Source organism: Elephas maximus, chromosome 3, assembly GCF_024166365.1.
Source record: "Elephas maximus indicus isolate mEleMax1 chromosome 3, mEleMax1 primary haplotype, whole genome shotgun sequence".
Taxonomy (NCBI): domain Eukaryota; kingdom Metazoa; phylum Chordata; class Mammalia; order Proboscidea; family Elephantidae; genus Elephas; species Elephas maximus.
In genome coordinates this window covers 6,060,831-6,202,140 of record NC_064821.1, presented here as the reverse complement: position 1 = coordinate 6,202,140, position 141,310 = coordinate 6,060,831, and the positions used below count along the sequence as shown (strand labels likewise).

The 141,310-nt window shown below is 50.2% G+C and overlaps 4 protein-coding genes across 17 annotated transcripts in view; 3 read left to right on the top strand and 1 right to left on the bottom strand.

Annotated features, from left to right (window-relative positions):
* Positions 1-52,280: 52,280 nt before the first annotated feature.
* Positions 52,281-61,176, top strand: TLE5 (TLE family member 5, transcriptional modulator). The gene is made up of 7 exons (XM_049876370.1): positions 52,281-52,425; positions 53,472-53,569; positions 56,153-56,216; positions 57,461-57,505; positions 58,073-58,135; positions 60,772-60,846; positions 60,935-61,176. The coding sequence occupies exons 1-7, from the start codon at positions 52,399-52,401 to the stop codon at positions 61,154-61,156; spliced, it is 594 nt and encodes a 197-aa protein (XP_049732327.1). The 5' UTR covers positions 52,281-52,398; the 3' UTR covers positions 61,157-61,176.
* Positions 61,177-71,884: 10,708 nt separating this feature from the next.
* TLE2 (TLE family member 2, transcriptional corepressor) lies at positions 71,885-103,324 on the top strand. 6 transcript variants are annotated; one of them, XR_007516407.1, is made up of 21 exons: positions 76,606-76,678; positions 77,511-77,604; positions 77,684-77,781; positions 78,157-78,220; positions 78,658-78,702; positions 81,681-81,743; positions 84,085-84,159; positions 84,430-84,613; positions 84,962-84,981; positions 87,480-87,587; positions 89,148-89,192; positions 90,147-90,296; positions 93,492-93,630; positions 94,455-94,615; positions 95,447-95,523; positions 96,077-96,326; positions 96,683-96,887; positions 97,079-97,226; positions 99,171-99,321; positions 102,180-102,256; positions 103,031-103,117. XR_007516407.1 is itself a non-coding variant. In XM_049876347.1 (21 exons), the coding sequence occupies exons 2-21, from the start codon at positions 77,581-77,583 to the stop codon at positions 103,136-103,138; spliced, it is 2,232 nt and encodes a 743-aa protein (XP_049732304.1). In that variant the 5' UTR covers positions 76,607-76,678; positions 77,511-77,580; the 3' UTR covers positions 103,139-103,324. The 6 variants fall into 6 exon arrangements, 5 of the variants coding, with proteins under 5 accessions (XP_049732305.1, XP_049732304.1, XP_049732303.1 ...); XM_049876347.1 differs by having other exon boundaries at positions 76,607-76,678; positions 84,965-84,981; positions 96,683-96,930; positions 103,031-103,324; XM_049876346.1 differs by having other exon boundaries at positions 76,608-76,678; positions 84,433-84,613; positions 96,683-96,930; positions 103,031-103,324.
* A 3,376-nt stretch (positions 103,325-106,700) lies between these two features.
* Positions 106,701-121,991, bottom strand: TLE6 (TLE family member 6, subcortical maternal complex member). 7 transcript variants are annotated; one of them, XM_049876353.1, is made up of 19 exons: positions 121,910-121,991; positions 121,191-121,281; positions 119,513-119,592; positions 119,058-119,103; positions 117,267-117,308; positions 114,002-114,064; positions 113,626-113,929; positions 113,500-113,522; positions 113,029-113,095; positions 112,853-112,930; positions 112,680-112,751; positions 112,495-112,583; positions 112,228-112,265; positions 111,358-111,610; positions 111,025-111,275; positions 109,545-109,689; positions 108,156-108,306; positions 107,115-107,191; positions 106,701-106,960 (listed from the first exon to the last, which is right to left on the bottom strand). In XM_049876353.1, exons 2-19 carry the CDS (start codon positions 121,239-121,241, stop codon positions 106,859-106,861), a joined length of 1,932 nt encoding a protein of 643 aa, XP_049732310.1. In that variant the 5' UTR covers positions 121,242-121,281; positions 121,910-121,991; the 3' UTR covers positions 106,701-106,858. The 7 variants fall into 7 exon arrangements, with proteins under 7 accessions (XP_049732310.1, XP_049732311.1, XP_049732307.1 ...); XM_049876354.1 differs by having other exon boundaries at positions 112,689-112,751; XM_049876350.1 differs by having other exon boundaries at positions 112,495-112,751.
* Positions 121,992-130,826: 8,835 nt separating this feature from the next.
* Positions 130,827-141,310, top strand: part of LOC126071910 (zinc finger protein 239-like) — a 22,721-nt gene continuing 12,237 nt past the window's right edge. For 2 of the 3 annotated variants that reach the window (XM_049876364.1, XM_049876362.1), the window contains exon 1: positions 130,827-130,954. The gene's annotated coding sequence lies outside the window, so the exon portion shown is untranslated. The remainder of the gene's footprint in view (positions 130,955-141,310) is intronic. The other variant, XM_049876363.1, reaches the window with a different exon arrangement.

Below are 141,310 nucleotides of genomic sequence, written 5' to 3'. Positions count from 1 at the left end.
GGGAAATCACATCAGATGACAAAATGGTAGACAACCATACAATACTGGGAATCATAACCTAGACAAGTTGGGAGATATTTTGGGGGGACACAATTCAATCCATGACGTTCCACCATATGAACCCCCAAAATTCATGTCCTTGTAACATGTAAAACATATTTGCCCCATCATATCATAGCAAAGTCTTAAATCAACTCAAAGTCCAAAATCCAAAAATTCCTCTTCATCTGTGAAATCTAGAACACAAGTTATCTACTTCCAAAGTACAATGGAAGAACAGGCCCAAGCTAGACAATTCCATTACAAATGGGAGAAATTGGAGAGAAAGAAGGCATAACAGGCACCAAGCAAGTGAGCAGAACATATTACATCAGCCCTCAAGGCTTGCAAATAATCGTCTGTTTTCTGAGACCATTTACACAATAGCCATTCCCTCCAGACTCTAGGTGTTGGCCACACTCTCTGGATTCTGGGTGGAGGCCCCTCGGCCCTGGGCTGAGGCTCTGCCTCCCAGGCCCACTAGGACAGCAACTCTGCTCCCTTGGCTTTAGGCACACCATTCTCTTAGTCCATCCGAGTGGCAACGCCACCTTTAGAAACACCAGAGGCCATGGCTGCATCCTTTGAAACCCTAGAGGTCAAGGCCATACATTTTGAAACTGAGGCAACTCGGCTTCCTGTGTTTCTTGTCTCTTCAGCTTCTGCTTCCTGGTTCCTTGGCCTTTTTTCCTTTTGCTTTAGCTACTCAACTTTCAAGAGCAAGTTTCAGAGTCTCTTCTGACATCCAATTAGGTCTTTGCTTTCTCTCCTGTCTTTTTAATAACCTATTGGTTTCCTCATGTATGATGTCCTTGATGTCATTCCACAACTTGTCTGGTCTTCAGTCATTAGTGTTCAATCCATCAAATGTATCCTTGAAATGGTCTCCAAATTCAAGTGGGATATACTCAAGGTAATACTTTGGCCAGCATGGTCTTGTTCTAATTTTCTTCAGTTTCAACTTGAACTTGCATATGAGAAATTGATGGTCTGATCGGTAGTCAGCCCCTGGCCTTGCTCTGACTGATGAATTTGAGCTTTTCCATCATCTCTTTCCACAGATATAGCTGCTTTGATTCCTATGTATCCCTTCTGGCAAGGTCCATGTGTATAGTAGCCGTTTATGTGGTGAAAAAATGTATTTGCAATGAAGAAGTCATTGGTCTTGCAGACCTCAGTCATGTGATCTCTGGCAACATTTCTACCACCAAGTCCATATTTTCCAGCTACTGATTCTTCTTCTTTGTCTCCAACATTCACATTCTGGTTACAAGTAATTATCAGTGCATCCCGATTGCATGTTCGATCAATTTCAGACTGCAGAAATTGGTAAAAATCTTCAATTTCTTCATTTGGCCTCAGTGGTTGGTGCATAAATTTGAATAATGGATGTATTAACTGGTCTTCCTTGTAGGTGTATGGATATTATCTTGTCACCGACAGCATTGCACTTCAGGATAGATCTCGAAATGTTCTTTTTAACAATGAATGCCCGCCATTCCTCTTCAAGTTGTCGTTCCCAGAAGAGTAGACCATATGATTGTCCTTTTCAAAATGACCAATACCAGTTAATTTCAGCTCACTAATGCCTAGGATATCAATCATTATGCGTTCCATTTCATTTTTGACAATTTCCAATTTTCCTAGATTCATACTCGGTACATTCCAGGTTCCAATCACTAATGGATGTTTGCAGCTGTTTCTTCTCATTTTGAGTCGTGCCACATCAGCAAATGAAGGTCCCAAAAGCTTGACTCCATCCACGTCATTAAGGTTGACTCTACTTTGAGGAGGCAGCTCTTCCCTGGTCGTCTTTTGAGTGCCTTCCAACCTGGGGGTCTCATATATCAGACAATATTCCACTGTTTCGATAAGGTTTTTACTGGCTAGTTCTTTTCAGAAGTAGACTTCTGGGTCCTTCTTCCTAGTCTGTCTTAGTCTGGCAACTCAGCTAAAACCTGTCTGCCATGGGTGACCCTGCTGGTATTTGAATACCGGTGGCACAGCTTCCAGCATCACAGCAACACACAAGCCCCCACAGTACGACAAACTGATAGACACTTGCTGTATCGGCTGCCAACCTTGGGATTTGCTGTCCTCTGAGGCCTGTGAGCCAGCAGCCTGCCATCTGACCTGCTGATCTTGGGTTTGCCAACCCCTGCAGTTATGTGAGTCAGGAGATGCCTCCAGCCTAATGCCAGACTCACAGACATGGAACTCACCAGCCTTTACAACCATGTGAGCCATTTGCTGCGGTGGTTTGACTGAAAATGAGAAGAAACAGCGGCAAGTATCCATTAATCGTCAGAATGTGAACTGTACAATGCATGAATCTAAGAGCATTGGAAGTCATCAAAAGTGAAATTGAACACCTAAAGATGGATATCCTAGGTATTAGTGAGCTTGAATGGACTGTTCTGGCCATTTTGAATCGGGGAATCATATGGCCTACTATGCTGGAAATGACAAATTGAAGAGGAATGGCATTGCATTCTTCATCAAAAAGAACATTTCAAGATTTATGCTGAAGTACAATGCTGTCATTGAGAGAATAATATCCATATGCCTACAAGGAAGACCAGTTAATATGACTATTATTCAAATTATGCACCAAAAATTAATGCCAGAGATAGGAAATTGAAGATTTTCACCAAGTTCTGAAGTCTGAAATTGATCAAACATGCAATCCTGATAAATTGATAATTACTGTTGATTGGAATGTGAAAGTTGGAAACAAAGAAGAAGAATAGGTATTTGGGAAATGTGGCCTTGGTGATAGAAATGATGCTGGAGATCACATGATAGAATTTTGCAACACCAAGGACTACTTCATTTCAAATACCTTTTTTCAACAACATAAATGGTAACTGTATACTTGGACCTTGCCAGATGGAATACACAGGAATTGAATCAACTACTTCTATGCAAAGAAATGATGGAGAAGCTATCAATATCATCAGTCAGAACAGGGCCAGGGGCCGACTGTGGAACAGCCCATCAAATGCTCATATGCAAGTTCAAGTTGAAGCTGAAGAAATTTAAAACAAGTACATGAGAGCCAAAGTACAAATGAGTACATCCCACCTGAATTTAGAGACCATCTCAGGAATAGAGCTGACACCTTGAACACTAATGACCAAAGACCAGATGAGTTGTGGAATGACATCAAGGACATCAGATATAAAGAAAGTAAAAGGTTATTAAAAAGACAGGAAAGAATGAAAAGACCAAAATGGATATCAGGAGAGATTATGAAACTTGCTCTTGAACATAGAGTAGCTAAAGTGAATGGAGGAAATTACTAAGTAAAGGAGCTGAACAGAAGATTTTAAGGGGTGGCTTGAGAAGACAAAGTAAAATATTACAATGAAATGTGTGAAGACCTGGAGTTAGAAAACCAAAATGAAAGAACATGCTCAGTATTTCTCAAGTTGAAAGAACCGAAAAAAAAATTTTTTTTGAGCCTCAAGTTTCAATACTGAAGGAGTCTATGGGCAAAACATTGAATGACACGGTTAGAATCAAAAGGAGATGAAGGGAATACACACAGTCACTGTACCAGAAAGATTTGGTCAACGTTCAACCATTTCAGGAGGTAGCATATGGTCAAGAACTGACAGTACTGAAGGAAGAAGTCCAAGATGCACTGAAAGGAATGGCAAAAAAGAAGGTTCCAGGAATTGATGGAATACCAAATGAGATAATTCAACAAACATATGCAGGGCTGAAGGTGCTCACTTGTCTATGTCAAGAAATTTGCAAGACAGCTTCCTGGCCAGCAGACCGAAAGAGATTCATATTTTGTGCCCATTCCAATAAAAAAGTGATCCAATAGAATGTAAATTATTGAAAAATATCATTAAGATCACACTCGAGTAAGACTTTGCTGAAGGCCATTAAAAAGTGGTTGCTGTAGTACATCAACAGGGAACTTCCAGAAGTTCACGCTGGATTCAGAAGAGGACATGGAACAAGGAATATCATTGCTGATATCAAATGGATCTTGACTGAAAGCAGGGAATACCAGAAAAATGTTTACCTCTGTTTTATTGACTATGCAAAGACATTCGACTTTGTGGATCATAACAAATTATGGATAACACTGCAGAGAATGTGAACACCAGAACACTTAATTGTGCTCATGAGGAACCTGTACATAGACCAAGAGGCAGTCGTTCAAACAGAACAAGGGGATACTGTGTGGTTTAAATTCAGGAAAGGTGTGCATCAAGGTTGTATCCTTTCATCAAACTGATTCTGTCTGCTGAGAAAATAATCTGAGAAGCTAGACTGTACAAAGAATGTGGTATTGTTATTGGTGGAAGATGAATTAACAACCTGCAATATGCAGATGACACAACCTTGCTTGCTGAATGTGAAGAGGACTTGAAGCACGTACTGATGAAGATGAAAGATTACATCCTTCAGTATAGGTTGCACCTCAACATAAAGAAAACAAAAATCCTCACAACTGGACCAATAAGAAAAAAGAGATCAAAGGAGAAAACACTGAAGTTGTCAAGGATTTCATGTTTCTTGTATTCACAATCAATGTTCATGGAAGCAGCAGTCGAGAAATCAGATGATGTATTGTGTTGGGAAAAACTTCTGCAAAAGGCCTCTTTAAAGTGTTGAAAAGCAAGGATGTCACTTTGAGGACTAAGGTAAGCCATGATGTTTTCAATTGCCTTAAGCACGCCAATGCTGGACAATGAATAAGGAAGACCAAAGAAGAATTGATGTCTTTGAATTATGGTGTTGGCGAAGAATATTGAATATACCATGGACTGCCAGAAGAACAACCAAAACCATCCTGGAAGAATTACAGCCAGAATGCTCCTTAGAAGCAAGGGTGGTGAGTCTTCATCTCATGTACTTTGGACAGGTTACCAGGAGGGACCAGTCCCTGGAGAAGGACATCATCCTTGGTAAAATGGAGGGTCAGTGAAAAAGGAAAAGACCCTCAGTGAGATGGATTGACACAGTGGCTGCGACAATGGGCTCAGCATAGCAATGATTGTGAAGGTGGTGCAGGACTGGACAGGGTTTTGTTCTGTTGTATATGGTGTCCTTATGAGTCGGAAGCAACTCAACTGCACCTAACAACAACAACAATATATATACTTTGCTTTTGCTTCTCTAGAGAACCCATCCTAAGACAGCCACCTAAGTAGCTTTAGGATTTTTACATGGAAAAGCTTCCACCCAGTGTGAGAATAAGCACAGCATTACCAAAACATACTTGTATCCATTTGATGGTGGGAGCAGAATAAAGTCTAATTACTATTCAAGCACAGGCCCAGAGGTTAAGGGGTATATTCCTGAAGGCACTTGAAAGTGCTTCCCAGCTTTAGAATGGGGGCGACACCAGCAAACGGTGATGATATGTTCAGAAGCTTCAAAAAAAAATTTATCTCACCAATATTTCTTCAAGGTTTCAATTACTTTATCTCGTTCTGTATGGGAATTCACATGCAAAGCCATGGCCATGAGTACATGTAGAGATCTGGGAAGGACAGGTTTGTCATTAGGTCCCACCCATAACCTAGTGGTAGTGTTAAAAGAGCAACCTGATTGCTTCTAATCTTCAACTTTTGCAATGGGAGCTGTTGTGGATTGAATTTTGTCCCCCCAAAATGAATGTCAACTTGGCTATGCTATGATTCCCAGTATCATGTGGTCATCCTCCATTTTTCGATCCATATGTAATTATCCTATGTGTTATAAATCCTAACCTCTATGATGTTAATGAGGCAGGATTAGAAGCAGTTATGTTAATGAGGCAGGACACAATCTACAAGATTAGGTTGTATCTTGAGACAATCTCTTTTGAGATATAAAAGAGAGAAGTGAGCAGAGAGGAGAGAGACCTTGGACCATCAAGAAAGAAAAGCCAGGATTTGGACATGTCCTTTGGACCCAAGATCCCTGTGCTGAGAAGCTCCTAGACCGGGGGATGTTTGATGACAAGGACCTTCCCCCCAGAGCTGACAGAGAGAGAAAGCCTTCCCTGAAGCTGGTGCCCTGAATTTGGAGTTCTAGCCTTCTAAACTGTGAGAGAATAAATTTCTTTTTGTTAAACCCATCAACTTGTGGTATTTCTGTTATAGCAGCACTAGGTAACTAAGACAGGAGTAATTCATTGTCTTTTAAGAAGACATTCTGCAGTTAGTTCTAAAGTGGTCATATCTTCCTTGATTATGTCATGGATGTCCTTGTCTCCCTCCTTTTCATCATGATCTGAGTTATAATGATCATGCCTAAGAATTCCTTTGTTTATTATAGGGGTAAGGAGGATTTGGGAGACAGCTGCTTTATCTGCTAAACTGTTTCTCTTAATCTCCTCTGTTTGAGGTATTCCCTTAGGCCGGTGGGCTTGTATTTTGATGACAGCAATCTTGGAGGGTAGTAGAAAGGCTTCTAAGAGGTCTGCTAGTAGCAGGGGTCATTTTTAATTTGGGTCCCAGAGGATGTTAGAAACCCTGTCTGTTTCCATAAAAACCCATAGCCATCAAGTCAATTCCAACTCATAGCAACCCTATAGAATGGAGTAGAACATTCCCATAGGGTTTCCAAGGAGGAGCTGGTGGATTCGAACTGCTGACCTTTTGGTTATCAGGCAACCTCTTACCCACTGCCCCACCAGGGGTCCCCCCTGTTTCCATTGCATACCAAAACCATAAACAACCCTGAAACCATACCTCAAATCAGTGTAGACAGTTACTGGCCATCCAGAAGCCAGTTTGCAAGCCCTTGTGAGTGCAATCAGTTCAGCCTGTTGAGCTGAGGTGATTTCAGAAAGAGCACTGCTTTCAAGAATATCAGTAGAGGTGGTAACAGCACAGCCTGCCTGGTAATGAGAGCTGTTGGGGTCAAGTCTTAAATACAACTCATCAACAAATAATCGAGGAGCCCTGGTATCACAGTGGTTAAGTGCTTGGTTGCTTGCTAATTGAAAGCCAGGCAGTTCAAATCTACCAGCCACTCCACAGGAGCAAGATATGGCAGTCTGCTTAAATAAAGACTATAGCCTTGAAAAACATATGGGGCAGTTCTACTCTATCTTTTAGGGTCACTATGAGTCAGAATCAACTCCATGCCAATGGGTTTATTGAAGCCCTGGTGGCACAGTGGATCAGGGCTAAAACGAGGAGTCTTCTTCAAATCCTTTCTAGGAGATAGAATTCGTTCAGTTGAGTCTAAGCAATCATGTGGGTGTGATTGTTGTTGTCTGGATTGGGTAAAAGGGTGGCTGGGTTTAAGCAGGCTACCATATGTAGCCTAATGTTAGAGGCAGCCAGGAGGAGGACCTCATAAGAAGTCAGCCTGTTAGCTAACAAATGCTGTATTAAAGTGGAGCTTAAAATGGCGGACACTTCATTAAGAGCATAAAAACCCAGGAAGGTCCTAAAACTACATCTGCGAATGTGTCCCCTACTATGGCGATGGCAGCCACTGTTCTGAGGCAAAGAAGGTAACCCCTGGTGACTGAATCTAGTTGGAGGCTGTACTAGCCAACTAGTCTTTGTTGTCTTTCATGTTTTTGAGTGAGGACTCCCAAGAAATGCCCAGACGCCTCATGAATGAAAAGTGAAAAATCAAAATGGTGATTAGGAAATCCTAAAGCTGAAGTATTAGTTAACAACTCCTTTAATGTTTGTATGGCCTTTTTGCCATCCTCTGAAAACTAAAGGGATCAGCTCTGAAGCCTTTAGGTATTGATACAATGGTTGGGCCTGCAAAGTAAAATTTTGTATTCAAGTTCTGCAATATTCACAAAGTCCCAAAGACCCAAAAATCCCCTTATCTGTTTTGTTTGGGTGCTCGGGACAGGAAAATCTATATAGTTTTTATTCTTTTTGGGACAATAATGATCCCCTTTGTTGAGATTATATGTCCTAAATATTGACCGACAGCTGGGCCACTTGCAAATCCTCTTTAAAGGTTTTGTGTCCACCATCAGCCAAATGCTCTAACAAAAGAATGCTCTCTTTGAGACAACCTTGTCGAGATTTAGAGCAGACCAATACATCATCAACATATTATAATAAAGTGGATCCACAGGCAAATTGTAAAAGTTGTAGGTCTGCATGTAAAATCCAAGAAAAATAAGTGGGGGATTTGGTGAAGCACTGCCAGTCCCCCAAGTAAAAGCAAACAGATATTGGCTACCAGGATGTACAAGAATACTGAAAAATGCACTGCAAAGATCAACCACTATGAAGTGAGAGACTTCAGAGGGTATATTAGAAATAAATAAATGTAGATTAGGAACCAGAGGAAATCTAGGAACCACAAAGCGGTTAACAGCATGTAGATCCTGTACAAACCTCCAGTCGTGACTATTTGGCTTCTTAACAGGGAAAACAGGAGTGTTATAGGGGTTAGTTCAGGGAATAATCAAAACGTCAGCAAGAAAATCCTGAATTATTGGAGTCAGTCCTTCTTTTGCCTCTTTTTTTTAAAGGGTACTGCAGGATTTTAGGTAAAGATTTGCAGGTATTGACTTGAATTACAATAGGGTCTTCTGACAGCACCCAGTCAACATCTGTGGAAGTTGTGGCCCACAGGATTTCTGATTCTGAAGAGAGTTAGTCTAAAGGAGTAAGGGGAGCAGAGGAGCTTCCTTCCTGCAGGGGCAAAGTAAGTGCTTGTAAGTAACAATCTCCTCCTGTGAGGTTCCCTCAATTTCATGGTGACCTTCAGGGAGCTCTAATAATATTTCCCCCTTTCCATTAAATTGTATATAACAATTCCATTTAGCTAATAAGTCTCTTCCTATCAAATTAACTGAGGTATCATGACTAAGTAGAAAAGGATATAGGACCAAAGATATGAAAATGGGATTATAGTGGGCTAGTTTGTTCTTGATTAGCGACCCCCACAATTTTAGAGATTTTGGTACTCAAGGTCAGAGGCATCTGTAAACATGTGGGGTTGACAGCAGAGAGGGTGACACTAGTGTCAATTAAAATTTTACTAGGTTCCCCATTAACTTGAAAAATTGTTTCTCCATGAGGATTTAAAGCCACCACAGGAAAAACTCCTGTTTTGTTCCCAGAGCCCTTTCATTCTGATTTATATTGAGGTTTGTCTAATGGTGTTGTTGTTAGGTGCCATCAGCTCAATTCCTACTCATAGTGACACTATGTATGACAGAATGAAACACTGCCCAGTCCTGGGCAGTCCTCACTTCATTTTTATACTTGAGTGCATTGTTGCAGCCACTGTGTCAATCCATCTCCTTGAGGGTCTTCCTCTTTTTCGCTGACCCTCTATTTTACCAAGCATGATCTCCTTCTGCAGGGACTGATCCCTCCTGACAACATGTCCAAAGTATGTGAGACAAAGTCCCACCATTCTTGCTTTTAAGGAGGGTTCTGGTCATACTTCTTGCAAGACAGATTTGTTCATTCTTTTGGCAGTCCATGGTATATATTCAATATTCTTCACCAACACAATTCAAAGGCCTCAATTCTTCTATGGTTTTCCTTATTCTTTGCCCAGCTTTCTCATGCATATGAGGTGATTGAAAACACCACGGCATGGGTCAGGTTTACCTTACTCTTCAAGGTGACATCTTTGCTTTTCAATACCTTAAAGAGGTCATTTGCAGGAGATTTGCAAAATGCCATGCATCTTTTCATTTCTTGACTGCTGCTTCCATGAGTGTTCACTGTGGAACCAAGTAAAATGAAATCTTTGACAACATCAGTCTTTTCTCCATTTATCATGATGTTGCCTATTGGTCCATTTGTGAAGTTTTTTTTTTTTTTTATGTTGAGGTGTAATCCATACTGAAGACTGTGGTATTTGATCTTCATCAGTAAGTGCTTCAAGCCCTCTTCACTTTCAGCAAGCAAGGTTGTGTCATCTGCATAACACAGGTTGTTAATAAGTCTTCCTCCAATCCTGATGCCCCGTTCTTCTTCATATTGTCCAGTTTCTCCAATTATTTGCTCAGCATGCAGACTGAACCAAAACCGAAAACCAAACCCAGTGCTGTCAAGTCGATTCCAACACATAGCGACCCTATAGGACAGGATAGAACTGCCCCATAGAGTTTCCAAGGAGCACCTGGCAGATTCGAACTGCTGACCCTTTGGTTAGCAGCCATAACACTTAACCACTATGCCACTAAGGTTTCCACAGACTGAATAGGTGTGGTGAAAGGATACAACCTTGATGCACACCTTTCCTGACTTTAAACCACACACTATCCCCTTGTTTTGTTTGAATTGCTGCCTCTGGATTCACGTATAGTTTCCTCTTGAGCACAATTAAGTGTTCTGAAATTTCCATTCTTCTCGATGTCGTCCATAATTTAAGACTCACACAGTCGAATGCCTTTGCATAGTCGATAAAACACAGGTAAGCATCTTTCTGGTATTCTCTGCTTTCAGCCAGCATCCATCTGATGTCAGCAATGATATCCCTGATTCACGTCTTCTTCTGAATCCCACTTGAATTTCTCACAGTTCCCTGTCAACACACTGCTGCAGCTGTTTTTGAATGATCTTCAGCACAATTTGACTTGCATGTCATATTAATGATATTGTTCGATAATTTCTGCATTCGGTTGGATCACCTTTCCTGGAATAGGCATACACATGGATCTCTTCCAGTCAGTTGGCCAGGAAGCTGTCTTCCAAATTTCTTGCATAGATAAGTGAGTGCTTCCAGTGCTGCATCTGTTTGTTGAAATATCTCAGTTGGCAATCCATCAGCTCCTGGAGCCTTGTTTTTCACCAATGCCTTCAGTGAAGTTTGGACTTCTTCTGTCAGTACCATCAGTTCCTGATCATATGCTACCTCTTGAAATGGTTGACCATCGACTGATTTTTTTGATATAGTGACTATGTTCCTTCCATCTTCTTTTGATGCTTCCTGGGTTGTTAATATTTTCCCCATAGACTCCTTCATTATTGCAACTCGAGCCTTGAATTTTTTTCTTCAGCTCTTTCAGCTTGAGAAATGTCAAGCATGTTCTTCCCTTTTGGTTTTGTAACTCCAGGTCTTTGCAAATTTCATTATAATGGTTTACTTTGTCTTCTTGAGCTGCCCTTTGAAATCTTCAGTTCTTTTACTTCATCATTTCTTCCTTTTGCTTTAGTTACTTGACGTTCAAGAGCAAGTTTCATAGTCTCTTCTGATATCCATTTTGGTCTTTTCTTTCTTTCCTGTCTTCTTAATGACCTCTTGCTTTCTTCATGTATGATGTCCTTGATGTCATTCCACAACTAGTCTTCAGTTATTAGTGCTCAGCGCCTCAAATCTTCTTGAGATGGTTTCTAAAGTAAGGTGAGATATACTCAAGGTCGTATTTTGGCTATTGTGGAGTTGTTCTAATTTTCTTCAGTTTTAACTTGAACTTGCATATATGCAATTGCAAGTCTGTTCCTCATTCGGTCCCTGGCCTTGTTCTGACTGATGATATTGAGCCTGTTCATCATCTCTTTCTACAGATGTAGTCGATTTGATTTCTATGTATTCCACCCGGCTAGGCCCACATGTATAGTCACCGTTTATGTTGGTGAAAAAAGGTATTTGCAATGAAGAAGTTGTTGGTCTTGCAAAATTCTATCATACGATCTCTGCAATTATTTCTATAACCAAGGCCATATTTCCTAGATACCAATCCTTCTTTGTTTCCAACTTTCTCATTCCAATCATCAGTAATTATCAATGCATCCTGAATGCACATTCGATCAATTTCAGACTGCAGAAGCTGGTAAAAATCTTCAATTTCTTCGTCTTCAGCCTTAGTGGTTGGTGAGTAAATTTGAATAATATTCGTATTAACTGGTCTTCCTTGTAGGTGTATGGATATTGTCCTATCGCTGGCAGTGTTGTACTTCAGGACAGATCTTGAAATGTTCTTTTTGACGATGAATGCAATGCCATTCCTCTTGAAGTTGTCATTCCTGGCATAGTAGACTATATGATTGTCTGATTCAAAATGGCCAATACCAGTCCATTTCAGCTCACTAATGCCTAGGATATTGATGCTTATGAGTTCCATTTCATTTCTGACGATTTCCAATTTTCCTAGATTTATATTTCATACATTCACGTTCCAATTATTAATGGATGTTTGCAGCTGTTTCTCATTTCATGTCGTGCTACATCAGCAAATGAAGGTCCTGAAAGCTTGACTCCATCCACACTGTTAAGGTTGACCCTACTTTAAGAAGGCAGCTCTTCGCCAGTCATCTTTTGAGTGCCTTCCAACCTGAGGGGCTCATCTTCTGGCACCGTGTCAGACAATGTTCTGCTCCTGTTTGTAAGATTTTCACTGGCTAATTTATTTCTTTTTCTTCCATTTTAACTTTAACTTGCAAATGAGTAAAACCATTTCAGGAGGTAACATACTATGAGGAACCGATGGTACTGAACAAAGTCCAAGCTGCACTGAAGGCATTGTCAAAAAAATATGGCTTCAGGAATTGAAGGAATATCAACTGAGATGTTTCAACAAACAGATACAGACCTGGAAGTGCTCACTTGTCTATGCCAAGAAATTTGGAAGACAGCTACCTGGCCGACTGACTGGAAGACATCCTTATTTGTGCCTATTCCAAACAAAGGTGATCCAACCAAATGGGAAATTATCAAACAATATCATTAATATCATGCGCAAGGAAAATTTTGTTGAAGATCTTTCAAAAGTGGCTGCAGCAGTATATCAACAGGGAACTGTCAGAAGTTCAAGCCAGATTTAGAAGAGGATGTGGAACCAGGGATATCATTGCAGATGTCCAATTGATCGTGGCTGAAAGCAGAGAATACCAGAAGGATGTTTACCTGTGTTTTATCGACTATGCTAAGGCATTTGAATGTGTGAATCATAACAAATTATGGATAAAATTGTGGAGAATTGGAATTCCAGAACACTTAATTGTACTCAGGAGAAATCTGTACATGGATTAAGAAGCAGTTGTTCAAACAAAACAAGGGGATACTGAATGGTTTAAAGTCAGGAAAGACATGTGTCAAGGTTGTATCCTTTCAGCATACCTACTCAACCTGTATGCTGAGCAAATAATCCGAGAAGCTGGACTTTATGAAGAAGAATGGGGCATCAGGATTGGAGGAAAATTCATTAACAACCTGTGATACGCAGTTGGAACAATTTTGCTTTCTGAAAGTGAAGAGGACTTGAAGCACTTCCTGACGAAGACCATAGTCTTCAGTACGGATTATACCTCAACATAAAGAAAACAAAAATCCTCACAACTGGACCTATAAGCAACATCATGATAAATGGAGAAAAGGTTGAAGTTGTCAAGGATTTCGTTTTACTTGGACCCACGATGAACACCCGTGAAAGCAGCAGTCAAGGAATCAAAAGATGCGTTGCGTTGGGCAAATCTGCTGCAAAAGACCTCTTTAAAGTGTTGAAAAGCAAAGTTGTCGCCCTGAGGACTAATGTGCGTCTGAAGCAAGCCATGCTGTTTTCAATTGTCTTATATGCTTGCAAAAACTGGACAATGAATAAGGAAGACCAAAGAAGAATTGTCGCCTTTGAATTGTGCTGTTGGCAAAGAACATTAAATACACCATGGACTGCCAAAAGAATGAACAAATCTGTCTTGGAAGAAGTACAACCAGAATGCTCCTTGGAAGCTAGGATGGAGAGGCTGCGTCTCACATACTTTGGACTTGTCAGGAGGGATACGTTCCTGGAGAAGTAGAGGGTCGGGGAAAAAGAGGAAGACTCTCAACAAGATGGATTGACACAGTCGCTGCAACAATGCGCTCAAGCATAACGATTGTGAGGATGGTGCAGGACCGGGCAGTGTTTCCTTCTGTTGTGCATGGGGTCACTAGGAGCTGAAACCAACTCGACAGCACCTAACAATAGCAACATCAACAATTTCTTTCAAAAATAGACCACTAGGTCCTTCTTCCTGGTCTGTCTTAGTCTGGATGCTCAGCTAAAACCTGTCTGTCATTGGTGACCCTGCAGGTATTTGAGTACCAGGGTCATAGCTTCCAGCATCACAGCAACATGCAAGCCCCCACAGTATGACAAACTCACAGATGCATGGGGTGTCTAATGATAGGTTGCCCATTTTATTCTTTAATTTTTTACAGTCCTTAACATGCCCAGAGTTTTTACAATACTATAATCACTAGTACCAGCATTAGTGCCTCCAAAAGACTTAAATCCCTTTTGATTACAAAAAAAAAAAAAAAACCTATTGCTGTCAAGTTGATTTCAACTCACAGTCACCCTATAGGACAGAGTAGAACCACACCATAAGGTTTTCAAGGAGCAGCTGGTGGATTTGAACTGCTGAATTTTGTGATTAACAGCCATAGGTCTTAACCACTACACCACCAATGTTCTTTCTTTTGATTAAACCAAAAAAAAAACCAAACCCAGTGCCGTCGAGTCGATTCCGACTCATAGCGACCCTACAGGACAGAGTAGAGCTCCCCATAGAGTTTCCAAGGAGCACCTGGCAGATGCAAACTGCCGCCCGCTTGGTTAGCAGCCGTAGCACTTAACCACTATACCACCATTAGGAGACTGTAATTGCTGTAATTGTAAAGCCATCAATTACTAGTTTTGGTAGTTTTTTAGTTTCTAAGGTTTGAGGAAGTTCATGAGCTAAACCAGTCAGTTCAGCCTTTGGGATGGCCTTCCGATTCAGCCGATGCCTTTTTACTAAGGCTGAAGGTTCAGAGATAAGGCTGGACACAAAGCCTCCATTAAAAGTTCCCGATGCCTCTGGGGCAAAAGGGCCAAGCCCAGGATGTTCAATAAATCTCTGAAGGAGCTGATTTTGGTAATCATAAACACTTTCATCTTTATCCTACATGCAAGTGTGGATTTTTGACCAGTTTTTATTATGGGGGAAAGTCTTTACCGAAGGCATCAAATAAATCCTTTCCGTTTTTCCAGGCTTCTTGGAACAAATCGTCAGCTGTCTTACTTGTTTCTAAGGTTAGACCAAGTTGAGGATCTTTCCAACCAACATACTCCAACCATAACTGAGCATCCCCAGGGCTTGTTAACCCGAGAACCCATTGATATAAATCAGGCAACCCAGGTTGGAAAGCTTCAATAAAAAATTTTAATTATTTAGAAAAATTATAGGAGTCCTTTCCTACATCTAGAAAATCTTTAACAGTGCTCTGTAATTCATTACGGGTCCAAGGAACGAAGGACATGCTTGGATTTTGGGGAGTTTCCCTAGTACCAACTGCAGGACCTGGAGGTTGGATTTTTCAGGGTCAGGTTTTTCTTCCTTAGGAAAGAAAGGAAGTTCTGAGAGGGTGTAAGTAGAAGAATAAGAAGGTAGTGACTAATACAAAGAGGATACAGCTGGTTGAGGAGCAGAGGGAATGGGGATAGGCACCTGGCATTCTAACTCCTTTGGTCTTTTAGTCAATTTAGAAATAGTGTCTTGCGTGAAAGCCCGTCTGCTTTCTTGTTGTCTTAGTCATCTAGTGCGGCTATAGCAGAAATACCACAAGCGGATGGCTTTAACAAACAGAAATTTATTCTCTCACAGTTGGGAAGGCTAGAAGTCCAAATTCAGGGTGCCAGCTCTAGTGGAGGGCTTTCCCCTCTGTCAGCTCTGGGGGGAGGTCCTTGTCATCAATCTTCCCCAGTTGAGGAGTTTCTCGGCACGGGGACCCTGGTCCAAAGGATGAGCTATTCTCCTGGCTCTTTTTTCTTTTTAATTTTTATTGTGTTTTAAGTGAAAGTTTACAAATAAAGTCAGTCTCTCATACAAAAATTTATATACGCCTTGCTATATACTCCTTTTTTTTTTAATATATATACTCCTAGTTGCTCTCCCTCTAATGAGACAGCAAGCTCTTTCCCTCCACTCTCTATTTTCATGTCCATTCGGCCAGCTTCTGCCCCCTCTGCCCTCTCTTCTCCCCTCCAGACAGGAGCTGCCCACAGAGTCTCACGTGTCTAATGGGTCCAAGAAGCTCACTCTTCACCAGTGTCATTTTCTATCCCATAGCCCAGTCCAATCCCTGTCTGAAGAGTTGGCTTTGGGAATGGCTCCTGTCCTGAGCCAACAGGAGGTCCAGGGACCATGACCACTGAGATCCTTCTAGTCTCAGTCAGACCATTAAGTCTGGTCCTTTTAGGAGAATTTGGGGTCTGCATCCCACTTCTCTCCTGCTCCCTCAGGGGTTCTCTGTTGTGTTCCCTGTCAGGGCAGTCATCGGTTGCAGCCAGGCGCCATCTAGTTCTGGTCTCAGGCTGATGTAGTTTCTGGTTTATGTGGCCCTTTCTGTCTCCTGGGCTCATAATTACCTTGTGTCCTTGGTGTTCTTCATTCTCCTTTGCTCCAGGTGGGTTGAGACCAATTAATGCATCTTAGATGGCCGCTTGCTAGCATTTAAGACCCCAGACACCACTCTCCAAAGTGGAATGCAAAATGTTTTCTTAATAGATTTTATCATGCCAGTTGACTTAGATTATCATTGTTCTTTATCGATCCATAGTATTCTGTTGTGTGAATATACCATAATTTATTTATTCATTCATCTGTTGATGGGCACCTTGGTTGCTTCCATCTTTGTGCTATCCTAAACAGTGGTGCAATGAACATGGGTGTGCATATATCCGTTCATGTAAAGGCTCTTAGTTCTCTAGGATATATTCCAAGGAGTGGGATTACTGGATTGCATGGTAGTTCTATTTATAGTTTTTTAAGGAAGTGCCAAATCGATTTCCAAAGTGGTTGTACCATTTTACATTCCCACCAGCAGTGTATAAGTGTTCCAGTCTCTCCACAACATCTCCAACATTTATTGTTTTGTGTTTTTTGGATTAACACCAGCCTTGTTGGAGTGAGATGGAATCTCATTGTAGTTTTGATTTGCATTCCTCAACAGTTCGAATCTGCCAGGCGCATCTTGAAAACTCTATGGGGGAGTTGTACTCTGTCCTATAGGGTTGCTATGAGTCGGAATCGACTCAACGGCACTGGGTTTTAATGGCTAATGATCGTGTGGCTCTTTTTTCTTGATGATATGAGGTCCCTTCTGGCTCTCGGTTTAGTTCTGTCTTTTATTTCTCAAAAGAGATTAATTTAAGACACAACCTAATCTTGTAGATTGAGTCGTGCCTTGTTAACATAACTGTTGCTAATCCCACCTCGTTAACATCATAGAGGTAGGGTTTACAACACATAGGAAAATCACATCAAATGACAAAATGGTGGACAATCGCACAATAATGGGAATCACGGAGTAGCCAAGTTGACACACAGTTTAGGGGGAGGACACAATTCAATCCATAACATTCCACACTTTGGCTCCCCAAAATTTATGTCTTTGCCACATGTAAAATACATTCACCTCATCATATCATAGCAAAAGTCTTAAATCAACTCCAAGTCCAAAATCCAAACATTTCTCTTCATCTGTGAAATCTAGAACACAAAGTTATCTGCTTCCAAAGTACATTAGTGGAACAGGCACAGGCTGGACATTTCCATTACAAGTGGGAGAAATTGGAGGGAAAGAAAAGATAACAAGTACCAAGCAAGTCAGCAGAACACAGTACAATAGCCTTCAAAGCTGAAAATAATCCTCTGTTCTCTGAGACCATTTAGACAACGGCCCTGACCTCCAGACTCTGGGTATTGGCCACACTCTCTGGGTTCAGAGCGGAGGCCCGTTGGCCCTGGGCTTCAGCTCCACCTTCAAGGACCACTGGAATGGCAGTTCTGCTCTCTCAGCTTTGGGAAGCCTCATTCTCCTAGTCCATCTGAGTGGCAACTCCACCCTGTGAGATCCCAGAGGGCGTGGCCCTACCGTTTGAGACTGAGGCAGCTCTGCTTCCTGTGTTCCTTGACTCCTCAGCTTCTGCTTCCTTGTTCCTTGGCCTCTTAGCCCCTGGGCCTCACCGCCCATGTCTGCCCTCCTGGGGAAAATGTTCCAAAGCTATTTAGCTCCATCAATAAGTCCCTAGAGGCACCCCGCTCTGCCAGGAAGCCTTCTGTGCAAAGGGACTCAGTTCTTTTTCTCCATGGGTTGGGTCCTGTTTCATGCTGGTCTCCTGGTTCTGCTGCTGAAGTTTCTCTGCTGCTGCTTCTAGCCGTCTGCACCACCTCCAGTGTAACAGCTTTCCTCACTTCCTTCTGAGTCCTCACCAGAATTGTCTTTGACAACCATAATTCCACAAACAATCTCTTCAAGGCAACTAGGCTTTTACTATTAGGCACTTTAAAACTACTCTAGCCTCTGTCCATTCACAGTTTCAAAACTGCTTCTACATTCTAGGTATCTGTCAGGGCAGCACCCCACTCCCAGTACCAAATTATGTCTTAGTCATCTAGTGCTGTTATAGCAGAAATACCACAAGTGGATGGCTTTAACAAACAGAAATTTATTCTCTCACAGTTGAGGAGGCTAGAAGTCCAAATTCAGGGTTCCAGCTCTAGATGAAGGCTTTCTCTTTCTGTCAGCTCTGGGAGAAGGTCATTGTCATCAATCTTACCTGGTTGAGGAGCTTCTCAGCACAGAGACCCCAGGTCCAAAGGACACACTATTCTCCTGGCTCTTTTTTCTTGGTGGTATGAGATCTCCCCTGTTTCTCTGCTCACCTCTTTCTTTTATATCTCAAAAGAGATTGACTTACGACACAAACTAATCTTGTAGATTGAGTCCTGCCTCATTAACATAACTGCCTCTAATTCCACCTCGTTAACATCATAGGGGTAGGATTTACAACACACAGGAAAATCACATCAGATGACAAAATGGGGGACAATCACACAGTACTGGGAATCAGGGACCAGCCAAGTTGACATACATTTTTTAGGGGGGACACAATTCAATCCATAACACTTAGTGATCAAAGACTACAGCTTTCAGTACAGGTTGCACCTCAACATAAAGAAAACAAAAATCCTCACAACTGGACCAATGAGCAACATCATGATAAACAGAGAAAAGATTGAAGTTGTCAAGAATTTCATTTTACTTGGATCCACAATCAACAGCCGTGGAAGCAGCAGTCAAGAAGTCAAAAGATGCATTGCATTGAGTAAATCTGCTGCAAAGGACCTCTTTAAAGTGTTGAAGAGCAAAGATGTCACCTTGAAGACTCAGGTGCACCTGACCCAAGCCATGGTATTTTCAGTCACATCATATGCATGTGAAAGCTGGACAGTGAATAAGGAAGACTGAAGAAATATTGATGCCTTTGAATTGTGGTGTTGGTGAAGAATATTGAATATACCATGGACTGCCAAAAGAACAAATAAATCTGTCTTAGAAGAAGTACAACCAGAATGCTCCTTAGAAGCAAGGATGGAGAGACTGCATCTCACATACTTCAGAGATGTTATCAGGAGCGATCAGTCCCTGGAGAAGGACATCATGCTTGGCAAAGCACAGGGTCACCAGAAAAGAGGAAGACCCTCAACGAGGTGGATTGACACAGTGGCTGCAACAATGAGCTCAAGCATAACAGCAATTGTAAGGATGGGGCAGGACCTGGCAGTGTTTCATTGTGTTGTGCATGGGGCTGCTATGAGTTGGAACCGACTCGACGGCACTTAACAACAACAGGTACCAATCAAAATAAGCGCTTCATTGTATTTGCCTAATTCAAGAGCCTTTCTTTTCTAATTGACCGTGCAGAAAAACTAGTTTGTCTAGGTCAAAAGAACCCCACGTGGGCCATTGATGTTTTAAACTATCTGTAGTAAAGTCACGCCAGTGCTCCAGAAACAAGCAGGTACAGGAGTCAAAACATTTGTTCATGTGAGTGGCTGGTGTGCCCAAAGGCAGTCCTGCTGAGTTCTTAGAACTAGCATTCCCCATCTTACTAAAACAGTAAATTGTATGTGTTAGAAAACCTGAACATGCACTAAAGAAAGAGAGATGAGTTCAAACTTAACAAGCTGAGACTTTGATCCTTCCAAAGTCTGTACTTTTTAGACTTGGGAGTCTCATGAACAGCCACACTAAACTTAATTTAGCAACGAACCCTTGGAAAAGTTTAAAGCAAGTTGGAAATGAAAGCAGAAGAGAAAGCCAACAATAAATCTCAAAGAACCCAGTGCAATGAAGCAGAGCTTGATTCAGGAGGCATTTTGCCTGAAATGATTCCCAGGAGTCCATGGAGATGAATGAGGTTCGAAGGACTTGTGCTTGGTGCTGAAGCTCTGGGTCCTCTGTCCTGGGGGCCACTGGAGGAAATACACCTTTGAATGCCACTCATTTGACACCAGAAAATTTCAGTGAGTAAGAATGCATACTCTGTTAAAATAAAAGCAAAAAGATTTATTGAAGGTTCAAAACAGTCTGAAACAGGGACACATCTGATCTCACAAAGTGAAATCAAATGATGGAGTAACAGAGGTATATTTATGAGGTAAACTAAAAAACACTGAAGATATAGCATCCTAATTGGAAGTTGCAAGATCAGGGAAGCCAGGGACAGCTCAACTCCAAGCAGAGGCTTTACAGTGAGTGATTGGTTGGAAACACGAATGTGGCTTATTTGGATTGGTTAGTTTAAATACGTGACTAAGGGGAGGTTGACAGGGTGATCATAACGTAATTGTCTTAAAACATTTCCCAAGGGCTGCTGAGGGAATTTCTAATAAGTGTTTTGTGTCACGACTGTCTCAGGAAAACATTTTTTCCATAATTTTAGTTTAACCACAGAGAAAAGCGTTTCCTTTGTTATGTACTTAAGTCTGTCTAAAGGTTTGGCAGTTGCAGGGTGTCTTAGTCATCTAGTGCCGCTATAACAGAAATACCAGGAGTGGATGGCTTTAACAAAGAGAAGTTATTCTCTCACAGTCAAGTAGGCTACAAGTCCAAATTCAGGGCATCAGTTCCAGGGGAAGGATTTCTCTTTCTGTTGGCTCTGGAGGAAGGTCCTTGTGATGCATCAGTCTTCCCTTGGTCTGGGAGCATCTCAGCTCAGGGACCTCAGGTCCAAAGGACACGCTCTGCTCCCGGCACTGCTTTCTTGGTGGTATGAGGTCCCCAACTCTCTGCTTGCTTCCCTTTCCTTTTATCTCTTGAGAGATAAAAGGTGGTGCAGGCCACACCCCAGGGAAACTCCCTTTACATTGGATCAGGGATGTGACCTGGTAAGGGTGTTACAATCCCACCCTAATCCTCTTTAACATAAAATTACAATCACAAAATGGAGGACAACCACAGAATACTGGGAATCATGGCCTAACCAAGTTGATACACACATTTTTGGGGGAACGTAATTCAATCCATGATGCAAGGAAAATCATTTGTTATGTACGTAGTCTGTCTAAGGGTTTGATGATTGCAAGGGAAATAACTAAAAGCTGAGAAGCAGTCAGGGCTCAGATCTGGGCCAATCGTTCTGATATGAGCTAAGAGCCTCAGTCCTGGAACTCTCACACAAGAGACATCAACTAAAGAACTTACTGGAACCTACTTGGAAGGGATCATACCTAGTTCTCCTTACTAATCCACGTGCTGCTGAAGTACAGGGCGTTAAGACCTGGATTCATTTGTCACAACTTAAGAAGGCCAAGACACCCCCATAGACTTGTCAATCCTCTGTTGTTGTTGTTGTTGTTAGGTGCCATCGAGTTGGTCCTCACACATAGTGACCCTAGGTACCACAGAAGGAAACACTACCCAGTCTTGCACCATGCTCACAATCGTTGTTATGCTTGAGCCCGTTGCTGCAGCCACTGTGTCAGTCCATCTCATTGAGGGTCTTCCTCTTTTTCCCTGACCCTGTACTTTACCAAGCAAGATGTCCTTCTCCAGGAACTGATGCCTCCTGACAACATGTCCAAAGTATGTAAGTTGCAGTCTTGTCATCCTTCCTTCTAAAGAGCATTCTGGTCATACTTCTCCCAAGACAGATTTGTTCATTCTTTTGAAAGTCCGTGGTATATTCACTATTTTTTGCCAACACCACAATTTGAAGGTGTCAATTCTTCTTTGGTCTTCCATATTCATTCTTCAGCTTTCACATGCATATGATGTAACTGAAAATACCATGGCTTGGGTCAGGTGCACCTTAGTCTTCAAGGTCACATCTTTGCTTTTCAACACTTTAAAGAGGTCTTTTGCAGCAGATTTGCCCAATGCAATGCATCTTTTGATTTCTTGATTGCTGCTTTCATGGGTGTTGATTGTGGATCCAAGCAAAATGAAATCCTTGACAACTTCAATTTTTTCCCTGTTTATCATGATGTTGCTTATTGGTCCAGTTGTGAGGATTTTTATTTTCTTTACGTTGACGTGTAATCCATACTGAAGGCTGTGGTCTTTGATCTTCATTAGTAAGTGCTTCAAGTCCTCTTCACTTTCAGCAAGCAAGGTTGTGTCATCTGCATGATGCAGGTTGTTAATGAATCTTCCTCCAATCCCGATGCCCTGTTCTTCTTCATACAGTCCAGCTTCTTAGATTATTTGCTCAGCATACAGGCTGAATAGGTATGGTGAAAGGGTACAACCCTGACGCACACCTTTCCTGACTTTAAACCACGCAGTATCCCCTTGTTCTGTTTGAACGACTTCCTCTTGATCTAAGTACAGGTTCCTCATGAGCACAATTAAGTGTTCTGCAATTCCCATTCTTCGAGATGTTATCCATAATTTTTTATGATCCACACAGTCAAATGCCTTTGCATAGTCAATACAACACAGGTAAACATCCTTCTGGTATTCCCTGCTTTCAGCCAGGATCCATCTGACATCAGCAATGATATCCCTGGTTCTTCCTCCTCTTCTGAATCCGGCCTGAATTTCTGGCAGTTCCCTGTCCATATACTGCTGTAGCCGCTTTTGAATAATCTTCAGCAAAATTTTACTTGTGTGTCATAGTAATGATATTGTTTGATCATTTCCACATTTGGTTGGATCACCTTTCTTGGGAATAGGCATAAATATGGATCTCTTCCAGTCAGTTGGCCAGGAAACTGCCTTCCATATTTCTTGGCATAGACGAGTGAGCACCTCCAGCGCTGCTTCTGTTTGTTGAAACGTCTCAACTGATATTCCATCAATTCCTGGAGCCTTGTTTTTCGCCAATGCCTTCAGAGCAGCTTGGACTTCTTCCTTCAACACCATCGGTTCCTGATTGTATGCTACATCTTGAAATGGTTGTACATAGACCAATTCTTTTTGGTATAATGACTCTGTGTGTTCCTTCCATCTTGTTTTGATGCTTCCTACATCGTTTAATATTTTCCCCCACAGAATCCTCCACTTTTACAACTCGAGGCTTGAATTTTTTCTTCAGTTCTTTCAGCTTGAGAAATGCCAAGCATGTTCTTCCCTTTTGGTTTTCTATCTCCAGCTCTTTGCACATGTCATTATAATGCTTTACTTTGTCTTCTCGAGCTGCTCTTTGAAACCTTCTGTTCATTCGTTCACGTCATCATTTCTTCCTTTTGCTTTAGCTGCTTAACTTTCAAGAGCAAGTTTCAGAGTCTCTTCTGACATCCATTTTGGTCTTTTCTTTCTTTCCTGTCTTTCTAAAGTTTTTTTTTATTGGGTTCTTCCTTTCTTCATGTATGATGTCCTTGATGTCATTCCACAACTCGTCTGGTCTTCGTTAATGTTCAATGCATCAAAGCTATTCTTTAGATGGTCTCTAAATTTAGGTCGTACTTCAGCTCTCGTGACTTGTTCTACTTTTCTTCAGTTTCAGCTTGAACTTGCATACGAGCAGCTGATGGCCTGTTCCACTTTCGGCCCCTGGCCTTGTTCTGACTGATGATATCGAGCTTTTCCATCATTTCTTTCCACAGATGTAGTTGGTTTGACTCCTGTGTATTCCAGCTGGTGAGGTTCATGTGTATAGCCACCATTTATGTTGGTTAAAAAACGTATTTGCAATGAAGAAGTTGTTGGTCTTGCAAAATTCTATCATGCAATCTCCAGGATCGTTTCTATCACCAGGGTCATATTTTCCAGTTACTGATCCTTCTTCGTTTCCAATTTTCACATTCTAATCACCAGTAATTATCAATGCATCCTGATTGCATATTTGATCAATTTCAGACTGCAGAAGCTGGTAAAAATCTTCAACTTCTTCATCTTTGGCCTTAGTGTTTGGTGGATAAATTTGAATAAAGTTGTAGTAGCTGATCTTCCTAGTAGCTATATGGATATTATCCTATCACTGACATTGTTGTACTTCAGCATAGATCTTGAAATGTTCTTTTTGACGATGAATGCAACGCCATTCCTCTTCAGTTTGTCATTCCCAGCATAACGAATCGTATGTCGATTCACCGGAGAACTGAAAATCACCTTAAAATGCATTGATGGTCAAAAGCAGATAACATCTGAGCTAGGCAGCTGATCCCAAGATGACGGAACAAGGCTCCTTGACTCTTGCTGAACTTTTTGTACTTTGCTTTATAATCGTAGCTATTCTTATGTGCTTGTGTATGTATTCTTCATACTTGTGGTCTTTTTCCTTGGTAGCTTTATTCAAAATGAAGGTTCATTTGAGCTGGGTTCTTCTATTCCTAACAACCCTTCCTGATGCTTGGAGAGAAATGCATTTGTTAAATTGGCCTAATCAGTAGCCAGTCCCAGTAAAACATGCATCGGATCCCTGATCTGAATATCTTTACTAAGATATTTACTAAGAGAAATGTAAACCCCTTAAAGTGGGCAGATCAAATGAAATACCAGAACCCTATCTCTGAGGAAACCAAACTAGGGTATTTCTCTGAGCCTTTCTACCCTGGTATGGTGTTCTTCAACTTAAGAAACCCATTCACAATTTATCTGCTACTATGGCTCAAATTGCCAATGACATTGCAGATGGGTCGATGGCTCAACAAAAATTATTAGAGTCTCTTTGTAAAGTTGTATTAGATGATAGAATAGTACTTGTTTTATTTTAGCTCAACAAGAGGGTGTCTGTGCTATTTCTAATACCTCTAGTTGTACTTGGGTAAATACCACTGGAGAAGCAGAACAAGATATTCAGAAAATTCACCAGAAGGCCACCTGGCTGCATATACCCCCAAAGACTAACTCACCTTTTTGATATTTTTAGCTGGTTGCCTGAAGGTCTTGGTTCTGGGTCACACTCACTGGTACAAACTGGGATAGTTATCTCAATCATTGTAATAATCAAATGTATTATGAAATATTTATCTAATATGTGTAGCTTTACTTCAACTCCCCTCACTATGCAAAGAATCATGTATTTAGAAGATGCCAAATTTATAGGAGAAACTTAGTCACTGATTTCACACTTTGAGTTAGCATTTTTGATTGCCAAGTTGTTCCTTCAAGTGCAGCCCTGTTTGCAGCACTGACTCTGACAGAAGTCAACTCACCCTGAAGATGAGGCCTATTGATATGGCAAGTTGCAGAGGAAAATTAGCCCAATGACCTTAAGGTTTAGTACTCTCGATACTTGGGACTGTGACATATGCAAGAAGTCCTTGCAGAAGAAAGGTAACTCCATTGTGAGTGTTCAGAGCCCTATAGTGGGGGCATAAACAAAAGGGAGGAATGTGCTAGCAAACTTCTAAAACTGAGGCTCTTGGCATAATAAAATGGCTGACTTAAGGACTGAATCGAAACTCCATTTTGTTACAAGCTCCTGATCTTAATTCCTGAGCATGTAACTTTGACTTCTTCCCATTTGCATGCATATGGACTTGGTCCTCTGGCTGGGTGGAACCAGGAGACCCTGGCCCCCTATCAATCATCTTGTTTAGCCAGCCTGGTTCTTGCCCCAAGCCACTCTTAGTAAATAAAGATGGGGGTCAGGAATGTGACTGTAGGAGAATGAGTTTAATCAAGATGGTCCAGGAAAAAGGTAGTTGAAAATAGAATTGCTGATGACATACCACCTGTGGCTGTAACCATGCAACCATCACACATTCCCCTTCCCCATTTTTACTATAAAAGCACACTTCTCCCACCATACTTCAGAGCAACTTTGTATTCTCTACAAGGTTGCTGCCCAATTTGCGAATTGTTTTACTCCTCAATAAATCTCTGTACTTTCACTTTAATAGAGTAAGCATTCTTACTCTTTGACACATCAATGCAGCACCCCCTATATACCAGGCATGAAACAAGCATAATGGAAAGCCTATTATATACCAGGCATGGAACAAGCATTAGTATAGCACCTACTACATACTAGATATGGAACAAGTATTAATGCAGCACCTGCTATATACCAGACATGAGATAAGCATTAATGGAGAGCCTACTGTATGCTAGTCACGGGATGAGTGTTATTGTAAAAAAAAAAAAAAAAAAAAAAATTTTTTTTTTTTTTAGTGTTATTGTAGCACCTGCTAAATACCAGACATGGGACAAACATTGTTGGATGGGCTGTTATATACCAGACATGGCTCAAGCATTAATGTGTTGCTGTTGTCGTTAGGGAAAGCCTGGTGGTGTAGTGGTTAAGTGCTATGGCTGCTAACCTAAAGGTCGGCAGTTCAAATCTGCCAGGCGCTCCTTGGAAACTCTATGTGGCAGTTCTACTCTGTCCTATAAGGGTCGCTATGAGTCAGAATCAACTCTACGGCAATGGGTTTGGTTTTGGTTTGGTTGTTGTTAGGTGCTGTCAAGTTGGTTCCAACTCACAGCAATCCTATGTACAAGAGAATGAAACACTGCCAGTCCTGCGCCATCCTCACAATCGTTATGCTTGAGCCCATTGCTGCAGCCACTGTGTCAACCCATCTCATTGGGGGTCTTCCTCTTTTTCACTCACGCTCTACTTTGCCAAGCATAATGTCCTTCTCCAGGGTCTGGTCGCTCCTGGTCAGTCCTCACATACACCAAAGTATGTGAGACATAGTCTTACCATCCTTGCTTCTAAGGAGCATTCTGCCTGTACTTCTTCCAAGACAGATTTGTTCCTTCCTCTGGCATTCCATGGTATATTCAATATTCTTCAACAACACTGTAATTCAAAGGCATCAATTCTTCTTCGATCTTCCTTATTCATTGTTCAGCTTTCACGTGCGTATGAAATTATCAAAAATACTAAGCGTTAATGTAAAACCCGTTGCTGTTGGCTTGATTCTGACTCGTAGTGACCCTATAGGACAGAGTAGAACTGCCCCATAGAGTTTTCAAGGAGCTGCTGGTGAATTTGGACGGCTGACCTTTTGGTTAGCAGCCGAGCTCTTAACCGCTGTGCCACATGGGAAAAGCATTAATACAGCACCTGCTATAGACCTGGCACAGACCAGGCACTAATGCAGCACCTGCTGTATCCAGGCCTGGAATAAGCATTAATGCACCACCTGCTGTATATGATGCATGGGCCAGGCGTTAGTGCACCTCACAAGGCCAATGCATCTTGTGCGCACCCATCACCATCTGTCAGCAGAGGCTTGCATGTTGTTAGGATGCCGAGCAGCTTTCAGAGGAACTTCCAGACCAAGATGGACTAGGAAGAAAGGTCTGGCGATCGATGTCTGAAAATCAGTCAATGAAAACCCTGGGGATTACAATGGTCTTATCCACATTCATGGGGATGGCGCAGGACCAGGCAGCATTTTTTTCATGGTGCATGGAGTTTCCCTGAGTTGGGGGCCAACTCAACAGCATCTAACAACGACAACAACATGCTGCTTTCTCAGTACAGCAGCAGAGCTGAGTACATAGTCGTGAGAGAAAATATCTGCCCTGCAAAGCTAAAAACATTTACAGTCTGGCTCCATATAGAAGAAGGCCTAGCACAAGTCCCAAGCACACAGTAGGTGCTCAATCGTTGTTTTTTGAATGATGGGAGAAGAATATGAGAGCCTGGTGTGTTCCTGGGACTGCAAACCCCTTTCTCAGAAGAGGAAACTGAGGCGCCATTCCCCATGACTTCCCTGCATATGTGGCACTTCTCTCAACCCTAACCTGGCCTGACACCACCTTCTCTTCTCACCTGGCCCTGCCCAGATTCCAAACTCCGTGCCCCCTCCACCACACATTCTTAAAGCTGTACCTTGACACACTGTTCTCTTCTGTCTTGAGATAAGGGGAGGAGGGAGGGTCAAAGTCTCCATTTATGAGTTGATATGGTGTGTGAGATTAGCTCCTTGAAGCCGCTAACCTTGCGGCTTCCATCCTCACTTCAGCCAGAGTCAGGACGGGGGCTCAAGGGGTTCCCCTCAAGGACAGATAGAACCTTCACTTGTCTATCATTGTTGGGTGCCAGTGTGTCAATTCCAACTCGTGGCGACCCCACGTGTAACAGAGAAGAACTGCTCCATAGCGTTTCCTTGGCTGTCATCTTTACAGAATCAGATCGCCAGGCCTTCCTTCCAAGGCACCTCTGCCTGGTAGATGCTTAATCTGACCTTGATTTTTTTTTTTTTTGCAGTAATATACAGAACTTAAATGTGTCATTTTAACCATTTTATGTGTACACTTCAGTAACGTTAATTTCATCAGCCATGTTGTATTACCATGACCTCTATTTCCAAAACTTTTCATCACCCCAAACAGAAATCCCATACCCATTAAACAAGGACTGCCCATTTTCCCTTCCCCCCGGTCCCTGGTTACCCCTAATCTACTTTCTGTCTCTATGAATTTTCCTATTCTAGACATTACAGACCCTCAACAAGATGGATTGACACAGTGGCTGCAACAGTGGGCTCAAGCGTAAAAACAATTGTGAGGATGGCGCATGACCATGCAGGGTTTTGTTCTGTGGTACATGGGGTCGCTAGGAGTCCGAACCGACTCGAGGGTATCTAACAGCAACAACAACAGACCTTACGTATAAGTGGAATCATAAATGCTTGTCCTTCTGGAGATGGCTTCTTTCACTGAACACCTTTTCAAGGTTCATCCACATTGTGGCAGACATCAGGGCTTCATTCCTCTCACGGCGGAATAATACTCCATTGTATGGATGGGCCATGTTGTGTTTACCATTATCTGCTGGTGGACACTTGGATTGTTTCCCCCTTCTGGCTCTAACTCAACAATGAAGCAGTCAACATTGCTGGATGGGTTTCTGTTTGTGCTCCCTGTCCTTTAATTTTTAAACACTTAAGCATTCATTAACTACCTACTGCATACTTTTTTTTTCTGCTATGTACTTTACGAGCACAATCTCCTGTCTCCTTGACCTTTTTTTTTTTTTTTTAAACAAATTTATCAGGGTGCAATTGACATACAATGAAATGCATTCATGGAAGCTTCCCTTTCAGGAGTTTTGGCATACATCTGCCCCCCCACACACACCAGTCAAAGCGTGGCCCGTCCACACAATGGAATACCCCTCAGCCATAAAGAGAAATGAAGTCCTGATACATGCCACTACGGGGATGAACCTTGAAGACACGCTGAGGGAAAGAAGCCAGAAACAAAAGGACCGGTATTGTATGATCCACTTGTGTGAAATCTAAAGAAGAGGTAAAAGCATAGGGCCCCAAGTTTGTTGTTGGTTGTCGGGGGTGGAAGAGAGCCGAGAGGGGAAGCCATAGCTTGGGGGGCACCAAGTGTCTTTTAATGGCGGTGAGATAATTTGGAAAAAAGTAGGGGTGATGGTCGCAAAACGTGACAGGTGTAGTCAAATGTCACTGAATTGTACATGGAAAAAATGTTGAATTGGCCAGTGTTTTGAGATTTATATTTTTACCACAATAAAACAATTAAAAGCAAAATAAGGCTAAAAAACTCAGAGACAGGCGCAGGCAGGGTTGCAGCTACCTTGGCGGTGGTGGGGGGGGCATTCATTCATTCCACCAGGATCTATTCAATGTCTTCCCAACAGCCCCTCCTCACTGCAGCTCGGCCCTGAGCACCGGGGGTCCAGCGGGAACAGAAACAATAGGGCCCATCTTGGACTGCTCGTGTATTCATTAAGTGCCTGTCGGGTGCAGGGCCAGGACCTGGAGAGCATCCGGTGAAAAAATCAGCGCTTCTCTTGCTATTGCTTCTGTACCCAAATGGGGAAACGGAGGCCCCGGGAGAGATGGGGGAGACAGTGGAATGGCCCTGGGGCCCAGCCGGGAGCTAAACCCTGACTCCGGCTTCCCCACCCAGAGGCCGATGGACAAAGTCCACCACTGCCTCCTCCGCTCCGGCAGCCTCCTCCCTCCCTCCCATCCTTGGAGGTTTGCCTTCCGTGTCTTAGGGAGCTTGGTTTTATGAGGGGATCCATGGGCCAGGGATGAGGTCAGGGCCATTTGCTGACAAGAGCTGGGAGCTAGAGCAAGGGTGAACGCAGCCCTGCCTCAAAGGTGCCTGAGGCCGAGCACCACGCCTAACTCCCTGCCCTTCTCCAGACCTCAATGTTACCATCTAGAAAATGGGCATTCATAGCCTGTCCCTTCATGAACCTACAAAAAAGTTATCCATATCATCAATATCGTGTGACACTTACGGAGAAGGAATCAGAAGGGGGCTCCCATCCTCCCCCACCTCATAGCCACCGGGTTTCCCTGGCCGATTTTCAGACGTCGATCACCAGGCCTTTCTTTCTAGTCTGTGTATTTTGAGCGCCTTCCACCCTGAGGGCTCATTTTCCAGCACTGTATCGGGCAATTTTCTTTTGTTGGTGTTGTTGTACTTTAGGTGAAGGTTTACAGAGCAAACTAGTTTCTCATTAAACAATTAATACACATACTGTTTTGTGATACTGGTTGCCAACCCCACGACACGTCAACACTCTCCCCTTCTAAACCTTGGGTTCCCCGTTACCAGTTTTTCTGTCCCCGCCTGCCTTCTAGTCCTTGTCCCCGGGCTGCTGTGCCCATTTAGTCTTCTTTTGTTTTATGGGGCTGTCTAATCTTTGGCTGAAGGGTAAACCTCAGGAGTGACTTCTTTACTGAGCCATAAGGGTGCCCAGGGGCCGTAATCACTTGGGGTTTCTCCAGTCTCTGTCAGACCAGTAAGTCTGGACTTTTGTGTGTGTGTGTGTGTGTGTGTGAGCTAAAATTTTGTTCTACATTTTTCTCTAGCTCTGTCCAGGAATTTCTGCTGTGATCCCTGTCAGAGCAGTCAGTGGTAGCTGGGCACCGTCTAGTTGTGCTGGACTCAGTCTGGTAGAGGTTATCGTAGTTGTGGTCCATCAGTGTCAAACAGTACTCTGTTGTAATCCATAAGGTTTTCATCAGGTAATTTTTGAAAGTCAACTGCCAGGCCTTTCTTCCTAGTCTTAACCAGGAAGCTCCACTGAAACCTGTCCACCATGGGTGACTCCATATGAAATATCAGTGGCGTAGCTTCCAGCATCACAGCAACATGCCAGTGACCACGGCCAAAACTAGAAAATATATAAATGGAGCTATATCAACGTTTATATATATATCCTGCCTAACTTTATATCACTACCTGAAACAACCATTCAATAAGCTTTTCTATTTATTTTTTTTCCTATTCTAATACACAATTTAAATAAATACCAAGCTTTTGAAGTGCACACCGTGGATCGTGGAGCAAACAACCACCTTGCATGCTTTAAGGAAATGTTCATCTACCCCAAGAGAGCACTGATGGCTCAGTGGTAGATTTCTCGCCTCCCTCCAGGGAGACCTGGGTTCGATTCCTGGCCAGGGCACCTCATGCGAAGCCACCACCCAGCCGTCAGTGGAGGCTTGCACGTTGCTAGGATGCTGAACGGGTTTCAGCGGAGCTTCCAGACTAAGACAGGCTAGGAAGAAAGGCCTGGTGATTGAGTTCCTAAAATCAGCCAATGAAAACCCAGTGGAGCACAAAGGTCTGACCCACAGCCGATCACGGGGATGGCACAGGACCAGGCAGGGTTTGTTTCGCGGTGCATGAGGTCTCCATGAGTCTGGCCCAATTCCACGGCAGCTAACGACATCTATCCCAGGCCCTGTCCTTCTCTACAGAGAGGGAAACTGAGGCTCAAGGAGTGGGGCCGGGTCTGGCCCACAGACAGGCGCCAAGAGGCTACTGAAAGGTGTGGCTGGAAGGTTCTGGTTTTCAGTTTCTTTGAAACTCCTCATCTGGTTCCCTTTCTCACCCTATCTGTATCTGGCAGTAAAAGTCACCCAGGATCCTGGCCAGGCAGGGATGGGTGGGCAGAGACAATGGTGGGCACCCGGCGGGTGGAGGCCTGTAGTCACCAGCAGACCTGACCCTGGGCCCCAGGAGAGGTTAAAAAATCTACAAATCAGCTGCCGTCGAGTTGGCCTTGGCTCGTGTTTGTCAGAGTGGAACTGCCTCCACGGGGTTTTCAATGGGTGATTTTTTTGAAGTCCATCCATCACCTGGCCTTCCTTCCAGATCTCCCCTGGGTGGACTGAAAACCCCAACCTTTCAGGTAGCTGCCAAGTGTGTTACATTAGTATGTTAAGTGTATGAATATATTCTAAGTATATATTTTTAAAAACCCCATTGCTGTCGAGTCACTCCTGAGTCATGGTGACCCCGTAGGTGACAAAGTAGAACAGCTCCACAGGGTTTTCTTGGCTGTAAGCTTTACGGAAGCAGACGGACAGGCCTTTCTTCCGCGGCTGGTGGGTCTGAATTACCAACCTTTAGATTAGCAGTCAAGCGCAAACCGCGTGCGCCACCTAGCGGCCTTTAACTGTGTAAGCTGTTGCCCTGGAGTCAATTCCAACTCATAGGGACCCTATAGGACAGCGTAGAACTGCCCCACAGGGTTTCCAAGGAGCAGTCCGTGGATTCGAACTGCCGACCTTTTGGATAGGAGCCGAGCTCTTAACTGCTGTGCCACCAGGGCCCCATATTAGGTACACTCCATAGAAATACACGAAGTACAGTATATTTAGTAAATGTTGTTATATGCCTTCAAGTCGATTCTGACTCATAGCGACCCCATATGACAAAGTAGAACTGCCCCATAGGGTTTCCTAGGCTGTAGTTGTTACAGGAGCAGATCGCCAGGTTTTTTCCTCCTGCGGAGCCACTTGGTGGGTTTGAACCACCAACCTTTTGGTTAGCAGCTGAGTACTTAAACATTGCACCACCAGGGCTCCTTGTTTAGTAAACATAACAAACGAAGTACATTTATATATTTTAAAATTTACCTGCGCACCCTGTCTGGCAACCCTAACCCAGGGAAATCCTCCCCCCTGGGTAACCCCAGGCTGTGTCCCTCCTTCTGATCCACCCCTGACCACAGAGGGGTGGTGGTGTCTGTCCCCGCTCTGTTTTATCTACCCAAGCAGGAGCTCCTCAAAGATGGGCCTGGCAGGCGGTAGGGCAAGTGCAAAGGCCCTGAGGCAGGAGCAGGCCTGGGCTTTGAGGAACAGCCTGGAGAGAGGAGAGCGGCATGGGAGGCAAGTGGGAGAGACTGGACCCAGCAGGGAGCTGGGGTTTGCTCCTAAGAGCAAGGGAGTGGGTGGGACCTGGGATCCAGCTCAGCCTCTAGTGCACTGAGCAGCCCTGGACAGATCCTCCGGCCCTCCCTGTGTCTCGTCCTCTGCTCCCTCTCCGCTGGCTTCCCAGGTGCCTCCTGCCCTAGATGAGCCTCAAGCGGCCTTATGTAGCCAGGCCAAACTGGCATCAGCTTTGCCCACCCCAGGGGCAGCCTGGCACTGACTCTGCAGCCACAAAATGCCTATTGTGAGGCAGAGAGACTGATTCTTTGCTCTCTGCCAACCCCCCGCCCCAAGGGGCAAATCGGAAAGGCCTCGAGGCCCAGGAAGTCCAGAATGGCCCAGGCTCAGGGCCCTTATGCTGGCCAGACCCGGGCTTGTGCCTGGCTCTTCTACTCAAGGCTGGGATAAGGGTGAGGAGAGCGAGGCACTCACCTTGTGCACAAAATTTAAAGGATGCCGAAATACTCAGCAATCCAGGTACGTAATAGTAGGTCAGATGATTATGGAACAGAGTGTCTTGGGGGTCAATGGAACCCCCTAAACCAGGGGTTCTCACCCAGGGGCGATTCTGATCCCAGGGGACACTGGGTGCTGTCTGGGGACATTCGTGGTTGTCATGACTGGGAGGGGGCTGCTACTGGCTTCAAGTGGGTGGAGGCCAGGAATGTTACTCAACACTGCAGAGTGCACAGGATGGCTCCACTCCAGAGAGGGATCTGGACCCCATGTGAGCAGTGCCGAGTGGGGGAGAACCTGTGTTAATTATTTGTAAAAAAAAAAACAGTTGAGTTGGATTCCTGCTCACAGTATAAAACCCATTGCCATCGAGTTGATTCTGACTCATAGCAACTCTATAGGACAGAGTAGAACCGTCCCATAGAGTTCCCAAGGAGCACCTGGTGCATCGAACTGTCGGCCTCTTGGATAGCAGCCATAGCTCTTAACCACTGCGCCACCAGGATCTCCTGCTCACTCTATACACCAGGATAATTTCCGGATGGGTAGACAATGTAAACCAGGGGGACCCTCCAGCTCCTGTGATTTTCCTCCTTTCTTCTCCCCACTCAGCGTGTGGATTTAAACGTGGGCAGCGTCCTAGGACGTCAGTAGGTCAGGTGATTATGGGATGCGGAGTTTCTTTGGGGTCAGGGGAATCCCCTAACCCAGGGGTCCTCAGCCAGGGTGATTCTGCCCCCAGGAGACATTCAGCTATGTCTGAAGACACTTTTGGTTGTCACAGCTGGTGTGGGGAGCTCCTGGCATCCAGTGGGTGAAGGCCAGGGTTGCTGCTCAACACCCTGCAGTGCACAGGATGGCCCGACTCCAGAGAAGGACCCAGCCCTCATGTCAGCAGTGCTGAGGGGAGACACCCTGGATGAGGCTGTCTGTCTGGCTTGCTGAGCTGTCTCCAGTACAGAGCCTGGCACAAAAATTTGTAACCGGAAGGAACAACGTCTACAAATCTCTGGTCGCCCCCCAGACTCGCCCCGCCCGCTGCGCTCAACAGCGTCCAAGGCGCACTGGTTCCTGTGGAGATGCTGCTCCCGTGTGGACGCATATGGAACTGCAGCTGGTGGCATCTGTGCCCAGGTGGGTGGGGGCCAGGGAGACCGGTGCCATCTTCCAAGGCCTGGTCTCTGGGAAGGGTCGCTGTGCAATAGGACCGCCTGCGATGATGACAGTATTCTACGTCGATGCCTTGAAATATGCTGTTACAGTCCTGAGCATGTGAAAGGTGGCCGATGCAATTGGGAATTACGTTTTAAATTTAATTTTATTTTAATTACGTTAAAGGTGAATGTAAATAACCACGTGACTAGTGACTATCATAGGTCTAGAACAGTTTTTCAACCTCAGCACTATAGTTATTTGGGGCCGCCCTGCGCACTGTAGGGTGTTGAGCAGCATCCCTGGCCTCCACCCACTGGGACATCACCCAATGTCCCGGGTTAGGGGATTCCACTGACCCCCAAGACACTCTGCGTCCCATAATCATCTGACCTACTGACGCCCTAGGACACTGCCCACATTTAAATCCACACACTGAGTGGAGTGGGGGAGAGAGGAGGGAAGTCACAGAAGCTGGGGGGTCCCCTGGTTTACACCGGCTATTTTTAACCCATAGGAAGCTATGCATCAAACTCTATTTTTTCCAAAAAATTAACGCAGGGTCTCTCCACCTCAGCACTGCTGACATTTGGGGTCGAATCGCTCTCTGGGTGGGCCATCCAGTGCACTGTAGGGTATTGAGCAGCATCCCTGGCCCCCACCCACTCAATGCCAGTAGCATCCCCCTCCCAATCGTGACAACCGCAAATGTCCCCAGACATCACCCAGTGTCCCTCAGTGCGGCAGAATCACCCCTAGTCGAGAAGCACTGGTCTAGAATGTTCAAGACCAGCACTGGCCAACAGAGCGTTCTGTGATGGTAAAGATGGTTTATATCAAGATATCACCTTGAGGACTAAGGTGGGCCTGACCCAAGTCATGGTGTTTTCAATGGCCTCATATGCATTCGAAAGCTGGACAATGAATAAAGAAGACCGAAGAAGAATTGATGCCTTTGAATTATTGTGTTGGCAAAGAATTTGAATATACCATGGACTGCCAGAAGAAGGAACAAAGCTGTCTTGGAAGTACAGCCAGAATGCTCCTTAGAAGCAAGGATGGTGGGACTTGGTCTCACATACTTTGGACATGTTGTTAGGAGGGACCAGTCCCTGGAGAAGGACATCATGCTTGGTAAAGTAGACGGTCAGGGAAAAAGAGGAAGACCCTCAGTGAGATGGATTGACACAGTGGCTGCAACAATGGGCCCAGCGTAACAATTGTGAGGATAGTACAGGACTGGACAGTGTTTCGTTCTGTTGTACATGGGGCTGCTATGAGTCGGAACTGACTGGACCTCACCCAACAACAACAACAACGTATCTGCACTGTCCAGTATGGTAACCACCAGCCACACGGCCCTACTGAGCACTTGAAACGTGGCCTGAGTCTCTTAGGAACTGAATGTTTAATTCCCTTTCATTTTGATACATTTAAATTTAAATGCAAATCGCCCCACGTGATTGCTGTAGCGGCTGGCTCAGGTCTGCAGCGAAAGCAGCCGCACGTGTGTGGGCAGGGGTCCCAGCGTGCGTATCTATATTGGTGGGCATAGTTGTATTTATGACCATGTATCAGTCAGGGAAGGAGCCCTGGTGGCGCGGTAGCTAAAGCACCTGGCTGCTAACGGAAAGGTCAGCAGTTCGAACCCACCAAGGAAAAAGATGTGGCACTCTGCTTCCGTAAAGATTGAACTGAAAACCAAACCTGTTGTCTTTGAGTCAATTCCAACTCATAGCCGCCCTATAGGACAGAGTAGCACTGCCCCGTAGGGAGCTGCTGATGGATTTGAACTGCCAACCTTTTGATTAGCAGCCGGGCTGTTAACCACTGCACCATACAGCCTGGGAAACCCCATGGGGCGGTTCTACTCTGTCCTGTAGGGTCCCTATAAGTCAGAATCAACTTGACAGCATTTTTTTTTTTAATCAGGGCTCTCCAGAGAAAAACAATAATAGATAGAAATAGAGATACAGTGATAAAGACACACATGTAGATGCATGTTCTTGTTAGTTGTTGTACAGTCGGCTCCAACTCACAGCAACCCCAAGTACAAAAGAATGGAACATTGCCGGGTCCCGTGCCATCTTCACGATTGTCGGTCTGCTCAAGTCCATGGTTGCAGCCACTGTGTACTTTGAGTGCCTTCTAACCTAGGGGGCTCGCCTTCCAGCATTATATCAGACAGTGTTCTGTTGGGATCCATAGGGTTTTATTGACTAATTTTTAGAAGATCCCCAGGCCTTTCTTCCTAGCCTGTCTCAGTCTGGAAACTCCACTGAAACCTGTCCACCATGGGTGACCCTGTTGGCGTTTGAAATTCCAGTGACATAGCTTTCAGCATCACAGCAAGACGCAAGCCTCCACAGTACAACAAACTGACAGATGGGTGGTGGCTGTAGACGTATAAACAGATTTATTTTAAGGAATTGGCTCACACAACTGTGGGGACTGGCAAGCCTGAAATCTGTAGGCCAGGTGGCAGGCTGGAAACTCAGGCAGGATTTCTACGTAACGGTCTTGAGTCAGAATTTCTTCTCTGAGAAGCCTCAGTTTTTGCTCTTAAAGCCTTCAACTGATTGGACCAGGCCCACCCACATTAGGGAGGGTCATCTCCTTTACTTAAAGTCAACTGATTGTGTCGACCACATCTGCAAAAATACCTTCACAGCAACACGCAGGTTAGCATTTGGCCAAACCACTGGCCCCACAGCTGAGCCAAGTTCACGTGTAAAGTTGACCATCACAGATCGTTTCTTGAATTCATATTTACTGAGCTCTTACGGGTGCCAGATCCTGTTCTGATCACTTTACTACCATGGGCCCAAGGTAGGTACGGGCTGTGACGTGCCCATTTTGGAGAAGAAGAAACTGAGGGTCAGACAGGAGCACTGCCAAGTGCTCCTACCCTCTGAGCTAACCCCCAGCTGAGGGACCATCCTGCCTGATCTTGTTCAATCCTTACAACTCTCAGGGACTCTTATGAGTCCCGTTTTGCAGATGAAGAAACTGAGGCTCAGAGCGGAGAAGTGCCTTTCTCCAAGGTGCTCAGGAACTAAGCTGCCAGAGCAAGGATTGAGACTGGCGTCTGACTATTAACCCTAACGCTAAATGCCGTCCTGGAATTGTCTGTGGGGACCTGGGGAGGGACCTCCCAGGAGCCTGGAGAGACATACATGAGGCTGAGAACCAACCAGACCTGAGATTGAATCTCACCTCAGTGAATTCCTGGCTGTGTGACCTTAAGGGGGTATCTTGCCTTCTCTGAGCTTATGGGCTCCTTGGCTATAACGCCTTCCTCCTGGGGCTATTTTAGGGCATTAAATTAGATAATGCTGCCCTGGTGGTTTTGTGGTTAACAGCTTAGCTGCTAACCAGAAAGGTCGGCAGTTCGGATCCACCAGCCGCTCCTTGGAAACCCTGTGGGGCAGTTCTACTCTGTCCTATAGTGTCACTATGAGTTGGAATCGACTCGACAGCCAGGAGTTTGGATTTTTTTTTTTAATTATGTAACGTATGCAAAGCAATGCTGCAACAGAAGAGCCTCGGAAAATATTCGCTGGTGCTATGAGCTGGATGCCTGGGTGGCACATATTGTTGTTAAGCACTTACTAACAAAAAGGTTGGCAGTTCAAATCCGCCCAGAGGCACCTTGGAAGAAACACCTCGTGATCTACTTCAAAAAAATCAGCCATTGAAAATCCTGTGGAGCACAGCTCTACCCTGACACTCATGGGGTTGCCACGAGTTGGGGTCGACTTGGCTGCAACTGTATATTAGTGGGGCGCTTGAAGTTCCAATCCAGGGTCCTCCCCGGACCAGCTGTGTGCTTTTTTTTTTTTGATAAAAAATCACATGGTGTGTTTCACTGTATTTGTGTGTGTGTGTGTGTGTTTATTGTACTTTACGTGGAGGTTTACAGAGAAAATTAGTTTCTCATTAAACAATTAATATACATACTGTTTTGTGACATTGGTTGTCAACCCCTTGACATGTCCACACTCTCCCCTTCTCGACCTTGGGTTCCCCATTACCAGCCTTCCTGTCCCCTCCTGACTTCTAGTCCTTGCCCCTGGGCTAGTGTGCCCGTTTAGTCTCATTTTGTCTTATGGGCCTGTCTAATCTTTGGCTGAAGGGTGAACCTCAGGAGTGACTTCAGTACTGAGCTAAAAGGGTGTCTGGGAGCCATATTCTCAGGGTTTCTCCAGTCTCTGTCAGACCAGTAAGTCTGGTCACTTTTTGTGAGTTAGGATTTTGTTCTACATTTTTCTCCAGGTCTGTCGGGGTCCCTCTATTGTGATCGGTGGTGGTAGCCGGGCACCATCTAGTTGTGCTGGATTCAGTCTGATGGAGGCTGTGGTAGTCATGGCCCATTAGTCCTTTGGACCAATCTTTCCCTTGGGTCTTTGGTTTTCTCCATTCTCCTTTGTGCCAGATGGAGTGGGACCAGTGGAGTATCTTAGGTGGCCACTCACAGACTTTTAAGACCCCAGACACTACTCACCAAAGTAGGATGTAGAACATTTTCTTTATATACTATGTTACTATGAAGCTTCCATGACCTTGCCTTGGTCAAGTTGTGCTGACTTCCCCAGTACTGTGTACTATCTTAACCTTCAGGGAAGTTACCACTTATTTACTGTCTATTTAGTGTGTTTCCATTCCCACATCTCCCCTCCCTCATAACCATCAAAGATTGTTTCTTTTTGTGTGTAAACCTTTTCATGAATTTTCATAATAGTGGTCTCATACAATATTTGTCTTTTTGTGTTGACTTATTTCACTCAGCATGATGCCCTCCAGATTCATCCATGTTGTGAGATGTTTTGTAGATTCATCGTTGTGCTTCGTGGTTGTGTAATACTCCATTGTGCGTATGTACCATAGTTTGTTTACCCGTTCACCTGTTGATGGGAATCTAGGTTGTTTCCATCTTTTTGCTATTGTGAACAATGCTGCAATGAACATGGGTGTGCTTATGTCTATTCATGTGATGGCTCTTATTTCTCTAGGATGTATTCTTAGGACTGGGATCGCTGGACCATATGGTATTTCTATTTCTAGTTTTTTAAGGAGGCGCCGTATCGTCTTCCACAGTGGTTGTACCATTTTACATTCCCACCAGCAGTGCATAAGTGTTCCAAGCTCCCTGCAGCCTCTCCAACATTCGTTATTTTGTCTTTTTTGATTCAGCTGTGTGCTCTTCTCAACTTCTCTGGACTTTAGTTTTCCTAGCTATAAAATGGGAGTAAGACTTGTGCCCACATCAAGTGCTTGGAATAGTACTGGGGATGTTGTTGGTGTTGTTCAAACCTCTAATCTTTCAGTTAGTAGCCGAACACTCAGCTGTAGCACCACCTGGGGAGGAGAGCTGGGTAAGCCTTAGTCGTTATAATGAAGGGATGACAATTTTGTTAGGGGTACCCGGGCACCGGGGAGCCAGGATTGCAATGCTCGAGTTTGCAGAAACTGCACTTTTTCCCCCATGCACCTACTGGACAAATAGCAAAGCAGAGCCCAGAGAGGAGCAGCCCCTTGTCCAAGGCCACACAGCACACCAGTTGCAAAGCTGGGGCTGGCGCTTGGCCCTGGGCATCTCAGGGGAGGCAATGGGGGCCTCTGGAGGGCAGGCCAGGTGGGAAGTCACACCTCCAAACTCCTCGGAGTCCCCAGGAATCCCCAGGTGTCCCCAGAGACAAGCCCGCTGGAGGCAGCCTCCTAATCACTGCACCTGATTACCACATGGCCTCAGGGAGGTGCCCGGAACGCCTTTTAAAGGTTCTTAAACACCTCAACACCAACTCCCGGCTCTGCCAGTGCCAGGCCCTGGGAGAAACAGCTGGAAGCTCTAGGGGGAATGAAAAGGACAAAAACAAAACACGTTCATCTCGAAGCAGGGCCCTGGGGTGGTGACAGGCCTAGAGGCTTGGGCTCCCATGCCCTGTCGGGAACCAGCCAGGCTGCAGCTCTCTCTGAGCCTCTATTGTCCTCATTTGTGAAATGGATTACTAGTAAATTAATAAGGAGCCCTGGTGGTTTAACGGTTAAGTGCTCAATTGCTCACCGAAAGGTTGGCAGTTGGAACCCACCAGCGGCACCCCAGGAGAAAGAACTGGGGATTTGATCCCTTAAAGACGACAGCCCAGGAAACTCTATGGGGGTGCTCTAATCTGTCACACGGGGTAGCTATAGGTCAGACTCAACATCATGCCAGCCAACACCAACAGTGAACGAATGAATACATGAAAAATGAATAGAACATTCTCGTACTGTGCTGTCACCATTATTGTTGTTGTTTATCTTTCTGGGTTTTACCAGTTGTAGACAGAGCATGTGAAGTCCCTGTGTGCTGCAAACAGTGGACACACTCAGCCGTTAAGTGAAAGGTTGGAGGTTCCAGTCCACCCAGAGGCACCTCAGAAGAAAGGCCTGGCAATCTACTTCCAAAAACGCAGCCACTGTAAACCCTACCAAGCTCAGTTCTACTCCCACACACGAGGGGCCACCATGAGTGGAAATCTCCTTCACAGCAACTGTTTCTTCTTTTTTTTTTTTTAATCTTATGATTGGTTTGGGGAGCCTATTCCCGGGTCTGGCCCCAGTTGGCCATTAGGAACGGTTTCTCCTCTGCCCCAGCCCCTTCCCCCACCTTTCTGGCAGGCTACGGCGACAGGACCAGGTAAATAGCGAGGTGTGAGCAGAGAAAGGCCTGGACTGTGCAGTAACTGCCTCCCCTCCCCAGCCAGGCTGTGACGACAGCAGCACTGACCCATTATCTCTGCAGACCTGCACGACTCGGAGGCACAGTCCGCTGCCTCCATTTCACAGGGAGGGAAAACTGAGGACCCCGAGACTTGTCCAAAGCCGTGCGCGGGTGAGCGTGGGAGAAGCCCAGGCAGCTGACTTCCTGGGAGCTGGAAACAGGGACCAATGCACAACAGTAGCTGCGGGGTGACAGGGACATGCCATCTGTCCCCAAGAGGCAGGCTCTGCATGTCCTACGTCGCCTCACTCTTCTATCATTGTTCTCATTTTACAGCCAAGGCAAACCAAGGCTCCTGGGTGCCAAGTGCTGTCCAGAGGATGGCAGAGCCGCTATTTCACCTTAGGACAAAGCACTGGGTGCTTGTGGTTTTCTTCTGGGGAACGTCTCCTCCCTCTCTCCTACCAGGGCGCATAACTCGGGCTCAGCCAATCAGAGCATTCCATCTGGCCATAGCAACTAAATCAAGGAGGACACGTGATCCAAGCCCGGCCAATCAGAGTATTTCTCTCTGGGCCACTAGAAGCCAATGGGGAATGTCATGTGATATAAGACTGGCCAATCAGAGCATTCCACTCAGGCTTTAGGCTTGAAACAGGGGTGTCATGTGACCCAAGCTTGGCCAATGAGAATGAGGTTTAGGATAACTTACGGGGTAAAAAGCAGGAGTTGCCTGGGATCGCTGAGCAGAGGAGATAAAAGCTTAGAGGTGGAAGGGATGTCGTTTGATGTCACGGAGGCAGCTTTCCTTGGAATGAAGCCAAGGCAAAGCACAGCAAAGCTGAAAGTGTAAAAAAAAAAAAAAAATTTTTTGAAAGTGTAGAGATGCAGAATTCCGATGATAAGGTTTGAGCTCCTGGATCCTGGTTAACTGATGGCAGTTAACCCCTTGAATTTTCAGTTCTGTGCGTTTTAGCTATTTGAGCGGGCAGTTTGAAACCACCAACGGCTCCATGGAGGAAAGACATAGCAGTCCGCTTCCTTAAACATTTACAGACTTGAAAACTCTATGGGGTCACTGTGAGCTGGAACCAACTCAGCAGCAGTGGTTTTCGGGTGTTGCCTAGAAGTCTTAATGGGCTGAGGCACTGTCCTAGGCAAAATGGTTGTAACTGGTATCAAGCTGGTAGCCCTACGGCTGGTGGCAAACAGCTGGCTTGTGGGTACATTTGTGAAGCTGGAATGAACGGAATTGCTGGTGTATTATAATTGTATATTTGTATAAGTATTTGATTAGTGTCTGCTCCCCTGCTCGTCTGTGAGGTCTACAGGTAAAGTTGGGGTCTCCTTTGATCACTGTATCCCTAGTATCTAGACCAGAACCTGGGACACAGTTGGTGCTCAATTAAGGTTTGAGTAACTGAGTCCTGGGAGTGGAGAAGAAGCAGGGATTCCAAAGACGTGAAAACGATAGAATCCATAAGACCTACTAACCCTGTGAGAAGTCATTTGTCTTCTTTGAGCTTCAGTCTCCTAATCTAGAAAACGGGGATAATTACTACCTCGTTCATTCATTTCAAAATTCCCAGTGCAAATCCTTTGCCAGGACCTGAAGCTGTGAACTGGGACACAGCAGGGAACAAGACAGGACCCCAAGATCAGATAATAAAAAGACAATAACTAAACATGAGCAGTTCAAAGGGATACGTGTTATTTTAAATAATAATAAAACAACGTGATATAATAAGAATGATTTGGGGTTTGTTTGTTTTTCCATCGGGCAGGCCAGGGAAGGACTCTTTGAAGAGCTGATATTTAAATTGTTGAGAAGGATTAAGTCCAGGGAAGATCTAGGTAAGAGTATTCCAGGCAGAGGGAACAGCAAGTGCAAAGGCCCTGAGGTAGGGAGACTTTTAATGTTCCTTGCCTTGCACTGTAGTGATGGGAACGAAAATTAGAGACCAACCCTGGGGTGCAAAACTAGTCGATGTCAGTTTATTCCCCACTGTTCTTCCATCTCTAACCTGCCCAGGGCCTGGTACATAGGAGGCATTTGTAAAATAAATAAAACTGACAGAATGAAAAAATAACCACTTGTATTTATTGAGCAGTTTCCTCATTTATGGAATTTAGAAAATGACCTGAGCTAAGCCTGGGTCAATTAGAGTTTCTATTCAGGTCATAAAGAGTGAATCCGTGAAGTCATGTGACCCAAACCTGGCCAATCAGAGCCGTCTACTCAAGCTATAAGGCTTGACTCACAGATGTCATGTGACCCAAGCCTAGCCAATGAGAGCATTCTACTCAAGCCATGAGGCTTGATCAGGGATGTCATGTGACCCCAGGCTGGCCAATCAGAGTGTACTACTCAGACTAGCCAGCCTGAATACGATGTCATGTGCCAAGCACGTGCTAAGTGCTTTCCGGGTCCTAATTCATTCGATTCTAACAACCCAATGAGTCCTTAGGACCCATTCATTCATTCACCATTTACTCAGTTCTCACAGTGAGCCAGGCCCTGTCAGGACAGCAGTGACCATGGAGACAAAAATCCCTGCCTTCCTGGAACTAACATTCTAATGGTGGAGACAATCAAATTCAAAACCTAAAATACGTCCTCCGTCAGAGGCATAGAATCCTAGGGCAGGACTCGGGTAGCCATGTGAGGTGGGCCGTGCAAGGCTAGGGTCAGGTCCTGTCTTCATTAAAAATGTTACTATTTTGTTCACTGTGGGGCCTTGGGCATTCATTTTGATTTGTTAAAATACTGCATGAAGCTTAGGGAGACACTGAGCTTCCATTAAGGGTGATGGAAAAATTCGGGAACAGGGAAGGCTGATGGCTGAACACTATAAGGAAAGGAATTCATGTCACTGAACCCTACACGTAACGACATGCCACGTGTAGAAATGGCGAAGGTTTTGTTACTTATATATTTACCATACTAAAAAAATTTTTTTTTTACTCAGTACATGTTGTTAAGTGCCGTCCAGTCGATTCTGACTCAGAGGAACCCCATGTGACAGAGTGGAGCTGCCCCGCCTGGTTTCCAAGGCTGTCGTCTTTCTGAAAGGAGCTCTGGTGACAATGATTAAGAGCTTGGCTGCTAATCAAAAATGTTGATGGTTCGAACCCACATCGCGAGGTCTTTTTCCCTTGGAACCACTGGGTGGGTTCGAATTGCCAACCTTCGGTTAGCAGCTGAGCACTTAGCCGTTTTTCCACCAGGGCTCCTTAATCAATATATATTATCTAGAAAATAACAATTAAGAAATCTAATCCTACGACTTTTGGTGTACACAAGTAAAGCTATATTCAGAGGAAGGTCCATAGCCTAAATACTTTCAGCTGATCAAGAATTAAAATGAACGTATAAAGCATTCAGCCCAAGGTTAGAAAATAAACTGAAAAAAATGGCGTTAAAACAGTGCCTGTCCTCAGATGAAATATCTAGAATAGGCAAACGTATAGACTGCAATTTTTACAGGGTACCCAGGTGGCATAGTGGCTAAGCGCTTGGCTGCTAAGTGAAAGAAAGGCCAGGGGCTCCACAGAAGAAAGACCTGGCAATCTGCTCCCGTAAAGATTACAGCCTAGAAAAGCCTATGGGGAAGTTCTACTCTGTCACATGGCATTGCCGTCAGTCGGAATCAACTCCAGGACACACAACAAAACAGCAGAGACCGAGGTCTGTTAGCGGTTACTAGGAGCGGGCAGGAGGGGGAAAGGGGAGGCATTGCTGGGAGGGTGCACTGAGCTTCTGTTAAGGGTGAAGGAAAAACGTGGAAACAGATGGTGGTGATGGCCGCACACGCAATGAAAGTAATCAATGTCACTGACCTCAACAACATAAAAAATGGTAAAATGGCAAATTTTTTATTTGTATATGTATATATATATATATTCATCACAATTTTTTTAAAAGCATTGTTCCTGATGGCTGGATTTTTTGGCACCCCCTTAGATTTTGCACCCGAGGTGAGTGCCAACTGTCCTGCCAGGATTAAATAGAGAAGTCACATGGAGCCTTGTTGAGGTGACATTTAAGCCAAGACTGGAAAGAGATGAAGGAATCAGCCAAGAGGAGAAGTGGGGGAAGAGCGTTCCAGCAGCGGGAGCAGCCTGTGCAAAGGCCCTGGGGCAGGACCGGGCCTGGTGACTTGGAGAAGAGGGAGGAGTCCTGTGTGGCTGGAGTGGAGTGAGTGATGGGGAGAGAGGAGGGGAGGGGATGGGGCAGGGTGTGCAGGGCCCTGTGAGTCCCAGGGAGGACCTGGGCTTTTACCTGAAGGAGGCGGGCGCTCTGGAGAGCTGTGAGCAGAGGAAGGACGGGCCCTGAGTCTAGTTTTTAAAGACCATCAGCTTCGCAAGGGCAGGAAATTTCTGTCCATCTTGGTCACTGTTATAAACGTCCACCTAGACGGGTACCTGGCACACAGTAGGTGTGTCTACTGAGGGAATGAATGAAGAAAGTTCTGGGGGCGGGGGTTAGTTACACAGGAGTAACCTCCCCTGCCCCAGGTCACCCAGCCAGGTTGTGACAGACCAGCGGTGTAAACCCAGAGCCTGACAGCTGAGGTCCCGGCTCTTCTGACGTCCCTGGGCCCCACGCAGCGGCCACCTGTTTCCTCCTCCGCCTCTGATTAATGGCCTTGCAGCCCCATCCATCACGCGCCAGCGCCCGGCTCTGCCCTGCAGGCCGTGGGGCCCAGCGCTCGTTTGTAACCAGGCAGGCGATGGCCCCAGACAGATACAGCAGACGGTTCCCCCCCGCTGCTCCTTGGCTCCAGACGTGGCCCTGAGAAGCCCAAGGAGAGGAAAGCTCACGATGTGTACACGTGGGGGAGTGGAGGGGTGAGGGGGGGTTGAATGGCAGCCACCCAGGCAGGGAAATCTCCTTAAGTCCCAGAACCAAAAACCAAACCAGTTGCCACCAAGTCTCGATTCTGACTCAGGGCGACCCCATGCGTGTCAGAGTAGAACTGTGCTCCGTAGGATTTTCTGTTTTTGGTGGAAATATACATAAGAAAACATGCACCACTTAGACAATGTCCACGTGTACAATTCACGTGTACATTGGGCACAACCTTCAAGCTACACCACCTTTCTTGACAACCTTTTCCAAACTGTTTCACCGTCACTAACACACAAGCTCGCTGCCCTCCCCTCACCCACCACCCCCACCAACCTTCTCCTCTAGCCTTTCCAGTTCCTGTTGTCAATTTGATCACATACAGATAATTCTTCGAAAGCGTGTAATTCTTAATGCAGGCGTTCTTTTCTGATGAGGCTCTGACGACACGGTGTTAAGCACTCGGCTGCAAACCAAAAGGTCGGCAGTTCAAACCCACCAGCCGCTCCTCAGGTGAAAGATGTGGCAGTCTGCTTCCGTAAAGATGCCAGCCTAGGAAACCCTGTGGGGCACTTCTACCCTGTCCTATAGTGTTGTTATGAGTCAGACTTGATTCCACAGAAATGGGTATTATTTGGTTCAAAGATGACTTTAGGGGATAGTTTCAGTTCAAGGTTTAAAATTTCCTTAGGGTAATAGTTTCAGGGGCCCCATTGTGTTTTCAGTTGGCTGATTTTTCGAAAGTAGATCGACAGGCCTTTCTTCTGAGGTACCTCTGGGTGGATTCGAACCTCTAACGGTAAAGACTACAGCCTAGGAAACCCAATGGGACAGTTCTACTCTGTGCTATAGGGTCGCTATGAATCAGAACTGACTCAACAGCGATGGGTTTTTAGGAGACACTTACAGTCCCTGGGTGACACAAACAGCTAAGTCCTCAGCTACCAACTAAAAAGGTTGGCAGTTCAAACCCACCCAGTGGCACCAAAGAAGAAAGGCCTGGCAATCTGCTTGCATAAAGATTACAGGAAACCTGATGGGGCACTTCTACTGTGTCACATGGGGTTGCCAGGAGTTGGAACTCGACGGCAACGAGTTTGGTTTTTTCAGTTTTGGGAGACACTTAGCTATGTCTAGAGACATTTGTGGGTATCGTGACTTGGGGGCTGCTACTGGCATTGAGTGGGTAGAGGCGAGGGATACTGCTCAACACCCTACAGTGCACAGGACAGCCCCGCTCCAGAGAAGGATCTGGCCCCCAAGGTCAGCAATACTCAGGTTGAGAATCCTGCTCTAGAACCTCCTATGGCTCCCTAAAAAACAAACCAAAAACCAAACCCAGTACTGTCGAGTCAATTCTGACTCACAGCGACCCTATAGGACAGAGTAGAACTGCCCCCTAGAGTTTCCAAGGAGCGCCTGGTGGATTCCAACTGCCAACCTTTTGGTTCACAGCTGCAGCACTGAACCACTACGCCACTACCTAGTGCTCCCCAAAATCCCAACTCCTCAGCCCAGGATGCAGGGCCCTGTATAGTCATGGCTCCTGGCCCTCTTCAGCCAATACCTCCCACCACACCTGCTTCATGGCCCACCTAGGTCAGTGCCGTGTTGTGGTCAAGGACTCCAGTACCAGTTGCCATTCCGTTGACCCCGACTGCTGGCAACCCCCCGTGTTGCAGAGTAGAACAATGCTCGATAGGGTATTCTTGGCTGTGACTTTGCGGAAGAAGATCACTAGGACTTTCTTCCGAGGTGACCTGGGGTGGTTCTGAACTGCCAACGTTTTGGTTAGTAGCCAAGCGCTTAGCTGTTTGCGTTACCCAGGGAGCTCATAGGTTTAAATCCTGGCCCTGCCACCTACCAGCTGTGTGACTTTGGGCAAATCTCTTAACCTGTCTCTGCCTTGGTTTTCCGATCTCTAAAATGGGCATGATGGCAGTATCTAAGCATTCAAGCACTTAAGACAGACCCTGGCGTGTAATAAAAATGCATACATATGTTGGTTGGGGTATTATTTTTCATAGTTTGGGCCACACTTCCGGGCTTTTCTATATACTTGAAAACCCCTTTCTTCTGAAAATTACTTCTTCAAAATTCCCCTTCTTCAAAGGCAAACTGTGGGTCCCTCTCTAAGGCCCAGCCCTCGGGGCTGGGTATGTCTGTGTCTGGCTAGAGGCTCCTAAGATGGGAGTGTGCCCTGGTACTGGCAGGTGCCTGCCTAGATGAAGATCAGATTCAGGTGGTTTCCCAGGAGAAAGGGGTCCAGTCCCTATGGCAGGGCTGGAGGAGGGGGCCAGCTTCCTCTGCTGTGACCTGGAAGTCACCCAGGGCCCCGAGCTCAGGAAGACCCCTTAAAACTGTCTTTCTGAGCTCACCATCTTAAGGTCCCTGGATAGCGCAAACGGTTTCTGTTTGAATCTACCCAGTGGGGCCACAGAAGAAAGGCCTGGCAACCTGCTTCCACAAAGATGACAGCCAAGAAAACCCTACAAAGCAGTTCTACCCCGTAACACGCAGGGTTGCCATGAGTCAGAATGGACTCGTCGGCAATGGATTTGGCTTTTGGTTTTTATCACTGTCTTGAAATTCTTGATGTTTTTCAGCAAGAGGTCCTGCATTTTCATTTAGCCCTGGGCCCAGCAAATTCTGTAGCTAGCCCTCACCAGTATGATTTATGGGTCTGCTTATTCCAGAACCCCACAAGAATATGGAAGAATTTGACAAAAGTTCACTCGGTTTCTCTTAAGGCGTCAGTACTAGGGCAGGAGTGCACTTTACGTGACTCCAATCTTTTCTCACCCCGATCTGGGCTCCCTCAGAGCCTTCTTTAAAATGCTGACACTTTGTCCATCCCAGATTTCTTTGCATTTTTAAAAAATATTGCATTAAAATATTATTTATCTTGACTTTTGAGGTTTTTGTTTTGGAGTTTGGGGGGGTGTCCCCTTCAATTTTGCCCACTCATGTCACTCTAGTCCCAGTCCCTTAACTGCCAGAAAGGAGATGGGTTCTGATGCTCCATTTTACAGATGGGAACACTCAAGGCCCAAAGGAGTTACATTCACAGCGGAGGACGCCTACATAGATGATGATGACAGTTAACGGACCCTGTCTTTAGCGTTTTCCAGGAGCCAATCTGAAGATACGTGGGTGGTGCAGATGGTTTCCAATCAACCCTGCTGGTGGAGTGCTTAAGAGCTCACCTGCAAACCAGAAGGTCGGCAGTTCGAATCCACCACCCACTCCTTAGAAACCCTATGGGGCAGTTCTACTCTGTCCAATAGGGTCACTACAAGTTGAAATCCACTCAACGGCAATGGGTGAACCAACTGAAAGGTTGACGGTTTGGAGCTCACCCAGTCACACTGAGGAAGAAAGGCCTGGCAATCTACTTCCGTAAAGATGACAGCCAAGAAAACGTTACAGTGCTCAGTTCTAAGTCTGTAACACATGAGGTCACCATGAAGTGGAATTGACCTGATGGCTTAGGGGCTGATGTTAACGCGCACGTCATTTCAGCAGCCTCTTCAGGGTCTGTTCATGCGGTAGCCGGAGTTGTTGTTGTTGGCAGGTGCCATTGAGTCCGTTCCGACTCAGAGCGACCCTATGTACCACAGAAGGAAACACTGCCCGGTCCTGCGCCATCCTTACAATCCTTGTTATGCCTGAGCCCATTGTCACAGCCACTGTGTCAATCCACCTCATTGACGGTCTTCCTCTCTTCCGCTGACCTTGTACTTTACCAAGCATGATGTCCTCCTCCAGGGACTGGTCTCTCCTGATAACATGTCCAAAGTATGTAAGACGCAGTCTCGCCATCCTTGTTTCTAAGGAGCATTCTGGTTGTACTTCTTCCAAGACAGATTTGTTCGCTCTTTTAGCAGTCCGTGGTATATTCAATATTCTTCGCCAACACCACAATTCAAAGGCATCAATTCTTCTTCAGTCTTCCTCCTTCATTGTCCAGCTTTCACACGCATATGATACGGTATTCATAAGGTTTTCACTGGCTAATTATTTTCAAAAGTAGACTGCCAGGTCCTTCTTCCTAGTGTCTTAGTCTGGAAGCTCAGCTGAAACCTGTCCTCCATGGGTGACCCTGCTGGTAGCTGAATACCGGTGGCATAGCTTCCAGCATCACAGCAATATGCAAGCCCCCCCGCCCTGCCCACGGTACAACAAACTGACAAACACTAGGGGGGCAGCCGGAGGGATACTGTCAAAACCCAAGTCAGGGAGTCAGGGCCCCTCCCTCCCTTTCTCCTCTGCTTACAGCCCTCCAAAGAGTCCCACCTCCCTCAGGGTCAAAGCCCGAGTCCTCCCCACACTCGTGAGGCCCTGTATCATCTACCTCCCTGCCCTCACCTCCCTCTATGATCCACTACAGTTTGCGGGGCCCAATGCCCTGGTGACTCAGTGGTTAAGCACTCAGTCCGTAGTTGGAACCTACCAGCGGCTCTCAGGGAGAAAGACGTGGCAGTCTGCTTCCATTAAGATTACAGCTTAGAAACCCTATGGGGCAGTTCTACTCTGTGCTATAGGGTCGCTATGAGTCAGAATCGACTTGCCAGCAATAGGTTTGGTTTCTTTTTGTTTTTGTTTTTTTGGAATGCAAATCAAAACTGCAGATCACCTTGTTAAAAAAATCAATAATTTTAAAACGGTCACAACTAAGCATTAAACCAACCCTGGCCCTTTTAGGTATAATGTCTTGGCTACTGGGTGATGCTGGTACTCATCGCTTCCCAGGCTCCCCGTGTGCCAGGCACAGTCCTGCCTCAGGGCCTTTGCACTGGCCATTCCTGCCTCCTTGAGCACGTGCCACCTCTATGCCCCTATTGGCTCCCTCCGTCATTTTCTTCTGGTCTTTCTCAAATGTCCCCTTCTCAGGGCAGCCCTCTCTGACCCCCCTGTTTAATACTGCACCCCTTTATGTCCACCTGACGCCTCAGGGTTGTGGCCTCAGGATTTGTTTCTTTTCTGTCACATGTCATCTCCACAAGGGCATCTGGACCCCACCCCACCGCCTGGAGCAGGGCATGGCACACAGTTGGTGTGTGCCGTGGAGTCGATTTACGACTCATGGTGACCCCATGTGACAGAGTAGAACTGCCCCATAGGGTTTCCTAGGCTGGAATCTGTAGGGAAGTGGATAACCATGCCTTTCTCCCTCAGAGCAGATGGGTAGGTTCCAACCTCCCACCTTTAACCGTTGCCACTAGGGCTCCTGGCCACACAGTAGGCGCTCCATAAATGCTCACTGAAGCAACGACTCTTCTGAGGGCCGCAGGTTCCCACTTGCCTTTCCACAGCTGAGGAAACTGAGGCTCAGAGACACCAGCCACCGTGCCAAGGTCACGGAGCATGTGGGTGGCACGCGTCCAGGGCGCGCCATTATAGGGCCTGCGGTGTAGACCAGGGCAGCCTGGCCCCTTCCTCTGACAGTTGGGGAAACCGAGGCCCGGCGAGCCGCCACGGCCAAGGGGCCAGGAGGGGGCCGGGGGCTGAGGCCCAGAGCAAGGTCACGGCCCGGGCGGCGGCGGGGGTGGGGCGCCGCAGGGCTCCCCGGGCGCGCGCCCCCCCCTCGGCGGCGCGCACGGGGCAGCGGCGGCGGCGGCGGCGGCAGCAGGTGGAGCCGGAGCCTTCGCAGCAGCAGCCCGGCCGCGGCCACTCCGGCGGCGCCGCCATTAGACAATAGGAGCGGCGGGTGCGGGCGCGAGCGGGGCGGGGCGGGCCGCGCAGGAAGCGGGCCCGGGGCGCGGCGGGCCGGGCGGGGGCGCAGGAAGCGGCGAGCCGGGCGCGCGAGGCGGCGGCGGCGGCCCGGGAGCGGCCGATCGGCGCCGGGACAAAGGCGCGGCGCCCGGCGCCCCGAGCAGCCCGAGCCGGGGCGCACAGCCGGGGCGCAGCCCGCGCCCCCCGCCGCGACTGACATGATGTTTCCACAAAGCAGGCATTCGGTAAGCGGGGCCCGCCCGGCCCGCCGCGGCCCCCTCCGGCTCCTGGCCTGCACCCCCCAGCTCCTGGGTCTACACCCCCCCCCCACCTCCAGGCCTGCACCCCCCCAGCTCCCGGACCTGGCACCCCCAGCTCCAGGCCCTACACTCCCCCACAACCCCGACTTCCTGGGCCCAGTTTCCCCCAGCTCCTGGGCCCAGCGCCCCAAACCCTAGCTCCCAGCGCGCTGCGCCCCTACTCCAGGCCTGATACCCTCAGCTTCCGGGTCCTGGTCCCCCCCCAAGTTCCCGGGCCCGGCGTTCCCCCCCAGTTCCTAGCCTGGTGCACCCTCCCCAGTTCCCCGGCCCAGCCCCCCCCAGCTTCCGGGCCGGGCCCCCCCACACTTTCCCAGTCCAATCTCCCGAAGCTCCCCAGTCCTGTACCCCCTTTCCTGTACCTCTCCAGCTCCGGGCCCCCCCCTTCCCAGCCAGGCCGGTCCGTAGGCGGTCTTGGCCTGGTCCTGGGAGCTCCGGGAACCCTGCTGGTCACCCCTTGCTCTGGGGCTGCTTGGGGGGCCTGGAGTGGGGGGGGCAATCCTCCCGGAAGAGCGTGGCCTTGGGGAAGGACTCTGGGGACCTGGAGTGTGGACCCCTGAAATATTATGGTTGCTGGGAGACGCCCCTCCCCCAAGGGGACTTTGCAGTGAGGCCTCGGCCCTCCAGGTGGTTGGGGCGCTCCGATGCGCACCCCCTTCTCTGGGCGCTTTGGAGGGGTGGTAGGGGGCGCATCCTGCCCCCCATCAAGGGCAGGCTTTAAAACGCGCCCCCACAGCCTCGGGGGTGGCGGGGGACGGGCGGCTCCAGGCCCACCCACCCCCTCGGCTTCCCCCGGGAGAGGCGGGGGCAGGAAGCGGGGGCGGCAGCCGCGCCAGAGGCTGTAAACATGGGCCCAGGAAGTGGGGCACGAGGGGGGACGCTGCAGCTGCGGCGGCAGCCGCCCCCTGGTCACCCCGGGGAAGGAGGAGGCAGCCCAGCCTGCCTGGCCCTGAATTGCGGCCCCCTCCTCACAGGGCTCGTCGCACCTCCCCCAGCAACTCAAATTCACCACCTCTGACTCCTGCGATCGTATCAAAGACGAGTTTCAGCTCCTGCAGGCCCAGTACCACAGGTGAGCCAGGGGTTGGGGGTTATCTGGAATGGAGATTGCCACCCCCATACATCTACTTTAAAAATATGGAAATAGAGGGTCATATGTATGCCAGCTTCTAGCCTAAACACGTGGCTAGTAAAAACCAAACCTAAATCTGTCCGTTGGATTCAGACTGGTAGTGACCCTATAGGACAGAGTAGAACTGCCCCATAGGGTTTCTAAGGAGCTGCTGATGGATTCGAACTGCTGACCTTGTGGTTAGCAAGCCCAGCTCTTAAACATTGCACCACCTGGACTCCACTTGGCCAGCAGTAACATTTATTCTTCAAATTGACCCTATTTCACAGATGAGAAAAGCGAGGCACAAGAAAGTTAAATGACTTACCCAAAAACAGGTCTGTCTGGCGTCAGAGCCCTCCCCCAGTCCTCAGTAGGTAAAAGACCTCCAAGTCCAAGAAGGACCCTCCGAGTCCAAGATACCCCCCCAAATTTTTTTTTGCAGTCTTCTCTTTCTCTGCCGTTTTGGGGAGAAGGCTCCTGGCAGATTCTCAAAGGAGGGTCTGCCTCCTGAATTGAGTCTTCTAACATTTCTGAAGGGCTTGCCATGTGTCAGGTTTAAGCAGAAGGAACTGTTATTGACCTTGTTTTCTACATCAGGAAACGAAGGCTCAGAGAGGTTAGAGATTGCCTCAGGGTAGACAGCAAGGAAGTGATGAAGCTTAGATTTGAACCCAGTCTCTCCAGGGCTAAGAATGCAAGTTCTCAACCCTTTTGCTATGGAGGGGTCCTCACCTGGGAATTAGAAGTGGGTCCCATGGCCAGAAATCCTAGTGGGGCTGAGACTTTCTCTGGACCTGTTTTCCCACCCACAAAAATGGTCTTCAAAGGATCCTGGGTTTTCTGCAAGAAGAAAGGGGAATAGCGATTTATTTTTATTTTAACAAATATGCAATCTTTTTGTTCACTCATTCTTGCAGTCCTATTACTGTACCCATTTTAGAGATGAGGGAACTGAGGCACAGGGAGTTGAAAGGTCTGAAGCAGCTCGCCAGACAGGCCCCAGGGACTTTGCATTAGTCCTGCCATGTGGAGGGTTTGGGGGCTTCACCTGACCTAGGCCCACCTCATGGTCATCAATCCCAGAGGCCGAGGGCCAGAGGGCAGGCCAGACCCCCTCTGTCAGCTTTGGGTTCTCCATCTACTGGGCCTGAATGTCCTGCTCTACTTTGGGGGGTTCTGCCATGTCAGGGTCACACACAGGATCAACCAGACAGAATGAGGCCTTCCTCAAGAAGGGCCAGAGACCCAGCGTTTCGAGTAAGATTGCTTTTTTTAAACTGCCAACGAACGCACGTTTTTAAAGAAAATAAACTTTGTGGGGGGCAAAGAAACTCCAGCTGTGGATCACCTCTGAACTGTGGGATGTTGTGACCTGGTCAGCCTGGTAAGATCCGTGAGCACTTATTGAGTGCTTACTGTATGCCAGGCCGTGTTATCCAAGCTTTACTGTCTTAATTTATTGAATCTGTACAACCCCACCCTGGGAGGTTGGTACTTAACAGAGGAGGAAACCGAGGCTCAGAGAGGGAGAGGAATTTGCTCAGGGCCACAGAGCATGGAAGGGCTGAGCTATGAACCCAGTCCTTCTGGCTGTGGTATGATGGGAGTGGCTGAGGTGGGTATGGAGGGACAGCCAGTCCGTGGGGACCCCCTACTTGCTTCGGTCTAAATAGGCTAAAGGACAGCAGCGGCTCATCACCCCCTAATCCTTTTTCTGGGTGGTTGGAACCACTGTCAGCACCGTCTTGCCCTGACGCCCTCATGGGGGGCTTTGAGAAAGCCCCTCAACTCATCTTTGCTGAGGGAACCAGAGAGAGACCAGAGGGTCCGTGTCTGTAGTTCCTAACAGGGAATTGACGAATTTTCTTACAGCTAAAGAAAGCAAGCAGGGAGGAGGAACAGACAAGTCCAGGGGCTGCGAGCTGGTCCAGCCCCCTTCCCATTTTACACTCCTGGGAAATCAAGGCTCAGAGACCACTTCAAAATTCCCAAGTTCATCTACTCCCAGCCCCCAGCCCTGTCCTCAGCCCTGGTGCTGTTTCTATTTATTCCTCCTGCTTCCTGGCTCTGTGACCTTGAGCTAGTTACTCAACCTCTCTGGGCATCCGTTACATTATCTGTCCATTACATCATCCGTAAAACAGAGTGAAGACACTACCACCGGTCAAGTGACTATGTAGAAGTTTCTAGAATCCCTGTTGGTGCGTTCACATGGCCTGATGTCTGTTGTTTTTATTGTTATAGTCACTTTTTCCATCGTTAGACCCAGAAGGCTGGTTTCATCAGCCCCGTTTTACATTTAGGGAAATTGAGGCACATGGTTCCTCACCCAGCGTCACAGGGAACCCGTGTGTTGTCACCTCCCCCGCTCTCAAGTCCAGCTTGAAGTCTGTGGGTTGAGCTTCCAGGAATGGGCCGAGCTTGCCTTTGCCTGGGACTTGGGTGGCCCCTCACCTCCTCCCAGCCTCAGTATCCCTCCCACACACACACTATGGGGGATCTAACCTGGATCCCTGCCCCCTTTCCCCTGTCCTTCTTCAGCCTGAAGCTCGAGTGTGACAAGCTGGCCAGCGAGAAGTCAGAGATGCAGCGTCACTATGTGATGGTAATGTCACCCCAGCCCCTGGGTCCCATGGGGCGTGGCGAGGGACCCCAGACCCGCCTCCACCGCGGGCAACAGCTGCTTAAACTGCAGCCGCCTCCTCTGGGGAGGATTTGGGATCTGTCCTCTGCTCAGCGGCTCCGGCCGAACTAAGCCCACTGTGCTGGCCTGGCCACTGGCCGGATGAGGCAGTGACCAAGGTGCCAAACCGCCGGGTTGAGCCTGGGCCTGCCAGGTCCCCCGGCTGTCCTTGGCAGCCACCACCGGCCTGGCGGTGAGAGCCAGAAACTGACATGGGGAAGCTTCGGGATCTCTCCCCGCCCTCACAGCCCCGCCCTCACAGCCCCGCCATCCCAATGTTTAACTCTTACACACCCAAGCTTTGTTGGGGGGACTCCTGGGCCAGAGGCTGACCCCTCCCTGAGCCCTGCTTATTAGAGGGTGATACTGCGTTCCTTGGCCTGACACTTGAGGCCCTGCCCTTCCAAGTCGCCAGGATCACCTGCCGGGTTTCCTACCCTGCTGGGGTATGACTTTGGTGTCGGAATCTTCCAGCTTTGTCCCAGCCTGGCCTAGCAATGCTGGAGACTCAGAGTACAGAGCCCAGATTTTCCAGGCTGTAGGGGAGACAGAACCAGACAGTGGGGCGGCGGGGGCGGGGGGGGGGGGGGACCAGAACTGGGGGATCTCAGAGTGGGGCGCTGCCAGAAATAGAAAAGGAAGGGCTGAGTGGAGGATGGAGCATTGAAGCCAGGGTGTTGAAGAATGAGCAGGAGCTTGCTGGGCACAGATGCGTGGAAACGAACTTGGCGTTCTTCTGGGAGGGGGTCATGGGGAGCTGTGGGAGGGTTTAGAGCAAAGGAGGGACCAGGTCAGATCTGGGGTGGGGGGAGGGGGACCGCTGGCCCCAGAGCCAGGCCCCAACAGGCTTTGTTTATCCTCTATTATTTATATCCAGAGAGGAAAACTTTCTGGAGTCTGGGGCCACCCGCAGACAAGACACATAAAGATAAAAGATTAGGACCAGGGGATGTGTGGGGAGGGGCGGGGACTCCATAATTAGTCCAGGAAACGGGAGCCAGGCTGGGGCTGAGACCCCACCGCAGCCCCAACAGGTACAGGGATCCCTGCACCTCTCATGCTCTCTTCCTGTCTCCCCCCTCCTTTTTCTGTCTCCCGTCCTTGTCTCTCTTTCCCCCTCCCCCCCCATGTCTCACGCCCCCACGCTCCCTGCCACACCCACGCAGTACTACGAGATGTCCTACGGATTAAACATTGAAATGCACAAGCAGGTAGGTATATGCCTCCCCTTGCCTCTCCCCTCCTCCCCGCCCCGCCCCCAGGCAGGTAGGCTCCTGCCCCTTGGCAGAGCCCCAAGTGTGGCCTGTTATCCTATTACCACCTCACCCCACCCCCACACTCTTCTGTTCTCTTGCGGCTTCCTGGTGAGCGTTTCTCCCATGAGGGAGGACCTGCCAGCCCCCCCTCCTCACGCCTTTGTGACTGTGGAGGGGAGGTGACATGTACAAACACACTGTGTGACCCCCAGAAACCCCTCACCGTAGCTCTTGCCCTCCCTGGCCTTGCTTTTGCCATCTGTGCCCCAACGACGGGGCTGTCATCAGCTAGAATAGTGCTGTCATCAGCCCTCAGCCCTCCTCCTTCCCTCCCACAGAGCGCATACCACCTGTGGACCCCCGCCTTGGCGGGGAGGGGGTGGAGGGTGGAGGGATGGAGGTGGGGGGGTGAGGGGGCTGGGCAGAGGCTGAGCCCGGGCTTGGCCCAGTGAAAAGCTCAGGAGGGCGGCCATCAGGGCCTCCTGGGCTGGCCCACCCTGCTGAAGGGGCTGTGTGTTGCAGGCTGAAATTGTGAAGAGGCTGAATGGGATCTGTGCCCAGGTCCTGCCCTACCTGTCCCAAGAGGTAAGTGGGGCTGCACTGGGGGAGGGGCGGGAGAGGGGCCCTGACCTTGGCCCAGGCCCTACACACCTCCATCTGTGTGCTGGGTGCCTGGGCTACTCCAGACATCCCAGACGTCTGCTGTGGCCCCACGGTCATGGGGAGACGACTCCCCAGGCTGGAGGAGTGCCACGGTGTGGGGTCTGTGCAGGTGCTGGAGGGAGGGGCTCACCCCGCCAAGTGGAATTCCTGGCCTGAGTGAGTCATTTCCTAGTGAAAAATGTCACGTATGCCAAGACTGCACCAAGGATTTTTTTCCCTCCTGAGACTGTCTGCCAGGCCTCTGGGGCGCCTCAGGCCAGGGACAAGGGGAGGGAGGGCGTTCAGGCTCTCACATGTGCACACAGATACACACAGATGCAGGCACATAGACACACAGATGCACATAGACGTGTGCACGAAACAGATATGCAGACACGTTTGTACAGAGACATGCACATGCAGACACGTATGTACAGAGACATATAGACACATATGCACAGAGACAGATACACACGCAGACATGCACAGAGACAGATACAAGATATACGTATGTACAGAGACATACAGACATGCACATAGATACATAGACGTATGCAGAGACAGACACATGCAGACATGTATGCACAGAGACATACACGCGGACATATACGCACAATATACACATGTATGCACAGAAACATACACATGGCAGGTACATGCACAAAGGCACGTACACAGATGTATGCATAGAGACATATACACCAGACATGCATGCACAGAGACACAGACACGCAGACGTAAGCACAGAGACACAGGTACACGCAGACACGTATGCTCAGACAGATACACATGGAGACATGTATGCACAGAGACAGATACACAGACACAGATGCACATGGGTCCAGAGACACACAGATGCATACACACACTCTTTTAGAAATGGATGGATGCGCACAGAGGTACGGACATACACAGAGACAGATACACACGCTGACATGTCTGCACAGACACATCAGGTAAACGCACCCAGGAGTACATACGTAGGCACAGACACAGGCATACACAGATACACAAGTGGACCCACAGACAGACAGACCTGCGGGCACATATTTGCACACAGGCACACAGACGTGCACACAGACATATAAGCAGACACACAGATGCACCCACACATGGCCACACGCATACACACGAGATGCAAAAGCACACACACACACCCAGGGAAACCAGGCACCCGGATCTTTCTCTTCCACCCCCTCAGGTTCTCTGGGACTTTGTTGTTAGAAATACACACAGCAGAACATAAACCTATTCAACAGTTTCTACACGTGCAATTCAGTGACATTGATTACATCCTTCGAGTTGTGCAACCATTCTCGCCCTGCCTGGCCGAGGTGTTCCTCTCCCGTTGATGTAAACTCACTGCCCCCTAAGCTTCCTATCTAACCTTCTGAGTTGCTGCTGTCAATTTGATCCCATAAAGATAGTTCTTAAAAGAGCATAAAGCTCAAGGCAGACATTTTTTACTAGTTAAGCTAAACCATTGTTTGGTTTTTAAGAAGGTGTTAGGGGATAGTTTGGGTTTACGGTTTAATCTGAGACTCTTGCTGTGGGACCTCTCCACCCTCACCCAGCCGACTTCAGGCTGGGTAAAACTCAGCTCCTGCCCCCCCCACCCAAACCAAACTCCTTGCCACAGAGTCGATCCTGAACTCATAGTGACGTTACAGGGCGGAGCAGAACTGCCCCGTAGGGTTTCCAAGGCCGTAATCTTTACAGAAGCTGACTTCCACATCTTTCTCCTACAGAGCAGCTAGTGGATTCGAACCACCAACCTTTCAGTTAGGGGCCAAGTGCTTACCCACTCTGCCACCAGGGCTCCTTCTCCTGCTCCCAGCTGGTTGATTATGTACCATTTCCTCTTTAATGTCTACCCATATCCTAAGTCCTTCAGATGAAATACAGTAAAACGCTCCGGACAACAATTCCATGGGCACACAGGGTACAGTGAAAGCCTCAGAGAAAAGAGGCACTTGAGGCCGTGCAGACCTAGACTTGTGCTTTCCCTTCTTGGTGGGGTCTTCCCAGCAGTCAAGGCGAAAAGGAAGACTGGCAGATTCTAGCATCTGATAGCAGGAGAGTCAGACCTTAGGGGAGGTCTGTGGGGGGAAACACCCTGCAGCTGGACTCAGGAGGCCTGGATTTCGGCCCTTCCGGAGTCCACTGGGCCTTCCCTGGCTGTGGAAGGAGAGGGACTCGGATCAGCGGATCCCAGAGCAGTCTCCGAGCTCCAGGGATTGGGACTGCCCTGTACAGTTGGACAGGTTGCGCACTGCACAAAAGCCCACACCTTTTTCTTTTTCACACATGGCATGGAGTTTCTCCTGGGCTCACCCAAAAGCCTCATCCTAAGTCCTGCCACACCCTTTTAGGTTTTCTGTGTATATTTGTCCCCATTTTTCAGATGAGAAGACTGAGGCTTGGGGAAAGGAAATAGCAGGAGAGAGGGGACTTTCTGGTGGGGTGGAAAGTCATGGGGTGCTAATGGCCCCCTGGATGTGGGGCTTCTCCTGGGCTTCACGGGTCCCCCCAGGACGAAGGCATATCACCTGACTCCACTTTCTACACCCTTCTTTCAGCACCAACAGCAAGTCTTGGGCGCCATTGAGAGGGCTAAGCAGGTCACCGCTCCCGAACTGAACTCCATCATCCGAGTATGTCCAGGGCGTGGGGTTGGTGAATGGGTGGTGGGTGGGCCCCCAGGCAGTGACCGCTGATGGTCCCCTTCCCTTGGCCCTGCAGCAGCAGCTCCAAGCCCACCAGCTGTCCCAGCTGCAGGCCCTGGCCCTGCCCCTGACCCCGCTGCCCGTGGGGTTGCAGCCGCCTTCTCTGCCGGCGGTCAGCGCGGGCACAGGCCTTCTCTCGCTGTCTGCACTGGGCTCCCAGGCCCACCTCTCTAAGGAAGACAAGAACGGGCACGACGGTGACACCCACCAGGAGGATGACGGGGAGAAGTCGGATTAGGGGGCAGCTGGGTTGGGGAGGGAGGGTGGGGGGACCGAGGGGAGACAGACACGGAGAGAAAGGAACATTCAACCCAAGCCACAGTATAGCTCGCGACTGGCTCACCTCCAGTAGTATTTATGGCAGCGGCCTGCTGGGGCCCAGCTCTGCTGGCTGCTGTCCCCTAGCTTTGCACCTACCCCCGACTCCCAGCCTCCCTCCTCCCCCCTCACGGCCCCTTCACCTGCTCACACCACGGATGAGGCCCACTGAGGCCTGGAGGGGGCAAATGGGAGGCCAGGTCCGAAGGGAGCAAAACCTCAACAAGTTCAACACCCTCTGCACTTACACCCTCTTTGCACACGTGTAACTCACAGTCTGCCCCCCAGCCCTTTGGGGTACACCACGGCCACCTTCCCAGGCACTGCATGCGACACAATGCCAGCTGCCCCCTCCCTGCCCTCGGCACCCCTTGTCTCCCTCTCCAGACCCAGTTCTGCTTCCTCCTCCACCTCCTGCCTACTCTCCTGGTGTGGGACGCTCCATGCCCACCTGGTCCTCTCCCCTCCCCCAGAGAAGAGGGGGCAGATGTAGCAAGCTTAGCTGGGACCAGGATGGTGGGGGTGGGCGACCCAGGCTTCCCCTCCTCCCCTCCCCAAATAAAGATGAGGGTACTAAAGTTGTCTTGCTTTTTATTTTCTTTTTTCTTTTTTTTCTTTTCTGGTACACTAGCTTGTCTTTTAAGAAAGGGGATGTTAAAGAAAAATGTTAAAAAAAAAAAATAAGCAACACCCACACCTGTGTCTGTATATAGCCTTTTAGATTGTCGGCTTGCTTTTTTTGTGTGTGTTCAGTCGTTTGATCTCTGCAAAGAGAAGTGGAGGTGCTGTATAGAGGGTGGGCTTAGCTGTGCCTTTCAAATAAAGACGTGAGAAGGTTGGTCACTGTGTTCCCGCCTCTCTCTGTTGTGGGCTGCTCTGCAGTGCTCCCCCCCTTCCCAGGGTAGGAGAGGGCTTCCTTGGAGTCTGAGTCTCCTTCTCCTGTGTAGTACAGGACGGGAGACCAGGCATCCAAGGTGAGTCAGGGATTGCACCTACACCTGTGTCCATAGTCCCAACACCTGAATTTGATGCTTAGCCCAGAGAGGGCAGCTGATAACTTTTAGGTTGCACAGCTGGCTGGGGGGCAGAGCTGAGGGCTTGAGGTTAAGCCAGCTGTTTTGAGAGGTAGGGTAAAGGGGTTTCCAGGGGTCCCAGAGCTGATAAGTAGAACCGGCTTCTGAGCCCCAGGTCAGAGGGTCCCTAAACTACATGTTCCTTAGAAACTGAGGACCTAAGACTATGGAGTCTGCTCCTACCCATACTTACAGTACACCGTTTTTCACACATCAGAGAGTGGGGCCCCCCAGCATGGGTGCTCATGGTTAAGCTGCGCCTCCACTCTCCAAGGAGCACCCTGAAGGCCCCACCTCCTCCACCCCCTAGGGAAGCTGGGAAGAAAGGAGACCCCCAGTGCTCCGATCTTGGCCTTAACCCTTTCCTGCTCTGGGACCTGGGTCAAGAGGGCTTGGGGCTGCCTAGCCAGGAATGGGGGGATGGGAGTCCCTGAGTGTTGAAACTAGAGGCACCCCGGAAGAAAGGCTGGGCAATCTACTGCAGAATCAACCGTTGCAAACCCTGTGGGTCACAGCATTCCAATCCAGAACTGATTGTGAAGATGGAGCAAGCATGGGCAGCGTGCACGGGGCCACGTGAGTTGGAGGTGAGTTGATGGCAGCAGAACGATACTTAACAACGCAGTGTATCCCACATGTGTAAGGTTGACCAAAAGGAGCTGAGTACAGAGGGGAAATGCTGTGTGGTTCTATTTATATCAAGAATGAAAATAGACCTAAGAGGACTATCTTGTCGGAAGCCATGGGGGTTACACCCTTGAAGTGTGGAAGTAACCAGAAGAGGACAGGAAGGCAGCTTGTGGGAGGCTGGTCCTCCTCTGGTTCCTGACCTGGGAGCTGATTCCATGAATGTGTCCATTTCGTGATCATTCATCGCGCCGTTTGATTGTAGTTTGTGAGTTCTTCTGTATGTGTATAGTTCACAGTTATAGAAACTGGATTATCCTTGGCTCTCAGGAGACTTCGAGGTCAGCAGACTGCAGCCAAGCTCAGTATCTTGTTGTCCCTTGCCTCGGGGCCTTTGCACGTGTCGTTCCCACTGCCTGGATCAGTGTTTTTTTCTTTCTCCCCCCCCAGTGTTTTAATCCTTCCAGACTCTCTGGAAGTCACTCTTTTCTGGAGGCCTTCCATCTGTCCCTCCTATAAAGTGGGGTTCCACAACACCGCCACTAAATGAAAGCAAACCAGTTGCCATCAAGTCAGTCCCAACTCCTGGTGACCCCGTGTATGCAGAGCAGAGCTGTGCTCCACAGCGTTTTCAAGGCTGTGACCTTTCGGAAGCAGGTCGCCAAGCCTTTCTTCAGAGACACCTCCAGGTGGGTTTGAACCACCATTTTGGTTAATAGTTGAGTGCTTAACCATTTGCAGCACACAGGGACTCTGACACCCCACTGCCCTACTCCCCATAAACTCCCAGAATCTAAAGGAAACAGCAGCTGTTACTGAGGGATGGTCTAATGGCTACGATCATGGGGTCTCCAGCATGGGTTTAAATCCCAGCCCCTCCTCTCATAACTGCATAATCTAGGCAAGTAGCTTTGGCTTCACCACTCTAGGTCTCGGTTTCCTTATCTGTAAAATGGGTATAACCACAGAACCAACGCTTGAATCCCTGGAAATGGCTTACAACAGACCCTGGCAGATTCATCAATAAACTTGATTGAGAACCTACTCTGAGCTCCCGGGACACAGCAGGAAACCAAATAGACACCAATCCCTGCCCTCATGGCTAGGATAAGGACCCTGTGGGTGCAAGTGGTTAAGTGTTGGGCTGCCAGCTGAAAGATTGGCGGTTCAAGCCTGCCCAGCAGCTCCATGGGCGATAAGACCTGGTGATCTTCTCCAGTAAGGATTACAGCCTAGGAAACCCGGTGGGTCAGTTCCACTCTGTCACACGGGGTCACTATGAGTCAGAATAGACTCCCAATAACACCCAACACCACCAGCATGGCTGCGGTTGACAGGAAAATAAATTTGTAAAATGTGTTCATGTAGGAAAATAGGTAACGTAAGGTAAGGGGTCAGTGGAAGACAAAAGTGCAGAGAAGGGGGAGAGTAGGGTTGGTTGCATTTTTTGAAATTTGCACATAGAATGTTAGGGAACGTATTAAAAGCTTGAGGGCAGATCTGGGTTCAAACCGGGCCTCCCACCCTAATTACTGATTTGGGGGCGAGTGAAGTCACTTGGCTGACCTCAGTTTCCGGGAAACTGTTGTGAGAATGAGCAGAAATCCTGCAAGGCTCACTAGCTGTTGGCTGACACTATTATTACTATTATTGTTGTTACTGTTATTGATGTGGTTGGCATGTGATGCGTCACAAACCCGGAGATCTTCTGCCTGTCACTGCCTTGTCCATGACCTCGGGGTCTCCCCCTGGGCCTCGGGGTCCTTCAGGGGAGCGGATGCCCCCCCCGTAAGACCCTCCCCCTTCGCCCCGGGGAGCAGTCCCTGGAGGGGTCAGGGTTGGGTCTAGGAGCTGCCAGGGGGCGGAGTGACAAGAGGGTCCTGGGGGAGCGCGGCGGGCCGGGAAGCCAGGGCTGGCAGGAGGCGCCTTCCCCAGCCCCCTCACCGCCACGGCCTCCCGGCGCTTAACGACTCCGCCGCCAGCGACCTCGGCTAATTGATCCGCTAATGGGCCCCGCGCTGCGGCCGCGCCTAATGAGGCGGGAGGAAGGGAAGGGGGAGGGGTGGGGAGAAGAAGGGGGAGACTGGAGGGAAGGGAGGGAAGGAGGAGGGGGAGTGGAGAGGAGGGGAACAGGGAAGAGGAGGGGGAGGAAGGAGGGAGAGCGGAGAGAAGGGGAGAGGAGGGGAAGGAGGGAAGAGGAGGGGGAGTGGAGAGGAGGGGGAGGAAGGAGGGGGAGCGGAGAGAAGGGGAGAGGGAGGAAGAGGAGGGGAAGGAGGGCAAAGGAGGGGGGTGGAGAGGAGGGGGAGGAAGGAGGGGGAGCAGAGAGAAGGGGAGAAGGAGGGGAGGAAGGAGGAGAGGAGGGGAGGGGGAGATTATAGGAAGGGGAGGAGAAGGGGCTGGTAGGGAGGGAAAGAGAGACAGGGCTAGGGAGGATTGGAGGAGGGGGCTTAGGGAGAGAGGAGAGGGGAGGGGAATGGGAAAGAGGAGGGGAGGGAGAAGGAGGGAAGGGAGGAAGGAGGAGAGAGGGGAGAGGAATTTGAGGAGGGGGCTGAGGAGAGAAGAGGGATCAGAGAGGGGAGCTTCTTGAACACAGGATTGGAGGGGAGGGGAGCGGCCAGGGGACTGGCGTGATGACCCTTTTCTAACTACCCTGCTCCCTCTCAGAGAGTCCCTGCCCACAGCCCCCTCCCCTCTCCAGGCCCCCCTCTGTAGTCCCCTGGATTTATGCACCCTTCTACCCTTCTCAGAGCCCTGGTAGCGCAGTGGTTAAGAGATACCACTGCTAACCAAAAGGTCTGCAGTTCGAATCTACCAGCGGCTTCTTGGAAACCTTTGGGGCAGTTTTTCTGAATCCACTGGAAGGCAATAGGTTTCTTCCCTTCTCCCCTCCCTTTTCCCCTCACCTCTCTGACCCCCTCACCTGTCACCCTCCTCGCATTTGGCCCCTCTACTTTCTGGCCCCTCCCTCTCAGATCCCCTCCCCCTCTTGGGGGGACTTTGCAGCAGGGGTTCTGTGTACCTCAGATGTGAGGTGGAACAGCAGGGGTCATGTCTCTCTGTGCCTCAGTTTCCTCAAGTTTCCCCATCCATATAATGGTTTGGCTTCCTCAGTGTTGGAGAATCTTACCACCCCAGTGGCATGGGCTGGCCCAGCCTCTGTCCCTATGCAGGTGGCCTGCAGCCCCGAGATCCTGGGCCTGAAAGTGCCCCCAAGGCCCCCCCCCCCGGCCCCAGGCCAGCCTCCAGCTCAGCAGGGAGCTCAGAGCCCCCACCCCCATCCCCAGCCAGGGAGGAAACCCCCTCCCAAATGTGAAATAGAACTAGAGCAAAAACGAGTTGCTGTCCGGTGAACTCAGACTCATGACGGCCCCAAGTGTGTCAAGGTAGAACTGTGCTCCACAGGGTTTTCAATGGCTGAGTTTTCGGAAGCAGATTGCCGGGCCTTTCTTCTGAGAGCCTCTGAGTGGACTGGAACCTCCAACCTTTCAGTTAGCAACCAGGCAGGTGAACCATTTGCATCACCCGGGGACCCCAGAACTGGGATCTGACGCATTAAACATTCACACTCCAGACAGGCCAGGCACATCTGCTGCCTGAAAGATTTACAATCTACCCTTCCTTTTGCTTGGGTGTTTGTGTTTTAATGCAGTCTTGGAAGCTACATTGCAGGGATGGTGGATTTCCACACCCTGAGCTCTGGTAGCACAGTCATTAAGAGCTCAGGCTGAAGCGGGGATTCCAGGCAGAGGTCAGGGTACTTCAGAAGGAAAGGCTGAGTTGGAGGGGGTCCCTTGAGATGCACAGCCCCCTCCCTTTGCTCACTGTCTTCATTCAAACTGTATCTGGCCTCTTTTCTGTGCCTGGGAGGGAGGGAGCGCATCCCTACCTCAGGGCCTTTGGACATGCTGTTTGAACTGCCCGGAACACGCTGTCCCCAGATAGCCACATGGCTCATCCCCTCATCATTCCAGTCTGCTGTGTCACCTTCTCCACGGAGCCACCATCGCCCCCTTTTCCTGCTTTTCAAAAAAAATTTTGCTGCATTTATCATGACCCATAATTTAATTCAACAAATATCTATTCTCTGGTTATCCGCTTTTCCCTCTCTAATGGCAGACCCTGTGACCACAGGGATGTGTGTGTACCGGTGACTACTGAGTCCCAGGGTCAAGACCTGTACCTGGCACACAATAGGTGCTCAAAGATGTACAGAGAAAATGAAAATATGGCACAGGCTTCAGCGAGATGGGTGGGTGGGCGGGGCTTGGGAGCTGGGGTGCCTGGAGCCATGGGAGGTGTCTGGGCAGGGGAGGGGCACACCTAGTTGTGTGACTGTGATTAGCAAGCTCCAAGAGGAGGGGGGCAGGCTGGAGGGGAAACTGAGGCAGGAGCTCAGGAGGAGGCCAGAGTGGCACTTAGATGTTTTCTGATATTACAAACTACAGGGGACAGCCCCACCGCCCCAACCACCCTGACTTTGCACTTCTCTGTCCCTCCAACCCCCCTCCCCACCTCTAGGTGTCTCTGAGTCTCTGTCTCTCAGGGCTCGTGTCTCTGGTTGTCTCTCTCTGGCTGTCTCCGCGTCTCTCTGTCCTTCTCTGTCTCTCCCACCCCTTTCCATCTTTTTCCGTTCCTCCCTCCGCCCCTCAAGGTCTTTCTGGGTCTCTGATCTCTCCCCCTCGCTTTATCTCTACCTCCTATTCTCCCTGTGGGTCCTCCCCGCCTGGTGCCCCCCTCCCCATCATCTCCGCCTCCTCCGGGCTTTCCTCGCTGGTGCTACTCCCACCTTCCCCTGCAAACCTCTCCCACCCACCCAGGCCCCCTGGGCCCTGTTGCTGGCCTCCCGCCCGCCATTCCTGGGCGCCTGCCCCTCCCCCCGCCCTTGACCCTCCGTCCCCTCCGCCCCCTCCGCCCCCCTGCCCTCCCTCCCTCCGACGCCCCGCTTTGTGCGCTCTGCCTCTCCCCTCCCTCCTCCCTCCCTCCGCCCCCCCCGTTTGTCCCCTCCGCCCCTTCTCTCTCCCCGTTTCCTCCTCCCGCCCCTTCCCCTCCCCGCCTCCCGGATCCCGCCCGGCGCCTGTCCCCTCCCCTGCCGGGCCTGCCCGGGCCTGTCGCGTAACCCGCTGGGCCGAGCCCGCGTGGTTAATGGTGGGTTCCCGGCGGCGGCGGCGGCGGGGGAGCAGGGAGCGGGCGGCTGGCACTCGGCCCTGCCGGGCCTGGGGCGCGGGGAGGGGGCGTTCCCGGGCCCAGGACGCCGCGCTCTGTCACCCTGGGCGGGTCCCTGGGCGTCTCTGGGCCGGGACGTCCCCCACACCCCCTCACCCCAAAGCCAGAGCGCCCCGGTCCGGATTGGTGGGAGGGGGAGGAAGGGAAACCCGCCCCAAGGCGCGGTCCCTTCATTCCCGGTCCAGTGCATATTGAGCGCCTGCTGTGTACCAGCTTCTGTGTTGGGTACCAGGGGCCCCGCAGAGATGCCCTTGACCCTCCCGGATCCCACCAAGTGGGAGGGAGGGAAAAGAAGACGGATAGCAAAGAAGGCAACAAATAATATAATTCCGGAAGAAACTCCAGCAGGGGCAGAGGCCGGAGAGGCACCCCCGCTATGAGGCAGGAGTGTGGGGAAGCCTCGGAGGAGCAGACTGGGAGCTGAGGCCTGGGTAAAGAGGAGCCTGCTTCCGGGGAGACAGAGGCTGAGCGCGAGGTGGGGTGGGGAGGGTGTTTCAGGTCCAGGGAGCTGCGAGGGCAAAAGGGGGGACTCAGCCCTGTGCCTTATCTGTTGCAGGCTCTGAAGCCCAAGCAAAGTGGGAAAAACAGCTAGGCCAGGTGCCATCACCAAGGGCTAACCCTTCTAGCAGGAGACCTGGTGGTGCAGTAGTTAAAGTGCTCAGCTGCTAACCGAAAGGTCAGCGCTTGGAACCCACCAGCAGATCTGTGGGAGAAAGATGTGGCAGTCTTCATCCATAAAGATTAAAACAAACAAACAAAAACCTGTTGCCATCCAGTCGACTGATACTGACCCTATAGGACAGAGTAGAATAGCCCCATAGGGTTTTCAAGGAGTGGGTAATGGATTCAAACTGCCAACCTTTTGGTTAGCAGCCTAAGCTCTTAAGCACTGTGTCACCAGGGCTCCCCATCAAGAGTCCAAAAAAAAAAGCCAAACTCATAGCAACCCTATAGCACAGGGTGGAACTGCTCCATAGGGTTTCCAAGGAGTGCCTGGTGGATTCAAACAGCGGCAGCCATAGCTCTTAACCCCTACACCACCAGGGTTTCCCCATAAAGATTACAGCCTTGGAAATCCTATAGGGCAGTTCTATTCTGTCCAGTAGGATCCCTATGAGTCGGAATCGACTTGATGGCAGATGATGGGTTTTTTTTTTTTTTTTTTTGGTTTAGGGTAAGTAATATTTGTTGTTGTTAGGTGTTGTCAGAGTCAATTTTGACTCACGGCAAACCCATGTGGCAGAGTGGAACTGCACCATAGGGTTCTTTCTAGGCCGTGATCTTTACAGGAACAGATTGCCAGGTCTTTCTCCCGCAAAGCTGCTGGGTGGCAACCTTGTGGTTAGCAGTTGAGCACTTAACTGTCACGCCACCAGGGGTCTTTTAGGTCATATTAACCTGGCTTTTTTCCAGATGAGCAAACTGAGACTCAGAGAGGCTAAAACTCAGCTCTGGCCAGACGCTGGAAGAATAGGGTTCAGATTGGACTACACAGCAAGGCCTTCCTTCAACCCACATCCAGCCTGGGCCAGCTGGGGGCTGGGGAATTCTGGGGATCAGGAAGGACCCCCTAGGGTGGGAATTGAGACATAGATGCTAAGAGGGACAGGAAGGCCAGGATTTGGGATGGAGGCAGCATAGGTGAGGTGGGTGTCTGGGGTAGGTGTAATGACCAGCAGACCCCAGGGATTTATAAAAACTGGGGGTGCTTTTTGAGTGCCGTCCACCCCAGATTGTCCCAGCCAGGCCCTGCACACTTCATGAAATCACAATGGCTCAAGCCGTCTCATCTATGGAGCCCTTTGATCCTTGTGACACCTTGATGAAGAAGTTTCTACCGTTATCCACATTTTACAGAAACACACACACTGTGACCCAGCAGAAGAGGGGGAATTTGAAGCCAGGTTTGCATACCCCTTGCTACCAGGTTTCCCGGCCTCCAGGGGTACTGTGACCCCTGACATCACAGCAGACACCTGCAGGCTGTTAGCACTGGGCAGGTTATCTGGAGACGTAGGAGTCTCTGGGTGGTGCAAATGGGTACATACTTGGCTAAAAGGTTGACAGAGGTGCCTTGGAAGAAAGGCTTGGCAATCTTCTTCTGAAAGGTTACAGCCTTGAAAACCCTGCGGAGTGCAGTTCTACTCTACACACGTGGGGTCGCTTTGAGTTGGAATTGGCCTGACAGCAACTGTTTTTTGTTTGTTTGTTTTTGGTAACAACCTGCCCACAGTGCTGGGTGAACTGGGGAAGGCCCTGTCCCTCTCTGAGCTCACCTGTTTTTATGCTCCCAAGAAATAAGTGTAGCAGGCACTTTGTTGGGCTTTGGCAGAGCATAAACACATAAACAAATACAGAGTTAAGTGTTCAGACAGTGAAGAGGCCTCTGAACAAAATGAAATGAAATAGAGGGTGACCAGGTGGGGAGGCTAGAGTCTACTCCAGCCAGGCTGCTCTGGTAAGTTCTCTCTAGAAAGTGATGTTTGATACAAGACTGGAAGAAAGAGAAGAGCCAGCTGAGGTCCAGGCAGAGGGCACAGCCCATGCAAAGGTACTGAGGCAGGACTGTGCCTACTGCGTTGGACAACAGTGAGGAGACCCGTGTGTGGTTGGAACAGAGTGAGCAAGTGGGAGAGAGGGAAGAGGTAGGGGCAGGGAGGCGACAGGGATCAGATCATGTAGGCAGAACTGGGGAGCTCAGATTTTATTCTGAGGGCAATAGGGAGTTATGGAAGGTTCTTGAGCAGGGGAGAAATGGGGTCTGATTCACATTTTGATGGATGATCAAAGACATAGAAGGAATGGAGGGTGCTTACCCTAGCTGTGTGTGTGGGAGGTGATCATCAGGGTGGGAGAGGAGGACCCTTTAGGGAAACAATGGGAGTACAAATGGCTACGGCTTAATGGGCATTTATTATGAATTGTTTTACTTTATATGCCTTAGCTTATTTGAAGATTCTGTTATCAGCCTTGTTCTGGAAACCCAGGCAGAGTGAAGGTACTTGGCACTGAGCGTCCAAGCCCCATGCCCCTGCCCCACCCCATTGCCCTTTTTTTTTTTTTAACCTCTAGCCTTCCTCCAGAGGAAGGCTGGAATTCTTGAGCACTCAGCCAATCATAGTGCCTCCTGCCATTGGCTGGAGGATGTCTCTGATCCCTGTTGGCCAGAACCCATTGCAATGTCATGCACCCATGGGGGTCCTACAGCCAATGGGGGTGTCTGCCTACCTGCCCCCATTTCACAGACAGGGAATGCTCCCAGGTTCATATAGCAAAGCCAGGTGGTCAGAGCTCAGGGCTCTTCAGTCCCAAGAGAGGGCATGATGCTGCCCCATCTTTCCTCTGTCCATCTTGGGCTGCTGTTCTTGGCTACCGGTGGAGTCCCTTCCGACTCAAAGCGACCCCATGTGACAGAATAGAACTGCCCCATAGGGTTTTCTTGTCTGTAATCTTTATGGAAGCAGCCTGCCACATCTTTTTCTTGTGGAGCACTTGGTTACGGTGATTTAAATGCATTGCGCAAATGAGAGAACCCCTACGTGTTCTGCAAAACCCCAGCTTAAACACCCCATCACATCTTCTAGGAAGCCTTTCCCAACTTCCCAAAGAGCCCTCACTCCTCCTGGCTCTGCAGCCTTCACTCCCAGCCCTGGTCCCTCCCTCTACCCCAGCCTTGACCTCAGGGGGCTGAGCGTCTCCGTGTTCTCTTTTGCCTCTTCTCTTCCTCCCCAAACTTGGGAGCCTCTCCCAGTCCAGGTGCTCCTGCAAGACAGCAGGGAGTATTGGTTTCATGAATGAGCCTTGTCCAACCTTTCCACTGTATAGGGTGAGCAAACTGAGACCCAGGGGAGGCCCTCATTTGTCTGGAGGTCACACGGTGAGTAGGAGGGGGGTCGCTAGAACAAGGGAGGGGGGCTTCCCGTGTTCCTGGGGGAAGGAGGTGTGTGTGTGTGAAAGTGATTTTTCCAGGGGGCTCACCGCCAACTGTGGCGGGGAACCGAGGCTCAGAGGTCACCCGCGAGCCCGGGGGCCTCGGGAGGGGGCAGGCCTGGCTGGTGGCCCGGCAGCTCAGCTTGGGGGGGGCGATAGGCAGAGGTTGGCGGTGTCGGAAGCCAAAGGCTTGGCCTCCCCGAGGGAGCCGCTTTCCCGGCCCGGGTCGGATCAATGGGCTGTAATTATACCGCGCCGGGCCCGGAGCCGGCGGGGAGGGAGCGGGAGCTGGCGGGAGGGAGGTGGTAGGAGGGGGGAGCTCGGGCTGGAGGGACCCACGTTACTTTGATTGACAGCTTGGGCGGGCGCTGCGCGAGAGCTTCTGGGGATCGTAGTCTTTCCGAGAGCCCCTGCTCCGGTCTCCTCTCGAGGCTGCGCTCGGGGAAACTGAGGCACGCAGAACCGCACCCCCAACCCCCGCCTACAAATAGGTCCACCCTCTCCCATCGGACCCACTGGGGACAAAATCTTAGTCCGTGCCAGCAGCCTCCAGGCTCGGGTTCGAGTCTCAGCTCTTCCCTGGGCGTCCAGCGTGACTTAGCTGCTCTCTGCCTCAGTTTCCCTATCTGTAAAATAGGGCGAAAGGCGCATAGCCTGCCCCGCCAGCGAAGTGCATATTGGACGAGAGACTATTATTTTTAAAGGGAGACACACCAAGCTTAAGGGGTGGTGTTTTCCCCTGGTTTTGGATAATAACGGAGCCAGATCTCCCCTCCATCCTTGCCGTACCCGGGCGTCCACGAGGGTCTCAGCATCGAAAGGAGGGGGAGCCACTTTCCCCACACCCTACCCGGAGCCCTGGCCGCCTTCCGATTGGCCCAGCCGATTCTAGTACCTCCTGCCATTGGCTCTCGGTACCCCGATCCCCATTGGCCACCTCACTTTGTGACGTCACGGACCCATGTGGGAGCGCCGCGGGCGGATTGGCTGGCGCCCCTAGCCAACCACCGCCGAGAAAGGAATTTCCACAGTAGCTGGGGCGGTGAGGCTGATTTAAGGTGGTCTGAGCAATCCGGGGTCCCAGCGCCGCTTCTTAGCTTTTTCTTTTTTTCAAAATATCAACATCCACATCATAAACACCCAGGCAGCGGCCTGGGAGTAGGAGAGAGAGAAGGAAGCTAAGCCCCTATCCCCCATTTTGCAGACGGAGAAACTGAGACCCAGAGGAGCAGTGTAACACGCTGGATGGTGAACAAATTTCTGGATGAAATAAACGGGCTAGACTTTGCCCAGGCTGACCTGGTGGCTCCTGCTCTAGCCAGATGTGGCATTTCAGCGAGTTATGGAGTAATAGGCTGGCTAAGGGTAACCCAGCATCTTACAGAACCGCTCTCATTCGAGCCTCACCCAATTCCGCCCACTGTCCCCAAAGCTGGGCTGCTGCTGCCGCTCAGAGCAAAACGTCTTGTCTTTCTGGCAGATCACACACACCAAGAGATGGTGTGTGTGTGTGGTCTTGTGGCTTCCCAGGCAATCCGCAATCCGTATTTATCTGCCCTTATAGAGTGTGCCTGGCAGAAGAAGCTAAAGACTGGGAGTTAGGGAAAGATCCCCTCCTCCAGGAAGCCTTCTCTGATAAGCCCTGCTTCCCCCTCTCTGTCCCTTCAGCCCTTGATCCCTCCCTCTGCCCTGGTACTGACAGCTTAGGTCAGGAAGTGTAGGAGTCCAGCTCTGTCTCCTTTCCCCACCCACCCTGGAAGCTCCGCAAGGGCAGAGCCTGGTACTCCAGTATCTAGCAGCAGGAGGAAGTGGCTATAGAGTAAATATTCATATATATATCTACCAAGGTCAGGATGTCTGTGTTCACCGTCCTGAGGGTGAGACAGGAGACTGGGCCTTGAAGAAGATATGGACCTTCTCTAGGCAGAAAAGGAGGGGAGGGAATTCCTGGTGGCAGAGATAACTGCATAGACAAAGGTGAGAAGTACACAGATTAGGAAATGTGTGTGGCAGGAGCAGAGGGTGTGTGTGAACTGGTGGAGGGAGGTGACACTGGGCAGGGTCAGATGGGGCAGGGCAGCCCAGGTCAGCTGGGGATTTGTCCCAAGGGCAATAGGGAGCCATGGAGGGTTTTATATGAGGGAGGAACAGACTCGAATTGAAGGCCACAGAGTGAAGGCTGCTTAGAGGCAGGAGGTGGCTTGTGGTCCAGGTGGGAGAAGCTGGTCTGGTCCAGGGCAGGGGCTGTGGGGATGGGGAAAAGGTTGTATGGCAGGTGAGAGGAAGAGAGGAGGGTAGGCAGATATTTAGGCCTCTGGTTGAGTGGGAACGGATCTGGGAAAAGATGCTGAGTTTGAGGGCCTGGGAGATGTCCAGGGGAGATGCCCAGTTGGTGGTGGACCCACAAGGCTGGGTCTCAGGGGAGGGGGGTGGAGGAGGAGAGAGCTTCAAGCCATCCTCCTGAAGGTAGTGACTGACAGGTGTGGGCCAAGGTGACATTCAGGTGAGCATCAGAGAGGTGAGGCTGCCCTGTGAAGGGCTGTGAAATGAGGGCCAAGAAGGGCCGTTGAGTTTGAGGAGATCAGGGGCTTTTGGCAAGAGAAGGCCCAGGAGAAGTTGGGGGTGGGGGTGGGGAACAGAGAATGAGAAGGGGGAACAGGAGGGCGTCACTATTTGGAGCCCAGGGAGGGGAGATGTTGGCCTCTCCAGGGGAAGCAAGACACCTCCTGCAAAGGGTTTGGAATAAGGACTTTGCAGGGCCCCAAGAACCTAGAATCACCAACTCTTAGCAACATGGAACTGTGGGACATCCTGCTTCCTAGAATTTCTGGGCAGCAAGGGCAGCAAGTGTGGCCGATGGTTTCTGGCTTCAGCTGGGCCAGCTGTTTCTTCTGGTCATCTACCTGCCTCCACTGCCTGCTCACTTATTGAGCACTTACTGTGTACCAGGGCCCTCAAGGACCAAGACAGGTGCTACCCCTGTACAGTGAATGAAAGAAACAATGAACAAAACAACCTGCAGGTAGACATTATTGTTGTTGTCGAGTCGATTCCAACTCATGGCGACTCCATGTACGCCGAGTAAAACTACTCCATAGGGTTTTCAAGGCTGTGACCCTTCAGAAGCAGATCACCAGGCCTTTCTTTGGAGGTGCCTCTGGGTGGGTTTGAATACCTAACCTTTCTGCTAAAGTCCAGTGCTTAACTGTTCGCACCAACAAAAGGCATTAAGAATAAAGAGAGGATATGGTAGGTGAAAGATGCTAAATGAGGTGACTTTCTGAGGAGGTGACATCTGAGCTGAGACCTGAATGATGAGCAGCAGGGAAGAGTGTTCCAGGAAGACGGGACAGCATGTGCAAAGGCCCTGAGGCAGAACTGTGCGCCTGGTGTTTCGGAGGGACATCAGGGAGGACCATGTGGCTGGAGGAGAATTAAGTGAGGGGGAGAGAGGAGATTGGTGCGTTCAGGGAGGTGAGGGGGAGAGGTTTGTGCAGGCCTTGTGGGGAGAGGAGAGTTTGGATGTTATTCCAATGGCAGCAGAGAGCCATTGAATACTTTTCCAACACATAGGCTCATATCTATCCCCAGGATCTCCCTTCCCCTCTTCTAGTCACCCTAGATAAGTAAGTCCCTTCGGACATAGCGGTTAGGAGCTCGGCTGCTAACAAAAAGGTCGGCCGTTGGGATCCCTCAGGCACTTTTGGAAAGCCTATAGGGCAGTTCTGTCCTATAGGGTCGCTATGAGCCAAAATCTACTCAGTGGCAATGGGTTGGTTTTTTCTTGTCAATCTCTAGCACTGCTCCCTAATCTCTTCCCTTGTACACACAAAAAACTCCGTAATTGCCAAGCTGGGGGTTTGCCTTGGCTGTTCCCTGTTTCTCTCGAAACCAGAGAGGGCAGGAATTTTTTCTTCTTCATCTGCCCTTGTATTCCTGATGCCCGGAAGGCTGTCGACACAGAGTAGGTGTTCAATAAATAGCTGTCAGGCTGCCTTTAGGTTCACTGAGGGGCTTTTGTACCTGTTCACTCACTCACCTGTCAACACAGGTGTGGACATTGATGCAGGGCAAGTGTTTTTCTCTTTCGTTCCCTGCTTGGTCCCAGTACCTACAGCAGTGCCCAGCCAGGGGCCTATGGAGGAAAAATAGCGCCTGGGGCAATTAAATTGCTGAATGATCTCTCACAGCTGGCAATGAAAACTGTGATGGCCAATGGCATCTGCTCATCGGCGCCCGCGGCAAGCCGCGTCCCCTACCTGCCTCTCCCACCTCAGTTAGGCTTCTGGCCTGGACCACAGTAGATGTGCAATACATGTTTGTTGATTGACTCGCTGAATGGCCCTGAGGTTTCTACAACGTGCGAACAAGAACCTCCCACCTCCAGGTGTGTGCGAGGGATGATTATTGAATGTGTGTGGTCTGAGGGGGACGATGGAGTCCTGTCCTCAGGGAAACCTTTAATGGCAGAGATTTGGTTCTCTATTCTAAGCGGCACCTGGCCTCTGCATTCTAGAAGCCCACAGTCTGAGCGGGGAGACAGCCCAGCCTGCTGGTGGTAGCCATCGGGACACCTTCTCCCATCCCAGGTTCGGCTCATAGCTGTTCACGTCCCACCATCTTCAGCACCGCTGTACAAATGAGAATACTGAGGCCTGGCCCAAGCTAGACCTGGGTGGCAACAGGCTCTACTCCCTACACTCTTAAGAGTGTTCATACTATGCCTTCCTCTGTCACCTTTCCTGCGCGCTCTTGGCACTGGCTGCTTCCTCCAGGTTTTTAAATCTTAGCGAATGTCACCTGGCTTTGGGGACCATTTCTGGCCCCAAACTGCCCCCCCCCGCCTCCAGACAGTGGGCGATCAAATATTTGTCTCATTGCTTCACGTCCCTCGCTTTCTCTCTTGGGCCCCCTCCCAGGTGGGGACAGTTTGAGGGATTGGACGCTAGCCTCAGTTTCCCCATTGGTCCAAAGAAAAGGGTGGGTTCCCACAGCGCGTGGGAGGGGCAGGAGGCGCAGCAGCGCGGGGACCCTCGGCTGGGGGCGAGGGGTGGGGGCGAAGGTGGGTGGGGCGGGCCGGGCGCGCCGGGCGGGCGGGGTGGGGGGGCGCCGGCGCCACCTTAAGGCGGCTCAGCCCGCGGCTCCCGGCCGAGCCCCGCCGGAGGGAGGCGGCTCCGCGCGGGGCCCGCCGCCCGCGCCACCGCCGAACCCCGGCCGCGGCCGCCCGACCTTCTGAGCGGGCGGTGCGGGCGCCCGGCCTCGCTCCCCGCCCGCGCGGAGCGCCCCTGGCCGGGGAAGGGGGCTTGGGTGCCCTCTCTCCGTCCCTGCGTCCCTGGGCGCCCTCGGGGGCGCCAGGGACTCCCGGGTCCCCTGCCCGCCGCCGGTTCGCCCAGCTCCTGCTTTCTCCGGCGTCTCCCCCAGCCCTCCTCCCCGGGCCCCCCCATATCGTGCAACCCCGGCGGCGGCGCGGGGGGCCTCCCGGAGCGGCAGGATGTACCCTCAGGGAAGGCACCCGGTGAGTGGGGGTCCGGCACTGCGGGGGAGGGGGCCCCGGCGTCTGGGACCTCTGACCCCCACGTCCCCCCAACCCCCAGACCCCGCTCCAGTCCGGCCAGCCCTTCAAGTTCTCAATCTTGGAGATCTGCGACCGGATCAAAGAAGAATTCCAGTTTCTTCAGGCTCAGTACCACAGGTGAGGGGAGGGTGGGGGCAACAGGGGGCTCACCCTGGGGATAGAAGAGGGGCCGTGGGGTCTGAGGGGTGGGGCTCGGTGGAGGCGGGGCCTTCGGGTGGAAGGCTGGGTCGCAGGGCTTGGGGGGGGCGAGGGGAGGCTGTCAGGTAGTAGCACAGGTGAGGTGGGGGAAGGGGATAGGGCCACCAGCAAGCACTGGGCACCTGGGAAGGGATGGGGAGGGACAGGGACCTGGAGGTGGGGAAGGTTTGGAAGGGCTACTGTGGAATTGGGGAGGGGGCAGCGGGACCCATCAGTTTGGAAACTGGCCCAGATGGGGTGCGGGTCTCTTGCTGGGGGCAGGGGCCAGCAGGATCCATGCCCTCTCCTTCCCAGCCTCAAGCTGGAATGTGAGAAGCTGGCCAGTGAGAAGACAGAAATGCAGAGACATTATGTCATGGTGAGGGGGGCTATCCTGGGGCAAGTGGGAGGAGGAGTGAGCTGTGGGTGGTAAACCTGACTCCCTGAACCCCCACCCCAGGGGTCGGCTTTATTTTCCCTGTCCGTAAATTGGACTGGTTTGGATTCCAGGCTCTTGAGAAAAATGGGACAAGGCTGTCCACTCTCCTCCCCAGCATGTCTGTCTCTGAGGGAACAGGGTCTCTGGGCACCTCCTACCTGCCTCCCCTGGCTGGGCAGAGTGAAGGGGCCGCTCCAGGCAGAACCTCTGCTTTCTCCTCTGGGTTTCCCCTCTGGGGCCCCATGGGGCTGAGAGGGTCTGTGTCTTGCTCAGACTCCTCCAGCCAGGGGGCTTTTGGAAGACCCCAGTGTCACGCAGCACAGGTCGGAACATTGCTTGGCCCTCTGGACATTACCACTCTGGCTTTTCCTTTTCAGTACTATGAGATGTCATACGGGCTCAACATCGAAATGCATAAGCAGGTAACTGAATGTGTGTTTGTGAGTGGGTGGCGGGGTCGGCAGGGGTGGTGGAGGCCTGGAAACTCTGGGTGGACACAAAATAGGAGGAGTCTTATCCAGAACACTGCAAAGGTCCTAGAGGAAAAATCGGGGACCAGGGAGGCAGATTTTGCACCTAATGGGAGGAAGACGATTCTCAGTTTCTGGGAACATTGTCCAGCAGCTGGCGCCATCCAGCAGAGAGGTGGGGAGGGCCAAGGAGGACCCTTAACAGAGCCTGGGCAGCCAAGTCAGGAAGGCTGTGGAGGGACTCCCACCCCTGCAAGGGACTGGATGGATGGTCTTGGGGCTCCCTTTCAGCCCTGAGAGTCTGAAGTTTTGAGATGGATCCTGAAGGTCTGAGTGGACCTCAAAGTTCTGTTGCTATTTTGAGGGTTATGTGGGATTGGCCAGAAGGTTCTGAGATAGTTTTCAAGGCCTTGAATTTGATTCCATGGTTCAGACTGACCACAAGGTTCTGAGATAGACATTAAGGTTCTGAAACTGTTCTTAAGGCTCTGAGATAGACCTCTAACATGCCCACCTACAGTTTCCAGGCCCCCACCCTCCCTGCTGAACACCTCAAGCTTTTGAACTGTTCTCAAGGTTCTGAAGCTTCTGAATGCAGTCTGAAGTTTCTGAGATATACTTTGAGGTTCTAAGATAGACCTCCTAAGTGCTGAGATGGGTTACAAGGCTCTGAGACAGTCTCCAGACTTCTGAGTGTGCTCTCAAGGCTCTGAGATAGATCTCAAGGTTCTGAGATAGACCTCAAGGTTCTGATATAGACTTCAAAGTTCTGAGGTAGACCTCAAGGTTCTGAGGTAGATCTCAAGATTCTGAGGTACACCTCAAGCTTCTGAGGTAGATCTCAAGCTTCTGAGATACACCTCAAGCTTCTGAGGTAGACATCAAGCTTCTGAGGTAGACCTCAAGCTTTTGAGATACACCTCAAGGTTCTGAGATACATCTCAAGGTTCTGAGGTGGACCTCAAGGTTCTGAGGTAGACCTCAAAGTTCTATGACTATCGCCAAGATTGAGATAGACTTCAAGGTTCTGAGATAAACCTCGAGTTTCTGAGATACAACTCAAGATTATGAGATTGACATCTATGTGTTGAGATTGGTCACAAGGTTCTGAGGCCATCCCCAAGCTTCTGAGCGTGGTTTCAAGGTTCTAAGATAGACCTGAAGGCTCTGAAATTGACGTCAACGGTCTGAGATTAACCCCAATATTTCTAAGCCTGACCTAGAGGTTCTTTGATGGTTCCTAAGGTGATAAGCATGGACCCAAGGTTCTGAGATTGACTCTGTCCATCAGAATATTAGAATCAGTGGGTGGGGTCAAGTATATGGGACTTCTGGGTGGGTGAGGAGAAGATGTGGAGGGGCTGGGTGTGTGGGATGCCAGGAGTGCTTTCCCCGGGTGGGTTTTGGGGCTGCTAGTTCTGATGAAGGAAGAAGGGGGCTGCGTGCCCCGAGCATGGTGTGGTTATATGGGTGCCTGGAATAAACCCCACTGGTACGGGATTGGAGAGGTGGGGGAGGGGCTGACAGACTGGGTTCCTGCCTCCTGCACAGATCTCACTGGCAGAGCTCCCTGGAGCTCGGGCCAGACACCGCGATGGCCAGCAGTGACAGTGTAGGTCTGTTCTGTTGGCCCAGCCTCAGCCACAACCCTCCCGCACACACACACAGAGACAGACAGGCAGACACACATAACCCAGATATATGCAGGAAACCAAGCCAAAACCCACTGCCATCAGGTCAATTCTGACTCACAGTGACCCTACAGGATGGAGTAGATCTGCCCCGTAGGGTTTCCAGGGCTGTAATCTACAGAAGCAGACTGCCACATCTTTCTCCTGCAGAGCAGCTGGTAGGCTCAAACAACTGACTTTTTGGTTAGCAGGGAGCGCTTACCCTCTATGCCACCAGGGCTCCTTATCACACCACGGACACAAAATAGACCTACACGTGACAGATACACCATCCACCAGACACAGCCACACACAACAGAGACTCACAGGAAACAGCCCTAGAGACACCCAGCTCAGACACAAACCCCACCCAGATACATAGCAGGCCTGTAACTCAGGCAGACACAAAACACGTGCATGGTCATGCCCACGCCCCTCCTTCCCGTCCACACAGCTTCGGGCTTTGGGATGCCTCTGACCCAGACCCTGTCCTGGACAAAACCCCCATTCCTGGTTCTCACCTTTAGTGGGGGGCACTGGGATCTCTACCTCTGACCCCGCCCCATGGTAGATCAGCCCCAGGTGGCACACTAGACCCAGAGAGTGACTGTGACTACTCAACTCTGCTGTTGTAACCGCCATAGACAATGTGTAAATGAATGCATGTGGCTGTGTGTGCTAATAAGACTTTATTTACAAAAAAAAAGCAGAGGGCCAAATTAGAGCTTAGCCAGGGCTTGAACCCAAAACTCTGGGCGTTGGTTGCTGTCTTGTTTCTGATGAACCCAAAGCTTCCAAGCCCCTAGCATCTGGCTATCACCTGGCAAATGCCACCCCCCCCCCCCGGGCTCTGGTCTTCGAGTCCCAAGGCTGCCCTGAGTATCAGCTGGACAAAGGTCCCAAGTTCCATCTTCAGCCTCAGTAGGGTCTGAGTCCATCCCTTGGCCCAAGCCTGGCTGGCCTGTTTCCCCATTTGCACCTATGGATAAGAATCCCTCACCCTAACCCGGTGCCCATGGAGTCGATTCCGACTCGTAGCGACCCTATAGGACAGAGTAGAACTGCCCCATAGAGCTTCCAAGGAGCACCTGGTAGATTCAAACTGCGTTCCTTTGGTTAGCAGCCATAGCACTTAACCAGCATGACACCAGGGTTTTCTCCCTCACCCTAAAGCTTGGCAAATGTTTGCCCCACCCGGGAGTTGAGGGGCTGCTCCGAGGGGCTCCCCCTCCAAGTCTCTACCCAATTGCTCCCTGCCAGGCCGAGATTGTGAAGCGCCTCAGCGGCATCTGTGCTCAGATTGTCCCCTTCCTGACCCAGGAGGTGAGTGAGCCTGGTGGGGGCCGGGGCAGGGAGCTGGGACGAAATTGGAGGGGCGCAGCCTGGCTCAGGTAGTCAGGGGGTGTGAGCACCAGGGAGAGGCGGGGGCAGGGGCTGAAGGGGTGGAGGGAGGGGCTGGTGGAACCTTGTCAACTCAGGTGAGCCGTGGGGGCTTTTACATTGATCAGTAGCAGGGTGATCCTGCTGTGTGACCTCGAGCAAGCTGCTCGCCCTCTCTGTGCTTCTGTTTCATTTTTTTCTTCTTTTAATTATTGTGGTGAAATATATACACCAAAACGACAACTTCTACGTTTACAATTCAGTGACATAGATTACATTTTTCCCACGTGCAGCCGTTCTATCCTTTTCCAAATCACTCCACCACCAGGAACATAAATTCAGTGGCCCCCAAACTGAAAGTCCCTCTGACCCTCCTGTCTTACCGCTGGTAACCACTGATAATCTTCGGTTTCTGTACACTTGTTTATTTCACATAAGTGAGATCATACAGTATTTGTCCTTTTGCGACAGAATTCTTCCCCTCAGCGTGACGTTTTCAAGGTTCATCCGCGTTGTGGCAGCACGTGGAATTCCTTCCTCTCTGTGGCTGTGTAATATCCCCTCGTGTGTACAGACCGTGGCTGTGTAATATCCCCTCGTGTGCACAGACCACGTTGTGTCCCATTCATCTGCTGATGGACATTTTGGTTGTTTCCACCTTCTGGCTCATGTGAAAAATGCCTCAGTGAACATTGGTATACGGGTTTCTGTTTGTGTTCCTGCCTTCTTTTCTCCTGCTCTATACCTAGGAGTGGAATCCTGGGTCATGTGGTGGTTCTGTGTTCAACTTTTTGAGGACCCGAGGAAATATTTTCCACAGCGGCTGCACCATTTTACACTCACGCCAGCAGTGGTGTGCCTCTGTTTTTCATCAGTGTTGGCGTGAAGTTTACCAGTCGTACCGGTTGCCATCGCGTTAAGTCCAGCTCATGGAAACCCACGTGTCAGAGTAGAACTGTGCTCTATCAGGTTTTCAGTGGCTGATATTTCAGAAGTAGATTGCCAGGCCTTTCTTCCGAGGTGCCTCTGGGTGGACTCCAACCTTTTGGTTAGCAGCTGAGCACCCTCAATGTTTGTATCACCCAGGGGACTCCCTGCCAAAATGTGGATGAAGCTTAAAACATGATGTTAACAGAAAGAACCCACACACAAAAGACAACTTACAGAAAAAGCCCATAAAATAGTTCCAAACAGGGAAATCTAAGCAGGTTTAAGAGCGCGATCATAGGTGATGCGGTTATACAGAAGAGCACAGAAATTATTGCCACCGAGGTGGGGAGCAGGGAAAGAGGGCATTATCATGGGGTGGGCCGTACGGGGGCTTATAGGGGCTGGTGATGTCCATTTCTCGACCTGGGTGGTTGGTACCCAGGTATTGATTCATAGCTGGCTCTAAGCCCAGGATGACTTTGCTCTCAGGATGCATTTGTGGGTATCATGACTGGGGGAGGGGGTTCTACTGGCATTGAGTGGGTGGAGGCCAGGGATGCTGTCTAATACCCTGCAGTGACACAACACCCCACCCCAAAGAAGGATTGGACCTCAATTGTCAGCAGTGCTGAAGGAGAGAGGCCCTGTGTTCATTATTTGGAAAACATTGATTTTGATCCCTGCTTACACCGGACACCAAAATAAATTCACGATGGGTAGATGGTGTAAACCAGGGGGACCCTCCAGCCCTTGTGATTTCCCTCCTCTCTCCTCCTCACTCAGTGTGTGTATTTAAATGTGGGCAGCATCCTAAGATGTCAGTAGGTCAGGTGATTATGGGACACAGAGTCTTGGGGGGGTCACTGGAATCCCCTAACCCAGGTGTTCTCACCTGGTGTGATTCTGCCCCCCAGGGGGATTCTGCCCCCAGGGTGATGTCTGAGGACATTTGTGGGCATCACGACTAGGGGGAGGGGTACTACTGGCATCAAGTGGGTGGAAGGCAGGGATGCTGCCCAACATCCTACAGTGCACAGGACACCCCACACCAGAGAAGGAGCCAGCTATGTCAGCAGTGCCAAGGGGAGATTTATAATGATTTATAATGATTCATTTGAACTGCACATATATGTTTCTTTTTCTGCATATTTATTTCACAAATTATAAAAGAAATAGAGGAAGGGAAAGAGAAAGCAAAGAAGAACAGCAAGGGGTGGGGTGAGAATGAAAGTGGGAGAGGAGAGGCTGGGCCCCAGAGGGCATTGCTGGGCCAGATGGGGGCTCAGAGCAGACTGAGGGGTACTCTGGCCTTTGGGGTGCCCTGATCACCCCCTCCCCATGTTCCCTCCCTCAGCACCAGCAGCAGGTGCTGCAGGCTGTGGAGCGAGCCAAGCAGGTGACCGTTGGGGAATTGAACAGTCTCATTGGGGTGAGTCCTCTTGGCCCCTGCCCAGGCTTCTGGAGACTTCCGCTCCTAAGAGCTCTGGCACCGAGGAGGTGCTAAAGCTTGGGGGGGCGTGGCGGGGAGGCAGCTGGCCTGGGCTCTGCAGTCTCTGCCCAAACCCTACTGCATAGAGTCTTCAATGGCTGAGCTTTCAGAAGTAGTTGGCCAGGCCTTTCTTCCGAGGCACCTCTTGGGCCTCGGGCACTCCTGGCAGCCTGCCGCTGCCCGCCCTGGCCCATCCCTCCTCCTCTCTAGCAGCAGCAGCTCCAGCCGCTGTCCCACCACACCCCCCCTGTGCCCCTCACCCCACGCCCAGCCGGGCTGGTAGGCAGCAGTGCCACGGGACTGCTCGCCTTGTCCGGAGCGCTGGCCGCCCAGGCTCAGCTGGCAGCGGCTGCCAAGGAAGACCGGGCAGGCTTGGAGGCTGAGGGATCCCGAGGTGAGTGAGCAGTATGAAGTGGCATTGGCTGGGGGCGTTGAGGTGGGGCGAGGACTGGCAGGCTCCAAACTCATTGAAACCTAAGGGATTGAATGAGGAGAGCTGTGGGGCAGCGGTGTTCAACTTCACCACCAACTGCCTGTATGTCCTTGGACAAGTCAGTGTCCCTCTCTGGTCATCGGTCTGAATGGGGTAGGAGAGAGCGGGGGCTGGAAGGAAGCAAGGGCAGGGAGATTCTGAGCGGGAAGAGGGCTTTATAAACTGTTGAGGGCTGTGCCCTCTGCACCACGAGATTGCTTACCCTCATTCTTTTCCCTCTCCCCTTTCTCCTCACTCCCCATCTGCCAGCAGAGAGAGCTCCCAGCAGGGTAAGTTGAGGGGCGCCTGGGAACTAGTCCTCCTGCGTGACATTTGCTCTGTGATAGCAGGTGGCTGAAGCTGGTTGTTCCCAGCCACACTGCGATTTTCAAACTGCCTTGCCCAGAGCTGTTTCGGTGTGGTCACTATGGGAAGACCCACCCCACTTCTGCCAAACAAGTCTCCCCTTGTCTGTTTTATTTATGTAATTTTTTTGATCTTGGACCAGGTCCGTGGGTGGTGCAAGCAGTTTGAGCTCGATTACTAATCCAAATGTTGGCCATTTAAACCCACCCAGCGGTACAGGGGAAGAAGGGCCTGGTGATCTGCTTCTGTAAAGATCGTTGTTGGTTGCTGTCAAGTAGATTCCAACTCGTGTGTAAAGATTATAGCCCAGAAAGCCCTATGGAGCAGTTCTACTCTGACACACATGGGGTTGCCATGAGTCGGAGCTGATTTCAGCAGCAATGGGTTTTTGGTTTTTTTCGATCTTGAACTTTTTTGCAATTAAGTACGTTAACGCATGCCCATGGTACTCTTCTACCCGTCCTTTCGCTCGCTAACTTTTCCATCATCCGTTCCGTATTACCGTCTACAAGCATGCCCAACAGAGATAGAACGCCAGTCATGTATATACATTTTTTTTCAAAAATTCCACTTATAATGTAGTCAGTATTTCTCCATTTTATTTTAACCCACCTTTAAAAAAATCACGGTAAAGATATACATACCGTACCATCTGCTGTCCAGTCGACGCCGATTCACGTCAGCCCCACGAGCGCCGGAGTAGAACTATGCTCCGTAGCGTTGTCAATGGCTGATTTTTCGGAAGTAGATGGCCAGGCCTTTCTTCTGAGGTACCTCTGCGTGGACTTGAACTGCCGACCTTTCAGGTAGCAGCCAAGTGTGTTCACTATTTGCACCACCCAGGGAGTCCGAACATAACATAAAATTGACCACTTTAGCCATTTTTGAGTGTAAAATTCAGTGGCGTTAATTACATCCACATTGCTGTGTTACCGTACTACTATCCATTTCCAGGCCTTTTTTATTATCCAGAACAGAGACTCTGCCCATTAAAGAGGCACTCCCCACTAGACCCTCCCCCAGCCCCTCATAACCTCTATTCGACTTTCTGTCTCTATAAATTTGCCTCTTCTGTGCTGGTGGCTGTTGTGTGTGCCGTCAGGACAATGCCAACTCATAGCAATCTCATGTGACAGAGTGGGGCTGGCTGCCCCATGGAGCTTCGTAAGCTGTAAGCTTTACAGAAGCAGATTGCCAGGTCTTTCTCTTACAGAGCCTCTGGGTGGGCTCCAACCGCCAACCTTTCGGTTGGCAGCCGAGCGCTTAACCGCTGCGCCACGGGGGCTCCTTTGGCCTATTCTAGATACCACTATCGATGGAGTCATAGGCTGTCGTTTTGTCATTTTGTGTCTGACGTATTTGCTCAGCATGATGTCTTCAAGGCCATCCATGGCCTAGCGTGTATCAGCACTTCATTTCTCGGTCCGGCTGAGTGACATGCCCCCGTGTGGATGGACCACGCTGCGTTTATCCAGCACCTGTTGATGGACACTTGGGTTGTTTCCACCTTTGGGCGGTTGTGCACAGCGCTGCAGTGAACACGTGTGCACAAGTATCTGATCGCTCTCTTTTTGAACGGCCGCGTGGCTTTCCATCCTACAGTCGTACCACACTTAATCTCCTAGTGGCCCCCATCACGCTCAGCGCAGCTTTGAATCCCCCTGTGTGTATCTTTGCATATGTGTCGAGGCTCCCATCTGTTGAGAACTTAGCATCCAGCCTGCCCTGGGAAAGTCCCATTTCCCAGATGGGAAGCTTGAGGTCCAGGCATCCCTCCTGGCTGGATTTCTTACCTGTCTGGTCAGTCGGGCTTCGAGATGAGATTTCCATTGAAGGAAGGGTTCCTCAACCACAGCATTTGAAATAATTGCCGCTTGGAAGGCCCCATTGTACAGACTTGGAAACTGAGGCCCAGAAAAGGAAAAAAGCTGCCTGATGCTCCCACAGGGGGGCTGCCCTCTCGGGTGGGTATCAGTGTTGGCTGAGTCTTTGCCCTGCCCTGGCTGGGGGCCCATGGCCCCACCCTTGGGGGCTGTGCCATCAGTGTCCTGGATTAAGTTAGGTAGGCTCGCTACAAGTCATGCCTCAGCCCCTGTCTTTCCCTGGGCCTCAGTTTTCCCCATCTGTCCAATGGGATTAACCATCGTTCCCCCACAAGCTTGCTGTGAGGTTTTGATGAGCTGGTATCTGTCCAGAGCTTAGCACCAAGACTGCCCTCGGAGGGTCCCATTTCCCAGATGGGAAACTTGAGGCACAGACCCTAATAACAGCACCTAGCTCCAGAGCCTTCTGTAACTCCCCATCGCCCATGGAGCACTGGCCAGTCAGAAGAGGCCCTGAGGGGACCTTAGTCTCATCTGGGCCAGAACACAGTCTGGAGGCCCAGGCCCTGACCCTTCCCTCCTGGCCTGTCCCTCTGCAGAGTGCATCCACCTCACCCCCTGAGAGTCTGGGGGAGGAGCGACCGAGCGGCACAGGTGGTAACGGGAAGCAGCAGAGAGCGGAGGAGAAGGATCTATCAGGCCCTTACGTGAGTAGGGACAAGCGGAGGTCTGGGGTGGGCATACAGGGCCTAGATCAGCCTCCAGCCTGGTCCATCAGAGCCTCCCAGTGCCCAGCTCTGTCCAAGACTCCCTCCCTCCAGAGCCTTCTATAGATCCCCAATGCTCATGGGGCACCGGCGTATCACAAGAGACCCTGTGGTGGCAGGCTTAACCCTTTTGTTGCTCTAAGTTTCTGGGGCCCTAGATCCATTTTCCTGTCTCCTGGGCTTGACTCCATTTCACTCTCACCCCAAGCCCCCTTGAAGGAGCCCTGGTGATACAGTGTTTAAGCACTCGGCTGCTAATTGAAGGCTGGTGGTTTGAATGTACCAGCCACTTCACAGGAGAAAGATGTGACAGTCTGCTTCTATAAAGATCACAGCCCTGGAAACCCTGTGGGGCAGTTCTCCTCTGTCCTGTAGGGCCACTGCGAGTCAGAATCGACTGGATGGTGACAGGTTTAGAGTCTGCTTCCCCTGCCTCTCAGAAACCCATGTTGCCACCAAGGCACAAAATGCCATTTCCTCCAGGAGGCCTTCCCTGATCCCCTCCCAGAGGACTGGGACTTCCTCTCTCTTTGTGAGCAATTGCTATACACCAGTATTCTCAAACTCTAGGGCCCCCAGCTGAGGGTGTCGGGGGTTGGCCGGCCGGGGACCACTTGTCCCATCTGCAGGGGTAGCTTGTGACTGGTGCCAGATGACTTCAGCCATGTGGGAACGCAGGCCGTGGCCTACCCAGCTGTCTCTCGGAGAAGCCTTAAATCTGGGTCCTTATGTGACTGCTTGCTTTTTTAAAGCTGGGGGCAACTAGTTCTGATTTAAAGAAGAAAATTGTGAACGAGAGTCAAAAAAACTCACCTGCCGGGTGGATTTGGCTCCCAGGCCACAGGTTACATGCAACCTATGCTCTTCCTGTGATCGCCAGCCAAACCGGAAGTCCCCTGAGGGCAGCCCAGCAAGTGCAGGATGGTGTTTTCCACATCAGTGAATGGAGGTGGAGCGTGTTCTTTCTTCTGAAGGCACTAGGGAGCTATGGAAGGCTACAGAACAGGAGTGGGGATAGGTCTGAGGAAACTCTTTCTGGAAGGAGGCAAGGCTACAGGCGAGAACCCCAAGGAGGAAGTGGAAGTGAGGGTCTGTGCTAGGGCCGTGGAAATGGTAGAACAGATGGGTGAGACAGACACGCGTGGGAGACTGATTGGCTTTGTGGAGCGAGAGCAATGGAGGAGGTAAGGACAATTCCTGGTCTCTGGCTGTGCCAGGAAGGGAACATCACCCCCCACTGCATAGAGGAGTAAACTGAGGCCCGGAGAGGGGGAGGAGTCACCCAGGGCCCCACAGCACATCTTGGGCACTCAGCTGCCTCTCCTTGGCCCCTCTCCATGAGGGACCCACCCACTCCCTTCAGAAGGAAAGGGGCTGCTGTAGTCTGAGGGTCCCGAACCACCCCCGGGGCCAGTCCTGTGTGATACCCCTCCCCAGGAGATGTCTGGGGTCGTGGAGGCAGGGGCATGGCCAGGATGAGCTCTCTTCTTCTCCCTGCAGGAGAGCGATGAAGACAAGAGTGATTACAACCTGGTGGTGGACGAGGTGAGTCGGGGTCCAGCCTTCTCCCCACCTGACCTCCAGGGCTTTGAGGAGGGGAGCCAGGAGATCTGGGCAGAGAGCAAGTGGTGGGGTCTGGGGTGGGGAGAGTGGGAAACGCCAGCCTACTCTCCACTGTAACACAGGTGGGGAAACTGAGGGCCCAGGCTGGCCCTGTCACGTTGGGAGAGAAATGCCCCCTCCCTGGCCTCGCTTTTCCCCAATGTGCAATGGGAAACCACGCCAGGCACTTTTGTGTAGTCATTGCTGTGTGTCAGCCACTCTTCTAAGGTCCAGTGCTCATGGGAAGTGCCCTTAAACCCGGGATCCCTGGTGGCGCAGCCGTTAAGTGCTCGGCTGCTAACTGCTGTAAAGATTAAAACTAAACCAAACCCCTTATGCCGTTGAGTTGATGCCAACTCATAGGACCCTATAGGACAGAGTAGAACTGCCCTGTCAGGTTTCCAAGGCTGTGATCTCTACGGAAGCAGACTGCCACATCTTTCTCCCGTGGAGCGTCTGGTAGGTTCAAACTGCCAACCTTCTGGTTAGCAGCTGAGCACTTTAATGACCGCACCACCAGGGCTCCTCATGTAAGTGTTACAACCGAGAAAACCCTATGAGACAATTCTACGCTGTCACATGGGGTCTCTTGAGTCAAAATAGATTCGATGGCACCTAACAACGATGACAACATTAAACCCATTTTACAGATGAGCAAATCGAGGAGGTTTCATAAGCCTCCCAAGGTCACACAGCTAGAAATTAAGTGGGCCAGGGAGCTCCAGTGCCTATCCCCGGGACCCTCTAGATTTCTGCTTGTCTCTGTGATGGTCCCTCTTGGTGAGTGGGTCGTAGTGCTGGGTCTGGAGGTTGGGGTGGGGATGAAGAGGTGTATAGAGAGGGGCCCTCCTTCCCCTTCCACCTCACCCCCACTCAACGTCTCCTTCTTGAATGCAGGACCAGCCCTCAGAGCCTCCCAGCCCAGCGACCACTCCGTGTGGAAAAGCGCCAATCTGCGTCTCTGCCCGTCGAGAGCTCGTGGACAGCCCAGCCTCCTTGGCTTCCAGCCTTGGCTCACCACTCCCTAGAGCCAAGGAGCTTGTCCTGGTAAGGAGCGGGGAGGGGAAGACTTGAAACTTACTTCATTAATCCTGGAAACAAATTAAACACCAGGCAATGAGCAATTAGCTAGGCTAGTGTGTTGTCTGGAGTCCCTGAGTGGTACAGACTGTTCACACCCTTGGCTGCTAACCAAAAGGCTGGAAGTTCAAGTCTGCCCAGAGGTGCCTCGGAAGAAAGGCCTGGTGACTATTTCCAGAAACCCAGCCACTGAAAACCGTATTGGGTGCAGTTCTACTCTGCTATTTGTAGGAGTTGACTCAAAGGCAACTGGACTGAGTTTTTGGTTAACTATCTTCCAAGCAACTGTCTTGGAGGAAGTACAACCAGAATGCTCCTTAGAAGCGAGGATGGCAAGACTTCGTCTCTCGTACCTTGGACATGTCGTCAGGCGGGCTCAGTCTCTGGAGAAGGACATCATGCTTGGTAAGGTAGAGGGTCAGCCAAAAAAAAGAAAGACCCTCGACAAGATGCATTGACACAGTGGCTGCAACAATGGGCTCCCACAGAGCAATGATTGTGAGGGTGCCGCAGGACTGGGCAGTGTTTCGTCCTGTTGTATGTAGGGTCGCTATGAATCAGAACAGACTTGATGGCACCTAATGATATGATCATATCTACCAAGAAAGTCTTGGGTGGTGCAAAGAGTTTGCACTTGGCTGCTAATCTAAATATTGGCAGTTTGAACTCACCTAGTGGCGGCACGGAAGAAAGGCCTGGCAGTCTGCTGTAAAGATCACAGCCGAGAAAACCTTATGAAGCACAGTTCTTCTCTGTAACACATGAGGTCACCATGAGTCAGAGTTGATGGCAACTGGTTAGCACACTATCTTCCGATTCTGATGATTTGGGGCCATCTTCCTAAAGTCAGCTCGAGGTTATTTAGGTAAATGTTCCCCCCTCTGTCTGACTCACTTTGCCAAACCTAAATCAATAGTAGAAGGCGACATGATATCACCACCTTATGTGGAGAACGAGGCTCTCATGCGATAGAAAATCCTCATGGAAATAACTGCGGCGAAAGCAGAACAGTAGAACTGAAAACAGAATGGTAGAACTGACACCTGGCTAGGCTGACCTCCAGGCCTGCAAGCCTGCAGACCTTCCAGAGGCTAGAGACACACCAGCGCCAGCCTGGGATCCAAATCCAAAAAACCTGCTGCCGTGGGGTCCATCCGACTCACAGCAACCCTAAAGGACAGAGTAGAACTGCCCCATAGGATTTCCAAGGAGCCCCTGGTGGATTCAAACTGCCCGACCTTTTTGGTTAACAGCTGTAGGTCTTAGCCACTATGCCACCAGGGTTTCCCCAGCCTAGGATGCTGTCCCCCAAAAGAAAGATAATAAAGCAACAACTTTTTCATTGTGATATTTAATGCCAGGACCTCCTAAAGGCACCTCCCCTGGGCATTTGCAATTCGGCTCCATTTTTCCCCCTCCTCCCAAATCTTCCCAGGCCCCTGCCCTGCACTTACCCGGAGAGACTGTGTCAGTTTCTAGGCCCCCCTCCCTGCAGGTTGCTATGGCAACTGCCAAGGTTGGGGCTGGAATTTCATCTGAAGTGCCCTCCTCCCACTGCCGAGATCCGTGGAGACCGGCAAGCGGGAGGGGCCTCTCCGTGCTAATGGAGAAGCCCCCAAGAGGTGGCCCCATCCGCTCACTCTTGTGGGGGCGTGGCTGTCACAATATGTGTGATTGTGCCATGGGGAGACACACCGACCCCAGCAAGGCAAGGAAGTTTCTTTAAAGGCAAATGAAACAATGACATAAAACCTGAGACAGAACAGTCCTCCTGACAGAGGTGCGGCTTCCTGGTGTCCTCAGATGTCCCCAGGGGGAGGTACAGCTGGGGGTGATGTCCCCTCCCCATGGGGAGCAAGAAGGAGCCCACTGGGGACTCGGTGCTGTCTCTGCACCCAGGGATTACACTGCGAGGTCTCCAGCTTCATGAACCCGTCTCTCAGTTTCTGAGTCTCTGTCCCTAAAGAATCCTGGCAGCCTCTAACTTCCTTTGTTCACTGTCCCCTGGTGACCCCTGCCCTCTGCAGGGTGTGCCTTTGCTCTGGACCTGCCTCAGGTCACTGCTCCACATCCACACTCCTGAGTGTGTATTTGTACTATGTACCTGGCTATATGCCCCTGCCGTTTTCATAGGAGGGGCATGCATCCACACTGTGTACCTTACCATATGCAGGCATGGTTCTCACAGGAGCTGTGTGTGTGGAGCACGGTGGTGTACATGTGTGCATCCACACTGTGTACCTTACCGTATGCAGGCATGGTTCTCACAGGAGCTGTGTGTGTGGAGCACGGTGGTGTACATGTGTGCATCCACACCGTGTACCTTACCATATGCAGGCATGGTTCTCACAGGAGCTGTGTGTGTGGAGCACGGTGGTGTACATGTGTGCATCCACACTGTGTACCTTACCGTATGCAGGCATGGGTCTCACAGGAGCTGTGTGTGTGGTGCACGCTGGTGTACATGTGTATATCCATACTGTGTACCTTACAATAGGCAGGCATGGTTCTCACAAGAGCTGTGTGTGTGGTGCACACTGGTGTACATGTGTATATCCACACTGTGTACCTTACCATATGTAGGCATGGTTCTCACAGGAGCTGTGTGTGTGGAGCACGGTGGTGTACATGTGTGTATCCACACTGTGTACCTTACCATATGCAGGCATGGTTCTCACAGGAGCTGTGTGTGTGGTGCACACTGGTGTACATGTGTGTATCCACACTGTGTACTTTACCATATGCAGGCATGGTTCTCACAGGAGCTGTGTGTTTGCGGAGCACACGGGTGTACATATGTGTATCCACACTACATACCTTACCACTCGCACGCAGGTTCTCATAGTAAGTGCATGTGTGGGTGTGCTTGGGTGTGCACGTGTACACTCCTGCGGGTAAACCCTGCACGAATCTTCCCAGGCAGATGCCCACCTGGCATTCTGCTGGGTGCCCCGCAGAGCTCAGGCAATCATCTCTGGGGCCCATCCCCTGGCGTGTGAGTACCTGCAGGGAGCACCTGTGCAGGCATGCCCCCCAGGGCCTCCTGTCACCTGCAGCCCCTCAGGTGTGCCTGCTCCCTCCTCCCATCCAGGGTCTGAGCAGATCTGCAGTCTGCCAGGTGCCAGGGGCCTGGTGGAGCTCAGGCCTGTCCTTTCTTTGCAGAGCGACCTGCCTGCCAGCACCCCCGCCTCCAAGTCCTGTGACTCCTCCCCACCCCAGGATGCCTCCACCCCCGGGCCCAGCTCGGCCAGTCACCTCCGCCAGCTCACAGCCAAGCCAACACCTTCCACAGACAGCATCGGTGAGTGCCCTGCCTGCTGGAGGTTCTAGAATAGGGTAGGGGTTGGTGGGGACAGGAGGTTTGGGATCCAACCCTGGCGATTCCTTGGGCCATTTACATGACTCTAGGCTAGATGCTGCCTCACCCTGGGCCTCAGTTTCTTATTGTCTCTGCTGGACAGGTGGGGAAACTGAGACCCAGGGAGGGGAAGTGACTTACTCGGGGGCTACAGCCTAATGTACTGTAAAGACAAGCTTTCTAATTAGACAGGCTGGGGCTGGTGGCCAGGCTTGGATACTTAGCAGCTGTGTGACTTTGGAAAGTGACCCAAGCTCTCTGAGCCCCACTTTTCGTAACGGTACTTTAGAACAGCAAGGCTCGCTTTTGCTCTCTTACGGCCAGGCCCTGTGTGGTTCTGGGCCCCAGAGAGAACTCAGCCCTAGAAACTACTCTTAAGGGGCTCTGGGATGGTGGGGGAGAGGACCTAGAACCCAAAAATTCTCTCTGTGATCAGGGCTGGAATACAGGGAGAGACTCAAGATGGGGAAGGCTAGGGGATGAGAGGAGGTACAAGGATGTTCTTGACATGTTGAGCGACATTTGGTTTAGGTTTTAAAGGATGAGTAGGAGTTCGCCAATTGAAGAAGGAAAGGGACAGGCATGTCAGCCAGAGGGAACAGCATTTGTAAAAGGTCTGGAGGTGTGACAGGGTATGGCATGTGTGGGACCAGACCATGGAGGCCTTGAATGACAGGTCAAGGAGCTTGCACCTTGCCCCCAAGACTGTGGGAGGCAGGATAAGGGCCTGGGGTGTTGAAGACCTGTCCTTGTCTCTCCTTGTTCAGCCCTGAGGAGCCCCCTGACCCTGTCCAGCCCCTTCACCACATCCTTCACTCTGGGCTCCCACAGCGCCCTCAACGGGGACCTGTCGGTGCCCAGCTCCTACGTCAGCCTCCACCTGTCCCCTCAGGTCAGCGGCTCTGTCGTGTATGGACGTTCCCCCATGGTGAGTCCTCAGTGGGGGTGCCAGGGGCTGTCAGAAGGGTCCAGGGGCTGGGGGCCGGGAAAAGAAACTAGCTATATAAGTAGAGATAAGAGAATGGGGAAAACAAGGAGAGTCCTGGCTCAGCCAATGTGGGAAGACAATCTGAGTGTCTCAGTGGCCCCACAAGCTCAATACAAATCAGCATCTGTGGCTGGGGAAAAAACAACTGTGATTATTCTGCATTAAAAAGAGCAGAGTGCCCAGGTCAGGGGAGGCAAGGGTACTGTTCAGCTTCCTGGTAGATGGTGTACAGTGGTTACCCCTGATTTTTAAGAGACAGTGATAATTTTGAAAGATTTCCAAGGAAGGAGTAGGCTGGTGAGAAGACTAGAAATGATGTCTCATGAGGAGGAGTTGAAGAAATGAAGCATGAGACCCCTAAGCTGAGGCTGAGGGAACAGGCAGGGTCTGCCGCTGTAGCTGGAAAGCAGCCAAACCGTGTAAACAAATGCCCATGACTGTCAGTAAAACTTTATTGACAAAAACAGGTGGAGGGCTGGATTGGGCCTGGAGCCATAGTTTGCCAACCTCTGCTCTACAGCAAATCTGAGAATCAGCTGATGACTTAAGGATCCTTCCAATGCTAGGGTTCTGGGGTTCCCTAGATAGAGAATTCGGGGTTCCTTCAAATGAAAACCCCGGCTGCCTCATCTGTACTGTGGGTAGAGGAAAAGGCATCTCTGCTTTCTTGGGGAGGCCCAGATAAACAGATTGGGGGGCGTGACAGGTGGGCGTGGGCGAGGGCAGGAGTTGGAGTCACCCGCGCTGTGATACCCCTTCTGGAATTGGCAGATGGCATTTGAATCACACCCACATCTCCGAGGGTCATCCATCTCGTCCTCCCTGCCCAGTATCCCTGGAGGAAAACCGTGAGTACCAGGGTGGGGCTTCCAGCCTCCTGCCTCCTCTAAGGGGCTTATACAGGATGTGGGGGGTAGTTCTTAGCTCCTTTCCCCAAAGCCTCTCCTGTAAGCCAATTGGAGTACCCAGGGGACCGCTCTGGAAATGCACAAGTGCAAAGTCTAGAATGGTAGTTCTCAACCGGGATACATTTTATCATTGGTCACTGTCTGGAGACATTTGTGATTGTCTTGCCTGGGGGCCGGGGATGCTACTGGCATTGAGTAGGTGGAGGCCAGGGATGCTGCTCAACACCTTACCATGCCCAGGACGGCCCCACCACAAAGAATTGTCTAGCCCTAGATATCAGTAGGGAGGCCCGGAGTGGTGCAAACGCGTTCAGCTGCTAACCGAAAGGTTCGAGGTTCGAGTCCACCCAGAGGTGTTTGCTCCTTTCTGACCCACGCCCTTTGGTCATGTTGTTGGCCTTTCTAAGCATGGCAGGGCGCCCAGCAGGGTGACAGCAGCCCCGGCCCTCCCTCCGAGGCCGTCCCCGGAGCTGGTCATACCCCTCCTGTGCAGGGCCTATTCTTTCCACGTGTCCGCGGACGGGCAGATGCAGCCGGTGCCGTTCCCCTCGGACGCCCTGGTGGGCGCGGGCATTCCCCGGCACGTTCGGCAGCTGCACACGCTGGCGCACGGCGAGGTGGTCTGCGCCGTCACCATCAGCGGCTCCACGCAACACGTGTACACGGGCGGCAAGGGTTGCGTGAAGGTGTGGGACGTGGGCCAGCCTGGCGCCAAGACGCCAGTGGCCCAGCTGGACTGCTTGGTGAGGGCAGGGGACCTTGCAGACCAAGGGGGCGGGCCTTGCAGGCCAGCGGGGCGGGGCTTATGGGCAAAACAGAGGCGGGGCTTATGGGCACACCAGGGGCGGACTTACGGGTAAACGGGGTGGAGTTTGAGGCCAACCTGGGGTGGGTCCTGGAAGGGCTTGCAGGTAAACCGGGGGTGGAGAAGGCAAGTCAAACAGGGGCGGGGCTTGCAGGCCAACCAGGGGTGGGGCTTGCAGGCCAACCAGCGCAGGGTTTTCAGGAAAACCAGGGATGGATTTTGAAGGCTAACTGGGGAGGGGCTCCTGGATGAGTGGCCTGGGCCCACCCCACAAGCTTGCTCTCACCCGCCTAGAACCGGGACAACTACATTCGCTCCTGCAAGCTGCTGCCTGACGGCCGGAGTCTGATCGTGGGCGGCGAGGCCAGCACCTTGTCCATCTGGGACCTGGCGGCGCCCACACCCCGCATCAAAGCCGAGCTGACCTCCTCGGCCCCCGCCTGCTATGCGCTGGCAGTCAGCCCCGACGCCAAGGTCTGCTTCTCCTGCTGCAGCGACGGTAACATCGTGGTCTGGGACCTGCAGAACCAGACAATGGTCAGGTGGGTGGAGGGTGTTGGGGAGGGTGCTCAGTGGCCTTGGGCGCCCCTGACCCCTCTGTGCGGGCGTGGGGGGAAGGCAGAGGGGGGCCTGGGAGGGGGCCGGAGCCTTGCCAGCTCCTGTCTAGACGCGGGGCCCTTCTTCCTCCAGGCAGTTCCAGGGCCACACGGATGGAGCCAGCTGCATCGACATCTCTGATTACGGAACGAGACTGTGGACTGGGGGCCTGGACAACACCGTGCGCTGCTGGGACCTGCGGGAGGGCCGCCAGCTGCAGCAGCACGACTTCAGTTCCCAGGTGGCGGCATGGGGTCTGGCTGGGAGGGGACAAAAAGAAGCTCCAAGAATGCAGCCTCCCTCTCCCCTGAGACAACCCCTCCCCAGTGTGCAGCAGGACCAAGTCTCTGCCCTCTGTGTCCGTCTTTCTTGTCCCAGGCCATGGAGGAGCTGATTCATTGTAAGCTGTGGGTCTGCTGAGACCTTCAGATCATCTTCCTACATGCTCTGGCCAGCCTATTCCCCATTCCTTTGTCTCTCCTTGTGCAGCTGGTTTCTCCTCCCAGACTCTAGACCCTGAACTCTAGTGACAGCTGTTGGTGCCCCCACTAAAGACTCACCATGAGGGAATGTCCGTACACGACAAGAGCCACTGACCTGGTGGACAGGTGGAGGCTGACATAGGAGCTGGGTTGACAGGTCTCCATTGAGGGCACTATGAGAGCCAGACTGAAGGATGTAGTAAAGGGGCTGGACAAGGTCGTATGCTCCTTAGGGCTGAGCAAGAAGAGATGAGGACAGATCTTCAGATACCTTGGGGCCAGATCCTGCTGCCCACTGTCTTGGGAGCAGGGTGTAAGTTTCCTGGCCTGTCATTCAAGGCCTCTATGCTCTGGTCCCACACACTCCATACTCTGTTACACCTCCAGCCCTTTGCACATATTGTTCCTTTTGGCTGACATGCCTTTCCCTTCTTTTCTCCAACTGGTGAACTCCTATTCATCCTTCAAAACCCATCTCCAACTTTTCCCCCACCTTGAAGCCCAGGGAGATTTAGCTCCCAAGATCTTTATGGCCCATCTACTTTTCTCTTTGACTTGGTGGTTACTTTGATGGGGAAGTCGGGGTGGAGGTTATAGCTGTCCATCCTGCATCTCCAAGATTTCGGTAGGTTGTTTACATTTCTGGGACTCTCATGGTGAGTACCTCCCATCCACCAAGCCCCTACCTTTATATGAGAACAGTTCCTATGTGGCCAGGAGAGATTTCCCAGGCATTTGAAACTTTCCAGGCTTCCCTGCTATATAGTCTGTGGGTTTTTGCATATGTCTTACTTGCCAGTGAGACACCAAGAGGCTTAGGTTGGAAGAGGACCTTATTCCTTTCCGTGCCTAGGATGAAGCCCCTGCGTGGTGCACACAGTGAATGTGCTCGACTGCTAACCAAAACGTTGAAGGTTCAGTCCACTCAGAGGCACCTCAGAAGAAAGGCCTGGTTATCTACTTCTGAAAAATCATCCATTGCAAACCCTGTGGAGCATGTTTCTGCTCTGACCCACATGGGGTCTCCACGAGATGGAAGTCACTCCACAGCAGCCGGTTTCCTGGTGCCTAGGATGGGATGGGAGCCTTGGGGGCACAATGGTTAAGTGCAGTTCAAACCTACCCAACATCACCTTGGGAGAAAGACCTGGCAATCTGCTCCCATGGAGATGACAGCTTAGGAAACCCCATGGGGCAGCTCTACTCTGTCACATGGGCTGCTGGGATGGCACCCCACAGTAACAGGAAGGGGTGAGGCATGGAATGATGAGGCCACGTGTCTTCCAAATAAAAGCAAAAAGAAGTGCTGGCCAGTGGGAAAAGTTAGAGCTGGGAGTCAGACGGCCTGCCTCCCAGGACTTGCTGTGTGACCTTGAATGAGAGGCAGCCTCAGAGTCCACCATCTGCTAAAGGGGGCGGTTGTCCTCGCCTGGCTTCCCCCTCCCTCCTTCCTCCCTCCAGCGTGGTTGTGTGCTCCAAGAGGATAATGGGTGTGAGGCCCGGGGGCTCCGTGTAATTCCGATTAATATTAATGACGGAACATGCAGCCGCCTGCTGCGTTCCCGGCCCTGGGCCAGCTGCCTCTCTACATGGGGGCTGAAGTGGGGGCACATTGGCCCCCCTTTTCCCCCTGCTGCTGGGTCCGGGCCTCCCCTAACATCCTGAGGGGTCCTAGATCCCACCTCTCCCCCCTTCACCCTCAGATCTTCTCCCTGGGCCACTGCCCGAACCAGGACTGGCTGGCGGTCGGCATGGAGAGCAGCAACGTGGAGATTCTGCACGTCCGGAAGCCAGAGAAATACCAGCTGCACCTTCACGAGAGCTGCGTGCTCTCTCTCAAGTTCGCCTCCTGCGGTGCGTCCTCCCCAGGGGGTCAGCAGTCAGGGTCCTGGGGTGGAACTACCAGATTTAGCAAAAATATAAAACTAAATCAGGACGCCTGGTTATTTACACTTGAATCCTAGAGCAACAACACATCATTTGTTAGCATACGCATGCCCCAAATATCGCATGAGATACACATATACCAAACAGTACAGAGTTTGTTAGTACAAGTATGCCCCAAATATTGTGCAGGACATACTTATACCAAAAAAATCATGCAACTTGTACAAGTATCCTCCAAATATTGTATGGGATGTTCTTAAAGCAAACAAACACCCGTAAATTGTTAGTATAAAAATATATGTCCCCAATATTGCATGATATACATAAAAAAAATTTTTGTTAGTACAGGTATGTCCTAGGTATTTCGTAAGTCATACTTACATAAAAATACAAGTAACTTTTCGTACCAGTATATGTCCCAAGTATGTCATGGGACCTATTTATACTTGAAAGCAGCCCCAGTGGTGCAACAGTTAGGTGCTTGGCTGCAAACTGAAAGGCTGGCGGTTTGAACCCACTCAGTGGCTCTGTGGGAGAAAGACCTGGTGATCTGTTCCCATAAAGGCTGCAGCCTAGAAAACCCTCTGGGGGAGTGCTGCTCTGTCACATGGGTCGCTGTGAGTGGGAATCGACTCGATGGTACCTGACAGCACTTAAAGACAAATAACGCATAGGAAGGTATGTAGAAACCAACGTTGATTAGTGGTGTTCAGGGGTAAGTGGCAGGCGGTGAAAGGGGGGACTCGTTGCTCAGGTTAAGTGCAGTTCAAATCAGAAGTTGGAAAATATGGCCTTGGTGACAGTAATGACACGGGAGATCGCATGATAGGATTCTGCAAGACCGATGACGTAATCATCAGAAATACCTTTTCCAGCAACATACACTGCAGCTGTGCACGTGGACCTCGCCGGATGGGACACACAGGACTCCAGCCAACCACAGCTGTCGAGAGAGACAATGGACAGAGAAGCTCAATATCCTCAGTCAGAATAAGGCCGGGAGAAGAGACCAGCAACTCCTCCTGCAAGTTCAAGTTGAAGCTGAAGAAAATTTAAACAAGTTCCCAAGAGCCAAAATATGACCTTGAGTATATCCCACCTGAATTTAAAGACCATCTCAAGAATAGATTTGACACAAAGAACACTAGTGACTGAAGACCAGACGAGTTGTGGGATGATATCAAGGACATCAGACATGAAGAAAGCAAGAGGTCATTAAAAAGACAGGAAAGAAAGAAAGGTCCAAAATGGATGTCAGAAGAGACTCTGAAACTTGTTCTGGAACGTAGAGTAGCTAAAGCAAAAGGAAGAAATGATGAAGTAAAACAGCTGAACACAAGATTTCAAAGGGCGGCTCAAGAAGACAAAGTAAAGTATTATAATGACATGTGCAAAGAGCTGGAGATAGAAGACCAAAGGGAAGAACACACTCAGCATTTCTCATGCTGAAAGAACTGAAGAAAAAATTCAAGCCTCAAATTGCAATATCGAAGGATTCTGTGGGCATCTGTCCCTGGAGAAGGACATCATGCTTGGTGTCATGGATTGAGTCATGTCCCCCCTAAAATGTATCAATTTCGCTGGGCCATGAGTCCCAGTATTGTGTGGTTGTCCTCCATTTTGTGATTGTAAATGTTTGGTAAAGAGGATTAGGGTGGGCTTGTAACACCCTTACTAAGGTCACATCCCTAATCCAATGTAAAGGGAGTTTCCCTGGGGCGTGTCCTCTACCACCTTTTATCTTACAAGAGATAAAAGGAAAGGGAATGCAGCAGAGTGGGGGACGTCATATCACCAAGAAAGTAGTGCCAGGAGCAGAGCCCATCCTTTGGGCCTGAGGTTCCTGGGCTGAGATGCTCCAAATCAAGGGAAGACTGATGACAAGGACCTTCCTCTGGAGCCAACAGAGAGAGGAAGCCTTCCCCTGGAGCCAGCATCCTGAATTTGGACTTGCAGCCTCCTAGACTGTGAGAGAATAAATTTCTTTGTTGAGGCCATCCACTTGTGGTATTTCTGTTACAGCAGCACTAGATGACTGAGACACTTGGTATAGTAGAGGGTCAATGACAAAGAGGAAGACCCTCGATGACATGGAGTGACACAGTGGTTGCAACAATGGGCTCAAACATAACAACAATTGTGAGGATGGCACAGGACTAGGCAGTGTTTCGTTCTGTTGTACGTGGGGTCACAGTGAGTCGAAATAGACTGGATGGCACCTAACAACAACAACCTCGCTGCTTAGGGGACATTGAGCTTGTTAAGGGTGATGGAAAATTTAGAAATGGGTAATGGTGATGACTGAAGAACATAATTAATGTTGCTGAATGGCTCATTTGAAGAATGTTAAAATGGCAAATGCTTTGTTACGTATATATTTACCACAATTTAAAAAAAATTTAATAACACTTTAGTATAAATATGTCCAAAATATTGCATAGGACATGCTTATACTGAAAAAACACATGACTTGTTAGTATGAGTATATCCCAAGTTTGCATGGGACATACTTACACTCAGAAATAATGAAATGTTTGGGAGATATTTGTACAAAAAAGTTATTTGTTGTTTATCTGAGATTCAGGTTTAACTGGGCATCCTGTATTTTATCTGGCAGTTCTATCTGGGGGCTCCCCGTTCTTCAGGGCCAGGTGCAGCCTTTTGGAACCTTGATTTTACCATCTGGAAAATGGGGTCAAGGATTGAGCCTCAGCCCTCCAAGAGGCCTCATGCCCCCCAAATGAGGGTGGAAGCGTATGGAAAGAAAGGGAGAGGCCAGTCCCAGTCCTGCCCTCCTCACCCTCTCGATGTCCTTCTCCCCCCAGGACGGTGGTTTGTGAGCACCGGGAAGGACAACCTGCTCAACGCATGGAGGACGCCGTATGGAGCCAGCATTTTCCAGGTAATCAGGTCTGCAGCCCCCACCAACTCCCCACCCCTGGCAGGGCACCATGTCCCCAGGTGCTCCAGGTGGCTGGCCTGGGGGTAATACAACGGACGCACCCCTATCCCAGTGGATCCCCACCATTCAGGTGGCTTCCCTACCATTCAGCTACTAAAGCAGGGTTGGCAGACTTCAGCCCAGGGGCCTATTCTGGCCCCCTGCCTGTATTTGTAAATAAAGTTTTATTGGCACACAGCCACACTCATTTCTGTATTCTCTATGGTGACTTATAGCCCTCCTGCTGGGTGTGAAGTGGTTTTTATATTTTTAAAGGGATGCAAAAAACAACACAGTGGAATATCCGACAGAGACTTATGTGGCCTGCTAAGCTGAAAATATTTACTATGGGCCCATTAACAGAAAGTCTGCCCACCCCTGGGGTAGGTCATCCTGTTGGCTGTAAGCCTGCCTTGACCCTCTGCAGGGCTGTGTGACCTTGGCCTGGTGCACACCCTCTCTGAGCTTCCCAGGAAAGGGTGTCGGGCAAGCAGGAGTATTGTTACTTGTACAAAGCCTCTGACTTTCAAGGCTCAGGTCCAAAAGACATTCTGGAATATCCCCCCTTGTTCCTGCTCTGGGCTCCCTCATCCGGAGTCCTGACTCTGCCCCAGCCTTGACCATAAACCCATCCTCCTCCCCCTGAACATGACTCTGGGTAGTCAGAAACCAGGCACCAAAGACTACGGATACACTGGCCGACCCACCTCTCCTCTCCCCTCACCCCATCCGCAGTCCAAGGAGTCGTCCTCCGTCTTGAGCTGCGACATCTCTGGGAACAACAAGTACATCGTGACTGGCTCGGGGGACAAGAAGGCCACGGTGTATGAGGTGGTCTACTGAGACCCCCCGCTCTTCCTGCACTCCGACTCCTAGGGGAGGGGCGTCTGGGACAGAGACCCCAACGACCCCCTCTTCATCTACACCGATGCACTCGATCCCATCCGCTATCTGGCTGACACCCTCATTTTTTCCTGCTGGACGTGGGGGCCGATGGGCTGGGGGGCTTTGGGGAAATAAATGTATTTATCAGAATCGCCTTTCTGTCTTGGGGCTGGGGAGCTGGGGATCATTGATTTCCTTGGGCACGTTCTGGAGGGGAAGCCGCTTTCTGGCTGTGATCATGGGTAAGTTGCTTTCCTTCCTCCTGCCTCTTTTTCCCTGTCTGGACAATGAGATCATTCATTCATTCTGCATGGAAACATTGAGGCCACTACTATGAGTGGAAGGAGCCCTGGTGGTGCAGAGGTTAAGTGCTCGGCTGCTAATCAAAAGATCAGAGGTTTGAACTCACCAGGTGCTCCGTGGGAGAAAGATGTGGCAGTCTGCTTCCAGAAAGATCACAACCTTGGAAACCCTACGGGGCTGCTCTACTCTGTCCTACAGGGTTGCTATGAGTCAGAATTGACTCAGTGGCAATGGGTTTGGATACAGGGTGAGTAGTGGTGGCTTAGCCGTAAAATTTTTGCCTTCCACGTGAGAGACCCAGGCTTGATTCCCAGCCAGTGCTCCTCATCCACGGCCACCACCCCAACTGTCAGCCTCCACTTGTGTGGCGCTTCCAGGCTAAGACTAGGAAGAAAGGCCTGGTGATCGATGTCCAAAAATCAGTGAACACTCTATGGATCACAAGGGAACATTGTCTGATCCACAACCAATCGTGGGGATGTACAGTATTTCATTCCATTGTGCATGGGGTCTCCGTGAGTTGGGGACCAGCCTGAAGGCGGGCAACAACAATGGGAATCAGGTGCTGTGTTAGAAGAGCTGAGGTTATGGAGTCCCTGGGTGGTGCAAGCAGTTAAGTGGTTAAGGTTGGGGGGGTTCAAGTCCACCCAGGGGCACTGCAGAAGAAAGGCTTGGCAACCGACTCCTGGAAAAATCAGCCACTGAAAACCCTATGGAGCACAGTTTTACTCTGACACACTGGGGGTCAGTACTGGCAACCAGTAAAGTTGAGGTTATACCACATAACAAATGGCCCCACATCGCAGAGGCTTAGCCCAGCAAACAGTCCTTTCTCCCTTATGTTTATGCTCATGGGGTGTGTGTGACTCAACTCCAGTCACTCAGAGCCCCAGCCTGGCGCAGCTTCCATCATCTGGCTATGTGCTTTCAGGGTACCACACAGCAGGCAAGAAGCATCGCAGTTTTGAAAAGCTCTGGCCTGAAAGGCTCACGTATCTCTGGCCCTCAGCTCTTTGGACAGAATCGTCCCGAGATGCTGAAGTCCAAAGGCCTGGGGCATAGTGGGGGAGAACACAGCTATTCGGGGCACAGTTGCGCTTCCTGTGAGGCTTAGCAGTAATTCACAAAAGACTGGCGCACGCTGCCCGGCCCAGGGGCGGGGGGGAAGTGCTTAGCAAATGTCACTCTCCCCCGAGGAGGGGACGGTTAAGCTGAGGGCTAAAGCATAAGAAAAACCAAAAAAATAAGCAAACAAACTAGCTGCCCTCAAGTCAATTCTGACTTCTGGTAACCCCAAGCGTGTCAGGGTGGAATGCACTTCATAGGGTTTTCAATGGATGATTTTTCAGAAGCGGGTTGCCAGGCCTTTCTTCTGAAGTGCCTCTGGGTAGATTCGAAGTGCCAACCTTATCATTCAAAAAGGTTAAGAGAGGACTTCACTGGGCAGAGGGAACAGCCTGTGAGAAGACTCAGAGGCTTGGAGGAGCCTGGCTGGGTACAAACCACAAGGGCAGGAGGGTTCTCCTTAGCAGGGAGGGCGGGGGTGGTGAGGTCTCAGGTTGAGGTTTCAGCAGCTAAGGGTGTAGAACTATGAGCTGGGGTGGGGAAGGGGTTGGGACATAATGACCTGTGACCTGGAAACTCCTGTGGGCTGGAGAGGAGCAGGGACGGTGTTGGGGACATTCTGGAGGAAGATGGTGGGGCCCTGCTGGAATCGGGGCTTCTAACGATACTCCATAGGGGGGCGGGGTTGGCAGGGCTAAGGGGACTGTGAGACGTCTTAAAGCATTGGGACCCCCCTAGGCCAGAAGAGACAGGGATTGAATGGTGGTTTCCGAGCCTGGTTGAGAGCATGAAGGGAGGATGCCAAAGGAAGCCATTGCTGTCAACCAGCTTCCCAACCTTGGTGCTGCTGACACAGGGCCCAGATCCTTCTCTGGGGTGGGCGTCCTGTGCGCTCTAGGGTGTTGAGGGGCATCCCTGGCCTCCAATCACTCGGGACCAGGTAGCATTTCCTTCCCTGTCGTGACAACACAAATGTCCCCAGACAGTGCCCAGCGTCCCCTAGGGGCAGAATTGCCCCAGGTGAGAACCCCTGGGTCAGGGGATTCCACTGACCTCTGGGAGACTCTGCATCTCAATTATCTGACCTCCTGACATCCTAGGACGCTGCCCACATTTAAATCCACACTGAGTGGGGAAGAGAGAGGCGGGAAATCACAGGAGCTGGAGGGTCCCCATGGTTTACACCGTCTGACCCAGCGGGAGTGTGTTCTGGTATATGGTGTGAGCAGGGCTAGAACTCAATCTTTTCCAAATAACGAACACAGGGTCTCTCCCCCTCGGCACTGCTGATACTGGGGCAGGATCCTTCTCTGGGGCGGGGCCATTCTGTGCACTGTAGGGTGTTGGGCAGCACCCCTGGCCTCCACCCACTCGATGCCATAGCACTCCCCACCCAAGTCGTGACAACCACAATTGTCCCCAGACATCACTCAGTGTCTTGGGTGCACAGTCTCCCAGGTGAAGACTAGTGTGATGGAACACATTGCCTTGGGAAGGACTGAGCACCCAGTCCCTGGAAGCATACAAGCAGGGGCTGGAAGACGTCTCTGTGTGGGGTGAGGATGGATCAGCTTGATGGATGATCTTGTGGAGCTTGGGCCCCCTTGATGTTGCAAAACCTCATAAGGAGAACCAGCTGCTGCTGACCCATGCCGCCCCCATGAGTATCACAGAGTAGAACTGTGCCCCGTAGGGTTTTCAGTGGCTGGTTTCTCGGAAGCAGATCTCCAAGCCTTTCTTCCGTGGTGCCTCTGGGTAGACAAACCTCCTACCTTTCTGTTAGCAGCCAAGCACTTTCGCTATTTGCACCCCCCAGGGACTCCAGGACAAATCACACAAAACCACCTTCCCGGACAGTGGAGTCAGTGGCTTTGCTCTGGTTCTCAGAGGAAAAGGTGGACTCCAAGACAGAAGGACAAAATGGACCTTCCTCTCGGAAGGGCAAGAAGCCCTGGTGGTGTGAGTGGCTAGGTGCTCAGCTGAGGCTCCATGGGAGAAAAGCTCTGGGGATCTGTTCCTGTAAAGATTACAGCCGAGCAAGCCCCACGTGGCAGTTCCACTCTGTCACACGAGCTCACTGTGAGTCAGAATCGACTCAACGGCATCAACAACATCTGGAGGGCAGGACACAGACCCAGGCCAGCTCTGCCTTTTCTGATTGCTTTATTACACCTGACAAAGACTAGAGTCTGCAAAACCCTGGCAGAACCTTGCAGCTCTGTAGGAAATCCCTTCACCAAAGGACAGAACAAGAGCCCAGAGTGGCAGCCGCAGGTACGGAGCTGGGACGATGGAGGCGAGGCCCCTCACTCAGTATGTGACCTGGTACACGGAAGCATTGTCCCTGGACCCCGTGACAATCAGGCGACTGTTCAATGCCACGTCACAGCACATGACGCAAGTCTCCGGGACCTGGGAGGGCAGAGGGGCAAAGCGAGTCCAGGGGCCTTACATATACCTGGCCTGACGCCACGCTGCCTGCTGGTTCAGACACAGTCCCTTCAGGGTCCCTTGGGCTCAGACCCAGGCTACCTGACCCTGCCCACCCACCTGGTCCCCACGGTACCTGGAACAGCTTCTTTCTTGTGAGCGTGCTATAGATGGTGATCAAGTTGTCCAGCCCCACGCTCACCCACCACTGGCCTGGGAGGAAGCAGAGGGGGTGCCTGGTCACGGGGGAGAGTGACAGCAGAGGCCTGGACCCCTGAGGAGTGAGACATGGGAACCCCAGGCCCCGTTCCATCCACGGTCTGCAAAATGGGGACAGCGATTCCCCACCTCCCTCCCTGCCATGCAGGGTACATCATGGAAACGGTTTCTGCCAACGAAGGGCCTGAGGGTCCGAGAGGGGCAAAGGGGTGGTGTTAAGGATTGAACTGTGTTCCCCAAAATTTTGTGTTGTAAATCCTATGAGTCAGAATTGACTCGATGGCAGTGGGTTGGTGGGTTATACCTGGGGATGTGAGCCCATTTGAGAATAAACTCACGGCCATCAAGCCGATTCTGACTTGTAGCAACCCTATAGGACAGAGTAGAACTGCCCTGTAGGGTTTCCAAGGAGCGGCTGGTGGATTCTAACTGCTGACCTTTTGGTTAGCAACTGGGCTCTTAATCACTGCACCACAAGGGCTCCCATTTGGGAACAGGAAAATTTTTTTCTTATGTTACGCAACCATATCTGTGTACGGTGTGTCACGAGCCATCACTTTTGAGAAATAAAAAGGAGCAGATTAAGCCCAGGAGAAAATAAGCACATATGTGCCACATGGAGATCACCAAGGAACAAGGAACAGAAGCTGAAGAGACAAGGACCTTCTCCTGAAGTGGGAGATGGGAGGAAGGGAGAGAGAAGCAGGGGAGGGAGGAGAGAACGGGGAGAGAGAGAGGAGAGAGCCCTTCCCTAGAGCTGGCACCCTGAATTCAGACTTCTAGCCTCCTAAGCTGTGAGAAAATAAATTCCTGTTTGTTAAGGCCATCCCCTTGTGGTATTTCTGCTGTAGTAACAGTAGATATCTAAGACAGGTGGGTAGGAGCCGGCACTGGCTAAGACTTAATCAGAGCGGGGTGGGATCTGGAGTGAAGCTGGGGTCCCCGGGGGGCCGCTCACCGTAGGGGGAGAACTTGAGGCTGAGGATGGCGTCGTGGTCATCAGCGACCATGAGGCTCTCGCTTCTGCTTGTGTGCTGCAGCCACTGCTGGCCGTTGGCCATGCCCAGCAGTACCCAGTCCTCGTTGGGGCTGTGTGCCAGGCTCATTATCTGGGGGCGGGAGGCAGCAAGGAAACTCAGGTCCAGGTCCCAGCCTGATCCGGAGGCCAGGCGGGGAGACCAGGTGCTGGAAGATGGCTGCCTGGGTTCAAGTCCTGGGTCATTTCCTAGTCACCTGGCCCTGGGCAAGCTTGACTGCACTGCTCTGTGGCTCTGTTTTCCCCATCTGCAAAATGGAACCAGTCTTCTCTACCTTGGGGTCCCTGGGTGGCACAAACGTGTAAGCACTTGCCTACTAGCTGAAAGGATGACGTTTCAACCCACCTGGGAGCACCTTGGAAGAAAGCCCTGGCGATCTGCTTCCAAAAGGTCACAGCCTCGAAAACCCTACGGGGCAGAGCTCAGCTCTGCACACATGGCCTTGCCACGAGCTGAGACTGACTCGCCAGCAACTAACAACCACCGCTTCTCTACCTTACAAATTATCAGGAGAACTACGTGAGCTACAAGTCCGACACAGAGCATGAAACGGCTCGCTAACATGGTCTGTTCTTGTCGTCTGCGGTAGTTATGGTCTATAAATTCCATGGAATTCGCGAATACTGAACCGCTGTTAATTGTCCACCATTGAGTCAGCCCCTGACTCGTGGTGACACAATACACAACGGGACAAAATGCTGCCAGGTCCTGCGTCATCCCCATGATGGGCTGTAGATTGGATTGGTGTGATCCATAGGGTTTTCACTGGCTGGTTTTCAGAAGTCAATCACCAGACCTTTCTTCCTAGTCTGTCTGGAAGCTCTGCTAAAACCTGTGCGCAACACACAAGCCTCCAAGAACAGATGCGTGATGGCTACGCATGAGGTGCAGCAGCCAGGAATCGAACCCGGATCTCCTGCATGGAAGGTGAGAATTCTACCACTCAGCCACCACTGCCATCTCTAAATTTTAACAGAAACTGCCAGATTGTCCTCCGAGTGGCCAGCAGAGCACGAGAAGAGCTGTTCCCTGTATCCTGGACTACCTGATGGCGTCAGAGTTCTAAAGTTCTCCTCCAAGCCCCGAGGAAGGGTTGAGTCAGCTGCTGGATGCGTGACACACATGGGGTCACCATGAGTCAGAATCGACGGGTGGCACCCAGTACTGGTACCCAGGTAACCCAGGAGGAGAGCACGTGTGATGACCTCTAACCTTGCAGCAGCACCACAACTTGGGTTCGACTACCCTCACCTCCCACCGTGGACCTCAGGCTGCCTGGCCAAGGCCTCTCCCGGCCCTGGCCTCCTCACCTGAGACTCGAATTGGTATTCCCGAGGCCTGAAGGCCATCCGCAGGTCCCAGCATCGCAGGCACGTGTCCAGACCCCCTACCCAGACGTTGGGACCTTTGACCACAACGCTCCTGGTCCCGTTCCCTCTCTTATCCGGGAGGTGCCTGGTCAGGGAGGAGTTGGCAGGGGCTCAGAGTTACGATTCTGAGGTGTGGGCTGCAGGAAACTCCATCAGCCCACCTGCCTTCTTCACCTGCACTCACTCACTGTTATGGATTGAACTGTTTGCCCCCCCAAAATGTGCAGTAAATCCTAACCCTTATAATAACTGACTATAATCTCATTTGGGATTGGATTGTCTTTGTTGTTTGTGAGGCAATATTGGTATAGGGTGTATCTTAAATCAATCTCTTTGAGATATAAAAGATTAAACAAACAAGAGAGAAGAAGCAGAGATGGGGGAAGAGAGATGCCAAGCTAGGAACAGAAGCTCAGAAGAGACAAGGACCTTCCTCCAGAGCTGAGAGAGAGCCAGTACCCCGAATTTAGGCTTCTAGCCTCCTAAACCCTGAGACGATAGATTTGTTTATTAAAGCCACCCACTTGTGGTATTTCTGTTATAGCGGCACTAAATAACTAAGGCACTCACTCCTCTGTCTATTGGGCTTTTGCCAACGGACAGAGTCACTCTCCCCAACATCTGCCTTCATACGATGTGTATGTTGCAGCTGGCAGAGACAGGCACCTGAACCCCTTCTCCAGCCCTCACATATCCCCCGCTTCCCACGCACGCCAAACCCCAGTCCCAGCCCCTAGAGCTCGAGAGCAACTCCCTCCCCCACTCCCAGGAGTTGATCTTCCCCATCTGTCCAAGTGGGTCAAAGAAGAACCTCCAGCAACCTCGACCAGGCTTCCATGCCATCCTTCTGTCCTCAGTTTACCCTAGCGCTGAAATGGGTCTACAGGGTAAGGGGATAAGGTGCTTGGTAGATAGGTGGGGGCATACTATATTGTGAACTGTACGTTGCCCCCTACTGAAAGCAACCTGTATACATTGTTTTATATTCTTTAGGATGACGTGACCAGTCACTGAGTGGATTCCAACTCACGGCACCTGTGTGTGTGTCAGGGCAGGACGATGCCCCACACAGTTCTCAACAGTTGATCTTTCAGAAGCTGACTGCAAGCCCTTTCTTCTAAGGTGCCTCTGGGTAAACTCAAACCCCCAACCTTTTGGTTAGCAGCCGAGTACATCAACGGTTTACACCACCCAGGGACTCCTAAAACGACTTCGCCCTTCCAAGAATCCTAAGGCTAGTCCTAGCACACCCAGTGGGCAGATGGGGAAACCTCAGAAGACAAGTACAATAACGGCAGCCCAAACGAGATTTAAGCCTGGCCCCTTCAACCAACTTTTCTGAGGGCAAGCTCAGGGTGTAAGGTTGGCAGGTGCTCAGGTGGCACCTGTGCTAACAAGCCCCGCCCACCCCTGGCCACACCTGACCACATGTTCATCACGCAGGTCCCAGATTCTGAGGGCACCATTGGTGAAGCCAGCGAAGGCCAGGCTGTCCTGGGGGCTGGCGGCCAGGGCCTGGCAGGAGAGGCCTTCGCAGGGCAGCTGGGCCGTCACATGGAGTTGGGAGGCGGCCAGGTCCCACAAGCTCACGCAGGCCAGGTTGCTGCCACCCGTGAGCAGGGCTGTGCTGTCTGGGAACAGCAGGCAGGTGCGTAGGTAGGCCCTGGGGGTCTGGACAGGCAGAGTCAGAGTGAGGGTCCTGCCCCTGCAGGTTGGCCTTCCCTGCTCCTGGACACCGACCCTGGCCCCTTACCTGTACAGGTATGTGGCTCACGGGGAACCTGTCCCTGGCCTTCTGGCCAGTTAGGCTCCACACCTTGACACCGCCCCTGGCGCAGGTAAAGGCGAGCCGCATGAAGCTGCTGACGGCTACAGCTAGGACAAGTTCCCCGTGGTCTAACGTCCGCCTCTTTTCCAGCTTATATGGGACAGCCAGCTTCTTGGATTTCCAGGGAAAAGTGTCCGGCCTTTTACAGTTATCTTCAAAGTCCTCGAGATCCCAGGATCTTGGGAGGGGAGGCCTCAGGGTCACTGGTCTGCCTGCTAGCCCCTCTGCCCAGCGGAGGGTGGAAGACCATGCATCATGCTATCTGAACCGCAAAGGGCTGGGGTGTTTCAGATGTTGGGGTTCTCATCGCAGGCCTTGTTCCCCACTATGCTACACACTTCCACCAAGTTCTCACCACATTCCTCAGTGATTTTCACTCTGCCCTCACCATACACCTTTGCTTCCAACTGGAGTGCTTTGCCCCTCTGGCAGACTCCTACCCATCCGTCAAGGCCCTGTTATGCCCCTTCCTCCAGGAAGCCTTTCTCTCCCTCCCTCTACCTGTACTCTTGCTCAATCACCGACCACTAGGTTAGGACTATCTGCACTGAGTTCTAACCCCTGCTCCCCTCCCCCACCCCATGGGATTCTTTTCCCAAACCCCTGAACGCAGAGCTGGTATATGAGAAGGTGGTGATGTGTGTGAACATAATGTATACTTCTACCCAGATTCCTCAGCTGAAGTTGGAGAGGATGGCATGGTGGTGATGGGGAAGAGGAGACCAACCCTACACCTCCCTCCCTCCACCTGCCGGGACAGATGTACAGAGATGGGAGGGCTCCCCAGTCACTTACATGGGCTTCAAAAATTCATACATTATTCCAGCAGGTTCCTGCAGGTGGAACAAGGGTCACAGCTAACCCCAGAGAAGCCACCTTGACTTGCATTCTCCTGCCCACCTGTGCCCAGGTGTGCTCTCTCTGCCCCATGCCAGCCTCAGGCCCAGAAACAGGAGGGCAGTGTTTATGAAGAGACATCCCAGCTACAGGTGAGAAGGAGGTGAGATAAGGGATCATGGGTCAGAAAAATAGGAAGATGCCAGCTCAGACCCAGAGTCTCACCTGGGTCTCATCTGCTGCCATGTCTAGACTTGTGCCCCTTTCTCTGGAGACCCCAGGGGAGCTGGAGGATGAGGTAGGCAGGTTGAGAACTAGCAAAGACAAAAACAGGTAGCAGCGTGGACGGAGTCCCTTGGGGCAGGCTCCTCCCTTGCCACACTGAGCCAGCCCCTTCCTGGGGGCATTACCCAAAGCACCTTGAGAAGTGGTCTCTGCTGCTGAGGAGTCACGGGATGAGCAGGAGAGAGGCAAGCGGGGAGCTAGGCAAAGACAAAAGCGGGTGGCACCATGGACCAAGCCCCTTGGGGTAGGCTCCTTCCTCGCCACCTCCTTGAGTCAGCCCCTTCCTGGTGGGAATTACCCAACGTGTCCCCGGAAGACATTTCTGCTGCTGAGTAACCGCTGGGGGGTGAAGAGGAGGAGGTAGGCAGGCGGGGAACTAGGCAAAGACAAAAGCAGGTAGCATCAGGGATTGGAGCCCTCACGGCAGGCTCTTGCTGCCTCCTTAAGTCAACCCTTTCCCATCGCAGAGATTACCCAAAGCATTTCCAGAAGACTTTTCTGCTGCTGAGCAGTCACGTGATCTCAGGACCTCCTCGTTTTCCTGCCCACCGGAAATGGAAGAATCTGGTCAGACCAGCTGGCCTGGCCAGAGGCAGCTGGAGAGCCATGAAGTTATGCCCAGCAGCGTGTGCAGGACTCATTGGCTGCCACAAATTGTTTTCTTGTCCAGGCAGAGTGGCAGAAAGGAAGCGTCTCAGGGTGAGGTCTGGTCAGCGCCAGAAGCTTCCATTTCCCTCCCCCACGCTGCAGATACTGGCCTGATCTAACATGTCCATCTTTATCTCACCCGAGTCCTTCTGTACTAGGGAAGACACCAGGACAGGCTCAGAGGGACCCATGGGACAGCAGGAAGGGCAAGGCCAGGAAGCAGAAGGGGCTCGACCAGGATAACCACTCATCCCCAAAACCCACCCCTCTGGGTACAGTTGAGACATATTTACTCACCAGGCCTGGAGCCTGCTCTGTTGCTATGACAACAAGAAAGGAGGAGAGTAATGGAGAGACAGTCAAACAGGAGGGTCCAGCCTGGGCTGCCCCTTGGCCCCAGCCCTCACCCTGAGGGAGGCCCACCTCCATGTCTTGGTGGATCCATTGGCACAGTGACGCTACCAGTGTAAATGTGGAAAAGTCGTTCAGTCAGAACATCCTGCCAGAGCCTGGGCTGGGAGCTGAAGAATGAAGGAGGCTGGGTGGTGATGCTGTCCCTTTGAGGGGGCTGCTGTGACCAGGCAGATGACCTTGAGGCCACAATGCCTTTGAAGTTCTGTTCCTGGAGGCTAGAGGGCTGTGGGGTCTTGAGCTCTGGCTGCCAGGGAGCCTTAAAGCTGGCTGGTTTCCGGGATTGTTCACCAGGTGAGATCTGGCTTACCTGGTGCTGGAAACGGGGTCATGAGAGACACAAGAAAACACCCTCTGCCCTTCCCTCCCCAGTGACCCATAAACCTACCCTGAGAGGCTGGGAGTCCAGGGTTTGGCTGCAGGTCTCCGTGATTTTTAAGTAATCTTCTTCCTAGAGGGGCCGGAGAGCTGCTGTTCGTCTCAGTCTGAGAGCTCCGCTGAAATCTGCTTAGCATCACAGCAACACTCGAGCCTTCACTGACAGACGGGTGGGGGCTGCGTATGAGCTGCACTGGCTGGGAATCAAACCCAGGTCTCCCACAAGGAAGGCGAGAATTCTACCACTAGACCACCACTGTCCCCAGATAAATGGAGGCTCAGATATTTGAGTAAATGGTGAGCTTGGGCAAGGGAATTCTCCAGAGTGGGTTTCCTTGTGTCTAAGATGGGGATTAACCACAGAACTCGAGCTTCTAAGCACCAAGAGCAGTGGTTTCTAGGACATCTCCAGCCCTGTGCTGAGAACAGACAAGACAAGGGCACCTCTCGTCGAGTCCCGCCAAGATTTAGCAGTGTGGAGACACAGGGCAGACTCACCTTCTTGGCATGGTACACGTGGTAGGGAGCTGTACAGGTCGACACCTACATTCAGTCCAGTGCTAGGCTCATAAGAGCGACGATGGAAGGTTCTAGACATGCACTGTCCAATACAGTAGTCACTAGCTTCAAGTGGCAATTGAGCACTTGAGGTATGGCTGATGCCCTGAGGAACGTGGTTCTTCATTTTATCTCATGGAAACTCAAATAGCCACACGTGGCTGCGGCTACCATACTGGTTACCACGGATTTGGCCTCTGGCAGCAGACCCATTTAACTTACACTCGCTCCTTCCATACCAATGTCCAGAAGCTGCCCAGAGCTGCCCAACCCAGAGCGAGCTCCTGAAACCTGGGAGAACGTTCTTATTCATGAAGAAAAAGAATTGCTACAAGAAAGAGAAGCCTGATACACACGAGTGGAACTCCCATTTTGTAGATGAAGAAACTGAGGCCCGGAGAAATGAAGCCACTTATCCAAAGACAGTGTAAAGACAGAAAAGGGGCCAAATCAAGCAGTGTTCACCTGCTGTTATATCCACAGCTCCCCTGCTCTGGGTGAATAGGGCCGGTGGAGGGAGGGGGTGAGACGTAGGATCCCCCTCCACCTGAGCCTGCACAGCTCCAGGCCATTGCCTCCCGGGCAGCTGCTGATGGATTCCCCAGTAGAGCCAGCACAGCTCAAGGCCCAGGGGAACCCTCGCCAATTCACCCTAGCTCGTTAATGCGCAACTTACTGGCACTTTAATGCGCTCAACATGAAACGTGCAGTTCCCTCCTGCCTGCTAGCTGGCCCTCCCTGAGGAAGGCTGCAGGCAGGCAGGCAGGTGTGGGGAGCACACGGGTTTTAAAGGCACAGCAAGGAGGCAGGAAAAACAAGGAGTGGAAAGCAGAGGGGGTGGGGGAGATGGTGTGAGGGGCCAGATGGCAGGCCCAGCTGCTGTAGGGGCGGGGTGAGGCGAGGGCCTCCTGAGCCCAGCAGCAACATAAGTGGCCATGTCCAAAATAACTCCACAACCTGACTTCTCACCCCCTTTTGGCCACCAGCATCTACACCTGGACTCCCTTACTGGTCTCCCAGATCTTGCCTTCATGCCTACCACCACGCCAAGTCTGTCCTTCCCATAGCAGCCAGAGGGCACCCGTGAACACCTGAGTAGGGCCTGTCCCTCTTCTGCTCACAGCCCTCCAGAGCTCCCACCTCCCTCAGGTAAAAGCCCGAGTCCTCCCCGTGGCCCACAGGACCCCCCGCATGACCTGCCCCGCCCCCTCCCCTGCCCTCCCTTCCTCCTCTCGCCCCCTGGCTCACCCCATTGCAGGGCTTCCTCACTGTTCCTTCAACTCTCCAGGCACCGTCCTACCTCAGGGCCTTTGCACATGCTGTTTGTGTTAGCAGCCAGATATCCACATAGCTCCCTCTCTGACTTCCTTCAAGTGTTTGTTCAAACATCACCTTCTTGGAGAGCCTCCCCTGACCTTCCTAAATTCCGAACCCACTCCCAGGTACCCTCAATCTCCCTGGGGGAGTTTTATTCCACTCCCAACTCTCCCCTAGTTCCTACCACCTAAGGCAATTCCCTGGTTATCAGGCTCCTCTCCCCCAAGGGCAGGGATTGGTCTGAATTCTCCTTTGCTGTTTCCCTGGGGCTTAAAACAGTACTTGGCAAGTGGGTGATGATAGGTCTCCCTTGAATGAGTAACTGTTCTGGTTGCTTCCTGGCACCCCCTCACCCTGGATCAGCCTCTCCTGCTCCCCGAGCTGCTCACCATTGCAGACTCAGTCCTGGCCCCCTGCCAGGCACATCTGGCATGAGCAGCAAACCCTGCCAGGGCCCAGGAGAAAGGGCCAGGTGGTGGGAGGACAGGCTGGGTGGGGGCATGCTTCAGCTTGGGAAGGGCGCCCCAGGCTGGGAGGACCTGGCCCCACTTCCTACGTGGTCTGGACCCTGGGGAACTCAGACACTTGGCAGATTGCAGCCCTTGTACAGGGCACACACCAGGCCCTTCGTGTGCCAGCAAGTGAGCTGCAAAGTGCTTGTCAGGCTCCATGTCTCCTTTGAGCCACCCAAGAACCCAGGGAGGCTCTTGGAAGAGGCTTAGAGGAAAGATGGGGTATATGTCCAAGGTGTGGGGATGCACTGATATCCTGAGGGTGGGTTCCAAATCAGGGCATGTCCCTTCTCTCACAGCCCTCCAGGGCTCCCACCACAGGTAGAAGCTCCAATCGTCCCCACAGTCCCAGGATCCTATGCGACTTGCCCCGCTCTGCCCTCGCCTGCTCCTCTCTCCCCCTCCGCTCCAGCCACATGGGCCTCCTCGCTGTTCCTCTTACGTACCAGGCATGGTCCTGCCCCAGGGCCTTTGCAGGGGCTGTTGCCTCTGCCAGATGCCCTTCTGATAGCCTTTGACAGGGCTTGCTCTTTATTTAAATGTTGCCTTTTCATGAGAATCTGGCTGTTTCTCCTTCTTCTGGCTCCACCTGGTCCAGCCCTATCACCCCCACCTGGACCAGTGCAGTTGCGTCTGCCTTGGTCCCTGGCTGCATCCTTGCCCCCCAGCTGTTTTCCTTGCAGCAGCCAGAGGGCGCCCATGATCGCCTAAGTCAGGACAGTCCCTTCTCCACCCACAGCCCTCCAGGGCTCCCACCTTGCTCAGGTAAAAGCCCAAGTCCTCCATGGGCCCTGTACAACCCCTCCCTGTCCTCACTGCCCCCACTTCCTTTTTCAAGTCTTTCAAGGAGGGGGAGCTATAACACCAAGCTCCTGGTCACTCACTCACCTGCTCGTGATGTTCCTGGAGGTCCTTCTGGATCTTCTGGAGCTGCAAGTGATCCACGGGAGTCACACTGGGAGGTGGTCAGTACAAGTGGCCCTTCCCCCTCTCACCCCACCCCAGCCCCACCAGCCTCCTTGCTGTTCCGCCAACCTGCCAGGCAGTCCTGCCTCAGGGCCTTTGCACTGGCTGTTCCCTCTGCCTGGAACACCATTCCCTGCTCTCCAGAGGTAGCTCCTTATTTTCCATGTGCCACCCTGAAAATCACTCCTAGAAGCCCTTCCCAGTTACCTTTGCTCCAAAAAACCTTTTCATGTGTTCATTTTTTATCCCTACCACCTTGCACTTTCGTTATAGATTCTGATTCAGTATATCTGGGGTGGAACGAACCGGTTCAAAGCCCTGCCAATGAGGCAGCCACTAGGCCAGCACCGTGACTATTTAGATTACAATTACCAGTTGCCGCTGAGTCAACTCCTGGCCAACCCCACGTGTGTCAGAGTAAGACCGCACTCCATAGGGTTTTCAATGTCTGATTTTTCAGAAATAGATTGCCAGGCCTTTCTTATGAGGCATCTCTGGGTAGACTGAAACCTCCCACCTTATGTTAGCAGCTGACCGTGTTAACCACTTGTATCACCACCCAGGGACTCCAATTTAATCAAGACAAAAATTCAATTCCTCAGATTGGCCACATTTTGAGTACTTAGTATCCACATGGTTAAACTCACTGCCTTCAAATCGATTCTGACTCATAAGGAACCTGTAGGATAGAGCAGAACCTCCCTCTAGGGTTTCCAAGGCTGTAATCTTTATGGAGGCAGACTGCCTCATCTTTCTGCCAGGGAGTCATTGGTGGGTTCAAACTCCGGGACTTTCAGTTAGCAGCCAAGCGCTTAACCACTGTGCCACCAGGGCTCCTTCACATGTGGTTAGTGGGTGCCATATAGGGCTCTGTAGATATAGGACATTCTCATCACTCTGGAAAGTTCTATAGGACAGCACTGCACTGTTAGGTACCTTCTAGTCAGTTCCAACTCATAGCGACCTGATGTACAACAGCACGAAACACTGCCCAGTCCTGCGCCTTCCTCACAATCGGTTATGCTTGAGCCCATTGTTGCAGCCACTGTGTCACTCCAACTCGCTGAGGGTCTTCCTCTTTTTCACCGACCCTCCGCTTTACCAAGCGTGATGTCCTACTTTACCAAGCATGATGTCCTTTTCCACTGACCCTCTACCAAGCATGAGGTCCTTGAGCATATAAACACCTCAAGGGCAGGGGATCCAATCACTTGTTATACCCCAAAGCCCACTGTGGACCAAATGAGCAACAACAACAACAAAAAGCTCACGCCAGCTGCTGTCAAGTGGACCCTGACTCGCGGCAACCCCGTGTGTGCAGAGAAGCGCTGCTCTGCAGGGTTTTCCAGGCCGTGACCTCTCGGAAGCAGAGGCCAGGCCTTCAAGTGAACACCTGCTTTCATTAGAGGATTTCCCGTTCTCACAGCAAGGCTGGTTTATAAGACTCATTTGAGGAAGCTGGGGCTCAAAGGGTTAACTCACCTGCTCACAGCTAAGTGTAATACGTGGGGGGGGGCCGTGGGGGGGTGGCCCATCAGGGCTCCAGAAGCTGACAAGGACAGCCTCCCTGGGATGCTTAGGAGGGTCGAGGAGCTGCAGCCTGAGCCCCTCAGGAAGGTTACCAGTGGTCAGCACCACCACTGCCCACCCCCAACCTCAGCCTCCCTCCTTGGCATCCTCTGCCCCGGGGCGGGGCTGCCCCAGTCCACTCACCGAGTGGCAAATGTTTTCCAGCTGTGTACTCAACTGAAGGAGGGCCCTGAGGGTAAAAAAAGACTGGTTGGAAGAAGTAGCCTGAGGACCCCCGCCACCCCCAGGGTGAGGCCCCAGGCAACACCGGGATGAGGGTGAGGGAAGTGAGGCATCAGCTAGAAGCCGGACTGAAGGTGGTGCCAGAAAGCTTGGTGATCAAGACAAATACAATTTTAAGACCATGTTTTCAAAAGTCAAAATTCAAGCCCCAGGAAATATCAAGGTGTTCCCAATAAAAACCAGGGTCAGAATTACTGTTTTCCTTTTGCTTCAGGCTCCCCGATAGTCCCCTTACTGATCCTGGCTTTTGACCCAGGGGCCTCTGGATCATCCCCAAGCAGAGGGCCCAAGTGGGAGTCCTTCCCTGGGTGGGGTCTTTGGCTTCAGTCCATGTGGCCACATGGAATTGTCCTCACCTGAGGGACTGCTTCTTCAGCTGATCCAGGGTATTCTGCTCGCTCAGCTGCTGCAGGCCCTTGGAGGTGGAAGTCTGAGTCTGGAAGGGTCAAAGCGGGAAGGGAGGGTTGAAGACCCCAGCTCCTCAGACACCCATGCTACCAGGTAAGGCTCCATCTCATCTAGTACCCAGGTACCACCTGTAGCCCCCAGGAATTGGGCCAGCCCCGTAGGAGAACAGGGAGTCCCTGGATGGTACAAATACTTAACACACTCAGCTGCTAACCATAACGTGGGCGGTTCAAAGCTACCCAGAGGCACCTCAGACAAAAGGGCTGGTGATCTCCTTCGGAAAAATTAGCCATCGAAAGCCCTGTGGAGCACAGTTCCACTCTGACACACATGGGGTCGCCGTGAATCAAAGCTGACTTGACAAGAAATTTTTTTTTCTCCCCTGTAGGGGCTAGGGTTGTTAGGTACCACTTGAGTTGATTCCCCACTCACAGCGACCCCATGTGACAGAGTACAACTGCCCCGCGGGGTTTATTTATACTAGTCAACTGCCACATTTTTCTCCCACTAAGCAGCTGGTGGGTTTGAACCACAGACCTTCTGGTTAGCAGCTGAGTGCTTAACTGCTGCGCCACTAGGGCTCCTTTGTTAGACTCCAAGGCCAGGTTAAGAGGGTTCAGAGGAGAGAGGGGGGAGATGAGAAGTTATCACCTGAGGGGAGTTTCTGCTTGGAAATGGAGGGTGGTGGTGGTGGCCCAAAGGAGCTCTGGTGGCGCAGTGGCTTAGCGCTCAGCTGCTAACCAAAAGGTCAGAGGTTCAAACCCACTAGCTGCCCGGCGGAAGAAAGATGTGGCAGTCTGCTTCCATAGATACAACCTTGAAAACCCTACAGGGCAGCTCTACTCTGTCCTATAGAGTTCCTAAGAGTCGAAGTAGACTCAAAGGCAACAGGGTTTTTAATCTTTACGGGAGCAAATCACCAGGTCTTTCTCCTACAGAGCTGCTGTGTGGGCTCCAACAGCTGACCTTTCAGCGTGTTTTAACTGTTGAGCCACCAGGGCTCCAAGATGAGGAGACGGACACAGAAATCAACATTTCCAGTTGCTGCCAATTCCAGTTCACAGTGACCCCATGTGTGCAGAGCAGAACTGGGCTCTAATAAGGTTTTCATGGCTGTGATCTTTCAGAAGCAGATTGCCAGGCCTTTCTTCCACCAAGCCACTGAGTGGGCTCAAAGGGCCAGTCAGGGGCTAGGGAGGAAACACGTAAAACCAGAAGGGCATTCCCGTTTTCTCTCCTAATTCAAGTACCAACAGAATAGCTTTGATTTGGCCTGTTGGCCAGCAAAGTCTACAATTTTACTACCTGGCCTTTGACAGAAAAAGTTGGCCAAACCCTGCCCTGTTAGAAATAGTCACCCCTGGGAAGTAAGGGGTGGAGGTGAGGAGATGGCTTTTGAGTGTAAAATATTAACCAAATCGATGATGTATGCATGGGTCTTATTAGAAGGAAATTTAATTTAAAAGGAAGTGCTGGCTTCTGTCAGCTGGGAAGCAGGTGATGGGTTATTACCACCCCGATCAGAAAGGGCTGGGAGAACTAAGTGAAGGCCATCTGCATTTGAACCCAGGTCTGGGCTCTCTGCCTGGCTGATGCCACTGAGGTTCCCAGGAGCTTCAAGGTCACCTTTACCATCCTGTGAGTGTCCCTCTGGGAGGTGAGTAGGCTCCTAGACATCGTTTTCAAGGAAAAGTCAGCAGGGCTTTAGCCAGAGACTCTGAAATTCATAAGGAGATGGGAGGTCCTGAGGACGGAACGCTGGGCAGTGCCACGGGTAGAACCATCCCGCCCCCCACCCTGGGGTCTCCTGCACCACCCACCGCTGGCACCCTCGGGGACCTGGGTCCTCAGCCCCTCTTTGCCCTCCACCGTATCATCCCACTGTTACTCCCTAGGTCTCACGTTCATTCATTAGATGCTCTCTGATGTCTCTTACTGCCTAGACTAATGGTGGGGACCCAGAAAGGCCGGAGCCCCTGGCTCCACCCTATGAGGGGGTGGGGGAGACAGTACCAGACACATACACCGCTCCCCACCACCCCGCCCAGAGCAATCAGGGCTTGGGGGACGCCAGAGAAGGAAGCCAAAGCTCAAACTTGGTTTTGATTTAATTTCCTAAAGCAGAGAAAGAGATCAATGGAAATGGGTTTTGAAGGATGAATAAGAGTTCTTCAGGTGAATTAGAAGGAATTTATCAGACAGGAAGAAAGAGACCTCTCTCACCACCCCAACCTCTCCTACAGGTTCCTGGCCCCTTCCTTCAGTTCTGCCCCCTCGACTTCCCTCCAGCATAGTCCCCAGCCAGGGAGCTTGGAGTCCGCCAGGAAAGCCGCCTGGAAACTCACCTGTCTGAAAGTGGAGACCCAGGGCCAGTGAAGAAGGTGGAACTTGGAGGGGCCGGCCAAGTTTAAACCAAGGGGAAGCACCTCCCCCAAGGGGCTGCTTGACCCCTCTAGGCCCCGCCTGCCCCGCCCCGGCCCCGCCCCGGCCCCGCCCCGGCCCCCTCCCCGCCGCCACCTGGAACGCGAAGTCGAGCAATGAATGAGCAGCAGCTGCACGTGGGCTCGGGACTCGCGGGCGGTGGACGGGCGGCGTTGACCAATCGCTAGGCCTTACGCCCACGTGGGCAGCGGCCGCCGCCGCCGATTGGTCTGCTCGCTCCAGCCGCCGGCCGGACTGTCACTCAGCGCGCTCGGCCGCCGCTTAACCCTTGCGGCCCCGCGGCCGGGTACAGAGGTCGCGCAGAGCCGCAGTCTGGGGTCCAGACAAGGGAGGGGGGACTTACGGCTTGAGGGTCAAAGGGTGGAACTGGAGGAGGGGCTGAGTGGCTTGTGGTTGCATTGTTTGGTGAGAAGTCTGATCATTGTTGGCCATGCCAAGGGTGGCTTATGGGGGGACCCTTTAGCATCCCCACCCCAATACTTAGATGTGGACTAATGATGATTTCTGCAATATTAAATAACGCGCAATGCCAGCGTGCAATCCCCCTTTCGGGGGAGAATTTAACAGCTCCGGTTTATCCAGGGCTTCCATTGAGCCAAGCCCGGGGCTGGGTAAGGCATTTTATTAGTGAATTCTTCCTTCCGCCCTCCTGTCCCAGTGGCAATGAAAGCTGGAACAGCAAATGCCTGGAGGCTGGTACAGTTTTGCCAGGTTCAAGGTCAGGGTAGGAAAGAGTGTTAAGAGAGACCCCGCAGGGCAGATGATGTCTGAGACTTAAGGGGTTTGCGTTGTTACTGAGCCAGAGAATCCAATTGCGCATGCGTTTGGGGGGTTGGGTAGGATGGACGTCGTGGTGTTGAAGAGTTCTGTTATTAACCTATTTCAGATATTAAGTGGTAATCCTGAGTTCTGCAGTGAGAGGCCAAGTTCGTTCCTGCCCCAGAGCCTTTGCACCGGCTCTTCCGCCTGCCTGGAACAGTGTGCCCCAGACAGACACTGGCTGGCTCCCTCACCTCCTTCAGCTCTCTCCTCAGAGGTCACCTTTTGAGAGAGGCCTCCTCTAACCTTTCCTTTGAAAAGTACACCCCCTAACTCCTTGAGTCGGAATCTACTCGATGGCAGTGAGATTGGTTTGGATTTTGGTTAACTCCTTGAAGGGGCCCTGGTGGCACAGTGGTCAAGTGCTCTGCTGTTAACGGAAAGGTCGGTTGGTGGTTGGAACCCACCCAGTAGCACTGCGGAAGAAAGACCTGGCAATCTTCTCCCATAGAGATAACGGCCTAAAAAACCTTATGGAGCAGTTCTACTTTGACCTGTAGGGTCGCTACGAGTTGGAATCAGCTTGAGGGAACACAACAACAGCCACCCCTTGAGAAGGAAGTCTCCCTTGCTTTGTTTTCTTCAACTGTGGTTTAAATTGCTCCTAATCTTGTGGTCCATCTCAGTGGTTTCTGTGACAGGAGCCTCTAGCGGTGGCTCTGAGCTCTGCTGTGTTCTGAACCCACATACTGATCTCAAGTCTCATAGGGAGGCATCCCCACCCCTAGTCTCTTCCCCGTCCATGACTTCGCCATGACCTTCTCACACCTGCCCAGAGACACTTGGATAGGTGCACTGGCCTGAGATACAAAGAGGCCAGAGAACCGACTGTTCTGTGCTTTGTCACTCGGGGGAAACTGAGGATTCAGATTTAGAACACGTAGCCCCGGAGGTTCTGATGTAAACAGGTGATAACTTGGGTTTTGTGGCTTGCCTACAGAGGAGGGGGGGCTTCCCCGTCAGAGACACAAAGAGGTTTTCACCTGCGATCCCTCAGCTTGCCCTTAATTGAAGTCAATTTTATTTATGGACGAGCCTGCCAATTTCCCCCATTAGCTTCCCTTCTCTTCCCTGGTTGTACAACTGAAGCTGGGCATGTCAATTTATCCAAGGCTGTGCTATCTCCTAGGGCAGCCACTAGATACGTGTGTCTATTTAAATCAAAATTAGTAAAAATGAAATAAAATTTATCCATGGAATATTGTTAATTGCCGTTAAGTCGATTCCGACTCATGGTAACGCCACGTGTGTCAGGGCAGACATGTGCCTCATAGAGTGTTTAATGGAAACCCTGGTGGCCTAGTGGCTAAGAGCTACGGCTGCTAACCAAAGGGTTGGCAGTTCGAATCCACCAGGCGCTCCTTGGAAACGCTATAGGGCAGCTCTACTCTGTCCTATAGGGTCACTATGAGTCAGAATTGACTCAATGGCAATGGGTTTTTTTTTTGTTGTTGTTGTTGTTAGAGTGTTTAATGGCAGGTTTTTCAGAAGCAGATTTCCAGGCCTTTCTTTACCTCTGGGTGGACTCGAACCTCCAGCTTTTCCGTTAGCAGCCGAGCGAGTGCAATTACCATTTGCACTATGAGTCGGAATCAATTCGATGGCGACTGGTTTGGTTTTTGGTACCTTAAGCAGTGGGTTTTCACGCCTGGTTCTTCCCATTACTCTTTCCCTGGCTTTGTCCCAGCTTGGGCAGCTGGGAGGAAACCTCCCCTGAGCTCACAGGGAAGGGATGACACAGCAGACAGGAAGGGAGGAAGCCAAGATTTCCTTCTCAGCGTTTGAATTTTTAAGGTTTACTTGGAAACTCCAGGCCTGGATGAAGGTTGGAGAGCAAAGGCATTTGCGTTCCAAAGGCTTTGGGGATTTTTGCTTTAAAAAGAAACTCAAGGTCAGAAGCAGGCAGATCAGACTCCGGAGGGGAGGAAGGGAAACAGACAGTAGGTGGTCTGTGTTTCTGAGAAGGGACCCTGGGCCTGTCCCAGAGACTTCAGAATTTCTTTTTTTTTTTTTTATCCCCAGGCTCCAGAGTTACCTGTGCTCAGTGTGGGCCAGGTGGGTCCAGAGAGAGCCCAGGTAGAGAGAAGGCCATGGAGTAATTTCTGTTCTTGGAATAGCAGGGAAGCAGTGAAGGGCCTCAGGACTCCCTGGGTGGCACAAACATTAAGTGCTCAACCACTAGCCGAAAAAATTGGCAGTTCAAACCCACCCAGAGGCGCCTTGGAAGTCAGGCCTGGTGAGCTGCTTCCATAAAGGTGCTGCAGAAGAAAGCCCTGGCAATCTGCCTTCTTAAAGAGTATAGCCAAAAAAATCCTATGGAGCACAGTTCTACTCTGTACACTTGGGGTTGCCACGAGCCGGAATGGACGCGATGGAAACTAACAACTGTAAAATGTTCTAAGATTTCTTCCCCGCATCCTGTCCCCTCCCCAGAACTTCCCAGGGGCCCATGTAGACGAGAGACAGTAGCCAAATGTTGGCCACGTCAAGAGAGGGCAGACAGGATATTGAAGGCCTGGGTGCCCCCCCCCGAGATCCATATAATCTCCCCTTGAATTTAGACTTGGCCACAGATTATCTGGAATCAACTGAGGTTTGCCTTCTGCCACCTGGTGGAAAGAGGCTCAAAAGAGAAATTACGTTCAGTTCGGGAAAATCAAAGGCAGTCACGTTTTGGGCACATGTGACTTGGTCCCTTTGTGGTGGTTCTGGGCACAAGGAAGTCCTTGACATAAATCAGTTGCCGTGGAGCCGATTCTGACCCAGGGTGACCCCATGTGTATCAGAGTAGAACTGTGCTCCACAGGATTTTCTTTTTATAATTTATTTTGCTGTTGTTGGGAATATACACAGCAGAACCTACACCAGTTCGAAAATATCTCCATGTACAATTCAGTGACATTAATGACATTCTTCGCTTTATGCAGCCATTCTCACCCTCCTTTTTCAAATTATTCCTCACCCATTAACATAAGCTCATGGCCCCCTAAGTTTCCATACGGTTTTCAATGGCTGAGTTTTCGGCAGTAGATTGCCAGGCCTTTCTTCCGAGGCACCTCTGGGTGGGCTCGACTCTCGGACCTTTCAGTGAGCAGCTGTGTGCTCCTCTTTTCCCCTCTGCCTCTAGCTTGGGTAACCCTTTCCAGGCTCAGAGCCTGATCTACCTGCTTCTGGCCTTTTTTAAAGCAAAAATCCCACAGCCTTTGGAATGAAAAAGCCATTTGCACCAGGGAGTTTGCTTACCATGTAACAACTCACTTCTTCAAATGTCAACCCCAACATCTCCATTTTACAGAGGAGGAAACTGAGGCACCCCAAACCAAAACCCACTGCTGTGGAGTTGATTCCGACTCATAGCAACCCTATAGGACAGAGTAGAACTGCCCCACAGAGTTTCCAAGGAGCACCTGATGGATTTGAACTGCCGACCTCTTGGCTAGCAGCTGTAGCGCTTAACCACTACTCCACCAGGGTTTCCAGCTGAGGCACAGACAGGTTAAATGAATACCCAAGGTCAGGCCATTACTAAATGGCTAAGCTTGGAGCAAGAAGCCCTGGTGGCACAATGGTTAAAACTCTCAGCTGCTAACTGAAAGGTCGGCAGTTCAAAACCACCAGCTGCACTGCGGGAGAAAAGACCTGACAATCTGCTCCCATAAAGATTACAGACTCGGAAACCCTATGGGGCAGTTCTACTCTGTCCTATAGGGTTGCTGTGAGTCAGAATCGACTCGATGGCACCTAACAACCAGCTAGGAGCTGAGCTATCTTGCTGCAAAATGTACTCTCATAACCCTTACATCATAAGGTTGTTGGGTGCCATGGAGTTGATTCTGACTCATGGGAACCCCATGTGACAGAGCCGAGCTGTCCAATAGGGTTTTCTAGGCTGTCATCTTTATGGGGAAGGAGCCACGGTGGCATGGTGGTTAAGCTCTTGGCTGCTAACTCTATGAGGCAGCTCTGCTCTGTCCTATAGGGTCCCTACAGTCAGACTCCACTCGAAGGCAATGGAAATCTTTATGGGAGCAGAACACCAGGTCTTTTCTCCCACGGAGCCGCTGGCAGTCTGAACTGCGGACTTTCCATCAGCAGCTGAATGCTTAACAGTTGCACCTCCAGGGCTCCTTAGCTGTTGTGTAGGTGCCCAAGAAACGGTTGCTCAGGGGTCAGCTGAATGCATAATACTTGCTTCCTTTCACCCACGTGCTTTTTTAATTTTTTAAATATAACTTTATTTTGTTGTTGAAAACATACACAGCAGACACAGGCCAATACAGCCGTTTCTACGCATACAAGTCAGTGACATTCGTCATACTCTTCGAATTGTGCAACCACTCTTGTCCTCTTTTTCCAAGTTGTTCCTCCCCCATTCATGTGAACTCACTGCCCCTAAGCTTCCTATCTAATCTTTTGAGTTGCTGTTGTCACCTTGGTCCCAAATAGAAAATTCTTACAAGGGCATAATGCTCGAGGCAGACTTTTATTTTTAAAACCAATTAAGCTAAACTATTGTTTGGTTTTAAGAAGTCTTCAGGGATATTTTGGTTTAAGTTTTTAAGATTATCTCAGGGCAATAACTTCAGGGGTTCATCAGTCCTCCGTGGAGGCTCTAGAAACTCTGGAGTCTATGAGAAATTGAAATTCTGTTCCATATTCCCCTTCCATCAGGATTCTTCTATGGAATCTTTGGTCAAAATGTTCAGTAATGGTAGCCGGGCACCATCCAGTTCTTCTGGTCTCATGGGGGCAATTAGGCACACATTCTACTTCCTCTCCTATCCCTGACTCTCCTTCTTCCTCCTTGCACTTTCTTTTTATGTGTTTATTTTCCCCTGGACGTCTGTAGTTGGGAGCCTGGTATGGCTTGAATTGTGGCCCCCCAAAATGTGTGTTAGAATCCTAACCCTATACTTGTAGATGTAATCCTGTTTGGAGATAGGGTTTTTCTATTTATTTCTTGTTAATGGGGCCCTATCAGTGTAAGGGGTGGGTGTCCTAAAACTAATCACTTCTGAGTTATAAGAAGTAACATTGAGACAGAGAAAGCAAGCACAAACTGGGGAAGGCACATGCCACCTGAAGATCACTGGGAACTGAGGACACCGGGGCTACAGAAGCTAAAAGAGATAAGGATCTAGCCGAGGGGGGCGGGGAGGGAGGGAGGGAGATAGAGAGAGAGACAGAGAGAGAGAGACCCTTCCCCTAGGGCTGGTGCCCTGAATTTGAACTTCTGGCCTCCTGGAGTGTGAAAAAACAGGGTCCTAACTACTGTTACCTGTGAACAAGACCTCTTTGAAAATAAAGTCTTTCAAGATGTTACTGGGTAACGTGAGGCCATATTGAAGTACTCTAGTTAGTTGCTATTGAGTTGATTCCCACTCGTGGCAACCCCATGTGTGCAGAGTAGAACTGTGCTCCGTGGGTTTTCAAGGCTGTGAACTTTCAGAAGCAGATCGCCAGGTCCGTCTTTGAAGGCGCCTCTGGGTGGATTCGAACCACTAACCTTTCGGCTAGTAGTCGAGCACTTAACCGTTTGGAGAAGGATGGGTCCTTATCCCATCTGAGTGGTGTTCTTTTAAAAGGGGAGAAGAGACACAGCGACACAGACAGAGGGCAGATGGCCACAGGACAACTGAGTCATGCTGCATCTAAGGGTCCCAGAAGCCGAGAGACAAGAAAGGATCCTTCTCTAGCACCTGCGGAGACAGCATGGCCCTTCTGTAGCCCTGAGTTCAGGGCACCGGCGTTCAGAACTCTCAGACAATACATTTCTGTTGTTTTAAGCCACCCAGTTGGGGTGCCGTACTTTGTTATAGCTAGGTCTTCACACCTGTCCCTTCTGGTTCTCGAACCCCTGCTGAGAATTTGCATTTCCACCCCAGATAAAGTGAATCAGAGTCTACATTTTAACATGATCCCCCAGGTGATTCTTATGTATGATAAATTTTGAGACCCACTGCTCTACTAGTAGTTCTCAGAATTGGTCCCTAACCAGCAGTATTAGCATCACCTGGGAACTTGTTAGAAATGTAAATTCTAGCAAGAGCTTCCCAGTAAATTCCCAGTTGGCAGTTGTTCATCCCAGTGGCGTCATCGTAATGATGGGTGTGGCTTGATCGCAGTTAGACCCTAAGGCATGGAGAGGCTGCAGAAAGCATTTTTGAGGGTCCAGTTAATTTCCTGTACTGGAAGGTAGGAGCTTGGAGGTTGAATTTGTGGTCTCTGGCGCCCTCTACAGGTAATATTTTTGTGCCGCTTTGTTAAAGTGTTTCTGGGAGGCGCAAAGCTGTTTGCAATCCGCTGCTTAACCTTAAAGGTTGCCTTTCGAACCCACCCAGCGGCGCCATGGAAGAAAGGCTGGGCAATCTACTTCCATACATATTACAGCCAAGAAAGCCCTACCGATCAGTTCTACTCTGTAACACATGGGTTTGCAATGGTTTGGGATAGACTTAATGGCAACAGGTTTTTAGTAAATATGCACGGTATACAGCCATGACTACAATCGAAAATTAGCTCCAATTCACTTCTCATTTGGAAAATGTTTTACCAATACCGGTTGGTGTCTAGTTGATTGTGACTCACGGCGACCTCATGTATGTTGGAGTAGAACCGTGCTCCATAGAGTTTTCAATAGCTGTGATCTTTTAGGAGCAGATCGCCAGGTCTTTCCTCTGAGGTGCCTCTGGGTGGATTCAAACCGCCTATCTTTCTGTTTGTAGCTGAGTGCTTAACCGTTTGTGCCACCCAGGGCCTCCTTGGAATGCATTACATTTATTATATAGTCTATTTACTTAATGTGGTTTATTTTTTGTCCATCCTCACCGGAGTGTGAACAGGATGAGGGTAAGGATCGTTGTAGTTTGGTTACTCTGTAGCCGCAGTGCATAGAATAGATTCTGGGACATAAAACCAAAAAAAAACCAAACCCACTGCCGTCAAGTCGATTCCGACTCATAGCGACCCTATAGAACACAGTAGAGCTGCCGCATAGAGTTTCCAAGGAGCGCCTGGTGGATTTGAACTGCCGACTTCTTGGTTAGCAGCTGTAGCACTTAACCACTACGCCACCATGAGTATAGAGTGGAAGAGTAAGTATGTTTCTGCTTGTGTAAACAGAACGTTTTTGGAAGGTTGCATAGAAGCTGGCTGATGACAGTCTCTGGCAAGGGACTCTGGGAGATGAGATATTTGGATTGAGGACTTCTTATTCACAACGTTTTGCGACAAAAATACATTAACCTTAACAATTAGACCCTGGTTTTCCAATTAATTTGTGAGTTGGTCCCTTTGTGATGGCTCTGAGCACAAGCAAGTCCTTGACATAAACGAGTTGCTGCGGAGTCGACTCTAACTCAGGGTTACCCCACGTGTGTCAGAGTAGAACTGTGCTCCACAGGGTTTTCTTTTTATAATTTATTTTGTTGTTGATTATGACATTGTATTATCTAGTAAGAAAAGCTAGTTGTAGACCGAAGTGTGTAAAATGATCCCATTTGCATAAAAAATTAGAAACAACAAAAGGAAAAACTTTAAATATTCGCATATTGTTTTCAGCCTTACGAGTAGAAAGAAAAGGATGAACTGCTGGGAAACCACGCCCAAAGCCACGCCCCTCTGGTTTCAGGCCCGCCCAAAGGGGCGGGTTTAGCCCTAACCATGCCCACAGGGCAGTTACCTACCTCCATCACCTTGGTTGTCAGGAATCCACCCAGGGCACGCCCCTGAGCAAGGATATAACAATCATTGCTGTATTTGAGCCCTTTGTTGCCCGTAAGGCCAATGGAGCCTTAGCCACGCCCCTTTTCATCCTAGCCACGCCCCGGATGCGCAGGTTTCGTCCCAATACCCAATCGCATCCTTATAGGCGGGGACTAGAGGTTTCTCCGCCCGGAGACTGGAGGAAGCGGCCCGTCCGTCTTAGACATTCCGCCAATCGCAAACCCTGGAGAGTCCCACCTCTTCCGCTCCCGGCGGCCCCGGAACCGGAACCCCGGTCCCTCCTTCTGCGGAGGTGTGTGCATCCCCGCCACCCGCCTCCGCTGAGGGCAGTTTGCACGGTTCTCCAAGGTGGGGTCGGCCCCGCGTCTCTTTGGCAGCTTGGCAGCCGGGGCTCGGGTAGGCAGGTGGGCACGGCGAGGGGGCGGTCAGAGGAGGGGGCGGGGTCGCGTTGATGGCGGATCCTGTTTCGGCCCCGGTGGAGGTGGCTCCGGAGGGCAGCGGACCTCGGGCACCCTGATTGGGGCGCTGAGGTTTTCACCCCCCAAGAATCTGGGACTCGCGACAGTCCCCCCAAATTTTGCTTGGCCGGCGGCGATTCTGGGGTCCAGAACGGGCTTTCTGGAGCAGGGTCCACTGCGATGTTGGAGTTAGTTACTCCACCTGCCAGAGTCTCGTTCCCATATTTATAAACTGGGGGGTTGACGTAGGAGAACCCCAAGAGCTGTTCCGTGCACATACTGTTCTGCAGCGCCGGCCCTTCTTAATGTGTATGTAATGCATATAGCACATATACAGTATGTATTTATTGCTGCCATTATTATATACCCAAGGGCTTAAAGCTCTGAATGGCCAGCGGAGGCGTGGGGTGGGTGAGGATAAGGAATTTGGAGCCAGACTGACCAGAATTAGTCTCTGCTGCTGCCACTTTTTATTTTATTTTTTTACTGAACCATAATATTTTAATTTTTTTTTTTTTACTGAACCATAATATTTATTTTTTTGCTGCCACTTTTTAGCTGTTCGCCTTTGGACGGGTTACTTAATCTCACTGTGCCTATTCCCACAGTAAAGTATTGTTAGGTGCCTTCCAGTCGGCTCCAATGTATAGCGACCCTTTGTATAACAGAACCAAAGGTTACTTGGTTCTGTGCCATCCTCCTGTTGCTGTAATTGAGCCCTATCTTCCAGCCAATGTGTCGATCCATCTTGTTGAGGGTCTTCCTCTTTTTTGCTGACCCTCTACTTTTCCAAGCATGATGTTCTTCCCCAGGGATTGGTCCCTCCTGATGACATGTCCAAAATAAGTGAAATGAATGAAGTCTTGCCATCCTTGCTTCTAAGGAGCATTCTGGCTGTGCTTCCTCCAAGACAGCTTGATAGTAATACAACCTACCTTTTAGTTTGTTAAGCTGATTAAACGAGAAAAGCAGCCCACGACATCCAGGAACTAGTCTGTGTGCAGCTAGGCTGTGGTGTTCCCTTGCTGAACATAAAACAATTTCATAGAGCATCAACATCAGACTAGGCCCTGATGACAAGGACAGAATCAAGACCTTCCTGTAATAATGTGGGGACACATGCAAGTAAGAACCTTGTCCAAATCGGAGAGGAGCTAACATCACCCTCATGTGGCCAATATAAGTGACTGCTGCTTTTTTGTGATCACAGTTTTGGCTTTCTCTCCCATGTACCGGTTGTCATCCAGTCGGTTCTTACCCATGGTGACCCCAGGTGTGTCAGAGTAGAAGTGAGCTCCATAGGGTTTTCAGTGGCTGATTTTTTGGATGTAGATCACCAGGCCTTTCTTTCGAGGCACCTCTGGGTGGCCTTGAACCTCCAGCCTTTCAGTTAGCAGCTGAGCTCATTAACCATTTGTACCACCCAGGGACTCCGTATAGTAAGATTTACTGAGATGCCCAGTTACAGAATTACCCCCCTCCCTGACAGCATCCAATCCAGAACAAAGCTTGGCTTCCTTAAGCCTTCTCCAATATCACCAAACCCAAGGCCAAATCCTATAAGTCCTTTCTAACACCCTTTTACTGAGATAACCTTTCTGGAATATTCTCCCTTGCTGCAGTGAGTAATAAACCTATGTTGTTCAACCACGGGTGTGTTCCTGGTGGTCTTTGGAAGGCATTGCTAAGAGGTAACGTGGAAGTGCTTCCAGCAGTGGTTGGCACCTGGTAAGCGTTATATAGGAAGTCCCTGGGTGGTGCAGATGGTTAAGCGCTTGACTACTAACCACACAGTTGGTGGTTCAAACTCACTCAGAGATGCCTTAGAAGAAGGGCCTGGCCATCTGCTTCTGAAAAGTCACAGCCTTGAAAACCTATGGAGCAGTTAGTCCTGCTCTGCACACGTGGGGTCACCAAGAGTCGGAATCGACTGGACAGCAACTAATGACAACAAAGGCGTCCTATTGAGCGTAGCGGATATTTTTGTCAGCTGTCATACACACAAAGGACACAGAGCAATGGCTGACAAATTGTAAATCCTCATTATTATAAATAATAGATTTTCCTCACAAAATTATTTTCCAAAGACAATTTAATTCTTTGAATCTTCTGTTCAGTATACTTAAACCATTTCCTTCCATCTGCATGTGATTTCCTATTGAGTTTGGATGAGTTCAAACCAGGAAAAGTTCAGAGAATAATATCACAGACACGCCTGTGTTTGCCACCCAGTTGAGGCAAACTTTAACAGTTTGGCATTTTTGCTGCATAAAAATGTGAAGCATGTGTTTGAAGCCCTCTTTGCCATATTTAGGGTTTGCATGACCTTCCTGTTTGTGGTGTTATACTTTGACTACCTGGGTGTGCAACCTTGAGCAATACGTGGAAATTCTCAGCGATTTGGAAAAGGTCATGTATCGGTATCGTACTGCACAGAGCCATCTTATTTTGTTTTAAACTCTGAACAAGACGTTAAAATTTTGTAGATGGACAAAACATTGAAAATGTTTACTGTAGAACGACAAAACATTCAAAATATATCCTTAAATGAAAATGTTACAAAACAATATGCACTAACATGTTAATTGTGTTAAATTTTGTTTTAATTAATAGACGTTATTTTTAGAGCAGTTTTAGATTTACAGAAAAACCGAGCAGAAAGTGCGGAGTTCCCATGTATTCCCTCTCCACACGCACATTTTCTCCTGTTACTAATGTTTTGTCACCACTGAGGAACTGATATTGGTACATCGTTAGCTGAAGTTCAGAGATTACGTTAGGGTTCCCTCTTTGTGTTGTACAGCTCCGTGCATTTTAACAAACGTATGATGCGATCTGTGCGCCGTGACAGTATCATTTAGAATTGTTTCACTGCCCTAAAAGTGCCCTGTGCGCCACCTATTCAAACCCTCCCCCTTTCAATTTCCGGCATCCACTGATTTTTTACTGTCTCTGTAGTTGGGCCTTTTCCTGAGTGTCCTATAGTTGAGATCATACAGTATGTAGCCTTTTCAAACTGGCTTCTTTAACTTGTTGTTAGGTGCCATCAAGTCAGTCCAACTCATATGGCAACCCTATGTATAATAGAATGAAGCACTGCCCAGTCCTGTACCATCCACACAGTCATTGGTATGCTTGAGCCCATAGCAATGTGCGTTTAAGGTTTCTCCATGTCTGTTCATAGCTCAATAACTCATTTCTTTTTATCACTGAATAATATTACATAGTATGGATATACCAGGTCATTGAGCGGTAAAGCAAGTGGTTTGTGCTCAACTGCTAGCGTAAAGGGTGGCGGTTCCAACCCACACAGTGATCCCACAGAAGAAAGGCCTGGCAATATGCATCCATAAAGATGGCAGCCAAGAAAACCCTGTGGAGCAGTTCTACTCTGTAGCACATGGAGTCACCATGAGTCGGAATCGACCTGACACTTCTTTTTTTTAATGCATGTATCACAGTTTGTTTATCCATTCACCCACTGAAGGACGTCTTGGTTGTTCCCAGTGTTTGGCAGCTATGAATAAAGCTGCTGTAAACATCCATGTGCAGATTTTTTATGTAGACGCAAGTTTTGAACTCATTTGGAGAAGTACCAGCGTGATTGCTGGGTCACATACTAAGACTGAGGATGTATGTTTAGCTTTGTAAGAAACTGCCAACTGTCTTCTAAAGTGTACTCTCTTACATCCCCACCAGTGATGGATGGGAGCTTGTTGCCCAACATCCTTGCCAGCATTTGGTGGTGTTACTTTTTTGGATTCTAGCCATTCTAATAGGTTTATAGTCGTGTTTCATTGTTGGTTTAATTTCCTATGAGTCGGAATCAGTTTGACGGCAATGGTTTTTTTTTAGCGACATAAAGTAGGGTGGCTTCAGAAGCCATTTAAATTGAGGAGGGGGAAGGAGAATCATTATTAGCTCAAAGCTGATTCCTGCAAGGTGGAGGTCAGCTATACCTCCACTCTCCAACCCCTCTACCAATTCTAACACCAGCCATCCCTCCAGTGGCACTCTCTACGTCTCTACTGGGTTCAGTAATTTGTTGCTGTGGGCACACAGGACTCATAGACCATACTCATGATTATGGAGTTTATTAGGGAAGAATCGGGTTACAATTCAGGTTCAGGATCAACATGGAGGTAAGAGAAATGATTCAGGATACAGTTCTTGGATCAGGACAGCTTCCAACCTCTCAGCTCCTCTGTCGTGCGGGCGGGCGGGCGGGTGGACGGGCGGACGGGCAGGCCTCGCTCTCAGCCATACCCACAGCCAGCACTCGTTCTCAGCCTTTGCCACCAGCCCTGCTCGGGCCTGCCTTCTGCCCTGCTTGCGCAAGGGTTAGAACTCTTTAGCCTCACCAGTAAGTACCAGGAGGCACCCCATTCTGCCAGGAAGCCACCTGCCTGAAGGTGCTCAGCTCTCACTCCATGAGTTGGCCAGTCCCACTGCAGCTGCCTCACTCCGTGGACTGGGAAGCCCACCATGCTGCCTCATGTCTCCGCTGTCTCCAGTGTTATAGCTCTCTGTCTTCTGGGTCTAGGGGTCTTCGCACAAGGACCCTGGGTCTAAAGGATGTGCTCTGCTCCTCAATCTCCTTCTTGATGGTAGTGAGGTTCTTCCCTCAACCTGTGTGGCTGGCTCTTTTTAAGCCTATGGGATTGCAAAACTGACCAATCCCCTCGTTAGTCCACAGGCACCTTATTTGCATAACCATGCATTATCCTGCAAGAGTTCCACATTCCTCATTTGCATTAGCAGACTGTCGCATCCCTGCAAGGCTTCTACACTCCTTATTTGCAAAATCCTATCCAATGATTTTGTTGGAGTTACAAGACCAAGGCTAGAGAGGCCATATAAACACAATACAGTGTACTGCACATACAGTGTTGGGCATCTTCTCATATACTTATTTGCCTTCTGTAGATCTTTTCTGTCTCTCCAGATTTTTTGCCCATTTTGTAATTACCTGTTACCTTACTTGTTGCTGTTGAGTCGATTCTGACTGATAGCGACCCTTTGTAGGACAGAGTAGAACTACTACGTAGAGTTTCCAAGGAGCGGCTGGTGAATTCGAACTGCCAACCTTTTGGTTAGCAGCTGAGCTCTTAACCACTGTGCCACCAGGGCTCCATTTTTTAATTGGACCATTTGTTTTCTTTTGGGGGGGCTGTTTGTTTTCTTATTGTTGAGTTTTAAGGGTTGTTTGTATATCTTGGATACAAGTCTTTTATCAGATACATGTTTTGCAGATACTTTCTCCCATCTGTGGCTTGTCTTTTCATTCTCTTCACGGAGTCTTATTTTCTTAACGGTGCCTCTAACAGAGCAGAAGTTTTTCATTTTAATAATGTCCAACTCCATCCACGTCATTAAGGTCGACTTTCCTTTGAGGAGGCAGCTCTTCCCCAGTTGTATTTTTAGCGCCTTCCAACCTGGGGGGCTCATCTTCCAGCACCGTATCAGACAGTGCTCCTCTGCTATTCATCAGGTTTTCACTGGCTAATGCTTTTCAGAAGTAGACTGCCGGGTCCTTCTTCTTAGTCTGTCTTAGTCCGGAAGCTCAGCCGAAACCTGTCTTCCATGGGTGACCCTTCTGGTATCCACTTGTGGGGGCTTGCGTGTTGCTGTGATACTGGAAGCTATGCCACCGGTATTCAGATACCGGCAGGGTAACCCATGGTGGACAGGTTTGAGCCGAGCATCCAGACTAAGACAGACTAGGAAGAAGGACCCAGAAGTCTACTTCTGAAAAGCATTAGCCAGTGAAAACCTTATGAATAGCAGCGGAACACTGTCTGACATAGTGCTGGAAGATGAGCCCCCTAGGTTGGAAGGCACTCAAAAGATGACTGGGGAAGAACTGCCTCCTCAAAGTAGAGTCGGCCTTAATGACATGGATGGAGTAAAGCTTTGGGGACCTTCGTTTGCTGATGTGGCATGACTCAAAATGAGAAGAAACAGCTGGAAACATCCATTAATAACTGGAACCTGGAAAGTATGAAGTATGAATCTAGGAAAATTGGAAATCGTCAAAAATGAAGTGGAACGCATAAACATTGATATCCTAGGCATTAGTGAGCAGAAATGGACTGGTATTGGTCATTTTGAATCAGACAATCATATAGTCTACTATGCTGGGAATGACAACTCGAAGAGGAATGGTGTTGCATTCATTGTCAAAAAGAACATTTCAATATCTGTCCTGAAGTACAATGCTGTCAGTGATAGGATAATATCCACACACCTACAAGGAAGAGCAGTTAATACGAATATTATTCAAATTTACGCACCAACCACTAGGGCCAAAGATGAATAGAAGATTTTTATCAGCTGCTGCAGTCTGAAATTGATTGAACATGCAATCAAGATGCATTGATAATTACTGGCGATTGGAACGCGAAAGTTGGAAACAAAGAAGGATCAGTAGTTGGAAAATATGGCCTTGGTGGTAGAAACAATGCCGGAGATTGAATGATAGAATTTTGCAAGACCAACAACTTCTTCATTGCAAATACCTTCTTTCACCAACACAAATGGTGACTATACACATGGACCTCGCCAGATGGAAGACATAGAAATCAAATTGACTACATCTGTGGAAAGAGACGATGGAAAATCTCAATATCATCAGTCAAAACAAGGCCAGGGGCCGGCTGTGGAACAGACCATCAATGGCTCATATGCAAGTTCAAGCTGAAACTGAAGAAAATCAGAGAAAGTTCACGAGAGCCAAAATTTGACCTCGAGTATATCCCATCTGAATTTAGAGACCATCTGAAGAATAGATTTGACGCATTGAACACTAGTGACGGAAGACCAGAGGAGTTGTGGAATGACATCAAGAACGTCATCCATGAAGAAAGCAAGAGGTCATTGAAAAGACAGGAAGGAAAGAAAAGACCAAGATGGATGTCAGAGGAGACGCTGAAACTTGCTCTCGCACATTGAGCAGCTAAAGCAAAAGGAAGAATTGATGAAGTAAAAGAACTGAACAGAAGATTTCAAAGGGCCTCTCGAGAAGACAAAGTAAAGTATTATAATGACATGTGCAAAAAGCTGGAGATGGAAAACCAAAAGGGAAGAACGCGTTCAGCGTTTCTCAAGCTGAAAGAACTGAAACAAAAATTCAAGCCTTGAGTTGCAATAGTGAAGGATTCCATGGGGGAAAATATTAAATGACACAGGAAGCGTCAAAAGAAGATGGAAGGAATACACAGAGTCATTATACCAAAAAGAATTAGTCGATGTGCAAACATTTCAAGAGGTGGTATATGATCAGGAACCAATGGTACTGAAGGAAGAAGTCCAAGCTGCTCTGAAGGCATTGGCGAAAAACAAGGCTCCAGGAATTGATGGAATGTCAATTGAGATGTTTCAACAAACAGAGGTAGCACTGGAGGTGTGTCTACGCCAAGAAATATGGAAGACAGCTTCCTGGCCAACTGACTGGAAGACATCCATATTTATGCCTATTCCCAAGAAAGGCAATCCAACCGAACGTGGAAATTATAGAACAATATCATTAATATCACATGCAGCAAAATTTTGCTGAAGATCATTCAAAAATAGCTGTAGCAGTATATCAACAGGGAACTGCCAGAAATTCAGGCTGGCTTCAGAAGAGGACGTGGAACCAGGGATATCATTGCTGATGTTAGGTGGATCCTGGCTGAAAGCAGAGAATACCAGCAGGATGTTTACCTGTGTTTTATTGACTATGCAAAGGCATTCGATTGTGTGGATCATAACAAACTGTAGATAACATTTCAAAGAATGGGAATTCCAGAAGACTTAATTGTGCTCATGAGGAACCTTTACATAGATCAAGAGGCGGTTGTTCGGACAGAACAAGGGGATACTGATTGGTTTAAAGTCAGGAAAGGGGTGCATCAGGGTTGTATTCTTTCACCGTACCTATTCAGTCTGTATGTTGAACAAATAATACGAGAAGCTGGACTATATGAAGAACAATTGGGCATCAGGATTGGAGGAAGACTCATTAACAACCTGCGTTATTCAAATGAGACAACCTTGCTTGCTGAAAGTGAAGAGGACTTGAAGCACTTACTAATGAAGATCAAAGACCACAGCCTTCAGTATGGATTACACCTCAACATAAAGAAAACAAAATTTCTCACAACTGGACCAGTGAGCAACATCATGATAAACGGAGAAAAGATTGAAGTTGCGAAGGATTTCATTTAACTTGGATCCACAATCAACAGCCATGGAAGCAGCAGTCAGGAAATCAAAAGACCCATTGCGTTGGGTAAATCTGCTGCAAAGGACCTCTTCAAAGTGTTGAAGAGCAAAGATGTCAACCTGAAGACTAAGGTGCGCCTGACCCAAGCCATGGTATTTTCAATCTCATCATATGCGTGTGAAAGCTGGACAATGAATAAGGAAGACCGAAGAATTGACGCCTTTGAATTGTGGTGTTGGCGAAGAATATTGAATATACCATGGACTGCCAAAAGAACCAACAAATCTGTCTTGGAAGAAGTAAACCAGAATGCTCCTTAGAGGCAAGGATGGTGAGACTCCGTCTTACATACTTTGGACATGTTGTCAGGAGGGATCAGTCCCTGGAGAAGGACATCATGCTTGGCAGAGTACAGGGTCAGCGGAAAAGAGGAAGACCCTCAACGAGGTGGACTGACACAGTGGCTGCAACAATGGGCTCAAGCATAACAACGAGTGTAAGGAAGACGCAGGACAGGGCAGTGTTTCATTCTGTTGTGCATAGGGTCGCTATGAGTCGGAACTGACAGGATGGCAGCTAACAACAACTTGTTTTCGTGGTGCTTTCATGTTACAGATTGAATTGTATCCACCAAAAATACGTGTTGAAAATCCTAATTTCTGCCTGTGGTTCTAATCCCATTTGGGAATGGGTTGTCTTTGGTATGTTAATGAGGCAGGATTAGGTTAGTTTAGATTACGTTTGTTATGTTAATAAGGCAGGATTAATGTGTCTCTTGAGTCAGTCTCTTCTGAGATAAAAAAGAGATGAAATGAGCAAGCTAAGAAGCAGAAATGATGGAAGAGAGACGCCAAGGCATGTGAAGGTCGCCCAGGAGCAGATGCTCAGAAGAGACAAGGACCTTCCTCCAGAGCCAACGGAGAGAGAAAGCCTTCCTGTAGAGCCAGTGCCCTGAATTCAGACTTCTAGCTTCCTAAACTGTGAGAAAATGAATTTCTGTTTGTTAAAGTCACCCACTTGTGGTAGTTCTATTATAGTAGCACTAGATAACTAAGACAGTGCTGTATCTAAAAATCATCACCAAACCTAAGGTCACCTAGGTTTTCTCCTAAAAAGTGTTGTAGTTTTGCATTTTACATTTAAGTTTAAGATCCATGCTGATGTAATTTTTGTGAAAGGCCTGGATTCACTGTGTGTGTGTGTGTGTGTGCAGTTTCAGGACCACGTGTTGAAAAAACGGCATTGAGTTGCTTTTGCCCCTTCGTCAAAGATCAGTTGACTATATTTGTTGTTGATTTTACTTTTTATTTGTGACGGTGGAGATCCCATGTTTACAAAGGAGAACTGTTCCAGAGGCTTTTCTTGGCTGTAATCTTTACAGAAGCAGATCTCCAGGCCTGTTTCTTCTGTGCCGCTGGGTGGGTTTGAACCACCGACCTTTTGGTTGTCAGCCAAGCACAAACCGCTTGCCCCACCCAGGGACCTTATATTTGGGTCTATTTCTGAGCTCTCTGTTCGGTTCCGTTGTTTACGTAAGGGTATCGCGCTGCACGTAGCCGTCCTTGTTTTTTAACTGTGGTGAAAGTATACATAAGAAACACGCACCGCCTCACCAGTTTCCACATGGACAGTTCGATGACATTGATTACATTCTTCAGGTTGTGCAACCATTCTCGCTGTCCTTTTTGAAGTCATTTCACCACCATGAGCATAAATTTACTGCCCCCTAAGCAGGAACTCTCCCTTCCTCCCTCCTCCCATCCCTGGTAACCACTCATAATTTTTGGTTTCCGTAATTCAGAACAACGTTCTGCTGCTATCCAGAAGGTTTTCACTGGGCAACTTTTTCGGGAAGTAGGTGGTCAGGTCTTTCTTCTTAGTCTGTCTTAGTCTGGAAGCTCCGCTGAAACCTTTCCACTGTGGGTGACCCTGCTGGTATTTGAAATACTGGTGACACAGCTTCTAGCATCACAGGAACACCCAGACCACCAGAGTACAACACACTGACAGACCTCTTTAAAGTGTTAGAAAGCAAAAATGTCGCCTTGAGGTTGAAGGTGTGCTTGACCTAAGCTACGGTGTTTTCAGTCTCCTCA

Coding starts and splice junctions, on each gene's coding strand:
- TLE2 (XM_049876348.1), top strand. CDS start 71,950: ATGAATGAGCCTTGTCCAACCTTTCCACTGTATAGGGTGAGCAAACTG. Junction 87,588..89,147: donor AGGATCTATCAGGCCCTTAC/GTGAGTAGGGAC, acceptor TTCTCCCTGCAG/GAGAGCGATGAAGACAAGAG. Junction 94,616..95,446: donor TGTATGGACGTTCCCCCATG/GTGAGTCCTCAG, acceptor TGGAATTGGCAG/ATGGCATTTGAATCACACCC.
- TLE5 (XM_049876370.1), top strand. CDS start 52,399: ATGATGTTTCCACAAAGCAGGCATTCG. Junction 53,570..56,152: donor CTGCAGGCCCAGTACCACAG/GTGAGCCAGGGG, acceptor GTCCTTCTTCAG/CCTGAAGCTCGAGTGTGACA. Junction 56,217..57,460: donor TGCAGCGTCACTATGTGATG/GTAATGTCACCC, acceptor ACACCCACGCAG/TACTACGAGATGTCCTACGG.
- TLE6 (XM_049876350.1), bottom strand. CDS start 121,241: ATGTCTAGGAGCCTACTCACCTCCCAGAGGGACACTCACAGGATGGTA. Junction 114,065..117,266: donor TCCAGGAACATCACGAGCAG/GTGAGTGAGTGA, acceptor CGGCCCCTCTAG/GAAGAAGATTACTTAAAAAT. Junction 112,752..112,852: donor GTCTTCCGGGGACACGTTGG/GTAATTCCCACC, acceptor GTCTTTGCCTAG/CTCCCCGCTTGCCTCTCTCC.